Source organism: Spinacia oleracea, chromosome 2 (genome assembly GCF_020520425.1).
Source record: "Spinacia oleracea cultivar Varoflay chromosome 2, BTI_SOV_V1, whole genome shotgun sequence".
NCBI classification, from domain to species: Eukaryota; Viridiplantae; Streptophyta; class Magnoliopsida; order Caryophyllales; family Amaranthaceae; genus Spinacia; species Spinacia oleracea.
The window spans coordinates 71601383-71745561 of NC_079488.1; the positions used below are offsets into that span (position 1 = coordinate 71601383).

Sequence of the window (144179 nt, forward strand, 5' to 3'; positions counted from 1 at the left end):
AAGAATAAACTTAATGATCTCATCCACTATTTCACTTCGATAGTAATACCCAGTTAATACTCGCACAGTCCCCCATTAACTTAATTACCCGACCACTTAACACCTAATTACACCATTTAATGTATTCAGTTAGAGATGACTTTGAGGCGAGGCGAGGCCTGCACACTATACCCGCCTACAATTCTCATCTCTATCCCCTCCATCCACGATAGGAACGATACCCACCACTCTCAATCCCCGTCTCGAGAGGTACAAAGTAAAATGTATCCCTGCTTCATGACTCCCCCTCTGGTGTATCCAGTATCCCAGCCTAAAATAACCCACCCGTAGACTTAGTTTTTTTTTTGGTAAGATAGTTTTGAATTTTAAAACTTATTCTAGAGTTTTTGACAATACGTTTGTCTGATTAGAGTAATTGAGTAATAAATAAAACATTATAATATGTAAGTTAGTTATAACTTTTTTTACATATTCTTAATCAATTAGATGAAGGATCAGCAACGCGTGCATGTCCAATCTAAAAATTTATCTGCGTACCCGTCACCACTTTCGACAAATAATCCACTTGGGGCGGATGAACGGGGTCTCCCAAAAAACATGCCACATTGACAATTGACATCACTATATTCGATAAATAAGCCACTTTTTCTTTCAACTAACTTTTAAATATATGGAAAAAATATTACGATAATGAGAATGTGGCATAATTTATTTTTGATATTTAAGATTAAGTATAGGCTAGGGCCCGTCATAAAAAAAATATGGATATGGGTCTCATTTTGTTAATTAAAATTGGGCATATAAAATGTTTGAGACAACCTTGTAAAATATAAAAATCAAGAGTTTAAGTTTGTTATTCATATATGTATTCTTTATATGACACTAATTCTTAGAAAGATGATAGTATTATAATAATATAATTGATAGTACATGTTCAACTATTATAAGATTTTCCGCCATATCGATTATCAGAAAATGCATGCAAAGATTCAGTTGATTACAAATAATAAATGAACAAAGGTAAACATACGTTATACATATCCGCATCCAGTATATGACATACTTTCTAAACAAAAATTGATATTACATCTAGTAGTTTACAATTAGTCATTATTTATGTTATAAGCTAGAGAGACAAATCATATAGAGACATTTGTCATCTCCACATCAATTTGACTTTCTTTTGGTATAGTACAGAATATATAGATATAGATACATATATAGTTTGCCATCTCCACAAACTATAGTACGGAGTATAAACATTTGTAGGTAGAATAAGTAAATAAGTAAATAAGTGCTTAGTAGTATAATCGATTATTATGAGTCATTCTTAAGCATATGAGTAATCATCTAATACTTAAACATCTCCACAAATTTATTGGTCATAAATAAATAAGTATTTCGTAGTATAATCTATTATTACCATAAGTAATTAGAAGGTACGGTGTAGGTAAAATAAATATGAAGTATATTAATTATTTTATCATACGATAGTTATTTACTTCCTCCGTCTTTTAATACTCACAACGTTTGGACTTTTGCCACTATTCATATAATCTACTTTGACTATTCTTAGTGCTTTTTATATAAGATAAAACATAGTCATGTGGGATCTTGTTAGATTCGTCTCAATGTGTATTTTCAAAATATCAACTTTTTATAATTTTTGCATAAAAAGAATTTAAGATATAAATGATCAAAATTGTGCATTGGCATGCGTGAAACTAACAAACGTTGCGAGTATTAAAAGACGGAGGAAGTATATTATAAGAGAGGCACATCAGAGAACATCATATTGTCAGCTCCACGTCGATGCCTCTACTTTGGTATAGTACTATGTATATAGATGGTGTTAAAAATTGACCAAAATATAATTCAATTGTTTAGCCTAAAATATTTGGTGGAGCTTTCTTAAGTAGAGAGGACCATGTGTTAGTTGCACATTTGTTTTCTTGTTTACTACTTTTCCATGTTTTTGGATTAACCAATTTTATTTTCACGGTTGTTAATAAGTAACAATTGTTAATATCTTAAACTATCAAATAAGTAAAATTATTTTTAAAAAATTACAACATTGTGCAAGTATTTATACTAATCCAAAAAAAATATTACTGGGTAATCCGTACATGACTATGTTCATCATATAGTATTAATAATCACCAAAAAAATAGAAAAAGTAGAGCGGTATGTGAATATAATAGGTAGTACAAAAATCAAAGAGTTTTATCTAAAATTTGAGGAATTAAGTAGTAGAGTAGTATAGTAGTAGATACATTAAATTACGCAATATATGTTTAAGGAAGTTACATGTTTTTTTTTATATAAAAAATAGTAAAATATTACTATCAATGACATGGATAATATCGAATGTAGTTGCTACATATACTACGTATAAAATCGTACAACCAATGGCGGTTATAATTATCGAATTTAGTTGTTAAAATATTATAGAGTACTATAGTAAAAAAATTATCTCTTAATCACATATACTTGATTGACTTTCAAATTTATTTGCATTCTAATTATCCAATATCAGTAGACTACTTTTAAATTTTATAAGAATCCTACTATGTATTCCGTAAAATGGATTAATTTTTTTTATAAAAAGATAAACTTATATTGGTCATATTTGTTACCAAATTATAGAAAATATAATTTACAAAATAATTCCCATGTGTAAAATGATTTTTTTTTTTTTGAGGAAAATAGAATCAAATTAATATTTTTATGAGGTGAAAGTTAACAAAATAATTATAGAATCAAATACTTTATTTTTGGAATTTTTGTATATCTATAAGAGAGGCAAATTAAAGAGATGCATTTTTCAGCTTCACATTGATTTCGTCTCTTTTAGTATAGTATATAGATTAATAGATAAAATGGTAGTATTATGTAAATATTTAGACAAAGTCAACAAAATGCTACGGAATACATAGCTATTTCAACAAATAATATGAATAATTAATCATAAAAAAAATAGAAAAAAGTAGAGCGATGTGTGAATATAAAAGCTAATGTAAAAAAATTAAAGAGTTGCATCTAAAAAATTGAGGAATTATGTAGTAGATAGATTAGATTACGCAAGTTTTGCTCTTGTTTAAGGAAGTTACATAAATTTCTTTTAAAGTAGTAAAATATTACTATCATATCAACGACGGTGATAACTATCGAATTTAGTTGCTAAATATAATACGTCTAAAATATAAAATAGTACAATCATTGGCGGCTATAATTATCGAATTTAGTTGTTAAAATATTATAGAGTACTACAATAACTTTTTTTTTATACACTCTTATTTATATTGTATTGATTTTCTAATTATATGTATTCTAATATATTATGTAAGTACAAATCGGTTGATTAATGCAATTTGTTTTTTATAAATATTCTACTACGTACTCCGTATAATAGACTATAAAAAGATATATAATAATATTGGTTATATTTGTTAACAAAATATAGAAAAGATTTTACAAAATATTCCCCATGTATTGAGTGACATCTTTTTTTTAGGAAAATAGAATCAAATACTTTTTAAAGTGAAAGTTAACAAATAATTTTTTTGTTTAATAATTTTTATATCTAAAAGAGAGGCGAATCAATGAGTGACATTTGTCATCATCACATTGATTTCCTCTTTTTTAGTATATTATATAGATTTTTTGGCCCGTTCGACAAACAGGCTAGTTATAGGAAACATGAGACTTGTATTATGTACGGAGTACTTCATAGGAATGCATAATATGTTCCTCCGACGTAAGTACAATTTAAATTAAGGAACTCCTTTAAGCCTTAACGTTAAATCTCACTAATACGTACAAAGTAGTCTTTAGTACATGCATATCTCTCACATTGCGAGGACTTCACGGGACCTATAAGATTTGATGTCATTGCCCAGTTTGATAGGTAGTAATTAGTATATATAGTAGAGGCCAAATAAGCTACAATTAAAAAGTATACTTATAGTGAAAGTAATACGAAAAAGGAAAAAGAAACCTCAATGATTTTTGGTTTTTTTTGATAATATCAAACAGTAACCGATAAAAAAATTGCTTATAGGTCTTTTACATAGTACTTCATACAGATTTGCAAAGAAAAAAATGTTGTGGGAGTTTTTCTAATGGTTGATGACGAGGAGGTATCCGGTTCCATGTAGAGTCAAGTCCAGTCCACGTCGGGCGGCTTTCCTGCAAAACAAGAATATTCCCGTAGAAATATTCCCTCCGATGCTTAAGTAAGATTAGGGTCTTAGAAAGAAGTGCTTAGTAATATGAAAATATTTACTATCTGAAATTTTAGGGGTGTTTTTCCTATCTAGGAATCTGTGTCCCTTTCTTGGGAATTGAGAATATTTATATTCTCCCTCTTTTGGGGGAAACCCTAGAAGAATGTCCTATGATTGGCTAGGTCACCATGACATGACAAGTGTCTTTGTCACAACATTCTCTTTATTGGGCCATGGGCTTAAGGGAGTGTTTGTACACTCTTACCAGCCATACATCATTTATTTGTTCTCTCCACAGTGGCTGCCAAGTAGGCATTCCGCCTACTGGGATGTGCCACGTGGCATGATGCGATTGGGCCATGCTGGCTGGGTATTTTTATTCAAATTTGCCATTAATTGGTTGAAAGACAATCCAAACAAAGGAACCTATTGTAGGTAGCTACAATTATAGTAGTACGCAGTATACCATAAAATTAGTTTAGTTGAGTAAGGAACTGTATGTTAATTGTTAAGGTAGGAAAACCAAAGACGCTATTACTTGTGGATCCTTATTCTGAGTCAAGGGACATATCAAATTTATCAAAAAGTAGTGAAAGACATTATCAGATGGAATAATCAAACAATCAAAAATCAACACCAAAAAGTTGAAAGCGAGAAGAATAAATTAAGAAGGGGATTGTTATTCGACGCCCTGTTCCGTTAATAACGCCCTAACTTTTGACGTGAAAGTACGAATCTGCCCTTTAAAAATCAAAATCAACCCCCCCCCCTTCCCTCATCACCCTTCTCCTTCTGCTCTTTCCCTTTCTCCCTCTCCTCCTCCTGCCGGCAGCCTTAGAATTGCGTCGTCGCCGTCTCAGCCTAACTCCGGCCGGTGAGCAAACCCATATTTTCGCCGCCTTGAACGCTTGTCTCCTTCTAATTGTTGAGCAAACCCGACCGACCGCCTTGACGCTCTGTTCTAATTGTCGAGAAAACCCGACCGGAAATGCGTCAAAAAACCCCCCTCACCATAGCCGCCGGAGCAAACCCATAGCCCCCTCTTGCACGCACCATAGCCGCCGGCGTCCAAAACCCCCCTCTTTAATTCAATCGTTTCTCGCCGGACGCCCATCTCCTGTTATTCCAACCCCTGTTTCGCCGGCCAGGACTCCTGTTTCGCCGCCCACGACGGTGGTTTTCGCCGATGATATTGTCAACGTCAATGGCTTCAAAGAGGAGACCGACATCGACGCCTTTGTCTCCTCCACAACCATCGGCGTTAAAGGTAATTGATTTTTTTTTTTTAATTGAAAGGGGTTGGGTGGCGCACACAAATTGCGTCGACCTCCATGTCAACCGCGCACAGCCTGTGCGCCGGTGACATGGGGTTCGTGCAGATCTGGTGCACCACCCCCATGTCACCGGCGCACAGGCTGTGCGCGGTTGACAGGGTAGACGACGCAAGTTGTGTGCGTGGGGGGGAATTCTGAGTTTTTGAAATTTAATTTTTTTTTTTTAAATTTTTTTTTAATTCCCTAATTCTGAATTCTGAGTACTGTATTACTGAATTATAATTTAATTTTTATAAATTTTGATTTTTTTTATTATTTAATTATCTGTTTTAATTTAGATTATGCAATATAATATTTTAGTTAATTATTAATGTTAGGGAATTTATTATGTTAACGGAATTAATTATTAATGTTAGGGAATATTATTATTTGATAAATGTTAGTAAATATTATTAAATTATTATATACATCGTAGTTTATATAAATAAAAATATTCGATTTTTTTTATTATTTAATTATCTGTTTTAATTTAGATTATGCAATATAATATTTTAGTTAATTATTAATGTTAGGGAATTTATTATGTTAACGGAATTAATTATTAATGTTAGGAAATATTATTAATTGATGTTAGGGAATATTATTAATTGATAAATGTTAGTAAATATTATTAAATTATTATATACATCATAGTTTATATAAATAAAAATATAGTAAATAATATCAAAATGTATTATAAAATTATTAGCGTTTAAACGATATATAAATGTTAGTTTGGTAACAAGTATGTGTCACGCTAATAAAAATTTAAAAATGTAATCCAGGTCACGTTGGTATTAAGAATCAATAGTTGTTAACAAGCATATGTCATGTTAGAATATTTAGCAACACTAGAAATGAATAACGTAAATTTGAATATTTTATTAGCAATATTTAGCACTTTATAAATGAGTAACGTAATTTTGAATCGATTTGAAAATTTAATTGAATATTAATGTAGGAATTAATTTTTAATGAAAATCAACCTAATATATGTCACGTTTGAATAATAGCGACTTACGAAGACCAACGTCGAATTTGATGAGGATAATGTGGATGATGTTAATGATGTCGTTATTGGTTCTGGAGTGAGGCATACGAGAAGTCGGTGTGTAAATGCTTCGGTTAGGGGAGAGAGAGAGAGAGATGGTTTACCATTGGGTGAGGAGTATATTGAGGAGGACTTGGAGGACTTCACAACTGCTTTGGATAACGCCTTGCAATCCACCTCACCCCAGGCGCAGTTGAATAGCTCGCCACCTCAGTCTTCTCATGGGTCGAAGGTTTGCCATGACTATGACGTGGATTCTGAGGGCGATGAGGACGAGGGTTCTGAGGGAAATGAGGATGAGGGTTCTGGGGGCAATGAGGATGAGGGTTCTGGGGGCAATGAGGATGAGGGTTCTAAGGGCGATGAGGAGCCAGTCATTCCACCTCGCGTCGTGGTGCGCGACTCTAATGCCCCTATTACTATTCATCGACGTAAAGGGAAGTTTATTCGTAACCCTGAGGGGAGTATGAGTACCACCGGACGTTGTCGTAGAGATAAGGGGACTAGAGACACATGGTTAGTTACTGGCCCGATGGGCGGAGGTCCTTCAGACGGTAGCGTTATTCCTAGCTACCCGGCTCACGTTGCGAGGTCCTTATGGGAAGCCACGTTCGATCGAGGTAAATTGCATTGCCAGAGTAGAGTAGTGGTATGTAAGCGGCTAATGAAGTGGTATCGTGGAATGAAAGAAGATCTGCGAGATAAGCTAGGTGAAAGTTCGTTGAGTCATTTGCCATTTATGATGGCATCCCACATTGACGCTCCTTTGATTTCAACTTTCGTGGAGAGGTGGCAACCGGATACGAACACTTTTCACTTGCCATTTGGAGAGATGACGATCATGTTGCATGACGTTCAGGCGATACTTGGGATTCCTGTTGAGGGGAGTGTAGTGAGTTGTACCTACGACGACACGAGCATATCTCTTATGAGCCTTATTCTTGAGTTGCTTCAGGTGAGCGATGAGACGACCCTTAAAGTAGGGTATGGCTAGCTGGGTATGGCTACACGATCAGAGTCACGAGGTATTGGAGGTTGTCTCACGCTTCTTCAGGCATGGATATATGAGCATTTTCCATGCTTCCGACCACGATCAGTCAGGAAGGATATAGGACATAATGATCCTCGTGCATTGAGATGGGTTTATGCTCCAGAGAGTAAGGATCAGACTAGGTTGGCATCGTTTCGTGCTCGACTAGACAAGCTCACACCAGAGCAGGTAATATAACAAATATAATTAATTGTTTTAAGTGCATATTGCTTATGTTTTATATTAGTTATAATATTTTGTTGATGTTGTCATTATTCGTAGGTTTTGTGGACGCCATTTGGCGCCAACCCCGCCGCACCTTGTTCGAGGACTACTTATATTGGGCCCATATGTTATCGTGACATTGGCGAAATGTACAACCCTGATCGGGTTACTCGGCAATTGGGTTATGTGCAGCGTGTTCCGTAGGAAGTCATTTTCTTTGGTAAAGTGTATCGGCCACCTAACTCGAGGAAGTATGAGGTGGAGTTTCATGACTTGACACATATAGAAAAGTTGTGGAAACGTTTCGCGGTCGATGGTTATGCTGCCAGTTTGATTCTCGCGTCTCTGACTCCTGTTCCAGATGGTGTGCCTTACTTGTGTGAAGATAATTATGATACATGGTTTATGGGTCACTCTCATCCATACATTTGTCCTGCTTTTGATGCATTTCCACCGACTGTAGTTGTACCTGACCGCTCTCACACTGAATACGTAAGTCTATTTACTTTTATAATTGTATTTTTTAAACATTTGGTTGTCGTTAACATTTTCCTAAATTCATATTGCAGTGGATTGGGCAATATAACCAAGTCGTTCATGGACTTATTGAAGCTCATAATGATCCTCATCACCCGATGGTGATAGCCGCCCAGAAGTTATTGGATGATTGGAACTTTATTTTGCATTCCTAGTGACTGTAATAGATTTTCACGAACTTCAGTTGCATTGGACTTTGTATTTCAATTTTTATTTTGACTTTGTAATTCGTGTTTATTTTGACTTTGTAATTCGTGTTTATTTGGACTTTCTAATTCGTGTTTGTTTGGAAGTTTAGAATGGACTTTGTAATTTAATTTGGGATGATTTTGTTTGTTTAGTTTATATTTGACTTTTATAAGTAATTTCGTTAACATCGCATTTCCAAATAACTAAATCAAAGTAACTACGTCAAAGTCTTTTAATTAATACAAACCAAAATGAAGCACAACATAATTCAGTTAGTTTATTACAACATAAATATTTAAATTACACTATGATCTACCCCTCCTAAAATTAAACTCATCTGAATATCGATCCCAAGCTTGTCTCCTAGTCTGATATCTTGATTCCCATTCAAGAACGCTATAATCTGCCAATTCTCTCCAACGCGATGGAATGGTTGGTAACGGAAAATCAGGAGTCAAATCCAGAAGAATATAGTGATTGGTATTTACAAATGCCAACACGATATCTTTGGTTGGCCTCGTGGATTCATACCTGTTTTGAATTTCAATCAAGCATGGAAGATTTATTAAACATATATATATATGCATAATAATGTATGTATAATTAATTAGATTCGTACCTGTTTTCCAATGGAAGAATAGTGAAGTTAGGAAATAAACCACCACGATTGCCGATACTCAAGATGACAACGACCGCATTGAAGTGTGTGGCAAGAGGCCACAAGTCACAATCGGTAATCATCCAATGTTCCTCTCCACACCATCCACCTCTCCAATTTATACGCCACGAGACATTAGCAATAGAATCAGGACGGTATACATGGCGGTATTGTTCAAGCTTTCCGATCTCTCCAACAAGCATTGATCGAATCTCACCATATCGTTCTTGATCACCCAAGAAAAACTCTGCGGCACATCGGAATCCGCAGTTCCCGTCAGGGATTACATCACAGTATCCTCTAATATACTGCAACATGAATTGAGGTAACCACTCTTTGAAACCAGGCGGGATTAGATCAATGCTCATATAGCTTCCTAATGAAAAATAAAATATAACCAACATTAACGATTTAATATAAAATAAACTCTAACGTATATATGTATATATATATATATATATAATTTGATAATTACCTAATGAGGACCTCGTTTGTTGGGTGCTCATTGACGACGACCCTTGATCACAACTCCGACGAGGACCCATATTACGCACATGTTCGACAAAACTGAGATTCCTTGTAGTGGAGTTTCTTTGTTTCCTTGGTCTCCCTCTCCTAGTTAAGTTGGGTTCCGGTTCCTCAAAACCCGCATTCTCGGGATGCAACTCATCGTGAACGATTCTCGAAATATCTCGGACAACTGCAATATCTCGAGCTAACACGTCATCGACAAGGGATCGGAATAGCTCAACGACTTGTGCGGACTCCTCCACAAACTCAGGAATGTCTGCCCCATCTCCGATCTCCAAGGTCCTCCAAAATCGATGGACAAGGTCAAGATACAAACCAACTCCACCTTGGACCGCCATATATATGTTGCAAGCACATGGGAGTCCATGAGTGGACAATTTAGCACAACCACACCTCTCAAAAACTTCGGTACTTAACTGTCGCATCCTCGTATGTTCTTCCAAAATAAGCTCCAAAGCATGATGGGACACACGACCAACAAGGTGTTGGTATAGATAACTCTTGAATAACGCACCATGTCGCCGCCTTGAACTCTCTAATCCATTTTTAATCTCTGTAACTTGGTTAATGATAGAAGCATGCACTTTTCTAAAAACAGTGTCCAGTGACCCTTGCGAACTTCCAAGCCAACTCTTTACGACAGAGTGTTGACTCTCGACCCTACAAGTCGTTATGTTTCCAAAGTGAAGGACCTCATTCGTCCAAGCTAGAACAAACATCTGCCTATGATCAGTAAGCCATGTGTTGTGCACATAATAGATAACGCTCTGCCATCTTACATAGCGATCTTCCATTCTTGCAACTGCACGGTCATATTCTTCCACAGTCGACGCCTCCATGATTCTTTTCCAAACTCCGTTCTTGAACGCCCGACCAACGTCCTTGTTCTTGTTGCACAAAAATGATACGCGGGCCTCCACGTCGTTGTTGATATGCCAAGTACATAGCAAATGTCTGGAATTTGGAAAAACCTCGGCAACAGGTCTCATTAGACCACCCTCTTTGTCCGTCAATATTGCCGAGGGAATGACACCATCCCCGAGGAGCAGCTTCAACTTCTGTAACACCCAACGGTAGCTCGCTGCAGTCTCGTCTTTCATAAATGCATAGGCGATTAGGAAATTCTGATTTGTCGGTGTCACACCAACAATCTCCAAGAAAGGAAATCCATATCTGTTAGTCTTGTACGTCGAATCCAAACCAATAACCAGTGGATATGTGCGTAACACCTCCACCATTGCAGGGTGAGCTAAGAATGCGCGGTTTATGACTTTACTCGTACGGTCACTGCAAGAGACCCAGTTTATGTAGTCGTGCTCTCTGGCTAGATGCAACATCTGCTCAGCAACGTTTCTTCCTTCTGAACCTTCTCGTCTCATCTTTTCTTTGAAGTTGTAAATGTGCCTCATGTTGGGATGTTCATCTGGAAACTTGTTTTTAATGGCCACCATAATATTTTTTGGCTTAGCTTGTGCATCGTTCATCTCGCGAACAACTTCCTTTGCACCCTGACTAAGACCACTAACACCATGGTGACCCTCGGGATATACAATCAATGTGTGATTATGTGTGCCACGATCATGAAGCAACTCAATAACCCAATTATCTTCTTCTACTCGTTGTTGTTCACACTTAATCATAAACCGACAACCACATGCCTTACTCTTTGTGTTTGGTCGTTTTGCGGTCTCTGGATCCCTACAATTGTTTTCCCTCCTTCCCCGATCGCATTTCAAGTAGCGGTACTTACGACCATCTTTTTGCGTCGTTTTGTACGAGCTACTTATCAATATGAACCCCGATCCGATAGCCACTTGCTTTGCCCAATTCGCTGCGTTTTCAAATCCATCGAATATTTCATTTGTTGCAAATAGATAACTATAATCAACACCGTCGCCACCATAATCCGGAAGTGGGGCCTATAATAAAACATAATTTAATAATTAAAATCACTAACATAATTTCTAAAATTCATAAAAATTAAATTAAAATATAATTTCAAATAAAATAACAATTAAAATGACACATGTAATTTCTAAATTTTCCTAAATGAACATGTAATTCTAAATTAAATAACAATTAAATTAACATATAATTTTTAAAATAATGTTACTTTGCGCGTAATAACTAACATACTTTCTAAAATCACTAACATAATTTTCTAAATTAAATAAAAATTTAATTATCATATTATATTCTAACTTTGCGCATAATAACTAACATAATTTCTAAAATATATAAATTCTAAAATAAAAAAATTCTAAAATAACTAACATAATTTTCTAAACTAAATAAAAATTAAATTAATAAATTATAATATTAATTTTGCGCATAATAACTAACATAAATTCTAAAATAAATAAATTTTAAAATAACTACTACGTATATAATTTCAATTTCTACAAATTTCTAAAATCACTAACATAATTTTCTTAAATAAATAATTATTAAATTAACTAATTATAATACTAATTCGAATAACTTTACATTAAAAAATAAAATTTTAGTTAAACAAATTTGAATTTCAGATTTAGTTTTGGCGCACAAACATTGCATGAAGGACATGTAACTGGCGCACAAACATTGCATTGGTTCCATGAACCTGGCGCACGGAATTTGCACCAATTCCATGAACCTGGCGCAAATTCTGTGCGCCATGAACTGGCGCACAGAATTTGCGCCAGGTTCATGGAATTGGTGCAAATTCCGTGCGCCAGTTCCATGGAACCAATGCAAATGGTGTGCGCCAGGATTTAATAAAAAAAAAACACCATTTTTACCTCCTCCATTGAAGCTTACGAGCTTTCCGGGAGCCGATTTTCCGAGAAAAATTCCACGACTATATACACCGCCGCAACTCCCACATGAATTATGAAGAAACAAACGTTTTCCAGAGTTTCAGTTTTCCGGCGAATAATGAAGAAACATGTATGAATTTCAGTTTTCCGGCGACTATGAAAGGGGTAAAAAAATACTCGCCGAAATTTCATTTTTCCGGCGTCATTCCGGCATTCAGTTGGTGGGGAAGGGGGGTTGAGAGAGAGGTGAGGGAGAGGTGAGGGAAAGGTGAGGTGAGAAGGGTAAAAAAAATGAAAGGGAGGGGTAAGTTTTTATAAGGGTATTTTTGTACTTTCACTATGAATAGTAGGGCGTTTTTAGCGTGGGCGGGCGTCGAATAGCGATGTACATTAAGAAAGAATAATAATACAATAGCTCTTTTAAATAAAGTATAGGTAGGTCTTCCATTATTGATTACAGAGTATGGGTTCAGAACTTAAATAGTAAACCATTCTTTTTCATCATATACCCTATCATCAATTGATCATGAACCCATTTCAGCAAATCAAGAAAAATACATAGATGATCATATAACCACCTCAGTAAGTTGCAAATTTTCCTAAAAAGTACTAAACTATGAAGTTAAACCTGATATAGAAGCTAGTGGACAAATCAATGAAGGTTTAAAGGCCCAAATTGTCGAAAACATAGGTGTTGTGGGATCTTTTACGGTGATGACGTGTCACGCGTTCCTCGGAGGTATCAAGTATGAGCTGGCACGAACCTCTGGCAACCTGCAAAACAAGAATATTCCCGTAGGAATATTCCCTCCGATGCTTAAGTAAGTATAAGCTAGAGAGAGAAGTAATTTGTAGAGAGAAGGCAGAGCAAAAATAGTTTTAGGTTGGTGCGGATGAATTGAATGCTCTTACCTTGGGATCTGAGCCTTTTGTAGGGCTAGGATTTCTTGGGAATTGATCGCTCAACCCTAGCTAGGGGACACGTGCCCTTGGGGATTTAGGACACGTGTCATTTGGCCAACAATGATGAGCCTTTTGCAAATGGGGCTGGAGAAAGTGGGCTTTGCATAGTAAGGTTTTGCCCTTTATCTCGTTTGAGTACCAAGGCTTGAGCCTACTTCCTAGGCTTGGGCCCATGAACCATCTGGGCTGGCTTGATTGGTCATTGTGGCTTCTTTGGGCCTTAGGGTGGAGATATTTAGGCCCACATCAATAGGTATTCTTTTTAATAGTTGCATTTTCCCAAATTTATATAAATTGCCTGAAAAATAATCCAATAGAAAGATTAAGATCAATTGTGGTAACGGATGAATACAAAGAAGATGTAGCTGATCAAATTGCATGAACAAAATTGGATTTAAATTGCAAAAATTAAAGAAGAACCCTTTAATGCAAACCATTTCAAGTTCATTCCCTCAATGAATCAATTAATAGTTCCAACTCAATGGTTACATCGTACTCAAGGGACGAAGAATTGAGAACTGTATTAAATTCTATAAAGGGCTAAATTTGATTGTTGAGGAATCTCTGAAATTAAATTATTTGGGGCATTGATTTTAAAGGTTGAAAGGCGAAGATGAGGGGATGATTGATGATGGAGCGGTATTATCAATCCCAGGGAAAGAGTTGACGACACGTGGCAAAATTTTGTTGAACATAGACAATGACACGTGGCAATATGGTGTATATGGTTTGAGTTTTTATAGACTAGGTATAGATGTAATAGATAGATTATCTCTGTCCCTTCTTAGTCTTTGCGTTTTGATATCATTAGGGATGACAATTTAGTCCGAATCAAATCCGATCTGAATCCAATTCAACCCGAATCCCAAAAAGTGAAAATCTAATCTAAACCCGGTCCGATTACTATTGTCACCTCATCAGCAAACATATTAAAATTATACATAATGTGCCAAAAACTCTTATTTTTGTGATTTTAATTGCTAAAATAATCCGAAACCAACTCAATCCGAGGAAAAATAATCCGACACAAATACGATAAATATAATCTGAATCCGGATTAAAAAAATCCGAGCCCGAATATATAGTGGTAGGTCGGATATGGGGTTCTATAATCTGACCTGATCCGACCCATTTATATCTTCATGTATCATGTATGCGATTTAACGATTAATTAATGTGGGTTGAGATTTTTTTTAAATTTTTTAAAAAGGAAAATTAATTCATTAATAAAGAGCCATAGTAGTGCCATACGTATGACATTTACAAGAGAAATATAGATCTAACAAATACATGATAACTGGAATCAAATAAAGTTTTTCCTTCATCAAAACTACGGTCGTTGAATAAAATATTGCATTATAGAGCGTCTCTCGTATATAACGCTAGAACATACGCTGTTATTATAATATACTTCATGATCTTTTATAAATATTGATATTTGTACTCGTGTATATTTCTTGAGTGGGTATATATTTATTTTACTTTGAAAATTATGGTTTTTTTCTTTATGTTGAAATACTAGGTACGTTCTTTTAGTTGGTCCTTACGTTCTTTTAAAAAGGTTAAAAAAATAGTAAATTCTACGAAGTACGTGATACTCTGATAGATATGTTCTTTATACTTTCATATATTTTATCTAAGTTTGTAGTTAAAAGACATGAAAATGATTCTAAAATAAAACTTAATTTTCGTATAAGGTGTATGTTCTTCTAAAGGGGCTATCAACCCATTAAAATAACAAAAAAAACTACGGAGTATGCTCTTTTAAGTTGCCTGATATGTTATTTCACTGGCATGTTTTTCAAAGTTATAGTCAACTCCGTCAAAAAAGAAAGTATTTATATAGCCAAATGAACGTGAAAGTCATTCTAAGAGATATGAAGTACAAAGTATTTGACGTTCTTATGTTCTTTTGTTGAATGTGTACATAATTTTAAAACGACCAAGCAATCATAAAAATTGGCAATAGGAGTTATATGTTATTCTGAATTTCTTAATACGCTCTCTTAATAATATGATATTTTTTGTTGAAGGTCCATATATTTTTATCCAGCGTCTTTTTTCTTGTCGTTTTGAAGCAAGTACAAGGTGAATGTTCTACCCACACCTGTAGGATCCAATTCGCGCCTCACGACGCCAATTTCTAAATCAACTTTTGAAGTGGAAAACATATTTTTTCAAACAGCTTACTGGGTTAGAAAAGGTTTTATGTGTCCTGATGTACAATTTACTCTATGACATCAACTTTAGAAACATTGGTAAAGTGACTATAATAGCCTATTTAGGGATAAAAGTGATTATACGGAGTAATTGAGGATAAATGTTATCCTAACCCTAAAACAACCTTACTTTTTCTTTTGATAGGATAAAACATCCTTACTTAGATACTCCCTAAATCATCAAATTTTCAGAGAAATTTTAAAACAATCCCCTTGATTGACATATCAAGTGGCATTTTCGTAATTGTAATGAGCAAATATACAATGTAGAAATTGCAATGTACAACATATTTGATATTAAATAAAAAAATAATTTTAATATAAAAAGATATTATATACCTAAATATGTAGATTGTATATTTTGATAATTTATTTACGAAAATATCCCTTGATATGTTTGGATTTCAAATTTTCAGATGGGATTAAACGGATGGGATAATTTTGCACACACATGCTACATGCTGAGGCCTCCCCAGTTAATCCAGCCGATTAACTAAGGTGTTAATCGGGGGGTATACTTGGAAGAAAAATGTTAAAAAGGAAGGAAAAGGAAATGGGAGATGTAATAAAAAAGGGAAATAGTAATTGGAGCCTTATTGACGGTAGTTGACGGTAAGTTCATAAACTAACAGCCGTTTTGCTCCGTTTTGCTCCGTAACATTTGAATTTCGAATTAGATGTCTACTGCAATTTGCAAATAACTTTTCAAAGCCCAAATCTCAAAGCAGGCACAACATTTTCTCTCTCATGTAAACAAAACCTAGCCCTTCAAAGACTATGAAATTCTGGGATTGTGCCTCTGCTTCAGTTGAATCTCAGTGTATTTAAGGTAATAATCGATTAATTATTTCCAGATTTTGTTGATTCTGTTTTTGTTGATTATGTTTAGTGTAGTATGTTTGTAATTGTTAGACATTGTTGTAAAAATTAGGGTCGGTCTGTGAATTTTGTTTTCCAATTTATGAAATTGTCTTGTGTTTGGCTGTGGGATTGGGGAAAAGAAGACCAACAATTATATCACCCCTCCAAACTTCTTAGTTTTGTAACTAGTGTAGAATTACTATGATGGTGTCTGCTATTAGTGTAATTATTTAGTTTTTGACTTTGATGAGGCTGGAAAATTTATATTATTGTTGTTACTTTGGTGAGGCCGCAAAATTTAATATATGTTTGTAGTTTGAATAGGCTGCAAAGTTGAAATAAATAATTTGATGTTGGTTTTGGTTGCAAATTATATATAATGTACTTAATTATGGGGTGCGTGTTTTTGTTTCATTTAATACTTGTCAATTAATGGAATTGGATTATTATTTGAGTTATAATTATTGATAATATTTACACAGTTAATAGGCCATGTACCAAGATCGTGAAAGTAATGATGATCCACCACCGGTGAATGAAAAAGGTTCGGTTGGATTGGTGGAAACCCAAAAAGGAGGTGTAACCTCGCAGGAATCTCCTTCAGGTAGTTGTGTTATCCGTGGGTCTGGATGTGGCGAGTCCGGTGATGATAGTATTGTGCTACAATCTCCACTTGGTTCATGTGTTGGTAGTTCAGATTTGTCATTTTTTACCCCAATCCGTAATTCACAAAATAGCAACGTTGATCAAAATTTATTTGGTTTAAGCCCTCAGAGTTGTTCCACGTCGTTAAAATTTGGTTCGTCAATAGAATCATCTAATGTAACCCCTGTAAGGAGGAATGGTAATAACAGAACCATTTCAGAGGGTGATGGTATTTATTTCACCCCTGAACATGTTAAAAGTGGGGGTTCCCTTTGTGCTGCTACTACGAGTGAGGAAATAATTCCACCCCCCACTGTGGGGCTTGTATTTGGGAGTTGGCAGGAGGTTGAGGAATACTACAAGTAGAGCTGGCAAAAATTGACCCAACCCACCAACCCAACCCGAACCCAACCCAATAATAAAGGGTTGGGTCAAGATTTTCAACCCGTTTAATTAAATGGGTCAACCCAACCCAACCCGTTTAATTAAATGGGTTGGGTTAGGTTGAAATGTTCAACCCGAAAACAACCCGCCTAACCCGTTTAAGTTCAAGCAAGTATGTAATATAAATCTGTAGAATTTTATTTAAAATATTTTATTTCTCATTTTTCCTTCAAAAATGAATAATTATTTGACATTTTGATACATGTCAAATACATATTTAAGTATTACTTTTTTCTATGAGATATGCCACAAAAATATCACCTCGCGACTCTATAGTTAAGTCAATTTACACTTAAAAGTGAAAAAAAAAAAATTAAACGGGTCAACTTCAGGTCAACCCGTTTATAATTGGGTTGGGTTGGGTTGAAAATTTCAACCCGTTTAATTAAACAGGTCGGGTTGGGTTGGAAAAATCTCAACCCGTTTATAAATGGGTCGACCTGATTTCGACCCAACCCAACCCATTGCCAGCTCTAACTACAAGGGGTATGCGAGACAGCAGGGGTTTGGTGTATGTAGACCACAAGGTACACAAAACAAACACAAGAATCTGACGGGGGCGACATGGAGGTGTGAGTGTTATGGTGCTCCTGATATGCGACAGAAGAGGGAGGCGAAGAATAGAGCTAAGAATATGCAGTTGGGTGGCACCTTAGTACCAGAGCCACCACGTGTAATGAACCGGAAGTCAAAGAAGTGTGAGTGTCTTGCAATGTTGCGAGCTAGTATTAATGGGGTGGGTGAGTGGGTAGTAAAGACAGTTGTACTGGAACATGTGAATCACCAGCCAACTCCCAGCAAGTGGAGGGGAGTGAAGGAGTATAGGATGGCTCATGTTACAAAGCATTTCAAGCAAAGTATAATAACGAGTTATGATTCGGGTGCTCCAGTGTCACAAGTTAGGGCAAATCTTGCTGAACGTTTGGGGGGCATTGAGAATGTTGTGTTATCTGAAAAAGACATGAATCACATAGTTCAAAGTGAACGGAAGTTGAAAATGGAAGGCGGGGATGCGAATGCAATGATGACTTATTTTGAGGGGTTACAAAAGGACAATGACAAATTCTACCATGCTCATAGGCTTGACGAGGAAGGTCATCTAACGGACATTATGTGGGTTGATGCAAGGAGCCGTGTTGCGTTTAGTGACTTTGGGGAGGTCGTATGCTTCGATGCCACGTACCTAACAAACTCTTATGAGCTCCCTTTTGCAAATTTCGTAGGGGTGAATCATCATGGTCATTCACTGTTGCTCGGGTGTGCATTGATGTCCCATGAAGATTGCGATAGTTTTAGTTGGTTGTTTAAGCAGTGGCGTCTGTGCATGGGTGGTAGATGTCCTGCCGCTATTTTAACTGACCAGGCCCCGGCAATGAGACGTCCTCTTGAAGAAGTGATGCCTGAGGCCCGTCATCGGTGGTGTTTATGGCACATAATGAACAAAATACCTTCGAAGCTTGGGACTCATAGCCGGTATGTATTATGACCTTAATATCAACGTATTTACCTTTGTTAATTGTTTTTGACATAAATTTTTGCTATTTGATACGTCTTATATGTTTGGGTCTTGAGAGATGTTGTGTTTGAGAAGTAGCTGTTTATGTCATATTCATGTTCTTGGACCCTGTTAGATGTATTCACTTAGGTACTTAGAATCAACGAGTAAGTATGCTTTGTAATACATCTTACATCATATAAAGTATGTATATCTTGGGAAAATAGTACCAGTAAGTGTATAGATAGTACTAATGATTAAACAGTGCATAAGAATTGGATAATAGTGCACATAAGGGGTGAGATAGTACCCAAATTTTTAGTGCATGATATTTAGATAATAGTGCATCTAAGTGATGAGATAGTACCCAAAATATAAATTCATTGGAATTAAATAATAGTGCATCTAATTGGTGATCGAATACTAACCCTTGACCTGAATATAGTTGTAGGACATTGTTATGTGTACACTGGACACCGAAGGTATTATTATGTGGTTTGTTTAATGACCTGTTGTATATAATTTTAGACGGTGAGGTACGTAGTTAGTGAGAATGAGAATTAACATTAATTTTTATATATTGGTATATTGGTAGGTATGCAGAGTTGAAAGATGCGGTGAAAGGGGTTGTGTATGAGAGTTTATGTGTGGAGGAGTTTGAGAGTCGGTGGGCTAGTATGTTAGTTGAATATAAGGTTATAGATCATCTCAAGAGTAATGTTTGGCTCGGGGATATGTATAACGAAAGAAATATGTGGGTCCCCGCTTATATGAACAATTATTTTTGGGCCGGCATGAAGACCACGCAGCGCGTAGAGTCTATAAACTCATTTTTTGATGGTTTTTTGGAGAGGAGTACAAAGTTGTTTGAGTTCCCTAAAAAGTATTGTGCGGCTATGAATAAAAGGTGTAGTGATGAAAAAGACGCGGATGCAAAAGGATTGAAATATATCCGTAAATTGGTCACCGGTTTTCCCATTGAGAAATTTTTCCAAAAGCTATACACGGACAACAAGTTCAGAGATGTCCAAAGAGAATGCGAGAGGCTTTTGTATTGTGTTGTCGAGGACAAAAAAATTTCGGAGTCAGGGATTGAATATAATTTGGAGGACAGGGTGTGGATAATTGTTAAAGGTAAAAGTGAAGAGATTTTGACGCAGTATAAGAAATTCTACGCAGTTAAGTTTTGTAAGGATCCAATCGAAGTATCTTGTGTGTGTAAGATGTTTGAGACCAAGGGTATTCTATGTAGGCATTGTATTCGTGTGTTAGATACAAACAGAGTTGTTGATGTTCCTGAAAGATACATCCTTAGGCGGTGGCGGAAGGACGTATACCGGAAGCACATGCATGTTACGGTTGCTTCCTATGATCCCACAAAGACTGAGGTAGTTAAAAGGTTTGACAAAATGATGCTAAAGTGTGAGCCAATATGCGAGGAAGCAACAATCAATGAGCAAACAATGGAGTATGTAATGAATGAATTGCAAACCCTCCAGATAGCTGTTACAGATAGGGTAAATGTTGTGAAACAGAATCAACATTTCTTGCCGCTAGAGTCACTACCATATCAGGACCAAGTGGACAACACAGAAGGGAATATTAAGAACCCTATCGGTAGAAGTAAGAAGAAACGTGGGAGGCCTACAATATTAAGACACAAGGCATTGGGTGAGAATAATTGTTGGAAGACCAAAAAAAAGGGTACGAATAAGGTACGTCTCATCTTTTATACTTACCCAATAATGTTGATGCACCCAATAATGCAATAACAACGTAGGTACGTATATATAATGGAGGGAAAGTTTAGTATAATTTTTTCCAGCTTTATTTTCATGATTCATGTTGTGGGTATTCAATCTTGTTATATCTGTTGTCGTTGTAGGTGCATGATGATCCGAAAGGAACGATTGTAGAAGGACAGCCAGAGGGCGTGTTGACTAGGGATGGAACGTTGCCGGTATAACTTATTTAATTGGAAAAATATCGCATGTAGTTTATAGTCTTCTGATGACTATGTTGGTCCACGTTGTAGGTCATTAGCAAGGTGAATCAAACAGAGAATGAGGATCCTGAAAACGCGGAGGACATTGGATGTATTTCCGTCGTTCCCGATGATGATATATTATTAAGCCGCAATAGCATTGTGTGGTGCGACGATGTTGAACGTGTAGGTGAAAGTAGTTCGTAGACGTGATTTACGTTTAATTCGATGTATGATGATCCCTGTCTTAATGTGAAGATTCATGGAACACAACATGGTTGTTTTAATTGCATTTGTTGGTCTTGTTTAACCTTACGTAGTTTGATGTGGTAGCTTAAATTCGTATTGGGTAAAGAAAATATGATCCTCAATGAAGATTGTGTAATTGAGAGGAATGGTAGTTAATAACTCCAATTCACAACCCTCCTATATATTGGCCCACTTACGAATAGTTCCAAAATGTGATATTTGTTGAATGGACTCTGGCCCACTATTAGTTATAGATTGTTAATTTGTAGAATAACCGGCCCATACCATCAAGGTGGGTGTGAATACTGTTGGGCCACTCATATACTCCCCTTAAGGACCTGGTATTCGTTTGTGAGCCATATATGGAATCTAATGAGTGTTGACTGTTAAATAAATAAGGGAAGATGGGACGATCTAACAACATGTGCAATTTAATATTGACCACCTTGACTAACTTCATTAACCTTACTAATAGAAATTCGATACAGTTGATTAAGCGTACAGTTGATTAAGCGTAGTACAACCATGCATCTTTTGAGTACCCGTGATAGAGTTTAACCTTGTGAAAGGAAAAATACAAGAACAATGACCATACTAGCGAACCATCAGTTATGGACTGGACCACGTTATTCCTTCTAACTAAGTAATCCCCTAAAACCCAATAATTGGGCCCATTACATTACGTAACTCTATTACAAATAATTACTACTTCTTAATGGAAGTAAGACCTTAAAAACCTTTTTTTGGGCCCATTACATTATTACTACGTCTTACTGAACCCCTATGATAAGGTCATAGCCCTAATCACGGAATGGTTAGTTATTCCCGCCATTTCAATGGTTATGTCGTCCGGAATGAGGACAAGTTCACCGAACTCTTCGGAATTATACAACATGACCCTAGCTTCATTCACCCTTATGTAGTTTGCCCATTCAAGGTAAAGGGCTGACACTGGTGTGGTCCGTTTTTGTCTAGTTGCATATAACCTAGTCTCGAACATGGTGTCTTGTAAAATGTCGAACCTCACCACCCTGGTGTCCGTATTAATTTCCGGATACTACAAAAGTCAACAAGGAGATGATCAAAACACATTTCTTTAACATAAAACACATATCTTTAACATCCAATGCATGCAATTTTAACAAAGTTAAGATGTCTTTTGATTTATATCTTTGCGTGCAATTTTAACAATTAGTCACAATGATAAGTAAAAAAATCTTTTATATCAGATTGCATCCATTATGATAACCAAACCCTTGAACTACAAGTAAGAACGCTTGATGGACTTACCATAGCTAGAACAATGGTAACCTCACCATCTTTGATGTTATTATCTCCTGCGGTTTTGTCATAGTGAAGACTTTGAGCATATTCCCGGTACAAACAAATGGCGGAATGGTCCCTGTTGTATCCTAAGCGAGCCTTATAATCATCCCGAACCCACCCGAGGTAATCGGTTGGCAGTAGGCTATACTCAACACCTGGATCTGCATGATCCAAACTACGGAGCTTTATGGTAAGGTAGGTTTTTTTGTGTGGCTTGAAAAGTGGGTCGATTGGAATGTCCACAACGTTGTTGTTGTTTGGAGACAATATTGTGTGTGAACAAGCCATAAAATTTATGTATACGTTTAGGAATGTTCAGGGTAGTAGGAGATGGTAGAAGTTCTAACTTATAAAGGAAGAGGATGATAACCTAAAGTGGTTGGTTACACTAAATGATGCAATAAATTATGTAATAACTTATCTGTTTTGGTAGGTGGTAAACCAAGTATGTAGAGTGTTGTTTTTAATGCTTTAATTCATTGTTATAAATATCAGGGATGCATAGGAATTTAGTTATTTAATATAAAAGCCTACATTATTCAATTCCAAAGTATTCCAAAGTAGTAATATTATATCATATTATTGGAACCCAATCCAAATTCATCCACTTATAGTAATATAAGTGACGAAAACACTCTACTATTGGGCCTTGATGTAATGATTGGATTAAATCCAACAAAACCCAAGGCAACATGCCCATTTATACGGTCCCCACTACACAATCCAAAAATAGTGGTACATACATATATCTTTTGTTAAAAGGAACAGAATAAAAATGTTTTTTTGTCTTTAGTGTCATAGGGTATGGGGTTTAGGGTTTAGGGTTTAGGGTTTAGGGTTAAGGGTTTAGGGTTTGTTCCTGGACATTGGTTTTAGGGTTTAGGGTTTAGGGTTTAGGGTTTGTTCCTGGATATTGGTATTTCTTCAACAATCTCTAGGTTTAGTTTGTTTGGAACAGAGGAAGTTCAACAATCTCCATTTATTTTTTGGAACAGAGGAACTATGTACTTGATGTATTCGTATAAGTCTTCTTTCACACGTAGGCCGTATACGTAGGCCGTATAAATTACCAAACACTCTATTTTATGGGGGGGTTTTTCAAGATCAATGAGAGTGTCCACGTAAGATATTACTATTATCTTACAAAATCATTATTATATTATTTTAAATTACATAAAAAGATGAAAATAATAATTAGAATATCCCGTAAGAAAGATAAAGGTAAAGAATATCCCGTAACAAAGATAAAGGTAAAGAATATCCCGTAATAAAGATAAAGGTAAAGAATATCCCGTAACAAAGATAAAGGTAAAGAATATCCCGTAAGAAAGATAAAGGTAAAGAATAGATAAAGATTGTGTAATTCAAATGTAGTATATCTCAATATCTCTATGGGATCAAACAAATACACTTACATCGCTTTTTGATACAGATCATTATTAAATTATTATAACAAATCATTTTTAGTAATTATCTCTATACATATTGCCATTAGCAAGAAGTGAGTCGAGAGTAAAGACCTAAGACGCTAAGATGGAACAATTAAAGCAACATTGTTTTTAAATTGTTCCGAGTGTATGTATACGGGGTAAGTGCTGAGTATTTAATACAAGATAAGACAATAAATCAATTTCTGTTATGGGACTAAATAAAACATGATGCGAAAAAACAAGAGGGAGTATATACTAATAAAAAGTATATGAGTGCGTTATGCATAAACGTTTTTAATATTATGAATATATTTATACTCCATCTTTAATTGTGACCTATTTTAACCTTCTATCTAGATATAATTTATCACACACCTAAATGTATATGATGATGTATTAAGATTTATTTTTATCTAGTTGTTACTAGTTGTTACTTTTTAGTCGAGACTTATTCATTCGCATTATTGTGAAATCAGCGTACTTGTTAACAACGGGAAAACTCTAATAATGAAACCACGTCACACAAAGTCTTACAACACATTAACATACGTCATGGTTGCTTAATCATAATCAATACATATAAATCAGTTTACTAAAAACCATCAAAATAATTTTCATTTATGAAGTATGATGTTTTACTCATACTTAATACATGTAAACCACTAGTTTTACAAATGAAAGGTGTTGTTAAACAAAAGGTGTTGTTAACCAAAAGGTGTTGCTAAACAAAAGGATCCATGGCAATTGCAAAGTAAAGTTGCAAATCATATCAATTTCAAGTTGTATGCGTCGCCATAGAACATCAACTGAACCCCGTCTTCCGATTGTAGTCCAAAATATTTAATTGGTGCAAAACACCAATAGGGGTGAAGTAGGTTGACTTTTTAGATCTTTAACCAAAAACCAAAATATGTTTTGCAAAAGAGGTGCATCCCATTCAATCCACCCTCACCAAGCCTATCAATCTTGTTCGAGACATGCAAACAACGTACACCAATTCTGAATACCTGCCCCACGTATCGTGAGGTTCTTGTCTAGCTGGTAAAAGTTCCGGAACATCTTAACCATGGCAGGCTGCACACCAAGTAGGATAGCCCAATCGTAAAATACAGTCCAAAGAGGTGCGTTGAACGCGGCTTTCACAAACCAACCTGGATACCAATCCACCATGGCCCTCACGAAAAAGGTACACATGTGAGTATTTACATTCAAGCCCTGAACCTAATTAAACATTATACATATATGAGATAAGTTAAGTGTTTAAGTATGTAGCAAACGACAATTTAAAGTTAAGTGTAGCAAACGATAATCTTAAAATATATTACTGCGAATTAATTTCCAACCATTTAAACATTTAAACAAGTTTTGTTTCCACCCATTAAATATCCCACAGAATAACAAATAAACAAAATCACTTTACGTTTGAGAAATTAACATCACATCCACGAACCAAATTAACACAAAAACCCAACTTTAATACCCATTAATAAACCACACAAAAAAATTACCTTCATTCGAATATTATACCCACCCCTCTAAAATAAACCTTAATTCGCCTAAACCAATGATGGAATTAAACTAATGTTACTATTATTCCACCAAAACAACTTATTAATTGTCGTATACAGAATTTAATTAGACATGCATGCAACCACACAAATCAAAAATTCAATTAAAAATTTAGGAGAAATGGGTTTTAATAGTTCTTACAAGGCCTCGTACCACCAAGGTCTGTCCGTCGTGGAGGTTCAGTTGGCAAGTCAACAGACCCGATGGAACCACCGACCCATTGAGGCGGTAAACAGCAATTTGATTTGCATTAGCACCCAATCGCCTTGCATACTCCCCGTAAACTAGATTAAAAGGATCAGTTGGAAACAACATGTAGATCACTCCTGTGTCACCTTCCTCCTCACTCATCAGCTTGATTTTAATGGGCCACGGTGGCAGGGGAGGTACCTGAGTTGGGGGATGCGGAGTAAGTGGCGACCACGACGTCAGAGGTGGTGGGCCCTGATTTGTCGATCGGAGGTCCGAAAACGCCTCTTGGGTTGCATGCATGTGTTCTTGATGACTAGGTGGAACAGCCGTGTGGATTGGCGGTGGGTATTCTTCGTCTAGGAACCCAAGGTCCGGTTCCATGAAAAGGGGGTATGGTTCGATGAGGGCTGGTTCAGTGTGTCCCACAGTGGAGGAGTGCATGGTGGAGTTCCTGCCGGAAAATGCCATTAATTCCGATTTGAAATAGTGTTGAAATAGTGTTTGTGGTTGGGTAAATAGTGTTTGTGGTTGGGGACGGTAACTGGGGGGTGGGGAGGTGGTGTTTTTAAGGAGATTGAGTGGGGTGGTTGGGTTTTCAAGACATATAGGTGTGCAGACTTGATGTCCTTGTACAAGTTATTGTACATTGGAAATACATTTTCTTAAATAATGTTTTTGAGGGAATTCTTACCGTCACCAATCACTTCTATTGGAGTCTTAATTCGTGTGTTATTGAAATGTAGTTAGCTGGTATTAGCAAACTAAGCTTAAAAAACAAACGATATCAAATTTAAAAGAACATATTAGTAAGAGAAATTTGACAATAGGTTGTACTAGCTAGTATCATTTATTAATTATGCCCGATTGTTTACCTAAAGGACGAATTTTGACGCAGCTTTTACCGAGCTTGGTCACGAATTGATCGCGAGTGTATCGGCTATCGGCTAATTGACATCCCCGGAATGAAGTTAAAAGATAACATCCGGGACCCCAAGAGATCCATCATTTTACACTGTTTCGACCCGGTAATGCATGACCCGGTCCCAAAATAAGCTGACCAAAACGTCACCAGTCATATATTAGGTTGACTAGAACCCATTACACTAACTACCCGATGTCGAGGCCCGGTCCTGATATATTACGGCTCTCCTGAAACTCTTTTAGGGGAAATAAGGTGTCCGGGCCCCGTCCATATTACATGTGTAACGTAACTAATATTTTTTTGTAAAAAAATTCAAATTGTATTCTTGATTCCAAATCAATCCCAAAATAAAATTTGAAATTAAAGGTTCATTTAGAGAATTACATTTATAAATTGTTATAGGCTTCATTACAAATCTTAGGCGACCTTTTGACAAACATATTTTTTATTCACCATTTCCTATGTATTGTCGATCCTTTATAACAATTTTTTTGGACCTCCACTAAAATATCAAATATTGTTATAAATTACCGTTAGTTATACGTTTCTAAATCAATTAAAGTGAAACGAATTTTTTTTCAAAACAATTAGGCTTACCAATTTTGCACAAAATATTACTTTGCCCCCTAGTTCCTAATAAAGCTTACCTATTAAGCTCACCTTATTTCCTTTTTACACCTCCACCAATGGCGATTGAGGACTATGGGGAGAGTGGGAGACTATTCACTCCCCTTAAGTTGTCAGTACATGTTACAAGTTATCTCACACATTAAATGCTTCTTCATACATATTGGTCTACCTGTTGCTAACCATCACTATCACTTGTCTTCCCATGTACTACCTTCATCAGTCTCAACCCTATCCTACAGTGTATTCAAATAAAGTAATCATGAGACGGACAACCAATCCTTATTTCTTATGCGCATCGGGCTTCAGAATGGTTATTTTTTTATGTGACTTTCCAATTGATCCTTTACGACTTACTTACGAGTAAGGGTATGAAAACATAACAATATTATAGTTCATAAAAAATCAAAATCTTTTAATTAGTCATTTTAAGTTAGCGGTTTGGTCATGAACGTATTTCATGTTATCTAATCTTAATTATCATTGTATTTTGGCCTTTTATATCATTTGAACATATTCACCCATATCTTTTTTATATATTAGTTTACTCACCATTATGTTATCTTATAGTAACGTATTGACCCTTATATTTTCATATCTTTTAGTTTGTGACTTTGTGGTATCATTTTCTCCAACCTTTACTTGTTCACTTCTATATATGTCTTCCCTAGACATGATGAATATGAACATATATCAATCCGAACCGGTTACAGTCGGGCGAAACTCGTAACCACGTATCCGTTTATTTTGAACCAAATCCGATTGTTTAGGGGTGATTAACTGAGTAGCGTAAACATTAATTAATTACACGTCATCCACAAGCAATAACTAATTAAATATATTCCTTATTTTTGAAATGGTTTAGCATGAAATTGAAGTGGGTCTGGCTTTAGTGGGCCTTACAACATTCGAAGGATTTGGTGGGGTTAGAGCTGTCAAAAAGTGACCCGACCTGAAAACCCGACCTGAACCGACCGAACCCGTAACCGACCCTGACCCGAATTCTATTTGCTTTGATTATTATCCGATCCAAACTAAAACCCGGACCTGAATTCTAATTGATTTGATTATTATCCGATCCAAACTAAGACCCGGACCCAAAAATAATTGTGTTGCAAACCGACTTAAACCCGACTCGATAAGACCCGAACCCGAAATTAGCTGCTACAAAGCGACTTAAACCCGACCCGATAAGACCCAACCTGAAAGCGACCGACCGAACCCGAAATCAACCCGACCGAACCCGAAATCAACCCGGATGGAATATTGACCCTACACGACCCAACCTGATCATGACCCGAGACCCGGGATGACCCGACCCAAACCCGACCAGATGACCTTTTTTGACAGGTCTAGGTGGGGTATTGGGTCCTAAATTAAGGTTTTGGATACGTCATTGGTGGAATGCAACGCTAAGGAAAAAAAGGAATATTAGTCATCCTAAATAATTACCATATACATTTGTCAGACATCAAATTAGAAGTGCATGGCTCAAGGAAGAAACTGGGCCCCATGACTGCAAACGTTGCTATCTTTGTGTCATTCAATCTACTACTAGTACTCCAGTGAAAATAGTTCCAAATAGTATCACCTAATACCTTCCAATTGCACTACTCCTGCAAGGATACTGTATGTGACACAATTACATTTTACTTGCTTGAACATCAAGTTGTAATTGGATATTAAAAAAATAAACCCAACACCCTATTGACAACTTTCATCCTTCATAAATTTGCAATAGTTCCAGTGAAAATAGTTCCAAATAGTATCACCTAAAGGAGTCGTTAACTTTAAGTAAAACATTAAACGAACAACACAGCATTCGACAGCAACATTATTCCTATGTATAATACTTGGCATATTTATGTTTAATACTTAAAGTAATTCAATAAATTCAATATAATCGGTATTTAATTACTTCATTAAATTCATTATAATCGGTATTTAATTCATTCATTATAATAACGAAATAAGCGGTATTTATTTACTCCATTATAATAAAGGGCCTCATACAAAAATTCCTATTACGAAGCGTCACTTCTTTACTTATTGTAAAATTACATTTTAATTTTACCCCACACATTCCGGACAAGTGGTACATTAGTATTAGGGGATAACACTGATAAATTATAGCCCTTTAAACATAATTATAGCCCTTTAAATATATGGTAGTGGAGACCATTGTCCACTCATTTAGGACTACTATATGTTACATCTCCATTTTCCATGCTTCAAAATAGGGGATATCTCCCATTTGGGCCCCATTGGAAAGAAGTAGCCCATTTGCCTTGAAGACCTAATGAAATGACGTGTACGTGAGACATAATTTTAAAAGACATATTTTGAGGTCATTTCACCTGGGGGGGCGTGTGGCTATCCCTATCACCACAACTGGTTCAATTGGGTATGGCAACTTCCCAGAAATGTAATGAGTGTGGGGTTTTTACAAGTTCAAATAGTTTGGTAATTAATTATGTAACTTTAATTACGACCTGTCTTGTAAACGAAATATTATGGACGTTTTAAATATAGTATGGAATGAACGTAAAAGTCTGCAACTTAATTAATTGAATTAATGCCTTGCCCAATTGTTAACGTGTACACAAATAACATTTATCACTCATCATTATTCGAAATCAGGGACTAATCCCTATTTTACGGGTAACATACGTATTGAAGACGCTTTCACTTTCATTAATTAATTAAGGACATGCTAGTAGACTAGTGAAAGATATTTGCAAAGTACTTTCTACCTCATTAACAAAGCTAGTACTCCAAACATTATCCATGAAAATAACAACATCATGGCAAGATTTTTCTCAGATCGGCCGCAATTGAGTAACTCGATTCGCGTATGACAAAGCTCGTTTTTTATCTCCTGCAATTCCTCTTCCACGCATTCCTTCTTGGTTTGTATTCTTTTGAGCTTTTCCTCCAGGATTTGATTCTTGAACTCCAACTCAGCTATTTCAGTGTCTTTTTCAAGGATTTTAATGTGAAAATCACCAAACAAAGGACCCATCTTGGAGCATGAATCAGCCGAAACCCACTCAAAAAATTTACAAGCACTTGGACCCTATTAGTAAATTAAATCAAAATATAAATTGTAGTTGTTAAAACATGTTTCTTAGGTCATACTGCATAATAATATAATTTTAAATACTTACGGGCCAATTAGGACAACCGAAGAACTGCTTGCCAGCGTTAACTCCGCTCTTTGTCGTTCTTATAACGGCAACATCGTTACAATTACATATAAACCGCCTGTTACTCACCCCATTGTTGTTGGAAGAATTTGTGGATTTGTTGCTGAGATTTTCCATTTGAGTTTAAAAATAGAGATTGCAGTTGTGACAAAGACTCAAGGGGAATGGATTGAATGGGATAATGTACATCACTGCACTCCTTTATAGACAAAACTCCCCAATGGATATATTGGAGTCAAATATGTATTGATGATGTCAGTTAGATAACATTTTATGTCTTTCAATAAATGTAAACATGATGGAGGGCTTCACTTACTAACTAAATTAAAATATGGGTATGGGCTATGGAGTTCTTAGTGTTCACTTTTGAATCGTCACAAGTCCATTTTTTGTTTTGCGCTAATGTTGATTAAGCAATAAGATAAATTTTAAGGCATAGCGCTAATGTTGATTACGCAATAAGTTATAGTCATTAATTCATGGTACTAAGTTATTAATTTTTCTGACAAAATATCAGAGTACCGTTTGATAGGGCGTAAAACGTATTCATGGAAAACGATTGTCCCCTTTTTAACCATTGTACGTTGTTTGGTTGGGTAAGGGGTGAAACATAATTTTCCACGAGTACCTCCAAGGTTCAAACACCCTTTTCCATTTGAAATGAAAGAAAACCACTTTCCTCATTACCTCCCTCTCCTTTTTTCAACAATTACTCTCCTCATTACCCTTTTACACATTTCCCACTAACTAACTACATTAAAAGAATACCTCACTATCAACTAGTACCTATTAAATTAAATTAGTCAATTCAAGTCCCTTTAACTCTTTGCCGGTGAAACCCGGTCGATTGTTCCGTGACGGAGGGAGTAGGAACTTTGTAGGATGATATGAATCCACCTTTAAAACTAAAAATTACAGGCACCTGAACCCTAATATTAATTCTAAATAAACATGGATCATAACTATAATGATTTCTTAGAGGCATATGGAGGCAATTATTAATGGAGTCCATATTGTAACAATATCTTGGCGCCAACTAGGTACTATGTTAAAGTATTTTGGCGCCAAATATAGGTTGGACCATTAGGGTTTTGCCTTCATCATTATAAAAGGGATTGCATCTGTAGGGAAACCCACACCATTCTTCAGACTCTCTTAGTGGTTGTCAACTCCATTAGTATTAATCTAGGCTATTATTTTAATACCTAAGAAAATGTCTGTCTCCTATGACTATACCTTGTCCTCCAATCCTCCTTCCATTTTGCCAGCATACTCTTCTTCTTCCTCGTCGGACACTGCCGACATATTCATTTCTTCTGGCAACACCACAGACACATCAATATCTATTTCATCATCCTCCATCCCCTTTAGCTCGTCCACTAATGGTAACTCATCCACCTCATCAAGTTCCTCCTTTCGGACACTATATGGTCTCCGTGACCCTACCTATTGGGGTCTGCGAGCACCTTTCGCTCCAAATTTCCCATACCCGCCAATACCCTTTTCACCACCCACACTACCCCTAGACATGGTCACTATTTTGGTAAGGAGTGAGTCAGAGACCGATCCAGGCGTCCAATATGTACTCCATCCAAATGAAACCATGATTAGGGTGTATAATGATTACGCCGCTCGCATTGGTTATCCCGCCCAGGATATTTCCATACGTAGGCGTCTTTTAAAATTCCCAATAATCCATGTCACCGTTAGAGAACTCGAAATTAAGAACGGGGAGGTGTTCACCGTCGTCGGACTCGTAGGTTTTCATTACTAATCCTCACCGTGGTCTAATATTTTTAATAACTACAATGTCACACTAGTCACTACTAACAGAATTCTTGGTTTGTGCAGGTGGATGGAATGAATGTCAACACTTATATCAAAAGATTTATAATCCGTCCAGTGTACAACACTCCTAACGATTTCCCGGTTGAGGCTTTAGTAACTGACAAATTGGAAATTGTCTACGAAGCGTATGCTCATGCAATGGGTGTACGCCCCAAAGACATCCAATTTATGCACCAAGGAAAAATGTTAACTGATATTCACACTGTTCACAGTGCGAATATTGTTAACAAGTCCATTTTGTACGCCTTTATATATTAATTACAAGTTTGGTACTTTCCCACCATTTTGGACCCAAGTAATTATAATTACCACTGAATTATAATTACATTGGCCCATTATCGATGGAATGAGATTGTAACGCATCTTGTTGTGACCAAATTAGTCCTAATAAGGTCCTCCTTTATCCCTAACTTGCGTCTTTGGTTAATTAGTTACATGTTACAAGTTTTACTAGGTCCATGTTTCAAGTCAAATTTGAGTATTTAGTTTTATTAATTCCATGTTTGAAGGTATATTATTGTTTAGGTTAAGTGAGTCCATGTTTCAGAGGACTTTAGTGTAACTTTAGACTGTAATGTAACTCCCTACTAGTGTTATTGTGATTGTCCCCTTAATCATCTAATATTTATCTTGTTGTTCAAAAATTGCGTCATATTAACAAAAAATATTATTCTGACATAATAGTGGAACGAAATTCATGAAAATAAATCTGAATATTATTACTTTAATGTATAATAGTGGAAAGAAAATATTATTCTGAAAAATCAGAAAATATTATGCTGAAAATTACTTTATTATATAATAGTGGAACGAAATTCTTAAATTGTAGCGCTATTAAGTGACCGGTACGGGAGACTAAACAGGAGTTTACACAAAACACTTGTAAACTTTTAAGGCAGCCAGTTCAGTACTAATCTAGATTTTCGCGGTCATTTGAAGATGTACCCGCCCGCTCCTCCTCTGTGAATAACCTACGTCTCGCCGAGACTTTGGGTGTGATTCCCTGCAAAGATAAAACAATTTAAATGAATAACATGGTCTCGAATAACATGTCATACAACAAGGGACATCCTAGTTTACCATTACTTTAAGCCACCATGTTCTCCCTACGATTATGGTAACCAGTAATAATACTAACCGCGACATCCATCCATAAAACAACCACCCCACCGCCAAAGCCGACAGGACCAAACGTTGAAAAGATGTACCTACCAGGTAACCGAGTCACAATAACCTCAATATTTTCACTGGATAGACGGGATTCTAGTATAACAACCACGGTTGGGCGATGAGTTAAGTACATATTCCTAAAATTTTTGATAAATGAATCCCTAGCCATTCCCCTTACATTCCAACACACATACCTAGACGGGCCTGGTACACTAAAATAGCCAGGGTACTCGATGGAATTGGCTCTCTTTAGGAAAACCTCATGAGCACGTACAACATCATCTACACGAAATGTTTCAAAAAATATAAGAGATTTTTCTACATCCATTTCCATAACATGGACTGCATCGGTGTAAGATGCCATTTGGATTGTAGTTGGGGCAGCTAACATGTACAGTTGCCCGACCCAGTTTAGAACTGGGCGCGGATCGACCATATGCATGATATTCTCCGGGAGATAATTACTTGAATGCATTAGATCAAGATTATCTAGAGCCCACCAGATGTACAGCTTAAAAGCTTCATCCAACCCAAACAAGTCAGACAGGTTGGGGAGATGACCTGGGACAATTTCAAATATATCACTAAGTATACTCATCTCCTTAAAATCTTCTATACTCACGTTTTCATTCCGTATTATATTACGAATAATATGTGCGGGTATCGCTTCAAGGATACCCGCCTTGGACTAATTCAAATAATACTTGAAAAGATTGGTGTTGGCTTCTGCAATTTCTCTGTGGAGTGGGGCGTTGTATATGATGGCAATGGGGGATGGTACCCTATCAAAGGCTGGATAAAAAGGATAAGCCATTATTTTGTAGATTTTCACTAGGGGTGCAAACTTTGAAGGAGAAACGCAAGTAATGAAATTGAAGAAAACACTTACCCTATATTTATAACAAAAAAATTAGGCATTTATGGAAATATTGGTTTAAAGCAGCAATTATTTTACAAGTTCTTTTAAAAAGTATGTACTTGAACCCTATGAACTTGGCCCCTACACAACTATTAAGTTGACCCCTACTACTAGTCTATGTGAATAAAGGACCCTTACACCCCTTTAGGACATTGTAATGTCTAATCAAGTAATAGTGTTAAAATGAATATGAAATGGAATTAATGTATGAAGTTCTGGAGAAATGAAGAGAGACATGAGTTTGAATAACTTCTTAGTTAAGGATTACGAGTTAAGTATGGTGCTTAAAATTTACTTTTATACATATTTGACTCGTTATATTAAGAAGAAATTTTATGTATGTTGTATAAACAAACATGTACAAACATTGTAAAAAAATAATATCAAAATAGAATAGGTTATAATTAGGTGTAAATTCTCAATCCGAATAGGTGTAGGTTATAATCAGGATTACGAATAGGTGTAAATTCTCAATCCGACCCGTTGGGTTTGTCCGACCGTTAAGAATCCGAACCGTTTATAACCCCCGAGCTAAGATCCGAAATCCGTTCCGTTCCGATTATATTCAATCCAAATTAACCCGTGATTTTTGATCCTATTAAGATGTGATTCCGATAACAGGCCACTTTGTGACAAATCTGAATCCGTTCCGAACTCATGCAATCCAAGAGCCGTTTATGATCCGATCCGTTTGAACCCGAATCCGTTCCAACCCGAGGAAAATCCGTATAACCCGATCCGTTATTCGTCCATGTACCGTTTAATGCGAACCGTTTCAACCCAGGACCCGTTTAATCCGAACCCATTTCGATCCGACCCCATTTAACCCAAACCGTTCACGACCAATAAGAGAACATCAATGAAGTAGCACTGCCAATTAAGCGTATGACTATTAGTTATACGGTGTACTTGTACTTCATTCTCCCTTTATATGCTCAGTTCAAATGAAACTTGTAATTGATGTAGATTTAAGGCGTAAAGAACTTTCAGGAAAGTATGTAGTATTAAACTAAGTTATATACTATATAATCAATAAATTATATTACTGATCTAAAATTATTATTACCTTTAAAAGATAGTTATCGTTTTCGTCCCCTAATTAAGTCATCAATATTATAATTATATAATTTCAAACCAAAGGGACTCGACTCGGATTCCAACCCACTACCGAATAACCCGAATAGATATAAAACTGAATATGATGTTTACCCGGCTAAATCCGTTTCAATCCGACCCTTGTTATTCGATTATACCGATATGAATCCGAACCCGTTATAGTCCCGGCTAAACCCATTAACAATCCGTCATGTTCCAATCCGAATCGACCCCGACTACAATCCGACCCGTTTACAACCCGATCTGATATGAACCCGTGCATCAAATATCCGACCAGATCCTATCCGTTAAGTTTTCAATCCGATCTGATCCGATCCAACCCGTTTGAAAACATTATACATTAATAACCATTTTCAATAATGTTTAAGGAAAAAACGTACTATTGTCATTAGTCTCGACTATACCGTCGCGTATTTCGGGAATACTTTCCAAGCGTTGTCCGTGTACTTACGGTTGATACTTGCCGCTAACGTTACCCATTTGTGAATAAATATATCTCTTCTTTATAAGTAAATTTTTATATCCCATTTAGGTAATCCCTTTTTTGTAAGGGTTCAGGCCCAAATACATTCCTATAGGACATTGTAAATAATTGCCACAAACAACGGTTTATGGGCCAATAAGGGCCCTTATTTTCTGAAAACAACAACATGAAAAAAAAATTCCCCTAACTAAGAAACTCACACGACCACTACAAACTACCTTACAAGGAACAAATAATATAGCATTTATTAAGGCCCAACAACCTCCTAACCTATTGGACCAATTGGACCACATCTAACATCCAAACAATAATCCATCTCCCCAGAACAAAACCCAGAAACATAATTTAGATATTTTCGGACTTTGTTGTCCCGTTCACCAAAAGTTTTACACGATCACGCTCGAGATTATAAGGACTAAGAATGTCCTGGGTGAGCAAGAGCCGACGCGCTAATTCAATGTCTGGTATACGGAGCCCCTCATAGCCTTCAGCAAACTCCTTAATAGAGAGCAACATCCGGACACCGCAACTATGGCTGAAATACGAAAACATATCAACACTTGGTTATAAACAATACACAACCACAACGCACACCAACAATTTTCACAAGATAAGGTCACTTTACTTGTCTTCCTGGATTTCTATATCCATCCGCGTACGTCGCCATGTAAGAAGCTGGCCCCAAGTGTCTTCATCTTCGCCATTGAATAACAATTTGTCAACCCCAATTAGCTGGATAAACAAACAACGACCACATCAACATATTATCCTAAATGAAATAACATGTGTACGTTAAAATAACACTCCAAACATGCGTCATTCATTTACCAGTTTATCAATTGCATTTTTGCGCTCCTCCACTGGATTGGTAATCAGAGAATCAATGATGTATACGGTTGGAGGGTCGGCAGATATAACAAGACACCACCAATGGTTTGTGAAGGGTCCCAACTTCTCAAGGACTGGGATAAACAACTGTTTTATAATAGTTAGTATAAACGTGTTACATAACTCACATTTTTATATCAAACGTCACCCGAACTATTTTTTTACAGATACATAAGTGTGAGTATCATTCAATGTTACCTCAGATATTCGCGACGCAACATTCCCGTCTGATGTGTGGTTTCCTTCACCAATTTTAGTACATGCGGCCGCTATCTTCTCCCTCTCCTTCGTCATCCAATCACACAATCGGATGCGATCAACATCAGTCATCTTAACACCGTCATGGGAGTCTTGAGCAAACTTCATGACTTTGTCCTGAATACAAATTTCTCCAAATAAATAATGAGTGGGTCATATTGGCAAAGTTATAATTTAAAGTTTTCCCTATTGGACTTACAGAAAACGCGGAGCTCATCATGTACCGCAAACTTCTCCCTATGTATTTCTCGGCCCAAGCAGAATTGTAAAGTCTCGATACCGTGTCAACATACTACAATTTTTAAAAAATTATATCAACATACAGACTACCATTACGACCCTTATCTATAACTAGTAGACAACCCTACATATATCATTAATGAATTTGTACCATTTCTTGGCAGAATAGTACAGTTTAAATTAACGACAGTACACCCAGAGGTCGTTGGTTTTGAGATAGTACTACGTGGTAATTCGATAGTAGTACTATTTCATATTCATAAAATTCGTAAACACCAAACACATTTTATGTGATCGGACTAATACAATACATACTTTATTCACACTTTACCTGCTTGTGAACACATCCATTTAACTGTGCAAGACCTTTGCACTGGTTCATGTCGACGTTGGTCCCATCTCCACATTTAATCATCAAGGTAAGGCTACAAAAACACATACGGTTAGCCCAAACTTATAATACGTGTAAGCAAGGAATAAGTAGCATAACGAATTATAATTTGAGTACCTCATTCCTTTAAAGTCACCCCGTCCAGAAAGAAGACCACCGTTGTGGTTGACAAACTCAACTAGGTTGTAGCTGAATTTCTTTATTTCACTAGTCACCCACCCACACCCTCTTTCTGAAAAGGTAATGCTCTTTTTACGACGACGTCTGGGTCGAATCCTCTCAAATAATATGGCCCCGGAGGCAATGAGACCACCCATCCGACTGTCACTAGTAATATCCAACAAGGCAGGAGGGGATTCCAGGCCGCATACAACAGATATCGTACTCCCATTAAACAAACCTTCACGCAGTGGTGAGCCAACAGGTTCACGATCATTCACCACTTTGTGGGGCGGAGGAGGCTTTGGATGGCCTTCCATTTGTTGTGGAAGGGATGGTAGGCCTTCCATTTGTTGCAGAGTAAGGGATGGTAGGCCTACAATTTGTTGCGGAGGAGGGGTTGGATGGCCATCCATCCGTTGGGGCAGAGTAGGGGTTGGTTGGGCATCAAACGCAAGGGCCGTAGGGGGGGTTGGTTGGGATTCCATTGTTTTCACCAGGGGAGGGGTTTGTTGGGCATGATATGGTTGGGGAGGGGTGTGTTGGGATTCCATTGCTTGGGGCGGGCGAGGGAAGGGATGACACATGGTAGGTTGAAACTTAAATGGATCAGGCAATGGAGATGTAACCTGTGGCGAAGGAGGGCAGGGAATTACCTTAGGCGCCCGGGAACAAGGAGAAGGATGTCGCGGTGTTAGAGGATCCTCCTAACGGTTTCCATTTGAGGCTGCCTCACGGTCACCTCAGTTTGCATATCAAATTCCACCCGCACCAACTCAGTATGTTGTTGCTTTTCCCGTTTCTTAGCCAACTTCCTCATCTTCATTGGATTTCTCTCACTATTTCCTTTCTTCCGGGGTTTTAACTTGAAATTCTCATTCTCAATTGCGGGAATATTAACCTAAAATCAAAGATGGAAAGTAAAAACTTATTATCAAAAATCAAACACCAACAAACTGTGTGAACCTCAGCTAAGTAATTCACCTCTTCAGCAGGACCATCACTATCCTTGGTGGCCCTCGGATGTTGTGTATCACCATACGCGACAACAACACACTACAACAAATCAATCCACATTAACAGGATTTACAAATATTTTATTTTATAACTATTAAATTCAAGATTAATGCCTATTCAAAACAAATTCCTGTTACGCAAATCAATCTTCAACAAATTCAATTCAAGACATCACTTTTAGACAAATGGAAAACACAGCAACGTTATATATATCATATAACTCACCCCAAGACAACCGTAGTCCCCATTTGGTACCGGTAAACGATCTGCATCCTTTGCCTTTACAATCTCCTTCATATCCCATGCCTTCAACCTGGGGAATACGCCCCACTGCACCGGTATCCTATCTAGTCGATCAAGATACCATATCTGAAATAAATTTACACAACAATTATCCCCCAAAGCAAAACCCAAAAACATAAACCTTTGTAATTAACTCATTCATTAATCAAATTTGACTCACCACTAAGTAAATGCTACAGCCACCAACTCCTTTGGTCCACCCATACGTGTAGAAATCTCTACAGAACACTTTCGCCCTATCGATGAAGAAATCAAAAACAACCTTGCACCAGTCGTACTGTCGTGCCTGCAACCCAAGTGTACATGCATATACCAGACTCGCACTAAGTCTTCCACATTGTGTCGGACATAAAACCATACCAAGTGCAGCTATCAAAAACATTGTCTTGAACTCGGCCTCGTCATTTTCACCCCATTCACCCTCCAATCTTTCAATAAATTTGGGATTGATTGGAATTGCATCTGTGGATATAAGAACTCTAGTCTTGTTAGGGTTCACACTCGCCCATGACCGCCCATATTGGCCATAAATTTTATTAACCAAACTTTTCATTCGCTCATCAGCATCAACATCATTAGTGGGAATGACCTTCTCACCATTTGGAAGCCCAAGTATCCACCGAACCTGATTTTTGTTCATAGGAACATCAAATCCATTCGGACCCCTAAATACCTCATTCACAGGGTCCACACGAGTCATCAACCAATACACAAAGTTTCGGGGTAAGTGTTTCCCGCACAAGTGATAAAGTCCCCCAAATCCCATTTCGCTCACCCACTGCCTCCTTCGATTATCAAACCTATGTATAATTCTCCCAAATGCTTCAACTTTGCAATTGATGGTTGCAGTCTGGAGAAGGATACTCAAGTACACAAAATATTACAAACTCAAAGAATAGAACTTTCAATAACACAGCAACCAACTCATAGAATAGAACTTAACCAAATTTTGTCCCCAAATCATCTATTCGTTTAACATTTTAAATAAAATACATATAATGGACTACACATTCATATCAATTTATTATATACAATATAATCTACTTGTAATACAATCTTCTATTCGTTATCTACAAATACGTGGTACTAGTAGACCAAATGTACAATCTACTACAAACCAACTACTACCTCATTTCATATAACTACAACTCAACTACTCTAACATGAATGTAACCAAACACACAATTACAACCATAAAATAAACTCTTAAAGGAACTAAAACAATAACCAACTGGTTTAAATTTCCCATGCAGGTGAACTAGTTACTGCCACACAACTCACTTAGCCATACCAATTCTCACACAAGTTCACTAAGCCATATTGGGTTCAAAGTTTCATAAGAGGTGAAAATACTTACTCGTCCATTGTATTCCCGGTGGAGAACTTTCAATACCTGACGCGCTTCCTTCACTTCACCACCCTTAGTAAAACTATTTTCCTACAAATTCATTTCGACACAGGTTATACCAATTTACTTTTGTCCCTAATAATATCACAAACTCAACATCATATGAAACTACCTTGAACACTCCCGTGTGTAGGGTGACTTTCTCGACAACCGCTCTCCTTTTAGTTGTCACACGCTCTTTCATCTTCGTATCATCCGCATAAAATTTGTCACTACACTACACATTTGGGCAGAATCATAGTTTAGACAATATTTCCAGAGGAGTCCAATAATCTAAAATTACAGATTTTTACCAATCCTAACTGTATCATCCAACCACATAGGGGTAATACACTAATACACATTTCGTTAGTGGATTAAGAAAACAAGATACCTTTGGTCTCCCCCTCTTGCTCTTTTTATTTCTAACAACCGTCTCCTCCACAACAACTTCATCTTCAAGATCATACAAATCAGCCTTAAAATCCTCATCATCACTATCATCTTGCTGACTATTTGAACTTGCTGACACTTCACCAGGGGAATCTTCAATAAAATTATGATTCATAGTCCCACTATTTCGCATTCTACTCATATTCAGTTCCTACAAAGATTAACTACAAATCACACAACAAGTCGCACATTATAAAATCTAACCAACTACAACACCAATACATGCAATTTTTAAACAACTTATTTTTTAATTTAATACAAATTCACCTTTTTTTTCCCAGCACCCCCAATTCGATTAAATTCTACATCTACATTTATAAGAAATCCCAATCCCAACCCTATCCACTATTAAACGTCATTTATATCAATATCACACAACTCTTAATTTACAATCTCTATCTTACACCCTTATTCGTAACTCATCACTGCCAATTAAGGTATTAATTCCTAATTTCATGCTCCGTAAAATGGAATTCAAACCACACACTTCAGTTCAAAAATCATACTAATTTACAAATGACACTACTGTTTTCCATAATTTTTAAATGAGAACAAATCGCTTACCTTATTGCATGTAGAATCCTGAATCGATTTCGTTAATGTTTGCTGAAATTTGCACCAGTAAATAGGAGGCCTCGGACCAACTCAACCCAGACGCGGAGGAGAGAGAATGATTTGAGGAGGGATGAAGAAACAAAGACTAGAAGCAACTGCCTTTAATTTTTTTTAACCGCCCAATTTTCGATTTGATACTGTGCTTTGCCTACCTTCTGTTAACGTCCCGTTACCATGTTTCCGTTAACGATTACTTAACGCCAAACATACATCCCACCCACTTGAATTACAGTAATACCCAAATGTCCTTGGGTATTTGCACCTCTGCCATCCGATTAACACTGATGCGTTAATCGGTTAGATTAACGGGGAATTTCTCCTACATGCTTACTTTTTGTAGTCAATATTCAATATTCAGTATAAGACGGCATGAGCCCAACCATTGCTTGGCAGTCGCATTCTCTCCGACGACTCTTTCAGTTGGGCAATTTAGGGTTTGAACTATGAAGCAGAAAATGGCGGCGATCACCGGCGGAGGAAGCAACGGCGGCGAGTTATTGTCAAGGTGGCCTAATCTTCCAGGCGACGTTCTAGCATCCATCACCGATCTTCTCGACCCAAAAATCGGCATCCTTCGACTTCGCTCCATTTGCAGGTCATGGCGTTCCTCACTTTCTCTCCTCCCCCCCGCCATTAACTTCCCTCTCAAACTCCCCCTCTTAGCCTCCAATGGCGCCTCAAGCTCTCCGTCGTCTCATCCTCCCTCCGGCAATCTCTTCCTTCATGAACGAACCGTGTATTTTCTCTCTCCTCCTGGATACCCTTCCTCCAATGGCGGCTTCCTCATCAAGGTTAAGGAGAGTAAAAATGCTCCAAACACCTTCTCTCTCCTTAACCCTATTTTGTTTGAAGACAAACTCCCCCAACCGAATTTCCCTCTTAATCTTCTTGATTGCAGCATTTCCCTTGTTTGTAAATCGTATGTAGTTTCCACTGATTTCGAATGCGAACAGGTGGTGCTTAAGAAGGTGGCCGTTTCAACAAATTTCGTAAACAATGGCGAATTTGTTGTTCTCGGTTTGAAATTCAGCGGGGGTTTGTTAATTTGGAGGTTTGGGGATGAAGGATGGACTGAAATTGGGGTTAATGGCCGTTGTTTTGATGATATAATTAGTTATAATGATAAATTCTATGCTACTGCTGATATGAAAGGGAGGCTTGTGATGATTGATTCGAGGTTGAAACCTATTGATTTGGTGCCAAAATTGATGTTTGGTAGTGGTATATCAACACATTTGGTGGAGTGTGATGGGAATTTGTATGTAGTTGACCAGGACATTGATAATCGAGGGTCTAAGCTTGGAGTGTTTAAATTGGATGATAAGGGTCATTTTTGGGATTATGAGTTGGATTTGAATGATAGTGTGTTCTTTGTGGGTGATTATGCAAATTTTTCATTGTCTAGAAAATATTATAATGGTGGCTTGAGAAATATGATTTACTTTAAGGATGTCTCTCTTGATGATGATGGTGGTGAGATTGATGGACACATCAAAGTTTTTGACTTGAAAACAAACACAAGTAGTTTGCTATTCGAATCTGAGAAATATGCCAAGCTTTGCTGGCCACCTTTGAGTTGGTTCAGTCAGGATGCAGCTATCTACTTCAATTGATTTGGGGTAAGTCATGTTGTATCAGCTTTGCGTTTACTTATTCCTTTTTAGCTTTTTGCTGGTGTTTACTTAATTGCTTTGTAATTGATGCTTGTTGGAGTATTAAGGAACGATTCTTGTGTTTACCTATTATTTTGTAATTGATGCTTGTTGGACTACTTTGTAATTGATGCTTGTTTTAGTATGTTAAATGATCCGAATGAAGAAAAAAACACCTCTAAATACACTACCTACCCGGAAACAAGATGTAGGTCCTTCGTTCCTCCCCATTAGAAAGTGGTTCAGAACAAAAAGTATCAGATGAGGTAGACATTTGATGAAGTGAAGTTATAAATAAGCTACAAGAAGCAAAGAAGCTAACCCATGCGATGTGTGCATTGTGGTCTCCGTGGATATGCTTAGGTGAATAATGCTGGAGGAGGAACAAAGAACAAATAACAATCATGGATTTCCTCTCAGGCGTGGAATAGGATACAAAATAACATAGTAGAATGGCAAAATATAGCAAACAGAGAAAAAATTATTTGTAGGAAATGTGAATTGTATATTAGATCAAGAATATATGATCAAATAATATTACTGTATTGAAACATTTGAAAAAACATTGAACAAAGGGGAAAAAGAATCTTGTCAGGACAACATCTAGTGCCAATTTCTTCTGCAGGCACCTTGCTTGTGAGGTTCATTTGTGATCATTATATTAATACGATTCCATTGAACATTCCTTAGGGAGTTCTGCTTTGGTGTAATCGGTGCAGTAGTTGTAGAACATGTTGTTGTATCTGATCGTATTCATCTCGTCTATCTGAGTCTGACTGAGCGTAGTGTAACTCTCTTGGGTCCACCAGTTACCAGAACTGCTACATCTTTTCGCACATTCTGGGTCATTCAGCACGCACAAGCAGGCATCTACATTGTAGGTTTGGAGGCTTGCTGTAAACGGTGCAAGTTTCCAGTTAGTTTTGACACGTCCTCCTTGGGTAGCCCAATCATCCGCATTCCAAAAGCTGGAGTAAGTTTCCATGGGTTGTGCATCTGGGAAATTAATTGCCGGGTCATGGTGGTTTTTGAAGACTCGAATGGGAACACCGTCTACCATCCACCTGACAAATGCAAAAAAGGAGAGAAATTCAGCTTCTATGATAAAATCGAAATCTAAAACATTTTGGGTTTTCCTCCTTTTGTTTCTGATTGACTAAGACCTTGTTTTGCAATTGGCTTTTTGTGACCTCTTTTTTAATCTTCTTTTGGCTTTTCAATGTTTTTATTGTGATGACCAAACAATCAAATAATGTGTATTGCCTTAAAAGTAAAAGCCAAACTCTTTTGGTTGTTTTGCAAAATATAGGTTAGGAGGGAGGCATAGAGAGGGGGATGGGAGAGGAGTAAGAGTTTATCCTTAGAAATGTCAGAATCTTTCAACTTACACGACTTCGAAAACGTTCCAGAAAATGGTGTAGTAGTGATAATCATCACAAGGGTTGAACCAAGGCTTGAATTGTTGTTCACGCTGACCGAATCCTTGGGTGAAGATATTTGTATGAATCGTGTAAGGCTGCCCTGAAGCGTTCCCAAGGAATTCGAAGTCTATCTCATCATGTGCATCACCACGAGAAGACAGCTGCAGGTACACAAATTTTAGCAGTATGTCCTGAATATAATTCTTGGACCAGTTTGAATAGGAGATGACTTACATAGAAGGTGGTGACAGTTCCAGCTGAATCACCACAGGGCAGTTTGATTCCCATGGTAATAGACCCATACATGTAAGTGATATTTGATTTTAATCCAGTTCCTGATACAGTAGCAAAGACATTATTTTTGTTGTGTCAGAAACGGGTTCAAGCTTCAGCAAGTAATTTTCATGCAGTAATAAGATTGTGATGAAGAGATCTTCGTGTTTCCTTTACATATACATTATTATTTTTTTTTCTTTTCTGAAAGTTATTTGCTTGAAATATCAAAGGAGGAAATCGAAATCAAAAACATAATGCAGAATTTGCTGCAGGTACTTACCTCCTTCTTTAGTCAACTTGAGATCAACACTATCCGGACCTGTATATTGGCCACGTTCAGCACCCCAGTAGAAACTAGTGCTGTCTGAAAATGTGGCACGAACCGAGCATATTTGAAGAGCAATTGCAGAGGCAAAGACAGCTATGAGGATTGCTCTAAGGTTTCCCATCTCTCGTTTTTTTTTGTTTTTTTGTTTTTTCTATGTCTTGAGAGTTGCTATTGTGGGATGATTCTTCCATTGGTCTGTCATGGTTTTTATAGCTTATTGCAATGCATGTCCGATTGAGTGACAAACATGTATTACAAAATACTTTTCATAGATTCTTTGAAATGGTCCTGGTCCATGTCTCTATTTTTTTTTTGTTTGTTTTTACTTTTTTGTTTGTTAGGTCTGCTGGCCTCTCTCTTTCCTTTGATATAGTTCTTGACAATTAACTTGTAAAGCTTAGTCTTTTACTCTTTCTAATAATCGAACTTTGAAGATCAAACCACTCTTGCATTCATTTTAACTCGGATTCATTTGAAGACTTATGGGGTGAAACAGCTTAATTCCTGTCTTCGTTTCACTGTTTCAGGTAGATTTTGCAAGTGCTCTTCTTATCATGGATCTAATTGTTCCTTTATCTTTGTTTTTTAGGGTAACTGACTTAAGGTAAAATTAGCCCCCTGCAAGGACTTAAATTCACGACTGTAAGTCTTGGAGGCGTGGTTAAGGTTTTAAATTACTATTACAATCGTGATCATGGCAACGGTCATGTATCATAGACGGTGCAGTTTTTTTTTTCTCTTCTATTCTGACATATATGGTCATGGACCCATGGTTGATGTGGTATGAATTTATATTGGTTATATCATCTACTTGTATGTGAGGAGAAAATACAGTAGAGACCACCAATAGGCATAAAAATACTTTTGAGTGCACGGTGCACCAAATAATTTTCACCAAGAACAACCGAACTCCACTGTTAGCGCAAATACCGATTTATCAAGCGAAAAGGCTGGTACTTATCAGTCGGAATTCAGAATACTGATGTTAAAACAATTTTCTATTACAACGCTTGCACCACATTTTGGCGCAACCCTCTCCAAACCTCTTTTCATTACTGCAAACCTCCTTTTGTTACTGCTTAAGATTTGGATTAACTGTACCATATCGAATTTACAACGGGTGCATTAAATATTCCACCTTTTCATTTTTACCAAAGTGCCTACTCTCAGGCTCTCAACCTATATATTGGTTTATCCTGCTACATCTTTTTATCCGGTGAAAAATCAATTACTTCCTCCGTTCGGAAATATCGCACCATTTGTTTTTTACACTATTCACACTACGACTTTGACCATTTTTTGTGATTCGTACGTAATGAAATTTTAGTCATATGGGGTCATGTTAGATTCGTATCGATATATATTTTTTAAACATTAACTTTTAGTTGCCCACGATTTGAGATATTAAGAGTCAAAGTGATGGTTAGATGATTAAAAGTCAACCATGGTGCGATATTTTCGAAACGGAGGAAGTAATATACTTCAATGTTTCAAATTGAATATTGAGAACTAAATATGGACACTACAAGAATCCGTGATTTTATTGGCCGCTCGGTAAATCCTGGAGAACGAAGGTCACCGATCGCTAGCCCGTTAGTGAAGGTCTGAGAGAAGAAATGTGAAAAAAAAGTCATGACGGTAAATTTGTGATGGTCAGGATACTCCATCATGATTTCTCCTCTAATAGTTTATAATAAATTCTTAATGTTCAAATCTAAAGAAATATTACTCAAATTATTCATTTTACTTCAATTAAGAAATATTCGTTTGAACAATGTATTTAGTCAATTACAGAATACCATCTTCTTGGTACATGAACATGTCATGAAAATTAACATGTAAAAGGTTGCGACATTGTTGCAGAGCTGTAACGCGGTAATGGACGTGCAGAGGACTAAAATTTTATGCGGTAGGATGAAATGCAGACATGGAGATGTGGCCTTAGGGGGTAAAAACGTGCAGCAGGCATTGTAGAGCCTGATTCTCTTAGCTGTTAGTTGGTCAATTACTTTAAAAAATCTGTATTATTATCTAATGTAGTCGGCCAAAGGAAAGAGACTAATACAATATTAATGTAATGCAAGTGTATGAATGAAAAGAGACCCCTATATATTTTATGATTAATGGAAGTAAGAGGGGTGTTTTATCTCATTTGTAGCAAGTCTTTGACATTTTCATCTCTTTCTCACACTGTAAGATAGCATTGGTTAACTTCTTTCCTCGCGTTTGCGTGAGTGATTCGTTTTTTTTTGTCCTCGAGACTTGTTCACAGAAAGTGGTTTCTCATGGTGTCCATTGTCGCCTTCTTCAGGTACTTTCATTATGTATGCACGACGATGCTGTACGATGTTGTGCAGATTGTACTTGTGAGTTCTAGTTATGTCGACGTTCTTTTGTAAATCATATTTCAAGGTTTGCAAATCATAATGACTATCATAACCTTAGTGGAGCGCTTCTGCCTAGGGTGGAAGGGGGATTTCCGCGGTGGCAGACGATCTCTTTTTATCAGACGGTCTCTTACAGAGTTACAGCTCCATGAGCCCAAGAGGTTAGTCCACTGCAATAATATTTTTATGTAATTCTGTTTTTTTTCTTTTTCTCTTCTCATAGATCTATGTCCATCTTCAATGCTCCCTACTTCTGTTGTTAAATAGCTCTGTTTCTCTGTCCCCTTTTATTGTTGCTGATAGAAAAAACCCCTGTATACAACGGGTGTATTACACAAAGTAGTCTTTAACACTACAAATCACATAAAATTTACTTCAGAAATTCCTTCAGTGAATAAGAGTACAATCTTATCTCAGGGGTTTGTCAATTTATAGATATCATCCTGTAAAATAAAGGTAAACAAAGGATGTAGGCGGCATATAAAGGGCCTTTTTGTACTCTGTAGACTCATTGTAATTTGGAACTACATTACATAAAACAATACCAAAACTTGAAACTACAGTTTTAAGAACAGAAGAACTTTTTTACAAACTTTTTAATGGTTTGATTAACCCTCAAATTATTTCAGCTGAATCCAGGAAGCAGCGCTTGGAACACCGAGATAGTTAACGAATACTAGGTAGTGACCAGGAGGTGCGAGCTCACCACCAGGAGGAGCTTGCACCTGTAACTGATAGTTGCCCAATGGTAGAACAACAAATCCGGTAATTTTCAAAATTAGAAGCCTCTGGTTCATGGAGTAGCCATGGGTGGTAAAAGGTGGTTTGTACATAGTAACCATGACATCGGTTTGTGGGATTGGCACGGGAGAAAGGATGTTACATGTTATCTGAATAGCTTGTCCATAACCAATGACATTGTTTTGCACCTTAACCATTTTAGGACTGAATGCCTCAAGGGCCGGGTCAAGGTAAGGAGGATCAAACTTCTCAACGCGAAGTTCAGTTGGGAATTTGACATTCTTGTATAGGTATCCAGGGTTGGTGTTACTTCCAGCAACGAGAATTTTTCCATCTGGGAGGACTGCGGATGTTGAGTGGTACATCCGAGGGATCTGGCTTGCTGCCAAAACCTTAAACCGTTGACCAGCTGGCTTATTGGGGCTGTATAAAAACGGGGTTAAAATAGGGTCATCGGCAAACTGCCAACCAGAAGCACCCTTCTGAGCTCCATTAAGGATGAGAATTTCACCATTTGGAAGGTTTAACATGTCACTCATAACACGAGGTGCTGGCATTGTTTCGACTTCCCAGTTAGCAGCAGGGTCTAGAACTTTAATCCTTCCACAGGTATCCAATGCTGGAAGGAAGATTCCCTCTTTTTCAGCCTTACCAAAGGCCAATGGTTGTCCACCACCACAAACAAGTACCTCAATGTCAACCTTGTCACCATTCTGTAGATTTATTGGGAGGATAGCTGTGGTAGCAGAGCCTGGGTAGTTTCGAGCTCCACCAGGCAAGTCTGGGTAGGTTCGGACAATCTTATTGGTTCTTACATCAAGGAGAATAGACCTGAAGTTGGCTAAGATGAAGAGGTTTCCATCTGGAGCAAGATGAATAAAGGGGTATAGGTTGTTCTCGTGTATATCAGTTGTATCTAAAAGGAAAGGAAGATCAATTTTTCCAGGGCTAGGTTTGTCTTCTGGAGCAATGAATTCGTAGTTGAAGGCACGTCTTCCTCCAAGTACTATATACCGTCCATCAGCTAGCATTGTCTGGGTACCATACCACCTGATGTCTGACAACAGAACGGGGGATTCCTTCCAATCGCATGTGTCACAGGAGCTGTAGTATCGTTGGATTCTCTCTCCATCTTTCCACCCACCCGTGTTTAGTAGGGCACCATCAGGTGTCAGCCCACCACTTGAGCACCATGGATCGGTCAGGACCTGGAAAATTAAAAAAAAACCTCATCATTTCTATGCTGTATTGCATGCAAGAAAGGTAATGAAAGTAGAATAATACCTTGAGTGTTCTGACATTGTTGGTTGCAGGATCATATTCGACAGCGTGTGAGAAACAATCGAACTGATCTGTTGTGTTTGGAATAAGGCGACAATTAGCAGGAGGAAGTTCAATGTTTGATCTTCCCAAAGAAGTGGCATCAAACATAACAAGTTTGTTGGTAGGCATAAGCTGCATATGCATAGATGAAACTCCAGAGTTTTCAGAAACTACAACCCACTTCCCCGGGTAATTCGTCTCTTTAATCACCCCTGGTTGTGCCTGTGCCTGTGCCTGTGCCTGTGCCTGTGGTAATGGCAAATTATCATTTGTAGGTTTGGTTTCTTGTTGTTTACCACCACCAAAATTAACACCTGGAACAAGGCGCCCAAATATATCGCGAAATTGTGGAAGACCATAAATACGTGGTGGCGTTCCTCCTTCCTCCTCTGCATCGGGTTTGTGTCCTAGGTAATGCCCACCAGGTAGTCCCTTAATAAAATCGGCTGAGCTAGACACAAACAGGAGACAAAATATACATAAAAACTTGATGATCAAGCTAGACATTTTTATTGATTTACTATAATATGATCTATAAAATGATTATTAGAAATATTATTCTATGTTTTGATAATGATACATATAAACTAAGCTAATTACGGAAAAAACATGGGTTAATTTTCTTTGATTTCCCTCTCTTTCAGACGATTATTTACCCTAGTTTATTATTATTTTTTGTTTTTTGTTTTTTTCGTTTTAATTAGATTTCTTTATACTCATAATTTTTGAGTTTTTTTGCTTTCTTTGGGCAATGTGTTCAAATATGGGCTGCCTTTGTTTGTTGCATTTCTCACCTGGATTAAACTATGGCCAAGAGTAGTGGATGGTTGGTTAATGTTGTTTTTTTTAGCTATTTTTAGCAAAATAGTTACAGGATTTAGAAAGTGTTAATTTTTTCTTGTAATCTTTGGTTATTTCTTAAGCCAAATGTAGAATGGTAAATCTTGGTTTGCCCAAAAATATAGGCGAATCCGGGTTATGAGCCACACTAGCTTAGTTTTTTTTGTCCTTTGAGTTTTATATTTTGTATTAAGACTTGACTAGTATGTGCCCGTGCTATTGCACGGGTACATATAAAAAGTATGAAGTATAAAAAAAACTCTTAAATAACTATGTTAATTACAATATTTATTATTTGGAAGTATCAAAACGTTTCTATATATTGTATGTCCCTTGTGCAAAACGTAAAACCAGAAGTAAGAAACTAATAAAGTATCTAAAATTAAGTTTAGGGATGTCAATGAGCCAATACGCTCGTGAACAGCTCATGAACAAGCTCGGTTAAAGCTCGGTCGAAGTTCGTTCATTAATAAATAAACAAGCTTGAACAAAAAATTTAAGCTCATTTAATAAATGATACTAGCTCGAACAACCTAGTGTTTGGCTCGTTTAGGCTCGCGAACAACTCGTTCATGTTCTTTCCTAGCTCGTTCGTGTTCGTTCATAATTAAGCTCGTTTATAAGCTCGTTCAAGCTCGTTTATATTAGATTTCTAAATAGAATATAACTAAATTTTATTTATAGTAAATATAAGTTGCAATTATTTTGTTAGATTTTGATATTTAGAGTATTTTTATTTTAGGAGATTATAATTTGTAAAATAGTATTAGTAAGTACGCTATGCTAACATTTTATTTGGGTTTGGTTATGTTTTATAATTTTTTAAAAATAATATTTTGTTTATTAATATGATCGTTTAAATTCGATCTTGCTTGCTTATTAAGGCTCGTTTGTTAAGGTTCGTTTGCTAATAGCTCGGCTCGGCTTGAGCTTGAACTTAAACAAGCTACTCGTGAGCTAAGCCCGAACAACGAAAAACTTAAACGAGCCAAGCTCGAACATGGAAAATGAAAGCTCGGTTAAGCTCGGCTCGAGATCGAGCTCGAAAATTTCTTATCAAGCCTAGCTCGAACAGCCAAATACTCGGCTCGACTCGGCTCGTTGACATCTCTAATTAAGTTATAGAATCATGAGAGTCTAAAAAAGTGTGAACATATTGTCTACCTTCTCTAGCCCAAATATTCCTAATTCGCAAATCTCGATATTTACATTGACCATGCAACATGGTTCGAACATTCTGAAATATCGCAACATATGGATTTACACTGTCAAACACTTTTATAGTCCTTCTACATAGGATTATGGGGCTTATCATAGAAGATTCAAAACCATCTATCACATGCATGCGCTTTTATAATTCATTATCAATGTCATAAATGTACAATTTTGCAAATTTTAGCGAATTCCTTGACTCTGGGATTAAAGACCCAATTTTATGATGATTACTACCACTTATGTGGAAGACATAGGGGCTTCTACCGTCATTAACGGTGTTGTCAATTATTTCTACCTCCTATAGACGTAAATGCCAACAAAGAATTGAATGTTCGAACTTAATCTCTGAAATGGCAATTCGACAAAAGGGACTTGAATACCTTCATTTTATTTCTCATTACCTTTTACATTATTTGAATACCTTAATACCATCACTTACCCACTTGTATTTTTATTTTAATAAAATTAACTCACCTCTTTAAATTTTGTGTCGGTCAAGTGCACCATTTATTATATATGGATGGAGTATGTTATTTTTTCTAATCATATCAACCACACGTTACAATAATCCCTTCATCCCAAACTAAGGCATAATTACTAATATTTAGCTAGCTATAAGATTATGATCATGTTTTAGTTAGCTTAAATGTTTCTTCGAGAATAATGTAGCCATTTAACAAAATAAAAAATTGAAAAGGAAGTAGAGGCAAGAGATGCAGTGATCAACAAAGTGGCAAATACTTCGAATTCATCTCATATAGTTTTTGGTACGATAGTTAGGAGGTCATCCATGTTTTAAAGGACTCGAATGCCTTTTGTTGTCAGTGGTTCAACAGTGGATAGTTCGATTACCATTGTTGAAATGGAAGATGGAGAATGTTAGGTTATGATACATATGACAATTCATAAATCATGCGGAAAAACCATAAAGCCAGGAAAACATATTATTTACACATAATCATTTAGCATAGTTTAGATGCATACTCTTTGTTGCGTGCCTTCCCTAGCTGCGCCCGAACCGAACAAGAACAAGTCTTTAGGACTCCAAGTGTCGTCCCTCCGTAGATAGTCCACAGCACGTCCGGATCCGCCTTAAGATTGACCAACTAGAATCGCCCTTAAGGTACTACTTATTTTCGGCTAAATGGGCAAGAGTTATGGCTGATTTTTCTGCTTAAAAATCCTAGCTTTGAATACTTGAAAACTTGTGTATAAATAATGACCCTAGGCCCTTATTTATAGAGGTATGGAAAAGGAATTGGAATCCTATTAGGATACTAATTTATTTAATTAGAATCCCGCTAGGACTCTATTTAAATAAACTTTATCTAATAGGTTTAGGATTTAATCTTTTATCGAATCCCGATAGCTTTAGGATTCGCACACGAGCATCGCACGAGCACCGTACACCCGCGCAGGCCTTGCGGCCCACGCTGAGCGCACAGCGCTCGGCCCATGCTACTGTCCGCGCGCGCCCATGGCTTCGGCTGGGCCTGGCTTGCGCTGGGCCTGGTCGAGGCTTTGGCGTGTGTTGGTGATGCGTGTGGCTTGCTGGGCGATGGCCTGGCTTCGTGCTGGGCCTTCGTCTAGCGAGCCTCGTCCGATGCTAATTCGTACGATACGCTTTCGATTAAATTCCCGATTCCGGAATTTATTTCCGATACGAACAATATTTAATATTTCCGATTCCGGAATTAATTTCCGTTTCGAACAAATATTTAATGTTTCCGTTTCCGGAATTATTTTCCGATTCCGATAATATTTCCGTTTCTGACAATATTTCCGTTTTCGGCAATATTTCCGATTCCGGCAATATTTCCATTTCCGATAATATTTTCCGATACGTACCATGTTTCCGTTTCCGGCAACATCTACGACTTGGATAATATTTATATTTCCGATACGATCCATATTTCCGTTTCCGGCAATATCATCGTTTCCGGAGTATTCATTTCTTGCCCGTGACGATCTCAGCTCCCACTGAAACCAAGATCCGTCGATTCCGAATATCCATAGATGGAGTATTTAATGCCATTAAATACTTGATCCGTTTACGTACTATTTGTGTGACCCTACGGGTTCAGTCAAGAGTAAGCTGTGGATTAATATCATTAATTCCACTTGAACTGAAGCGGCCTCTAGCTAGGCATTCAGCTCACTTGATCTCACTGAATTATTAACTTGTTAATTAATACTGAACCGCATTTATTAGACTTAACATAGAATGCATACTTGGACCAAGGGCATAATTTCCTTCAGTCTCCCACTTGTCCTTAGGGACAAGTGTGCATTTCCTAATTCCTTTGTCGCTCGATGCTTGGTCTTGAACATAAGGTAAGAGTTGTCATCCTTATTATGTCCAGAGGTGTTCCTCGGTTTCAGAGTTCAACTGATCAAATAAACAGATAATCATAGCCTATGATTCATCCGAGCACGGCCATGCATTTCACAGTTTCTAGCTCTCCGAGTGGCCTTGTACAACTTTTAAGCATCTCATCCCGATTTATGGGAGGACAATCCCAATCTTGCGATCTTGAGATTAGACTTCGTTTGATAGGTGATTACCTGAGCGTTGCCTTTATAGCCTCCTTTTACGGTGCGACGGCTGGTCAACGTCAAAGCAACCAGTTCTCAAACAAGTAATCTCAAATCACTCAGGTATTGAGGATTTAGTGTCTAATAATTTTAATGGAATTTACTTATGACAGATTTTCATCTCTTACAGTAAAGTTTCATAGGTCTTGTCCGATACTAGTCTTCCCAAAGTAAGTATCTATGCAAATGATTATGACATTGCCATGTCCACATAGTTCAAGAAACAGAACTACTAGTCATCTTGCATTCTAATCGTCTAACGTTTTCTATGCGTCCAATTTTATAGAAAACTCCGACTAGGGACCATTTTCAACCTTTGACATTCAAGTTCACTTGATAGACATTTCTTAGTCACAGGACTGGTCCTGACAGTCTATCTTGAATATATTGTCAAATTGAAGGGACTCATCATTTAATAAACCACAAATTAAATGGAAAAATGAATTCTTTTCATTTATTGTGAATGATTAACCAATAATGTTTTACAAAGATTTAAACTCTAAAACTTTAAAACATTAAACAGGGATATCAAAGCCATTCTCCAATATGCTTGATTCCCATAGCTGCAGTGTGCGAGTTGTGCTTCGCCTGCGGCAGAGGTTTAGTTAATGGATCTGATATGTTGTCATCAGTTCCAATCTTGTTTATCTCGACTTCTTTTCTTTCAACGAACTCTCGTAGAAGGTGAAATCTACGAAGTACATGCTTGACTCTCTGGTGGTGTCTAGGCTCCTTTGCCTGTGCAATAGCTCCGTTATTATCACAATACAGGGCTATTGGTCCTTTAATGGAGGGGACTACACCAAGTTCACCTATGAACTTCCTTAGCCATATAGCTTCCTTTGCTGCTTCATGTGCAGCAATGTACTCCGCTTCAGTTGTAGAATCCGCAATGGTGCTTTGCTTAGCACATTTCCAGCTTACTGCACCCCCGTTGAGGCAGAAGACAAACCCAGACTGTGATCTGAAATCATCTTTGTCGGTTTGGAAACTTGCGTCCGTATAGCCTTTTAACAATTAATTCATCATCTCCACCATAGACCAGGAAGTCATCTTTGTGCCTTTTCAGGTACTTCAGAATATTCTTGGCAGCAGTCCAATGTGCCTCTCCTGGGTCTGACTGGTATCTGCTCGTAGCACTGAGTGCGTACGCAACATCCGGGCGTGTACATATCATGGCATACATTATTGAACCAATCAATGATGCATATGGAATCCCATTCATTCGTCTACGCTCATCAAGTGTTTTTGGGCACTGAGTCTTGCTTAGAGTTATTCCATGAGACATGGGTAGGTAGCCTCGCTTGGAGTCTGCCATCTTGAACCTATCAAGCACCTTATTGATATAAGTGCTTTGACTAAGTCCAATCATCCTTTTAGATCTATCTCTGTAAATCTTGATGCCCAATATGTACTGTGCTTCTCCTAGATCTTTCATCGAAAAACATTTCCCAAGCCAAATCTTGACAGAGTTCAACATAGGAATGTCATTTCCGATAAGTAATATGTCATCGACATATAATACTAGGAAAGCAATTTTGCTCCCACTGACCTTCTTGTATACACAAGATTCGTCTGCGTTCTTGATGAAACCAAAGTCACTGACTGCTTCATCAAAACGTATATTCCAGCTCCTGGATGCCTGCTTCAATCCGTAGATTGACTTCTTTAGCTTGCATACCTTTTTAGCATTCTTTGGATCCTCAAAACCTTCAGGCTGTGTCATAAACACAGTTTCTGTTAAAATGCCGTTTAAGAAAGCAGTTTTGACATCCATCTGCCATATTTCGTAATCGTAATATGCAGCGATTGCTAACATTATCCGAATAGACTTTAGCATTGCAACTGGTGAAAAGGTTTCATCGTAATCCACACCGTGGACTTGCCTCTAACCTTTTGCAACCAATCTAGCTTTGAAAACTTCAAGTTTCCCATCCTTGTCCTTTTTCAGTTTGAAAACCCATTTGCTTCCAATGGCTTGGTAGCCATCTGGCAAATCGACCAAATCCCATACTTGGTTTTCAGACATGGAGTCTAATTCAGATTGCATGGCTTCTTGCCATTGCTTGGAGCTAGGGCTCATCATAGCTTGTTTGTAAGTCGCAGGTTCATCACTTTCAAGTAATAGAACGTCATAGCTCTCGTTCGTCAAAATACCTAAGTACCTTTCCGGTTGAGATCTATATCTTTGCGATCTACGCGGGGTAACATTTCTAGATTGACCATGATTCTCACCAGATTCTTCTAAAGATCTCTGAGTTTCATCCTGAATGTCATCTTGATCATTCTCTAGAGTTTGTTGTTCGACTCGAATTTCTTCGAGGTCTACTTTTCTCCCACTTGTCATTTTGGAAATGTGATCTTTCTCCAAAAAGACACCATCTCGAGCAACAAACACCTTGTTCTCAGATGTATTGTAGAAGTAATACCCCTTTGTTTCCTTTGGATAGCCCACAAGGATACATTTGTCAGATTTTGGATGAAGTTTGCCTGAAATTAATCGTTTGACGTATACTTCACATCCCCAAATCTTAAGAAAAGACACATTTGGAGGCTTTCCAAACCATAATTCGTATGGAGTCTTTTCGACAGCTTTAGACGGAGCTCTATTTATAGTGAGTGCAGCTATATTTAGTGCATGTCCCCAAAATTCTAATGGAAGTTTGGCCTGACCCATCATTGACCTGACCATGTCTAGCAAGGTTCTGTTCCTCCGTTCCGACACACCGTTCCATTGTGGTGTTCCAGGAGGAGTCAATTCTGATAGAATTCCACACTCTTTCAGATGGTCATCAAATTCATAGCTCAGATATTCACCGCCTCTATCAGACCGCAGTGCCTTAATCTTCTTGCCTAATTGATTCTCTACTTCACTCTGAAATTCCTTGAATTTGTCAAAGGATTCAGACTTATGCTTCATTAGGTAGACATAACCATATCTACTGAAGTCATCAGTGAAAGTGATAAATTAGCTGAAACCACCTCTAGCATTTGTACTCATTGGTCCACATACATCTGTATGGATTAAACCCAATAGTTCATTTGCTCTTTCTCCAACTTTAGAGAAAGGTTGCTTTGTCATTTTGCCAAGTAAACATGATTCGCATTTACCATAATCCTCTAAGTCAAATGGTTTTAGAATTCCTTCCTTTTGAAGTCTTTCTAAGCGTTTCAAGTTTATATGGCCTAATCGACAATGCCACCGATAGGTGAGATCTGAATCATCCTTTTTGGCCTTTTTGGTATTTATGTTATATACTTGTTTGTCGTGATCTAATAAAGTCCATTGACTAATCTAGCAGATCCATAAAACATCTCTTTAAAATAAAACGAACAACTATTGTCTTTTATTAAAAAGGAAAATCCCTTAGCATCTAAGTAAGAAACTGAAATGATGTTTTTAGTAAGACTTGGAACATGGAAACACTTCCAGTTCCAAAACTAGCCCGGAGGGCAACGACAAAAAATAAGTTCCTACAGCTAATGCAGCAATCCGTGCTCCATTTCCCACTCGTAGGTCGACTTCACCCTTGCTTAACTTTCTACTTCTTCTTAGTCCCTGTGGATTGGAACATAAGTGTGAGCCACAACCTGTATCTAATACCCAAGAAGTTGAATTAGCAAGTATACAGTCTATAACGAAAATACCTGAAGATGGAACGACTGTTCCGTTCTTCTGATCTTCCTTTAGCTTCAAGCAATCTCTCTTCCAATGCCCCTTCTTCTTGCAGTAGAAGCATTCGGATTCAGAAGTGAGTTGACTGACCTTCCTCTTTACAGATTTGGCGCCAGTTTGCTTAGTTGGGCTGGCCTTGTTGCCACCTTTCTTAGCATTCCTCTTCTTTCCAGATTTCTTGAACTTGCCCCCACGCACCATAAGCACATCCTGCTTATCACTTTTGAGCGTCTTTTAAGCGGTCTTCAGCATACCGTGAAGCTCAGTGAGCATTTTGTCCAGACTATTCATACTGTAGTTCAGTTTGAACTGATCATACCCGCTATGAAGAGAATGGAGGATGGTGTCTATAGCCATTTCCTGAGAAAATTGCTGATCCAGCCGACTCATATTCTCAATGAGTCCAATCATTTTGAGAACATGTGGACTTACGGGCTCGCCTTTCTTTAGCTTGGTCTCAAGAATTTGCCTATGAGTCTCGAATCTTTCGACTCGAGCCAGATCTTGGAACATGTTCTTCAACTCACTGATGATTGTGAAAGCATCTGAGTTGATGAACGTTTTCTGCAGATCTGCACTCATGGTGGCGAGCATTAGACATTTCACATCCTTGTTGGCATCAATCCAACGATTGAGGGCTGCCTGAGTGACCCCGTCGCCTGCGGCTTCGGGCATCGCCTCTTCTAGGACATACTCCTTTTCTTCCTGCATAAGAACTATTTGCAAGTTCCTTTGCCAGTCAAGGAAGTTTTTCCCGTTCAACTTCTCCTTTTCGAGAATTGATCGAATGTTGAATGAATTGTTGTTTGCCATATTTAAAACTACAATTGAAAAGAATAAACAAATAAATAACCATTCACAGTTTCTCTTAATAAACTTAAATTCTAGCATACATGCATAATTTAATGTTCATTAAGCATTTTATTCAAGTTATGTGTTCCGGCAGGTGTGAATAAAATGATTCCAAGATCCTAAAATCATTGAAGAACTAAGCACAGTTTGTCGACTTAATCCTAAAACATCTTAGGGAAGCAAAAGCCTTTTGCTAATAGTCTAGGAACTATTCTTGGTTGATAGGTACGTCTAAGAACTTATTAGGTAAACCTATCGATTTTGCCACGACATAAAAGGACTCCTTACTTATATCGTTGAGTTTCACCAAAACTAACATGTACTCACAATTATTTGTGTACCTTGCCCCTTTAGGACCAATAAGTAACACCTCGCTGAGCGAAAAACTATTACTAGATTGATGTAAAGGATATCCAAGCAAGTGTATATTTTGGCATGGCACCTTTTAACTCAATTTTTAAGTTTGGAACTTAAGGCTCTTACTATGTTGGTTAGATTTTAAGTGAACTAAAATCCTTAATCATGCAACATAATCAAGCTTTTGATCTCATGCATTTTAAGACATATTTAAAAGCAATAAATAACTTAAAACATGCATAAGATAAATGTGATCTAGTATAGCCCGACTTCATCTTGAATCTTTAGCTTCAAAGTCCGTCTTGAAAATCTCCGTGGGAGGCACCATTTTCTTCAAATAGAATAAGCTATAATTAAAACTAATTACAACTATTTGATGGTACGCAGACCATATTTGAATTGAAAAACAACTTTGGTCCTTTAGACCAATTACATTCAAATTAATGGTACGCAGACCATATTTTCTATCCTATTTGGGCCATATTAGTCACTTCATAACCTGCAAAACAGTACATATACAATATATACCATTCATCCATTCATTAACATGAATGGCCCACATAGCTGGTTAGTAAAACACATTATGCATCACGTAAACATTTGCAGCAATTAATCAACGGCACCAATAATCTACCAATTATTCAGTCCTTATTAATTCTAATCAAGTTGTTTTAACCTTAAGGTTTTGTAGACCTAATCAAGAGTTTATGACTAAAAGGGGCTCCCACTTAAACCAATAAATTCATATGCTTTACTAATTTTAAACATAAAAATGTATTTCTAGTCTAACCGGAAACATACAAATTTAATTAAAATTTAAAGCTCATATAAATTTATAATTGAATTCACAAAGTTTAATTTAATTTCAGTCGTATTTAAATTAATTCATGATTTTAATTTTAGTAAAATAATTAGAATAAATAAAATTTATTATAATTACAATATTCAAAATTAAAATCCAAGAAAATAATTTAAATTATTAATTTTAAAATTAATTAAAATTACGTAAACTGAAAATTTCAAATTAAAATTTCAAAACGATCTAATCGCAACGCAACAATCCCACGCAACGCACGCCCATGGGCCACACGCACACAGCCATCGCTGGCCATGTGCGCGCAGCCCATGCGCTGCCTCGCATCGCTGCTGCTCACCATCGCAAGGCATCACGCATGGTGCTCGCTGCGCGCGCCAGCGCTCGACGCACGAGCATGCTGCCGCAGCCCATCGCTGGGCGCAGCGCTCGTCGCACGTCGCAACACGCACCCGCACGCCATCGCTGGGCGCAGCGCTCGTCGCACGCACAACAAGCACTCGCACGCCATCGCTGGGCGCAGCGCTCGTCGCACGCACAATAGCGCTCGCACGCCATCGCTGGGCGCAGCGCTCATCGCACGCACAATAGCGCTCGCACGCCATCGCTGGGCGCAGCGCTCGTCGTACGCACAACAGCGCTCGCTGCGCGCGAGGCTCCGCACGCTTGCGCGAGGTAGTGCGCGCTGTGGCGCAGCTCGCTTGCTGCCCACACGCGACTGCTCGTGCCTTGCTCTCGCCCTCGCCCATTCGCCCATTGCACACAGCCCACGACACAAGGCAGGGCTGCTGCCTTGTGCTCGTGCACCATGGCCTTGCTCATTGCATTCGTACCGCATGGGCGACGAGCTCCCTTGCTCGTCGTCACATGCCCGCACTATACAACACCCCTTAAGGGTAACACGTAGCGTCCATTGCTTTGTGCGTGCAAGTTATATGAGCGAATCGCATAAAAATTTAAAATTTATATTCAAAATTAATGACAAATTAATAAATAATATTAATTTCATAATTTTAGGGCGAAAAATCGAAAATTTATTATTCAATTGATTTCCGATTAACATGGATTCAAGTCTAGGTCATAAAAATTTAAAATTTAACATAAATTTACAATTTTTATGGTGGTTTTTAATCATAGGTATCTAATTAAATTATAATTAATTATGAAAATCAAATTAATTCTAAATTATTCTAATTTTCAACAAATTAATCATAATTACAAATTAGATTGCATAATTAACAAGGCTAGGCATTCAAACTTGTTAAACATATACAGTAGGTCAATCAAAAATTCAAGATTTATCAACAAGAATCGCAAATATTTAATTTAACATCTTAAATTTACGAAATTTTGCATTCGAAAAACTAAAACCTCCGAAAAGTCATAGTTTGGCTTCGAATTTGAGAATTCTGGGTTCGGCCGAAAAATACTGATTTTGTCAAAATTTTAGAATGCCTTTTACATGCGGAATTGACACAAAAATCACTCGATTTGGATGAGTAACGAAGAAACTGCCGAAAAACTGCGTACGTATAATTAAATAAACGCAATTTGCAATATTAACAATTACGAAAATTAATCACCCCTTTTAATTCTTGCAAATTTGTAATATTTAACCATGTTCATGCAATTTAGATTATGAAAATAATAAGAGGCTCTGATACCGCTGTTAGGTTATGATACATATGACAATTCATAAATCATGCGGAAAAACCATAAAGCCAGGAAAACATATTATTTACACATAATCATTTAGCATAGTTTAGATGCATACTCTTTGTTGCGTGCCTTCCCTAGCTGCGCCCGAACCGAACAAGAACAAGTCTTTAGGACTCCAAGTGTCGTCCCTCCGTAGATAGTCCACAGCACGTCCGGATCCGCCTTAAGATTGACCAACTAGAATCGCCCTTAAGGTACTACTTATTTTCGGCTAAATGGGCAAGAGTTATGGCTGATTTTTCTGCTTAAAAATCCTAGCTTTGAATACTTGAAAACTTGTGTATAAATAATGACCCTAGGCCCTTATTTATAGAGGTATTGAAAAGGAATTGGAATCCTATTAGGATACTAATTTATTTAATTAGAATCCTGCTAGGACTCTATTTAAATAAACTTTATCTAATAGGTTTAGGATTTAATCTTTTATCGAATCCCGATAGCTTTAGGATTCGCACACGAGCATCGCACGAGCACCGTACACCCGCGCAGGCCTTGCGGCCCACGCTGAGCGCACATCGCTCGGCCCATGCTACTGTCCGCGCGCGCCCATGGCTTCGGCTGGGCCTGGCTTGCGCTGGGCCTGGTCGAGGCTTTGGCGTGTGTTGGTGATGCGTGTGGCTTGCTGGGCGATGGCCTGGCTTCGTGCTGGGCCTTCGTCTAGCGAGCCTCGTCCGATGCTAATTCGTACGATACGCTTTCGATTAAATTCCCGATTCCGGAATTTATTTCCGATACGAACAATATTTAATATTTCCGATTCCGGAATTAATTTCCGTTTCGAACAAATATTTAATATTTCCGTTTCCGGAATTATTTTCCGATTCCGATAATATTTCCGTTTCTGACAATATTTCCGTTTCCGGCAATATTTCCGATTCCGGCAATATTTCCATTTCCGATAATATTTTCCGATACGTACCATGTTTCCGTTTCCGGCAACATCTACGACTTGGATAATATTTATATTTCCGATACGATCCATATTTCCGTTTCCGGCAATATCATCGTTTCCGGAGTATTCATTTCTTGCCTGTGACGATCTCAGCTCCCACTGAAACCAAGATCCGTCGATTCCGAATATCCATAGATGGAGTATTTAATGCCATTAAATACTTGATCCGTTTACGTACTATTTGTGTGACCCTACGGGTTCAGTCAAGAGTAAGCTGTGGATTAATATCATTAATTCCACTTGAACTGAAGCGGCCTCTAGCTAGGCATTCAGCTCACTTGATCTCACTGAATTATTAACTTGTTAATTAATACTGAACCGCATTTATTAGACTTAACATAGAATGCATACTTGGACCAAGGGCATTATTTCCTTCAGAGAAATCACTAAGAATTAATTTTCTCAAGTGCTTTAGTAGTGTTTCATTTTTTGTTTTGTATAGATAACCAGGACTTTTGTGGCCTCAAGGTTTATGGGATATTTTGTAGAAGTGGGGTATGATCTTATCGTTATTTGCTTCACCAGAAGGGAAACTTGTTTTGTACCGAACCTACCTTAATGTATTGTTAATATAATCGTCTTTTCATGTGTTAAGAAATATATGTGGTATAGTGGTAAACCAAGCTTAGTCAAAGGACATCCAACTCAAATTATTAAGCATAAGTTTCATTATTTCTCCTCTTTCTAAGATTTCACTTTCAATCTTCAACAATCTATACACAATTAATCATCCTTACGTCAACCAAATTAATAGGTTCGCTGACTTGTGGTAATTGCATATACTTTTATACTTGGTAAACTAAGAGTACTCCCTTAAAAAAAACTCTAAGGGTATGTTTCAATTCTGCTTAGATGATCGAAAAGACAATTTTCTCTCGAAAAATGTCATTTCTCTAGATTTAATAACTTCTCAGATCTAGTTCCTCTTATTCTGTTTTTCTTTAGTTGTAAATTTATTTTTAGTTGATCTAATCATCGGTTGATATATTTTTTCTTCATATTCTTATGTGTTATTTTTCCCCCTTTTTGTTGGAGTTTGCCGATCTAAATTGATTAGAATGGCATGAGATTTGGTAGAATATAAACATGCATATTACAATAGTACGGAAATTAAAATTTAGCGGCAAGTGGAAGATGCAGAGTTATTGATAGTGTGTACAATGCTTAGAAGTAATTTTGTGTAATTTGATTTTCAATGATTAATTCTGCCAAAGTTATGATATTTTTATTTTTATTTTCGTATTGTGTAACTATGTAGAATTCGATCTTCTATGGCTAAAATATGTTAATTTTTTTTATATAGAAGTTAAAATATGTAACGTTTTCATTTTGTACCATAGATTTGTCATTAAATTTGAAAGTGAATAATTGTTCTAAATTATTTCCTTATTCTTTCATGCCCATTAATTACCCTTTATTATGGTTATTTTCAATTTAGTCTCCCCATTAATTGCGTGAGGGATGATTTTGCTGATGTATTAATTATTTTATTTACTAAGTTTCCTTAAATAACAAAGCATGAGAGGTGAGGATTGGGGTTTTGCAGCCCTCACATTCCTCATCACTCTGCTTTAATAATATAGATTTATGCTTCAAATGTTTACACATGAATAATTTTCTAATTTTCTAATTGTTGTGATAAGACATTTTTCCTGAATATTCCCCTCTTATCTTTTGTAATTGGGCAATTTTCTTTCCATTTATAGTCGTGTGTCCATGTACCTTTGAACGAAACCTGATGGTTTGTAACATCGACTCGTCGAGCTCCAAGCCTCCAACTCCTCTCTCATAAAGCATCAACTCTGTAATTGACAATTTATTGCAAATTACGTATTTAGTAGTATATGTAATTCAAAAACCGAAAAATGAAAAGTGTTTTGACCTAATATCGCATTCAATTCACATGAACACACGATCCTCAGATTACGATTTAATAGCTCTAGGAGACTCCTTGACCATAAGTAACGTCCATGTCATAGAAATACTCCGTAATATTCTAGGTCTATGTATCCATTATAAGACCCTGCATTCTTTATTGGCCTTTCCATTGAATCATATTCCTGAAACTTGACATTTGACGCTTTTAATCATTTCCAAATCATTCCACATTTCCGGCTCAACTTATACTAGGGGTGTACAAAAATACCGGTTTTGACAGGACCAAAGAAAACTAATTATTAATGGCTGCATAGGTATGCACGCATTTCTACATGCATACCACATAAAACGACACGTTTCGTAATAAAATAAAACGCTCCATTTCTATTCCCTGCCTAAATTCTCGCCATTTTATCTCTCCTCTAATCTCTCTCCATTTCCTCTCTCCTCTAACCTCTTTCTCTCTCCTCTAACCTCTCCGGGATCTCGAATTTCTTCCGGAAGAAACTGCAAATGACTTCGCCAGAAAGTGATCGGACTATTGTCATATGTCCAGATCTACGTTTCTGTTAGAGTTTCGAAGGTTTCAAGCAATGTGGAACTCGACGATGGCGGAGAAAGCGTTTGCTAGATCTGAGTCGTTTCGAGCTGGAGAATGGTTGGAACCTTCTCCTCGTCTCTCTGGTATTCGTTTATTGCTTTCTCTGCCTGGGGGATTTGTTAAATGGTTGGAACTGATGTGAAGATTCGCCAATGGGACCATAGCAGGTGCTAATTTACGTTCTCCTTGTTATATTCTATAATAATGTTGCTATTCTTCATATTAGTTTACTTACTTTCCTCTTAAAATGCAGGCCTTGAAAATGATGAACTCTATGAAAGTAAATCTAACTTCGGTGTGCAAGTATGTCAAATATTTATGTTGTGTCTTTAAAATTTAATCATGTTTAGATTTTATAAGTAGATGTTCATTATTTTTTACTTAATGATCTTAAGTGGTGATGTACAAAAATTGTCATGTTCAAATTGTAACAGTAGATATTCAAATTAATATGATGAAATTAATAATGACATTTAGAGTGGTGTTCAGTTTTTCAAGTCCTATGTTCAACTTATATAAAATCATGTTCAACTAAATTCAACTTATAAAACTAATATATGTTCAATACTTTTGTGTGATGTTCAGTTTCTCAAGTCTCATGTTCAACATATAAAGAGTTATGTACAAAATCATGTTCAACTAAAAGGCAAGCAACAACAGTAATAAGCAAATATATATTATTCTTTACTAAAAGATCAAAAGTGGCGCTGTCTAAATATTGTCATGTTCAGTTTATAATTCATCATGTTCAACTTATAAAAGATGGTGTTCAATTTTTAAAAGATGATGTTCACAAATAAGAACCATTTTGTGTGATGTTCAGTTTCTCAAGTCTCATGTTCAACTTATAAAGAATCATGTTCAACTAAATTCAACTTATAAAATTATGATATGTTCATAAATAAGAACATTTTTCTGTGATGTTCAGTTTCTCAAGTCTTATGTTCAACTTATACAAAGTAATGTTCAACTAACAACATTATGATTTTCTTGCAGGAAGGAAAAAGTTAATATGAATGCGTCAACAAAAGAAAAAAAAACCGATTTAGAAATGGAAGACATGGTATTAAGAGAGGCTGTGAGAATTGAAGAAGAACTGAAGGCAGAAGCAACAAGAAAAAAAATCTGCAAATAAGGAAGTAAATAGAAAGAGAAAAGAGACCGGTGTAGCTAAAAAAGTGGAAGCTGGAAGGAAGGAAACACAAAAATTAGAACCATATAGAAAGAGAAAATAGGCAACAACAGCTAAAATAGAAGAAGCAGATAGAAAATAAATTACATGTTCATTTTTTGAACATGAATGTTCATTAAATTACTTTAAATGTCCATTTGTTTGAACCTTATGTGTGCTTATAGCTTACTTAAATAATGAGATTTTTTTTTTGGAAAACAAGCGTGATAAAAATGTTTTATAAAAATAAAAAAATAAAAAATAAAAACAAAAAAAATAAAAAAATAAAAAAGGAAACAAAATAACGTACTAAAAAAAGGAGGGTTGAAACTGCTAAAACGAAACAATTGAAGCTCATATGCATACAGAATTGCATGCATACCTATGCAGCCAAAAATTTGGGCAAAGAAAACCTGTCCGCTCTTCATGCTCGGGAATAATTTTTCTATCTCTGGCCCGGTTCAGTACATAATCCTATGAAAATTGGTCTTGAACCAGACCAATATTTTGTTGTAAAATACAAAAGGTCTTGCGCGAACAAGGTGTACAATAAATTTATTATACAAAAAGATAACTTTTACTCATTTTTTAGTAACTCTAACCTAGTTTTGATTAACTTTTATATTAGTAAAAAAAAGTTGATAGATAAATATTTTAAAGGGTTAAATGAATAATTTTATATATTGTTAGTGATTTTGAAGAAATAAGTTTTATTAAAATGAAAAAAAAAATCAGTAAAAAATAGATAACTTTTATATATATAAGCTTAACTTTTAAGTATTTTGAGTTAACTTTTATTCCGGTGTACAATATTTATTGTACAACCCTTATAAATAATAATTTTTTGTGTATAATATAGATTATAAAATTAGAACAGTTGATTTCTCTTTTAATATGTCCAAAAGATTTCTACAATTATCACTATTTTTATACTCGTGTTAGGATTTTAAAAAATGTCTTAAACATTAAGTGTTCTTTATTTTCATAATGTTATTGAAAAATGTATAAATATATAGAAAAATCTAGTCTCGGGTTTAGGCCAGTTTTTATAGTCTAAGCAAAATCGGTTTGATCTCCAAGTCTTGATTTACAACATTAAAAGCCCAGCCCAACAGTTTGGCCAGGAGTCCAATCAAGCAAGCACTTTTGTATTTTCTGCTTTATTTGCTTTATAACAGAATGACAACTAGCATTTTTTGTCTGTTAGTTGGGACACCTGTCCTAGGTTAGGTTGGTGGACTACATCACTCTTCTTGAGGAAGATTTCACCGCCTATTTAAAGCTTGTAATGCTCATTAAAGAGCAAGCAGAATACACAAAATGAAATAAAAGAAAACCAAGATAGTTTTTTTTTTTGGTTAAGGCAATACAACAAAGCTAGGCTTCTTTTCTAGCACTTGAGGCTAGAAAATGAGCCCTAGCAACAATAGAGCGCGGAACTTCGGGAAAACAAAAAATACGAAAAGCTAAGCTAGACAAAGGATATCTTTTGTTATCATGACAACTTCCATTCTGGCTGATGTCGGGTCCTTTAGAATATTGATCACCTCCATGCAATCGGTTTGAATTTCAACTCTTGTGTCTATGCAACTCACCTCTTGAAGTGCGAGCCATATTGCTGTCATCACTGCATGGATCGGAGAAATTTCTCTAATGGTTTGCAACCCTTCACGTTGCATGCCCGATGGAGTAGTTATCACCCACCCTGCTCCTGCATGATTGTTCGCCATTGAGGTGTCTTTTTTGACTTTCTTCCAGGCTCCATCTGTGATGATAACCGTTGGGTGAGGACCCGCAACAATACCATGTCTCCAAAAGGGGTCCCCTACACTTCTCATGCAGCTCATGTTAGTTTTAGCCACCCCACCTAACTTTGTCGACATACAGTCAACTCTCTTCGAGTAGTCCCTATAAACACCAAGAACCCTCTCCGGATTGAACTCCTCCCTCCCAAATGCTCTAAAAAAGGCCAAAGAATGCTTCTGCCGCTTCCTCACCCGAGTTGTGCTTCCACAAAAAGTTAAGGAAATTGCGAACTCACCTCTCCAAGTTAAGGTTATGACCATCTATTCGAATTCCAAACTCAGAGGCTGCCCAAATTCGTCGAATCAGTTCACAGTCTCTTAACATATGTTCTAACGATTCCAGGGCGTTATGGCAAAACACACACTCCACTTGAACCCCCCACACCTCGTCTTTGTAGACCCACCGTAGTTACAATCGCGTTATTCATGATTTTCCAGCCAAACAGTTTGCATTTTGGCATAGTTTTCATTTTCCAGTACTTCTTCCAAAATAAGTCTTCCGAGCTTTCACGGTCCCCGTTCCGAAGAAAAGTGCAACTTGATCTAACCGTGAATTTTCCGGATTCTGTGCCTCCCCAAACTAGCATGTCCTCCCTTTGAGTCTTGCTCAAGTGTGTCGCGAGAATACTTCTCGCTATCGCATGAGGGAATAACTTCCAAAGCATCATCGCATTCTAATACCCACGCTCCGTAATAAGCTATGACACCCAACGTGACCTCTCTTCACTCACCCCCATTCCACGATTCTTGAAACCTACTTTCCCACACCTCAACCAGATATCCTCCACAATGTCAATAGATTTCCCATCTCCTACTATATGTGTCAAACCTAAATCGAACGATGTGGCCGCATTGCACATACTCCTATGTATCCTCATTACCCAACCACTTAACACCTACGTACCCTCACTATTTACTTTATGCAGATAGATATGACTTTGAGGCAGGGAGGGGTCTCCACACTCGTAACCACCTAAAATATTATCCCCATCCTCTCCACCCATGATTGGAACAATAGTATCAACCTGGCCACCCCACCCAATCATATTCCCACCCTGAAGGGTAAAAATTAAATTTATCCCCGCTCAATCCCCCACTCGTCTATCTACACCAGTCTCGAACCAACCCCTAGAATCAATATTTTTTGTTTTGGTAAGAGAATTTTGAATTTTAAAACACTAATCGAGAGTCTTCGACAATTTGGTTGTCTGATTGGAGTAAATAAACAAAACATTAAATATGTAGGTTAGTAAGTTCATTTTGATAGATTCACAATAAATTAGTTGAAAGATAAGAGAGACGTACGGGGCTAATAAAAAAATCCATGCATCCTCGTCCCGTCACCCGGGGCGAGTACATTTTTTAACCCCATCAATCCACCAAATTTCCTCCACCCCGCCCACCATGGGCGGATGCGCGGGGGCATATCTCACAAAAAACCCCACCCCATTAACAATCTTTCGTCCCTATATATTTGTTAAATAAGTCACTTTGTCTATTAGCTAACTTTTGAATATATTGACATAATTTTATTACTTAAAATTGATTGTATTAACTATAATATTGATGAAAATATCTAAAAGTGACATACACAATTAGAATTGGGTGAGGGTTCTCAAATCCTATAATTCAAACTCGCCCCATCACCAAGTTGGGTACACGTTATCCTCATATCTGCTCACCAACACCAAATTTCTATTTATTAGTCAACCATCAGTATTTTTTTCGTCGTTAGCCCAATCTAAATTTCGAACTCGCCCATATCAGGTGTGATGCATGGTTTATATATGTTAATTTTACACGAAGTTTTATATGTAAGTGATATTACAATCCTTTACGTTAACATAAAAAAATATTTTTGTCGTTGCAAACATATTAATAATAATAATAATTTTGTAATAATATAAGATACCACTACGTACAATATAAACCCTAATTATAAGATATAACTATTATAAAGTATACGTTGGCTTATGGAGTTAGAAATTCCAAAATCATATTTTCCCCTTCACCCCAAATATGATATAATATGATACAATGTATATTATTATTAGATCAAATATGTTACATTTTAATGTGCACCTACTTTATTCGACCAAATATTCATTCAAAAATGTCATGTTCCACTCTCTTAACTCAATTGACTCATCTAAAAATTTATCTTAATCATCACCTTTTAAATCTAACTTAATATAAATCTTAAAATAGAAAATTAAAATTTCCTAAGTTATATATATATATATATATATATATATATATATATATATATATATATTATATGCTCACCTATCTTATCTTGCGTATTATGTCTTTTTTATATTATAAGCTTTTGATTTTTATTACACATTTTTTAATAAATTTGTTAGAAAAAAATATAAATTCATTCGATCTTTATCATTGTCATCTATCACATACGCAGTTAGTACCCATTTTATATCCCGGCCCACCACTTATCTTATTATGATTCTTTTCATAATTTTGCAATAACGTTCTTTATTCTGTTCTCGACTATATAAACATAAACAGAGGGATCAGAGTATTTATTTATTAAATTTTTGTGTCAATATTACGACATACACTTCATTAAATTTGTTTTACAATTGCATGGACATAATATGAAGCGCATCGGTTGCGTTGAAATATACTCCGTATGTCGTAGTAATACCATTTAATTTTTACTACTTTACTAAAACATAAATTATAAATGATATATTTTTAGTTTGACAACAATATCTTTTAAAAACATACTTCATAATAAGGTATTGAAATGAAGTATATCCTTTGCGTAATTGATTTGTTTAATTAGGAAAGGGAAAATAGCCGAAAAATATTTTTAGTATGTTTATTACTAACATAATCTTTAGTAATAATGAAAATCAATAATAGTTTTCCTTAATTAAAGTGTTATAATTATTATTTTTAAATTAAAAGAGAGGTGAATCAATGAGTGACATTTGTCATCACCACATTGATTTCCTCTCCTTTAATATCTCTATTACATAAAGGATCAACTAAGGTTAATTTCGTAATTACGATTTTCGTGTACCCCAGGTAAAAGACAAAAATACCCCCCATAGTTTTACAGGTTAATTTAACTACAACCCTGATTTGATTGAAATAATATAACACCCAAAATTGTGATTATGGGCACATTAGGTGTACAATTCACTGTAGTACCACATGATAAAATCTTTTTTATCTCTATTACCAAAATTAGGGTTGATCGAGAGATTAAATCAGGAAAGAAATAAAAATTAAGGAAAGAAAATATTACAATTATTACAATTGCCAAATGAAACGAAAATTATTATAAATCAAGAAACGAATAATGTTACAACTTATTGTAATTGACATACTAAATCAAAAACAGTAAAAAAAATCTACAGAAACCAAAAGAAGAAAAAATTCTCCAGAAATCAGGTAAAAAAATAAAACTTCTCCCGTACTGCAAATCTACTATACCGTACTGAAGAAAGCAGAAGAAAGCCGTTCTCAGAAGAACCACATCACAGTTCTTTCTTCTTGAAGTCGCTCCCATACACGTAAGTAAACTTTTCGCACGAATCCTTGCAAAAAAAAAAAAAAAAACAGAAATTAAACCATTTTTTAATAATAATAATTCATGAATTTTAATACATAACAATAGAAAAACCAGACATTAAACAATTAAATTTTTAACAAATTAATGAATTTCTAATTTAATTATATGGACATATTCAAACTTCAAGGTTAGAGCCATTAAAATCTGTCTATGGATAAAAATACAAGGAATTATTGTACTCTTCTGCATGTTTTTACTCCGTATATTTTTAATATTGTCTGTTATGGAAAACAATGATGTATTAGCGTGACATTTTAAAAAACATGGATATACTATGACAATGATGTATTAAATTGCTTGACGGTTCAAAATATCAATATAAAAGTATTAGTTTTGAATAACAATGTAATAACTAATAATTCTCATTTAATAGTAGAGAAGTCATCATGGGGTAAAGAATTGTGAATTTTATAAGTCTGGATATAAAATTTAATATAAGACTAGAAATAAAATAAAAACAGAAATTATATTCATGAATTTTTATGCTTAAATAAATGTTCTTTTTAAAGATTTTTGCTATGTAAATTGAATGTCACACTTGCGTTTATTTAGTTTGCAGATTTAAAAATGTAAGGTATGTAATATTCATGCTTTTATATAGATTAGTCAATTATTTTCTATTTTAATTCATGCTTTTAGTTAAATAATCTCTCACATTTTTTTTTAATCTGTAATTGCAGATTTTAGAATATAAGGTATGTGCATGTATAGGATTTTGGGAGAGTGCATTAGCTTCTGAAAAGACATAACGTAAATTTGTGTTATTAGAATTATGATTTTAAATTAATTGACTTGCATTGGTTTTTATGCAGATTTTAAGTTGGATTTGAAGTTCATAACCAGATACAACAACCAACAACATATGGTATGTGCCCCGTCAATCTCTTAAACCTAAAAAAAATAGTAATAGGCATACTTTTAACTGATTTTAATTAATTATTTCAGATTTTTATATTCAAGCTTTTAATTAAATAATATCTTATTTGATTTTAATCTCTAATTATATATTTTATTGATTAAATAAATAGTACTTAACAATAATTCATGATATTATCAATTAAAAGCATGAATTATGTAAATCAAAAATCTGAAATAAATAATGGTTTTGCAGGTTATAATTTTGATTTTAAGTTCGATTTTATGTTGGCTGTTAAGTTCATCAAGGCATACAATAACCAACGACATAAGGTAAGTGCCCAATCAATCTCTTAAACAAAATAGTATAATATGCATGCTTTTATTGATTTTCATTCATTATTACATATTGATGTTCATGCTTTTAATTAAATAAGCTGTTATTTGATTTTAAAATATCCTTCACAATTTTAATTATCAAGTAACTCGATCATACATATGTTCTATAAAATTATAAAATGATTATTACATCTAGATATAACTTATAAATAGCAAAAGGGAAAAATATACTTAAGGTACACATGCTTTTACTGATTTTAATTAATTATTATAGATTTGAATTAGTTCATGCTTTTAATTATATAAAACGAAAAGAAAATCATTTAATTTCATGGGAACTAAATCAATAAATAAACACCTAACAACATACAGTCACTTTTGATCCAATAAGAATCACAACCAGTAAAATATGATTAAGAAATAATTATTACATATTTTAGTTCATGGTTTTTTTACATAAAACGAAAATAAAATCATTAAATTTCTTAGTAACTAAATCAATAAATCAACACCTAACAACATACAGTCACTTTTGATCCAATAAGAATCACAACCAGTAAAATATGATTCAGAAATAAAACATTCAAAGCAGCTATTTATGTTCAAAACTGCACCAAACTAAAAAAAACTAATATAGTAACAAACAATATAACAGGTGATGCGTGCGAAATTATTTGAACCCAAACTACACTAATTTAGCAAGATTAATTAAACTTAAACTACACTATCCCATCGGAAAGCCAAAAGATAAAAGCACATTTCTCAATAGGAAAGCAATTACCAACTATGTAACCGTGCACACAACCAAATTATATCAGCTTACGTGGAAATAACTTCAGAACCCGTCACACCATGAATGGTCTGCATTTTATCTAGGCACTAGCTTTATGGAACTCATCTAAAAAAAGATATAGTTTCAGTAAAATAAATAAATAAATAACACATACAGTAAGACAAGACACACACAAACAGGCTAATAAGGCTATGCTCATTAAAAAAATCAATTGAAAACAATTAGTTATTGATTTAAAAAGCTGAATAGTTATTCATTTAAAAAACTAAAAATTAATTAAATAAGGAAATATCATTTTAAAAACTGATTCAGCATTACAGAATCCATTGACTCGGAGTTGCGAGCTATCAAAAAATGAAAAAGGAATTATCTGGCGCTAATTAGAGTCAAAGGAAACAAATCAATTGAAAACAACCTCTCTACAAATGCAGGGGTAAGCTAATCTTAAAAAAATTAAAGCTAATCTCTAAAATGACCCATCATGCTTAACGTCACCAAATTAAAATAAAGGTAAACTAAATTCAAACAAACAAAGACAATAAGTAAAACAAAAATCAAGATCAAAGTTGATCCAAAATAAAGAAATATGTAGTTGAATTAAACACTTTATTAACTGCGAAGTATGCATTAGTAATTACATGCAGTTGAATCCTCACACATGCAGTTGAATTAGACACTTTATTAACTACTCCCTCCCTCCGTCCCGGAATACTCGACCCAGTTTGACCGACACAGAGTTTAAGGGACTTGAATTGACTTATTTAATTTAATAGGTAGTAGTTGATAGTGGGGTATTATTTTAATGTAGTTAGTGGGAGGTGGGTTAAGAGGTGGGGTTGGGGGAGAGTAGGGGTTGAATTTTTAATTATTTTTTGTATGGAGTAGGGGTTAGGTGGGTTAATAGGGGTGGAGTGAGAAATAATATAATATTGTTAGAATATTTCCATTTTTAGAAACAAGTCAAGTATTAAGGGACAACCCGATAAGGAAAACAGGTCAAGTATTCCGGGACGGAGGGAGTACAAAGTATGCATTAGACTACATCCTCCTTCAACAACCACAACAACAACAACATCTCATAGGGGGATTTTGATTCAGCTCACACATGGAGTTGAATTAGGAACCTTATTAACTACGAAGTATGCATCTGTAGTTACTAAAAGAAATCATGATCAAAGTTAATCCAAAAAAAAAAAGATTTTCTACAAAAAACCTAATTTAAAGGATAAGTAAAACATATAGAAGGAATCTACTCCGTATCAATTAAGAGTGAACTTAAATATTAAAAATATACGGAGTAAAAACATGCAGAAGAATAAAAGAGGAAATCTTAAAAAACTAAACAAATTCAGAGTGATTTCACATGCCTGGCCAGCACCTCGGCAACGCCTCGCTCAGCACCTATGCACCTTCCTCTCCAACCCATCGACGCACACAACATGCAAACCAAGGTACAAAACAATTATTCAAGCAACAATTAAGCAAACGAACCCCAACAAAAATAAGTAAAGCAACAATTGATCCTATTAATCCCTAAATAACCTATCTATTTCTATTCCACAAATAAATATTTTTCATGAAGTAAATTCCGATTAAAAACCCAAAAACATCAAACGATAAAACCCTAAAATGCTAAACCAAGCCCAAATCAGGCTGCATCTATAACAAAAAATACTGGAATTACAACACCATAGAGAAATTAAAACGAAGAGATGAGGAGTTCACCTGTGAAGATGTTGAACAGATCTCAAAACCGAGTGGTAGGAGAGAGATAAATGAATTGCTGGAGACTCAATTAGGTGAGTGTTTTCGCCATTTTTTTTCTCATATCTTCTTCAGAGTAGTTGGAGATGCGGTGAGTTAGATAAGAGGTGCGACGAAATCGCCATTTTTAGATGAAAGGTGCGGTGAAATTAAGAGAGAAAGGAAATAGAAAGGAGAGATGGAAAGTGCGGGGAATTGAGGAGAGCGAAAGGAGATAGAAAAAAGATGAGTTACAACGGCGAAATGAGGAAAGAGAAAGGAGATAGGAAGGAAATAGGTTTTAGGAGAGAAAATGGCCTTGGATTATGCGTGTGAGGAGATAAAAAGGAAATGGGTGGATTACCCGTATTTGATTATGTTATTTATTTTCTTTATTAATTCCTATTTGACTGTGTTGATGAGTGAATTTTTTTAAAAATAATTCAAATAAAATACATCTATGTTAAAAAATCATTAAAATGAAATAATTAACATGTTTAAATTAAAGTCTTCTTTTAAGAGGAAAATAAAAACTCTAATTTAACCTAATATTTTTAATTATACTTCACTCTAATTTAACCTAATTTAACCTAATATTTTTTAATTATATTTCACTCTAATTTAACCTGATTGTGAGGAAAAGAAAAACTCTAATCTCTATTATATAAGTGAAGAGGGGAGGGACGTTTTGGTAGCATCACTTTTCGTGTCCCCCACACAAAAGACTAAAGTACACTCAGTTTTAGTACCCCTAGGTCACGCTCTACCTTTCTCTGTCCGCTGAAAATCAAGTGATTGAAAGCTAATTTAAACCCCTGCCACCATTGAGCGACTCTCTCTCTAATTTAAACCCCTGCCACCATTGAGCGACTCTCTCTCTCTCTCTCTCTCTCTCTCTCTCTCTCTCTCTCTCTCTCTTCATCTCTCCCTTTCTCTCTCCTCTCATATTTTAATCTTTTTGAATTTTCTGCTCCTCAGATCTCTCCCCTCCTTTTTTTTTTGCTAGGCAAGTAAGGGAATATATTAATGCTCAAACAAATTACAACCTACGCTAGCTCAATGGGAAACAGACCAACTAGGTTGGACTCCTTCACCAAAGAACTAGGAAAAACTAAGCCATTACAAGCTCATAAACCATAAGCTATCCTTCCTACTTACTTTCTTAGGCATTACATACAAGATTCTCTCCTTTACAGATTGCTTGATCTTACTCACCACATGTTGCATAGTTGGGACAGAAGAATTCCAGAAACTGCTGTTTCTACTATGCCAAATGAAGTACACTGCTGCTGCCAAGGCTGCATAGACAACTTGCTTCCTGAATTTTGTCAATCTACTATGACTTGTCACTCTCAGAAGCTGGAGTAGAGTACAGGATAAAGCAGATAAATTCAACCAAACTTTAAGTGCCATAATACATCTGCTACTGTAAGGACAATTAAAGAACAGATGAGAGTGTTCCTCATCATACTGACCACAGAGAAGACATGTTGCAGAGTTGGAAATTCCAATTCTTGCCAGTTTTGCAGTGGTTTGGAGTCTTTCCTGCACAGCTAACCAACAGATGAATCTATGCTTGGGAATGTTTAACCTATTCCACACCATACACTCCCAATGAATCAGAGGTTTTACACCAATGATCTTCTCATAAACACCCTTCACAGAATAGTGAGTGATAGCAACAAACTCTGCCTGAGTATACACTAATTTGAGCATCTCTTTTGTAGCACATATCCTTTTCCAATACCAGCTAGCAGAAGCTTTAGGCTGATAAGTCCACCAATCCCCATCCTTTACATACACTGCATTAATCCACTTAATCCACACATTATCTTGTTTAGAAGCAATAGCCCAGACATACTTTCCCATACTGGCTATGTTCCATTTGAATACATCTCTGAAACCCAGACCCCCATATTTCTTGTCACAACAAGATCTATCCCAGGAGATGTTGCTTGGCTTATTGCTGTAAGCCTGTCCACTCCATAGGAATGCTCTGCACACTTTGTTAACATTCTGCAACACCTGTTTGGGTAGAATGAAGATTTGTGCCCAATACATGTGAAGGCTAAGCAAAACTGAATTTATGAGATGCACTCTAGCTGTGTAAGACAAGTTCCTAGAACTCCATATTTTAGTTCTAGAAATCATCCTATCAACTAAAACATCACACTGAGCTGCAGTGACTCTCTTAATTAGCACATATAGGCACCCCTAGATATTTAAAGGGAAAATTGCTTCTGGTGAAACCAGAAACACTCACAATTCTAGCACAATCTCTCTCAGGCATACCACAACAGTAGATAGCAGATTTGTGTTTGTTTGCAAGAAGACCAGTAGAATCAGAAAAAGCTTAAAAGCTTGAAGCATGAGATAGACAGATGGAAAATCACCTTTGCTACACATAATGAGATCATAAGCAAAGCACAAATGGGTGAGTTTAATACCTTGGCATCTAGGATGGAACTGGAATAGATGATGTTCACTCATTTTATGGGGGATTCTGGAAAGATATTCCATACAAAGAACAAACAGGAGAGGAGAGATAGGATCTCCCTGCCTTAATCCTCTTGTAGACTTGAAGAAGCCATGCATTGTGCCATTTAACATTAAGGAGAATTTTGGAGTGGTCACACATTCCATGACAAGATCCACAAAATCACCTGGAAAGCCTAACTGGTTCATCATTTCCTGTAAAAACTCCCAATCTACAGTATCATAAGCCTTTTGCAAATCAATTTATCATGCAACCTGGCTTAACACCTTTTCTGCCATAATTCTTTACTAAATCTTGAACCACCATGATATTATGTGGCACCCTCCTTCTCTCCCCTTCTGTAAATTCTTCCATTAACCTAGCGGCGAAGTCCGACACCGGAGAGTTTACCGGCGTGTTAGTCGGCGGAGTAAGGCACCTTAGGGAGCGCCTTACGGACCTTCTTAAACCTTTGTTCGTCGGAGCTGAAGCACCGCCACTACCTCCTACATCATTTGATTTTTTTTTCTGAATTTGTTTTAGTTTTTTTTTTTTATTGCAATTGAAGAATTATTCAGAATTTCCAACTACCTTTGATTATGACACTTCAATTATTGTCTCAAAAAATTCAACAATATTGATTATGACAATTGATTGTTTTTGTTTGGTGTAATTGAAGGTTAATTGAGGTGAACTGATGGAAAATTAGAATTTGGAATTCATGAAGAATAAATTACTATAAATGGAGATGGCAGCTCAATTGAGGCGGGGGATATCGAGGCAATTCTCAACAGGATCTATGAGGAAATCAGGGAGGTCCATCTTCAGGAGGCAGTCATCCATGGATACTTAGAGAAACACAATGAGATTTAGTTTTGGGCGACAATCATCGCTGGATCCAATTCGTTGAAACGCGCAGGTAAAGGAAGAGCAATTGACGATACCGGATAATTTAGACACCACGATGCAGTTGTTGTTCATGGGAGGAGGAAATCCAAATGTAAGTTGGACGCGGATTCTATTAGTAAATAGGATTAGGAAAATCAGATTACCCAAAACTTTATTTCTTTTGTTTAGTTATAATTTTCATCCTTTTTGCTACAAAAATTGAATTATTTATTTTTCAATATTTGTATTTTAACTTTTAAACAATACACATAGTGATTTTTAGTAAATTATTAATATAAATCATGTCAGTTATGTAAAGTTAGTCAAATAGAATAATTAGTTAGAATTATTTACTTAGTTAGAATTATTTACGTTATAATCAATTAGTAGCAATCAAGGCGTAATTTATGGCCTTATTCTATGCCATGATATGATCCTTACTTAGTTATAGTTATTTACGTGATTGATATAATCAATCAGTAGAAATCAAGGCGGAATTTCGTTTGTCATCTCAAAGCCCGATGTCTTCAACAACCCAACATCAGATGCATATGTTATCCTTGGTGAAGCAAAGATTGAAGATTTGAGCTCAAAACTGCAAACTCGGGCTGCAGAGCAGTTTAAGGCCCCAGACTTGACCAATGTCATCCCTAAGAATGAAACTTCATTGAAATCGATTCATAGATTTGAGAGGGAAATGAGTTAATTTGACGAACCTGGTGAACATTTTTCATTTCTGAATTCACTTTGTTGGAACAATATAATTGCAAACATTTTTCACTTGAGTAATGAAATTTTGATTTTTAGTTGTGATATATTAGTTGTAACAACACAATTTTAAGTTTTTTAGTAATTTCGCACGCATTGCGTGCATATAATTCTAGTAATATATAGATAGATAGATTAGTTAAACAATGTTATATTAGAGAAAATTAAGATTGCTAATGCTATTTTAGAGAAAGTGGCACAAATTTTGTTAGCAATGAGAATTTACAAAAATATAATGCTACCATAAGGAATTTTCCTTTTTTTTTTTTAATTATCTTATCTGAACATATCAAGACATATATATAATTTTTTTTTTGGAAAAAGAAGGTGAACGTAATCAGACAAGTTAGAATATGCGTAGCAAAATACATCACAAAATTATGTTACTAATACTAATACTATAAATGATTCCCTTGACAAAAAAAAAAAAAAACTCATTGGGTGATGATAATTGATAAAGTGAGAAAGTTGCGACAATTAAAATGGGCGTTAGTGGCAAATAAACCCCATAACTTTGGTCTTGTGTCCAATCTAATCCCTTTACTTTTTATGGTAGCAAATCAGCCCTATACCTTTATAAATTAGTGCAATCAAAACCCTAATGGAGAGAGAGAACAGTCTTTCGACGGAAGAAGCCGATCTGGTGCACCGGTCAAACAAAAAAGTCAAACGGAAAGCGACGGGACAACAGAATGGTGAGGTAGCGGAGGAGATGGGGGAATCTATGGAAACAGATGTCGTAGTTGTAGGTCTCAACGAGGGTTTTGGAATGGAAAAACCAGGAAAGTCCTATAGTCATGTGGCACGAGGATCTCAGGCCAATAGAGAGAATGCCCTAGGTTTCGATCAATTGGATGAAGAAATTGAGTCGGATGATGATGCTGCGATCGAGCTAGAAGAAGAGGACAAAAGATGTCCGGTGATCCTACTGTCAAGAGATGAAAAGAAAAGACTGCGAGCGCCATGGCGGAACTCGATAATTATCAAGTTATTTGATAAACGGGTGTCTTATGCAGTGCTTATGCGACGGCTAAAGCTAATGTGGAGTCTTAAAGGGGAGATAGCCCTAACGGATGTGGGGTGTGCATATTATGTAGTCCGATTTACGTCGAGGGAGGATTATGACTTCGTCATGACACAAGGGCCATGGATGATCGGAGATAGCTATCTCACAATAAGAAAATGGATTCCAAATTTCGCCCCGGATGAGGAACCAATTAGGCATCTAACGGCATGGGTGCGTATCCCTAACCTATCTGTAGAATACTTCGATCGCACTTTCTTACATCGAATTGGTGAGAGAATTGGGCGCGTGGTTAGAATTGACAAGAATACGGAATCAATGGACAGGGGGCAATACGTTCGTTTCTGTATTGAAGTAGACCTTTCGAAGCCATTACTGTCAAAGTTTCGCTTGAATGGGAGAGTATGGCGCATTCAATATGAGGGTCTCAGACAAATATGTTTCAAATGTGGACACCTAGGCCACAAGGACGCTGAGTGCCCAAAGTTTTTTCTGCAAGAGAGTGGAATGGTTGAAGGGGTAAGTGGTGACAAAGCAGATGGCCAAGAGAAGGTTGGGCAAAAAGAACAGAAACCAGAAGAGAAGGACCCATATGGGGCGTGGATGTTGGTCCAACGACCCGCAAGGAGGCCAAATACTAGAACCAAGGTTGCACAAGGAAAGAATCCTGAACACAGAGAGGTGGGTACGAAGACTGCTCCTTCAAAGGCTCAGCAACAACCTAACCAAGCAAGTCAGGCCCAACATGCAGACAAGGCAAGATCAAATGATAAAAATTTGGAAGGTTCGAGATTTGCGGTTTTGAGAGAGGTGGATATGGAAGTTGAAGCGGAGGCTCCAGAGGAGGCACAATATATGGTAAAAGATTTAAGTGGCAATTTGGAAAGAAACCGTACTCGAATTATTCCTAATAGCCAAACCCCACAATTGGAGGTAGTCGATGAGCAGGCTGAGAATGTTTCTTTGGAAAATAGTATAATTAAGGAAAGGCAGATTATTGTGCAAGATGAAATCATGGATGAAATCTCATCAGTGGATTTAGCAGCTAGTGGAAATCCCTCTTTTAATGGGAACAGAATATACAGAAACCGGAGTGAGGACATACAGTCTAAGGTAAACTCTATTGTTATTGGTCAAGAAGATACGAGAATCCCTTTAAATGAAAATTCCTTTATTAGACCAAATTTAGGGTTGAATAGAGAGGAGAAGATAAATACTATCCTTGCTAATTCACGGTTTAAAAGTACGGAAGGAAAAGAAAACTCCTTAGACGTGAGTCGTCATCACCAATCACCGGTAAACCTCGAGACCAAACCACCTGATAAGCCACGGATGCAAGATATTACCACCAATGAATCCCAGCCACATCCCAGTGACGTTAGAGGTACGATGCCCTCCGGCATACTCAATGTTCATAGATCATCCATCGGAAGGGCCAACGATGATCACAGTACACCCCCTGGTGCACAAAATAGAGCTAGTGATAGAGTCGTACCTTCCACCACGGCACGACCCACCGGATTTATTGGCAGCGATCCAGCTACCGATGGAGTTGGTACACCCCATGAACGACCTTCAGGTGGCTTTCATGGATTCTCTACCTAACGTTCCCCTGAACGTAGCTGATAGGTTCCCAAATTTTGGTATGTTTAATATGTCGATAAAAGTTATGATATGGAATGTGCAGGGAGCGGGGAGTCAGGCTTTTTTGGCAGTAGTACGGGAATTGGTCAGGATTAATAATCCTACTATATTGGCACTAGTTGAGACCCATGTCAGTGGGGAAACAGCAAAACGAATTTGCGATCGTATTGGTTTTTCGGGACAGGTTCGTTTCGATGCTCAAGGGTTTAGAGGGGGGATTTGGGTGTTCTGGAGGCGTGAAGTGGTGACTGTGAATGTTCTCAACGCTCACACACAACACATAACAATGGAAATACAAAAGGTGGGGGAGGAGCCGTGGGTTTTCTCGGCCATTTACGCCAGCCCTGACTCCACACTTAAGAGGGAATTATGGGATGCACTAGAGGAGGCAAAACGCAATTTCACTGGGCCTTGGTTATTGGGTGGCGACTTCAACGATACCATGTCCATGGATGAACGAGTAGGTGTGGGTGGTACTGAGATGCAAAGGCGATGTAGAATTTTCTCCAGTTGGGTGCACTCGAATGGCTTGATGGACCTAATGTTTTCAGGTCCCAAGCACACTTGGTCTCGTGGAAATTCGGAAGAGAATGTGAAGGCAGCAAGGTTAGATAGGTTCATGTGTAATGAAAGTTGGAGACTCCGGTTTGATGAAGCATCGGTGAAGCACCTCCCAAAGACCAATTCCGATCATTGTCCCATTATTGTGAGTTCCGGGGGATTTGCACCCATCCCAACCTCATTGAGACCTTTCCGTTTTCAGGCGGCTTGGTTAAGGCATGAGCATTTTGATACCTTTGTGGAGACAAACTGGAATAGGCAAGCCCCGATCATCCCCTTTCAAGAGGAATTTGCGGCAAAATTACAAGTTTGGAACAAGGAGGTCTTCCATAATATTTTTAGAAAGAAAAGGGAACTTTGGGCCAGAATCGAAGGGGTCCAAAATCAGCTACCTAATAATTGGGCTAGGCATTTGATTAAACTAGAAGCCAAGCTACGAAGAGTGTTAGATGAGGTGCTAGCGGAGGAAGAAACGTTGTGGTTCCAAAAGTCAAGGCTTGAAGCTATAAAAGATGGTGATCGAAACACGAAATATTTTCACCTAGCCACAGTTATTCGACGACAACGTAACAAAATAGAGGCACTAAAATCAAGTGATGGAGAATGGATAATGGACCCGATAGCAGTAAAAGGTTTGGTGGTGGATTATTGGCAAAAGTTGTTCACTGAGGAACACCCTCAATTTGATGTACGAGACTATGGGCCAGCTAGCTTCCCACCGATTAGTGACCGTGATCGAGAGAGGCTGAATCGCCCATATGCTCCATGCGAAGTTGTCAACGCCATCAAAAGTATGGAGGCATTCAAAGCACCGGGGCCGGATGGCTTCCAACCGTTGTTCTACAAAAGGTATTGGGACCTAGTTGGGACCAATGTAACAAAATTAGTGCTCGATGTAGTTAATGGTAGGGAGTTCCCGGAAAATTTCAACAAAGCTTTTCTTGTTTTGATTCCTAAAGTGGAAGCCCCGCAATTGGTAACCCAGTTTCGGCCCATTGGATTATGCAACATAGTGTACAAGGCGGCAACGAAGGTATTAGTAAACCGTATCAAACCTATATTACCATCGTTAATTGGCCCCACCCAGTGCAGTTTTGTCCCACGAAGACAAATAACTGACAACATAATTATCGTCCAAGAAATGTTGCACACTATGAGGAGAAAGCAAGGAGAGGTGGGGTATATGGCTATCAAGATAGATTTCGAGAAAGCGTATGACCGCCTTAGATGGAGTTTCATCCGCCACTCGCTTCTAGAGATGCGTATCCCACAGGTGATGCTAGAAGTGATCATGAAATGCATTACATCGACAAGTTTGCAAGTGTTGTGGAATGGTGAACCAACGGAGAGCTTTGTTCCATCTAGAGGAATACGCCAAGGTGACCCACTATTACCTTATATATTTGTCATATGTATGGAACAACTTTCACATTTAATTGAGAAAGCTACGGAATTGGGAGCCTGGAAGTGTGTACGGGCCAGCCGTAACGGCCCAAAACTCTCACATCTAGCGTTCGCCGACGATCTCATCTTATTTGGAGAAGCTTCAAGGGATCAAGCAAAGGTGGTTATGTCTTGCCTTGATCAATTCTGTGACTGGTCAGGAAGTAAGGTGAGTGTTGCAAAGTCAAGGGTCCATTTTTCTCGTAACACAAAGGAGGAAGATCGTCAATCAGTGTGTGAGGAATTAAGGATGGAGGAAACACTTGACTTAGGCGCATACCTGGGGGTCCCAACGATCAATGGGCGTACTTCTAAAAGGGAATACCAGTACATAGTCGATCGTATAAACAATAAAATGGCTGGGTGGAAATCCAAGATGTTGTCTCTTGCTGGACGGGCTACTCTCATTCAGTCGTCAATAAGTTCCATGCCCTACTATGCGATGCAAACAACAAAATTGCCAAGATCAACGTGCGATGACATCGATAGAATCTCGCGCCGCTTCCTGTGGGGGGGTTCTGAGGAACATCGTAGAGTTCATCTAGTGTCGTGGGACACAGTAACGAAGGAGAAGGGTGAGGGAGGATTGGGCATGAGATCAATGAGGCAGGCTAACGCTGCTTTCCTTTCGAAATTGGGTTGGCGGGTGCTGGCGGAACCGGAGTCTTTATGGTCTAGAGTCATAAGAAGTAAGTATGGGGAAGGTCGCTGCAACCTAGATATCTTTAAACACAAGCAGGGAGCCTCAAATGCTTGGAGGGGTATGGTAGATAACATTGATGTTTTGAAACAAGGCATATGTATGGCGGTAGGCAATGGGAAACATACTTCCTTTTGGCACCAAAAATGGGCGTCGAACCAGGCCTTGATAGAGCTGGCAACGGCACCACCGCCGGAAGAGATTCAGCACTTGACGGTGCAGGAAATGTGGGACCCTAGGTTGGGCTGGAAATGGGAAAAAGTTGTTGATTTCCTGCCCCCAACGGTACTGCAAGAGATCGACTCCTTTAACCTCGTTGAGGACGACGAAGCAGTTGACAGAGTTTGCTGGAGTGGCTCGAGTTCGGGTGGGTTCACGATAAAATCTGCCTTGAAAATTATACGGGGAGAACAACCGGTGGGAGCTACGGAAAATTGGAGCTATGTTTGGAAGGTTCAAGTGCCTCAAAGGTTGAGGTTCTTCCTGTGGTTGGTCCTTCAAGATAGACTCATGACCAATGCTAATCGATTTCTTCAAAGACTCACGGATGACCCTCGATGTTTGGCTTGTGGAGAAGTGGAGGAAAATGTAGAGCATGTCCTACGCAAGTGCCCAACTGCAAGCATGGTGTGGCGGAAGTTTCCAGGAACTAATGATCATTAAATATTCTATAAGCCATTCAAAGAGTGGATTGCTAGTAACCTTCGAAGGGACCCTACGAGATCGGAGCACTGGCCAGTAATCTTTGTCACGACTATGTGGTGGCTGTGGAAATGGAGGAATAGGAGGATTTTTGATGAAGAACCTGAACTCCCAGTGGGTCAGATAAGCTTCATCATGGCTTGAGTTAACACAATTTTGCAAGCCATGGAAAATACACAAAATATAGAGGCGAAAAGGAATGGAAGGCGAGAAACTATGATTACATGGCAGTTCCCTGGAAACGGTTGGGTGAAAGTTAACACCGACGGAGCCTCGAAGGGCAACCCCGGTGCTGCCAGAGCTGGGGGGCTTATTAGGGGAGATCAAGGGGAAACGCTAGGCCTATTTGCTGCGAACTGCGGGGTAACTACGAGTACTAAAGCTGAATTGCTTGCGGCCTTAAGGGGATTATCTCTAGTATGGAATAAAGGCCATAGAAGAGTTGTGTTGGAACTGGACTCAATGGTGGTGGTTAATAGTCTACTAGGAGACTTAAATCCTAGCTCTCCGTATTTTCACATTATTCGTCGTTGTCAAGAGTTGGTTCGAAACAAAGAGTGGAGGGTGGTGGTTCAACATTGCTATCGAGAAGCAAACCGAGCAGCTGATTGGTTGGCCAACTATGGTGTTGGGTTATCACCTAAACTCGTCATCATGGAGGCGGCCCCGCCAGGTCTTCGAACCGTTTTATTGGAGGACCTTAGTGGGGTGGCACTTCTCCGGTTAGTACCGGCAGTAGCTGCATAATAAGCTGGGTTCCATAGTGTTTTAGTCCGTTTAGTTTCATTTTGTTTGTTTTGCCTTTCTGTTTCTTTTCTTTCGTAGGCTAGCCTTTTGTGTTATTTTTGGTGGAGCTTTTCCCCTCTTTTGCAACAAAAAAAAAAATAAAATAAAATAAATTAGTGCAATCAACGTCCACATGATATTTTCCAGTCAAATTAAACCTAAAAACTGGTAATCTTTTATAATCTCGCTGGAAAACAGCCACAAATTTACCGGTATGCAATTTTTATACACCCCAAATACGAAATAAATACTCCGTATATAAAATATTAATAATTACAATCCCTTAAAATAAATCTACATTGAGAAAAAAAAAAAATTTGATTGCTGAGAAACGAGAGACTGCAGTTTGCAGAACTGAACGTAGTTTGCTTTCTCCATAACCGCTACCTACCATGTCTTCCTCATCAGGTACTATGCTTTCTTCTTCATTGAAACCAAAAATATTGTTGATAGACTAATATATTTTGTCTGCTAAGTGTGAATCCGATTGAAACAAACCCTAAATATCATCTGCAACTATGATATTTTGATTGTAGTTTCATAAATTAGGTTAAGTTTAGTGTGTGAAACAACTTTTATCTTGAAGAGATGAGAGAGAATGAAGGAGGTTGAAGATGGTGAACTCTTACAGTGAGTTGTGTAAAAGAGCCGAAGAGGGTAGGTGGACATCTGGAAGATGTTGGGTTGGGAGAATACCAAAAGTTTACATGTGTTTTTAGTATACGAATTAAATTAATCACCCGTATTAAAATAATAATAATACATTAATAGTATGGCTGGTTTTCCGGTTAAATTATACGTATTCAGATTATAAATGGCCGGAAAATATTACCTATTAATTAAATTGCACAATTTATAAAGATGTGGGGCTGATTTGCTACAATAAAAAGTAAAGGGGTTAAATTGCACACAAGACCAAAGTTATGGGGCTTATTTGCCACATATCCCAATTAAAATGTGTCACAATCCTATGTGTTACTCTTTTAATGATACTGCAACAGTGCCACATAGGTCACGACTCATCAAATTATTTTTACTAACAAAGTCATGTTTTTTATTATGAAAATTAAAAAAGATAGTCCATAAAAAAGAAGGGCATAATTTTTATTATAGTTACAATAAAAAAAAGTAATTACAATCTAGTAATATATTTTTTTGTTGCTAAAAAATTATTTGTTGCACAATTAATTTATCGCAAGTTAAAACTTGTATCACTTTTCTACCAGTTATTATGCACTGTGAAAATTTAAAACTTTCGTTTCCATTAAACAAAAATGTACTAATTATTTGTTACAAATGTGGCTAAAAATAATAAATAATAATAAAATCATTCGAATATTTTCTATACCTAACGATAATTTATGTGGTTAATTTTGTGACTAGAGCTAGTAAAAATACTAAAACTGATAACTATAAGAAATTACAACCGCGAAAATTATATAAATTCTGCTACAGCTTAAGCTCCAAATCCAGTTCTTCATTTTCATTTGATTCATCAGTGTTCTGGCTGCTGGATTCAATCGATTCAATCGAATTGTTCTCTCGGTTTTGTTGCTGAAAAAATAAATAAATCATTTTATACATGAAAATGAAACTATTAATTTTTCTAAAATAAAATTTTTCAAAAGTTATTTCTGAAAATAAAAACCCTACAGTACCTCAACATGGCTCAGAAGGTGCCTAGTGACCATGCCTGCTGGTTGTGGAGTGTATGGCTGGCTCTCCCGGCTAACTCGAGCATTGCTATTAGGGTTCCATCTAATTAACGGGGAATGAAACAATTAATTTTTGATATGAAAATTCGCTTAAAACAGTCAGATCATATCAATTAAGTCCGTGTTGATGAAAATATAAAGTTAACATAGTTAATTAACCAATCACGTTCTTTTTTCGTAACCAGAAGTTCTTTCAATTATATATTAGTGTTCTTAAGGTGCACCATGCTCTATGTGCACCATGATCCACCTTTTAAATTGCGTTAATTAACATATAAAGTTGAAAAAAAAAGTTAATTGTTCCGACATAGAATCTACTCTTTTTTGTTGCAAAAAATACTTTGTATATTTAAAAAATCGAACAGATATGGTATGAAATCTTGAAATTACCTAGCATAAATATAAATGTATAATTATAAAAATGATCAAATAGGTACTCGGTAATAATCTTAATTAGTTCCAAATTACAATGTCATACCTTGCTGTATTGCATGATTGAGATTCAGTAAATCTTATGTTGCCTGTCCTTTCCATATGATCTCCCATTCCCATCTGCACGCATTAGAATTTCATTATTAAATTATAAATTTAAATAAAAACATTGAAAGGAAAATACAACATATTATATTAAAGTAGAAAATCAAAACCACCAAATTTCAATAATATAAAAATATAAAGCCCTGCATAATGTGATCAATTTAGATTTGATACCATTAAGTACAGAATCAGTGATTTTAATTAATTTTTTTTCCATTCAAAAATTAAAGTAGAGATAATTATAAGACTTGATTGGTTATGAGTTTGAATAAGTAGTGAAGCTACATTGGATCATGGATAGTCCACCGACACCCAAAAAAAAAAAAAAAACTATACAAACTTGTTATCTTTCGGTTTACACTATCATTTTGTTAATTGACAACACACTAACTTTAAAATCCTGGCTCCGCCGTTTGTCCGATGCCTTTCTCTCAATTGTAATTTTAATGCCCTATGGCTTTTTCAAACCAATTTATCTTAAAAAAAAAAAAAACAATAACAAGATTTTCGAAATGTCCATCTCCTATAACCAAAATTTTAAGCTTCATGACGTTGCACCCCAATATGAAAAAAGAGTACTCCCTAAACTTTTAAATCAATCAACAATTCTACACACCTAAAAAACCCATACAAAAATGTCAAAATGGTTCTAATTGTTTTTTCCAATAAATTTTTTAAAAACAATAATAATCCAAGCTAATATACCATGAAAGCATTGGGATGATGGTAACCATGTCCATAAGCAGATGGTGGCACCGAAGGCGACGCGTAACAATACGGTGGTGGTGGTGGTGGTGGTGGTTGTAGTCCTTGATGATAGCTAACTTGAAACCTCATCATATCTTCCGGAAGCTGCAACAACATCATCAAAAAAAAACCATAAACACCAACAAAAACCTAACAATTTTCTTCAAAAAAAACTGACAAGAAACTCATTCAAGATTGCGAAAATTAAAAGAGCGAGAATTTAACCTGAAATGAAGAATTAAGAAAAGGGTGAGGAATTTGATGATGAGGGATTAAGCCACAATTAGCCATTTGAGTGTGCAATCTAATCTTCTCAAGTTGCGCAACTCCAAGCCCTCGTTGTGGTTGTTTAGGTTTTTCGCCATTGTTATTATTATTGTTATTATTATTACTCGTATTATTATTGCTATTATTCTTGCCTTTCTTTGCTTGCGAGTTACTGGTAATCGAAGAATTACCAGATCTCTCATTACTATTACTATTACTATTACTATTACTATTATTATTTCTCATGTTTCTGTTTGATGATTGATCACCAAAATAACTTCCCATTTGCCCTTTTTTTGTTTTTGGTTTTGGGTTTTGGGTTTTTGAAAAATCTCAAGTTTGAGTTTGACTTCACCAAATGAAGTTCTTGACCCCCTTTTTAAAGCTTTTCACCCAACCAACCACCTTAGTAAGTATTGCTTTGCTGGCTAATTAAGATTTTTGTGATTTATTGGTATATTTGTTATTATGTGCTCACCAAGTATCACAATTGATATGGATTTTCTTCTATTTATATGATATCTCTATCCTTTTTAAGCTTGATTAAGGCCCTAATTACAAATATTTCATGATTTTGGAGGAGGAGGTTATGGGGGTGAAAGGAGATTACATACCATTTATGTTTGCTTTGGCTTAGTTGGATCCATGTACGAATGGATTTTCAAAACTAAATTCCACTTATATTGGATTTTTTAAAAAACTTAGCTATTAAAGCTATTGACATCTGAATGAATATTTTATTTCCCGTTTATGTAGATACCAACCTAATCTTGGATTTTGGCCCTAATAACAAATATTTTGTGATTGGGGGTTTGGGTTGGGGAGTTTTGGGGGTGAAAGAGATTACTTACCGTTTATATTTGGTTTGGCTTAGTTGGATCCATGTGTAAATGGATTTTTGAAACTAAATTCTGCTTTTATTAATATTTTTTAATAACTTAGCCAATTAAAGTCGTTGACATTAAAATGAATATTTTATTTCTCATTTTATGTAAATATCAACCTAATTTTGGATTTTGAGAGATTAATTAAGTAGTTTTTTCTTTTTCGATTAGCTACAAATTAATATATACATAGTATTTAATTAAGAAGGTAAAAAATCGAAGATTAATTTATAAAATTTATTGGGTGACATTAGGTAACAAATTACAAGAACGTAGGCAAGATTTGTACGTAGTACTATCTGTGATTCATTCCTTGATTTAATTTAGAGCATTCTTGTATCTGTGATTCATTTTCATTTCCATTTCCATTTCCCTTTCCCTTTCCCCGTCCCAATCACACGGTTTGGAAGCAAATATGTATAGATAAATTTGTACTACGTAAGTATTTAATACGTGCCAGTTGTATATATGATTATACGAAGTATATACATATTTACGTAGTACATGCGAAGTACGACGTATTTATATATTTTTTATTTAAAAAATATTTAGTATTTAATTAGGTAACACTAACAATCTAAAATAATGTAAACTACCCTAGAAAAAATTCATGTCATTTTACCCTAGAAAAAACTCATGTCATTTTTATAGTCCATGTTTCATTAATCATTTTGTTTCCAAATACTAGTATGAAATATTGTGTACTATACATAGCTACGTACATAATTTTTATAGTCCATGTTTCATTAATCATTTAATTTAGAGCGTTTGGGACTTTGGGTGTTCAATTAGCTTCTAACGGACCAAAGCCTATTAAGGATAAATACACATGCTCTTTCTTTAAAGGACCCTCATCCTTCTTTAGGCTCACGACCCATTATAACAAAGTTCAACAACTTTTGTTATAGAACACTATATCTATGTCGATAAGTGACATTTCCCAAGGTACGTTCATTTATTGGAATCATACACTCTTTATGTACCTAATCGTATATTGACTTAGGCGTCGAAGGGGCTTTATTTGGATCCACCCCCAAGGTTAGTTACTTCATCTCATGTGCATGTACATTCAAGACTATCAATCATACAAGCAAGGTCTTCCTCATCCATCGACTAAGCCTTATTCGAGTAGCAAGCAAATTTCCGACTTGAAATAAATCGAATGAAAGAAGACGTTAGTAAGAGAACACTACAATTGTTACTGTTTGCCAAAATCTAGTGAAACGCTACCTCTACCGCTAACCACTATCAGTGGCGGAGCCAGGATTTCACGGATGGTGAGTCACCATTTTACGCCGCTCACCATACAATCATAAATCAATGTTTAAATTCAAAAAAAAAATTAATACTTAAAAAAATATATTCCAAATGTAACAAGTATTAATTATTACAACCAAGTTTTTTTAAGAAAAAAAGCTAGAAATATCCTGTGTTTTCTACCTTTTCATTCTGAAAATTAAGTCACAAATACAATCAAGTACTTAACATTGAAACAATATAAAAATCCTAAATCAACAAATTCCTCAATCAACTATTTAAATATCAAAATCAACAAATTCCTAATTCCTCAACAATTCAACAATTCCTCAACAATTCAATTCAATTCAACAATTCAATTCCTCACAAATTCAATTCAATTCTTAATTCCTCAACAATTCAATTCCTAATTCCTCAACAATTCAATTCCTAATTCCTCAACAATTCAATTCAATTCAATTCAATTCAACAATTCAATTCAATTCCTAATTCCTCAACAATTAAATTCAATTCAACAATTCAATTAAATTCAATTCAACAATTCAATTCCTCACAAATTCCCAAATATCACAATTCACAAATTCACAAATATCACAATTCACAAACAATATGTAAATAATCCAAATTCACAAATTCATAAATATCACAATTTACAAAATATCAACGTATAACAATTCACAAATTCACAAATCAAAATTCAATTATTATCAAAATATCAATAGTGTAAAATTTATAGGTTTAATAATTAAAAATTAATGTTTAATAATTAAAATTATTACCTCAAAACTCAAATCTGAAATCACAATTCACGATTCAAGACTCACAACTTCACAAGCCCAGGCAGAAGACACTGCTCGTCTCGACGGCGGCTCGCCGGCTCCTCCTCAAGTCCTCGCCAGTCGCCTCCTCCGCTCCTCCGTCGCCCGTCGGTGCTCCGTGCTCGGCTAGTCGAGTAGCCGCTGCTTCTCACTTCTCAGCCCCTCCTCTTCCTCTGTGCTCGACGGCGAAGCTGCTCTGCTCGGTTCTTCTTCCCCGAATCCCCGCGACCACGGAGGCACGGACTGTTATGCTGCAGTGCTGCGGTCCTGCGGATGAACAGATCTGGGTTCGGTCTACCACCGACGGAACTCGGATATCCTGGTGGAGACGTGGAGTGGTGGGCCGGTGGCTGGTGGGCCTGCGTGGCTGCGTGGCTGCGTCGATTCGTCGAAGAGAGAGGGAGTCAGCCAGTCAGGGATTAGGAATTAGGAATTAGGTTTTGTGTTTGCTTTCCAACTTCCACAAACCCACAGAGATAGAAAGCGCGTCATTTTTTTTCAAAATTAATTAATTTTTTTTTTTTTTTTAAATATTAGTGGGTCACGTGACCTAGGTTGCCCAAGCCTAGGTCCGCCACTGACCACTATTTTAACCGCTACTTTACCAAACACTCATAATTTTTTTTATTAGAGTTTTGACTAGATCCAAACACTAACCGCTACCTAAACAGTATAACGCTACCGCCGAACAGGGCCGTAATATGTATCGCGCTATTTAAAAATGTACTCCGTACTGATCTTGACTACTGAAAATTTAGTTTTTGTAGTTTGGTTTAGATTTTTGGTTAATTATTTCAAGTTAATTAATTTAAAAATCTTTAACTAAATCAAATCCTCCTGACATACTCCCTCTGTATTTATTTAAGGGATACACTTGCCTTTTCCGGCCGTATTTATTTAAGAGATACACTTGCCATTTTTGGTAACTTATCAACCCCACCATCTAATCAAATAACATATCTACACCCCACCCCCACCCTCCACTCCCTAAAATGACATGGTATCCACTTGCTTTTCTTATTAAAATATCTACTCAACCCCACTTGTTTTATTACTTTATTTCATTCAATTCTTTTTCTTAATACCCGTGCCCGGCCAAGTGTATCTCTTAAATAAATACGGAGGGAGTATCAATCAATAAATCAATAAATATATACTAAAAGACATTCCAGCAATGACATGTGTCATCTCCTGATGTGTCATTAATTTTTTTTATTTTTTGAACTAGTCAATTAAGGAAACTTTTAGAATATTTTATACTTCCTGTTTTTTTTCATTCCTTCTACACACGAAATAATATATTTTAATTCCATGTATTATGGCAATGCTCTAAAGTTATATAAAAATATTGATTTGAAAAAAATATATACTTCATCCGTTCCTTAAATATTGCATCATGGTTGACTTTTACTCATCTAGTTAGCATACTACTTTGACTCTTAATATCTCAAATTATGTATAAGTATATCCTCATTGTCAGATATCATCTACAACGATCGTGGTTTTGCCAGATTAGAATTTTGTTTAATTTGATCTAAATTATTTTGTATTTGTTAGTTTTAACTTCTATTGTAGATGTCGTATGACTATTTTATTAACAAACTAATTTTATCTTCAAAAAAAATAAATACAATTTATAAAGTTTGATATTTTGAAAATACGATACAAATCTAACATAATCTCACATGATCGACTACAATTTTCTTACGTAATGAATCACAAAAAATGTATTAAGTCGTGTGTGAATAGTGTAAAAATTAAAATAGTGCGATAGTTTAGAAACAGATAAAGTATATATATTCTATTTTAATTTCTAATACACATTATACAGATTATGATATTAACATTTTTTAAAATTTTCATAATACTCTTATCTTACTCAATGACTTTAAAAAATAACTACAAAAGTACAAAAACAGTTTATTTATATATTTTTTCATACTCAAGTAAAAAATTATTTTCTTTCATTTTATTACATTTTATGTAAAATAAGTGTTAAAACGTGGGTTTAACTAAATTACCAAAAACCTAAAACCCAATCTAATAACCGGCCTAAAAAATAGACTATTCTAACTTATATGGTTAGTGGATTGGTTAAGTGAGTATAAATAAATTATCTAAAAACCCAAAACACGGTCAAATACCTGGTTTAAGAAAATAGGCTTATCTAATCAATATGGTTATCGGATCGGTTATGGGTGTCATTCTCGCTTTACATAAAATTTTGATAGCAGGTACATTAAGATTACAAATATCATCTATCTATCTATATATTATACTAAAAGAGAGGAAATCTATGTGGTGATGACAAATGTCATTCCATAATTCACCTTCCTTATTAATTAAAAAGTAATTAAAATTATTAATCTATATTTAAATTGTCTTATTTAAGGAAAATATGCACTAGAGAATATATTCTTGTTTGCCAAAATAAATCTTAAAGATTCTATTGATAATAAACATTTTAAAATACTACATAAAAATAGAAAAATTAAAAAATATGCATATATATATATATATATATATATATATATATATATATATATATATATATATATATATATATATATATATATATATATATATATATATATATATATATATATATATATATTTCCCGTGCTTATGTAAACGTTATGTATATAAGATGCCCTAAGAAAATTACCGTTTACCATGAATATTATGCGAAATATAGCATAAATTTATTAAGTCGTCACTTTTTATCTATATATCTATATCTATATCTATATATATATGCTATACTTAAAGACATGGTACCTCAATGCAATGTTGATACTTGTCATTTTTAATTTTACTTTTCATTTTTATTTATTACCTAAATGTATATCATTTGTATTAGTTTATAAATTACACAATCTGTATTGTTTAATATACGATATAAAATAATATATATATTTACTAAATTAAAAAAGCTATTTGATTTAAAGATATTACTGACTTCTATTGTCTATCACAAAGATACTATGGAAAATATTACAGACAAAGTGTATGTATGATACTAAAATAATATAATTATTATATGACATCTTTTATACAGTAACTAACAAGATATTTAACAAAAATATATAATCTAATCAATTTATGAAATATATATACTCCTTACTAGAAAATATGTTTATTATGTTGCTCAAAAATTATAATTTTCTTAGTTTTTCTTAACATAAAGTTTTGACCAAATTAAATGTACTAGAATATATGTTTGTTCCAAATGAGTATGCATGCATTCTATGTACACTGTGTAGTATGTAGTATAATATAACTAGTAATTATTCTGTTTTAAAGAAATTGCAACATTTTTAGTTTTGCCACTATTCATATAATAAGATTGACTGTATATTTTTACTATTTTGCTAAAAGAAAATGTTATAAGTAAAATATGGATGGGTATATTTTTGTATGTTTTTCGTAATCACAAAATTTAAGATTTTAAATGTAAGGATAATTAGATATATTTACAGTCAAAGTTGTGCCTTGACAAAAATGCTTATAAAAGTGTTGCAATTTTTATGAAATAGAGGAAGTATTAAACTATACGTACTTCGACTCTATAGTACTTATAATATGACTATTACAAAATTATACGTCTCGGACTACGTAATACACCCTACTGAACCAACACCTAAAACAGGTCAGTCAACCCAACTACGCAAGTCTTCGCTTGAGCCACACCCAAGCATTTTGCAGCTGATGAGACTCGACCCTGTTACCTCCAAGTTGCAAGATGAGTACGACGGGATAACAAAGAAAGGACATTTAACCCAACAACTCTAGACCAATAGACCGGCCGGAAGGTTTCCACGAGTAAGTCAGTTTGGGGATTCCCCATCAACTCCACCCACTTATGTTGGTGACTACGTAACACTTATAATATAAGAATCCCAAAGTACTATTTTTTTTAAATGTATATATTTTATCTTTTTTTTTAATTTGCAACACTTTATAAATGAAAAACTAATTTGTATGATTTGAAAAAAACCCCCCACTTTACTCTTTTTACTAACTATAACCTCTCAAACACCAAATAAAATAATAGAACCTCTTTTCATTTTTACCCTTATATTAAAGATGTTTAATTTCTTTTTCTTAAAGTGTGAAATGTTCCAACTATATAAAATCAGAGAAAGTATCTCAAAATGATCACTTCTCTACTCTTTAACAAATCTTTTATTTAATAGTCCGCCCGTCCCTTATTTTCCTCATATTCATCTTTGGTGTATACATTTGAGATTACTCCATACATTAAACGAAAATTTTGTCCCATTTTCTCTCTCTCTATCCCTTCTCTCATTTGACCACTTTATCAACTCATGTGCATAATTTACACTCAATTTTTAATAAAGTGAAATTTGGTCATAGGGCAATCAAAAGGGTTGGAGTGAGTTTATTAGAAAGTTAAATGAAGGTAACGTGTATTATTGACCAAATATAGGAATGTCTGATTTTTAGTGTGTCGGGTTTTTGGGAGACCCGTGTGCAACACCCCAAGTGGGAAAGGTTGGAGAAAAGTTTAATTTGGTGGATGATGCAGATAGAAAATGTATCTTCCGCGAGTGACAAGGCAAGGATAAATTTTAGATTGAACCGTCCCACCTCGCATATCATTCATCTGATTGGTTATGAATAACATTTTTTTTTATAACTAACCTACATATTATAACATTTTATTTAGTTATTCCATTAATCTCATAAGACAACCAAATTGGCAAATACACTAAAATAGGGCTGTAGAATTGAAAACTACAAAAAAGGATATATGATGGGTTTGAAGTGAGTTTGGCTAAACAGGTGGGTGATGGAATAAGAATGAATTTTATTTTATACATAGATGGGTAACGTACATATGGTGGGTGGTGGGGGATATTGGTGAGATTTTTAGGTGGGTATGGGTGTGGAGGGACAATTCCTCGCACCGCCCCACATTGGTTAAAAGTTCATCTCTAGCTGAATGAAATGCATGATGTGTATAAGCCTTAAATGATCGGGTAAGGGGTAAATGGTGGGAGGGTATTAGGTGGGTATAATTATAGAAATAAAGTGTATATGATATACTTTTATGTTTGACACGGGTAATGAATCTGGACGAAAGTAATTTTATCTACATACCACATTTTATTTTATTTTCATTTTTTAATTAATAAGGTACGAAATGGGGCAATGACAAATTTATCCATAATTAATATTAATTAGAAAAAATATGTACAAGCTTTATTTTGTTAGCTTTTCTATAAATCTAGTTTAGATTTCATGCAAATTTAATATTTTGCATAGCAGATAGTAAATCGTGCATCGCACAGATATTATACTAGTTCAATTCTAAAAAAAGGGGTGCCCGATAACAATATAATTAAGTTTTTTTTTACCCCCCTACCCATAATTTGCCAGAAATCCTATACTCTTAAATATTTACTAATCACTTAACAATTTTTTTTTTTCGTGAGAGAATCACTTAACAATTTGAATAGGTAGTAATTTTCTTTTATTTTCCCAACAACCCATACACTATAAGAAATTATACTATTAATGACGGGAAATCCCGTCGCGAAAGGTCAATAATCGTTGATTAACGACGGGATTTCCTGTCACGAACCCGTCATAAAAGGGGGCCGTCGTTAATAGAAAATCCCGTCGTAAATCTGTCGTAAACCCGTCGTAAAAGACATTTGCGACGGTTATTCCTGTCATTGTTTGGTTGTTAGCCCCGTCGCAAAAGGCTTTTGTGACGGGATTTTTGACCCGTCGTAATTAGGTTGTCGTTAAAGATACAAATTCTTGTAGTGCCATAACAAAATTTTTTAATAATAAATTAGTTTGCAACAAAATATAAAAAAAGTATTTAGTATGGAGTAATTATTCGTGAGTTGCACGGGCCCTAACCTAGTACCTAATCAATGTAATGATTTAATTCCCAAGTAATTTTCTACTCTATTTTATTTCCTTTTTACAATTTCAAAGAAAATTTGTGTCCTTTGTACTCATCAATTGTGTGGCATATCCTGATATGCATGAGAAAAATTGTAGCTGTATGCCACTTATATACTAATACTAGATTAGATCCCATGCACGCACGAATTTTGATAATTTTTTTCACAAAATATTTAAATGAATATCTCGCAAACTACTGTATAGTTGTAATATTTTTAACATACTCGTTTAAATTTATTCATCTAATATGCATATTTAAAATGCTAATGTGGTAATTTGACTAAAATATTGAGTGATATATTTTTCATTATTAATATAGCGATTTGACTAAAATATTACCAATTTAGAATAATTATTATTACGTCATATCTATTATTGCAATAATTTATACACTAAATTTTGTTTCCATACATAAATAGTTTATAAAAAAAGGTAGAGAATAAAACATAAAATAAAACAGTACACTTTTTTTTGGGAAATTTGTTTTTGGTGGGAAAAAATTACACCAGGAATTGACACGTGTCATTCCTGGTGTCTCTTTTAGTATATAGTAATAGAAGTAATAGATATATAGTAACATATCTCAAATTTTAACGAAATGTTATTTATATATTTCATTTGTTGAAATAGAAGCTAAATAAAATATTGTATAAACTTGAATTAAATCACATAAAAAAATAAGATATTCTAGAAATCTTCTAAACAATATCCTTTCCTTTCCCTAAAAAAATTCCTTTCCTTCCTATCTAGCACTACAAGAAATTGTACTATTAACGACGGGAAATTCCGTCGCGAAAGGCCAATAATTGTTGATTAACGACGGGATTTCCTATCGCGAACCCGTCATAAAAGGGGACCGTCGTTAATAGAAAATTCCGTCATAAACCCGTTGAAAAAGACATTTGCGACGGTTATTCCCGTCATTGTTTGGTTGTTAGCCCCGTCGCAAAAGGCTTTTGCGACGGAATTTTTGACCCGTCGTAATTAGGTTGTCGTAAAAGATACAAATTCTTGTAGTGTAGAAAAGCCGAACAAACTAACTCTTTTGCGTAACTTTTTATTTCAAATATGCCCGTTCTTGTGGAAACTAATCTATAGTTAGTATTTAAAAAAAAAACCATACATGATTAGATTACATGTGTCATCTCCATCGTTCATCCATAAAATTTCTTTTGATTTTTTTTTCCAATTTTTCCTTTTATTGTTTATTATATGAAGTATTTTACACGTTCAACTCCTTTTACACTTTATCTTCTTCATTCAACATCTTTTCACCGTTAATTCATATAATCATTCAATCTCTTCCACTCCATCTCTCTCTTTAACACTCAATATTAATTCACACTATAATTCATACGAAGTATATATTTTTTCAACTTTCAAATTTCACCTCTATTTAAATCTTATATTCCCTCTAAAACACAAGTACTTAATAAATTATCACTTTAAAAGACATCTTAATAACCACTATATAATTTTCCGTTCATGAATGAGCTCAAAAGCTAAAAACGAATCAATTTATTTGTAATTTGAAAGACAGGTGTCTACACCAAGGAAAGACGCATGTCTATCACATGTATTCCACGACAAAGAAGAAGGCAAAGAAACATCCATTATTCTGTAACACAGAGCAAAAGCAGAGGAAGTCAACCAAGCACAATAGACAGATAATATTAAAGCTGCAATGGGGGAGAGAGTAAAAAATCAGGCCATGTTTGCCGGGATAAGAAGAGGAGTGAACCAGTTCGGGAAAGGAATTAGTTACGATGGGAGGCGAATTGTTGTCTGAGTTGAGAAAGGAGAGCACGAGGCAGCATATCAGTGGTTCAGATCTCCGCAAACTTATCGAAGAGAGGAATCCGATTTCAAGAGTAAGAATCTCATAATTTCCTTTGATTGAGAATTTAGTGTTGCTTCTTGTAATTTGGGTTTTAGCGTTGCCTTTTGATTTTTTTTTCTCAATTGAATTCATCCATCAAAATTTCTATATGCATGTATATTATATGGTCATAAATCATAATAAATTGTGTTCTCTAGTTTTGATATTGGTTTTTTAGATTTATCACTGATATTATTTGTGTTTTTGTAATCTAATTGAAGTCCAAACGTGTATCAGTATGGGTCAGTTTCTTCTTTTGCATTTCATTGTTCATAAAATAAAATAAATATTAACAAGAACTTGTACCAAAGGCATTAAAAATCTCAACAAGATGACTGGCCAATTCGGATTCTTTCCCTGTACCAAACATGAAATTCACATTTCCTTAAAAAAACATCAAATTCACATAATCCGTATATCAATTAAGTCGAATAATAAAAAAGTATTCATAGAAATACAAGTATTACCAGAATGGAAAAAACTCATTTGTCCACCCATCTATTGGCAATGATTGTTCATCTCCATGACTTTGAAACAAAGAACAATTTTCACTATCCCAAATTTTCTAATTGAAGCAATAAAAAGATGATTGAAACAGGGTTGTACATAGAGTAACTAACTAATTTGAAAATCATGATTTATAATTAGAATGAGCCAATTAATATTTTTTGATGTTTATTTCAGGTGGATGAGGTGCCATTCTTTTTTTTTTTTTAGGGAAAAAATCGGATTGCTCATTCCATAAGTGCTTTGTCCTCAAGGATAATAAAAACAATGTTTGGGGGACTTTCCTCCATTCAAACAAACACTTCTTCAAAATCGAGTGAAGCCTTGGCAAAGGAGTGAGCCATCTTATTACATGAGCATTTTGCAAAATTAAAACAACAAGCATCAAACTTCCTAGATAAAAGAAGAGCATCATTGACATTCATATGGGCTTCAATGTTGTCCTTTGTTTTCTCGAGGAGAATATTTACCAGGGCTAGGCAATCAGTTTCCATAATGATGTTCCTGAACCCAATGACATAGGCATATTGCAGGCCAAACAGAGCAGCTATGGCTTCAGTAGTGTGAGTTGTAGCTGGAATCTTGACATTGTTACCCGCGGACATAACCACATCCTCCACACTATCCCTTACCACCATTCCCATCCCACCCATTCCCCCCACCAGTGCAACATCCGTAATTACCTTCCACACACCCACATGGGGCGGTTTCCACACGTTTTTTCCCTATGTCCTTCACACTTGTTTGCTCCTTTATCCCCCCCCCCCCCCCACAAGCTCAATGTTCTGTCACAGAGGATATGGGTTCGACCTTCTTTTGCTAAAAAATCCACAGATTACGCGCATTCCAAATCTGCCATATGAAAAACATTTTAAGTTCCCAGGCTCGATCGATTTTGCAGTTTTTTCTCATTGACTCGCACCATTCCAACAGACCAAGGCACCAATTATCAACCTCAATTCGGGCTTGCGACATACGCTAAAGGAGTTTTGCCTTGCTGCATAAAAGATCCATATGAACATTCATCTCAGATCCTTCCTAGCATCTCGGAAAAATGAAGTCAACCGCGATTCCACTCATAGCTACGCTAGCCATGGTGGGCATCCCCCCTCTTACCTCCCTCCACATGAGGTCTTGGGAACTCCAAATTCTGTTCCAAAATCCCTTATTGTATTCCAATATAGACGATCCCATATCTCAACTCCTCCTTTGCACTTCCCTAAGGTAAGCATTGCGAACCGTAGAAACCCCACTCTTAGTGTGATTCCAGGCCAAAAAGTCCTCTTGACCGATGTCCGAGCATTAAACACTAGTGATGGCCTTTACCTCCTCATCTGAAAACAACTCACGCATTTCCTGTGTAATCCATCCACTACCGTCCTCATTACGCTAGTCGTTAACCATACGTTTTTCCTCATCCTCATTCGGTGGTGGTGTGTACATACGGTTTCTCGGGAGTACGTGAAGGGAACCAACCATCCTTTCAGAAGAGAACACATCTTCCCTTCCCTATAACCCACGTCGAGCCATCCCGAACAAGATCTCTGGCCTAAAGAATAGACCTTTAGGTGAAGTGAATTTGGGGAAGCATTAACGCCCCAGATTGATGATCTAGGAAAACACTTTCCCTTCACAACATTAGCCGCAAATGAGTTCGGGTTAGTAGCTAATCTCCATATTTGTTTGGCCAACAAAGCCATATTAAAGGAACTTAAGTCTCGAAGCCCCAGCCCCCCAACATTCTTTGGCTTACACATTTCCCCCCAACTTACCATAGCAAGTTTCCTCTCATTCCCATTCTGACCCCACCAGAAATTCCGACATAAAGAATTCATGTTATTAATAACATTTTCCATCTTTTTCCGACATAAAGAATTCATGTTATTAATAACAGTTTCCTCTCATTCCCATCTTTTTCCAGACTCGGTCCTGAATAACTTGGAAAACAACTTTCTTAGATCTTCCAATATAAGTTGGAAGTCGAAGATATTTTTCATGCTCATTAACTGCCGTAAAGTTCAACTTCAACTGAAGAGTGTTCTGCAAATTAACACTAACATTCCGGCTCAACGAGACCTCTGATTTTTCCAATGTTGATTTTCTGGCCTGAAGTTATCTCATAAGAGGTTAGGATGTATAAGATGGTGTCTTCTTCTGTTTCACTCGCCCTTTGTAAGTAAGAGACTATCTTCTGCAAAAAAAAAGAGGTGAGATATGGGGGGAACGTTCCTTGCGATCTTGACTCCATGAATTAAACTCCGATGCTCCGTATCTCTCAGAAGGGCAGACAACCACTCCATGTAGGAACATATAGATGCATAAAGCGGAATTTCAGGAAACAATTTCCTAACATCTATCACAGGATTACATGCATAACAATAGTATAGATCAGATTAAGACGAAAGAATAATCACCTTTGTAGCGTGTTCTCCCGTTCGTATGCAAGCTTCGAAGATCTTAGAGCCCCACTTGTTGCTCCTCTACTTAGTCCACAAGCACCAATTGAATCCCACGTATTCTAGTACGGAAGAGAACGATCACGATCAATCTCTTGCTTTGTTTGGGAAGAACGGCGTTTCAGAGAATAAGAGTTAGGGTTTTTGTGTTTTCCTTTTGTCAGATATTGAATGAACGTAATTCCTAAATCCCTGACATTATAACTATTATAATGTGAGAGTTTTAGGTTAACACAAAACCAAAGCCCAACCATCTTTCCCTTAATAGACCGGTTGCCATCGGGCCTTTTGGGCCCATTCCAATTAGTGCTTATATGTGTGACCTTATAGGATTAATATATTTTAGTTGTAGGTCCAATCAATATTGTCCTACTAATCACATTTATTCTCTAGCAAGCAAATATGATTACTAAAATAATTAACTTATTATCTTCATAATTAATTCCTATTTATATTTAGTAATTGCCGGAAATGTCTAAGGACATAATTCCTTCAATCTCCCACTTGTCCGAAGACAATAACGCAATGCTAAATTCCTTAAGTCTCTTAATGCCAAAATTTGATAATACACTGTTATTCTCAAATTCTAGTTTCTTGATCGCCGTGTTCGAACTGTTCAAATAAATATTAACATTTTAATCCCATTCCGCGTGGCCATGCAATTTTTCAGTTCTCGCTCATCAAGAGGCCCAGACACCATTCCTATCTAATAGGAGAACTTATTCACTCTTGTATGACCATAACTCCCACTCAATTCTTAGCCCACCTGATCACTGCCTTTATAACCTCCTTTTACGGCGCAGCGTTTAACAGCGTCAAGGTTAAACTAATTGTCTCATGGTTATTAAGACATACTCATGTCTAAGGAATCCACTAAATATAGAAGTTTGATTCTACTTTTAGAATCTAGTTAGGTCAAGTCTCAATGCATCAAGTATACATCCATATAATCAATTAGACATCCCTATGTCTCCATAGCCCATGGAACTGCACTATCAATTAATTACATGCTAGTCTTCACATAAATCACTTATGTCCAATTTAGTGATTTAGACTAGGGACTTAATAAGTTGTGATTTCAGTTCACTTTATAGGGTTCCATTATCAAAACGTTTTCGATAATCCTATTTGAAAACACAAGTTATTTGGACATTTTATTTAATACTAAAACAAGCAATTAAATAAGAATGAACTTTTATTGATAAACATTCAAAGCATAATAAATGTCTTTACAATTGTAAACATGGAGTAAACAACCTAAAGCCATTCTCCCATATTCCTAAGCCCCATAGTCCTAGTATGACTCTCATGCTTAGGTTGAGCAAGCGGTTTAGTCAGAGGACCAGCCACGTTATCCTCAGTATGAACCTTGCTTACTTTCACATCTCCTCTTTCAACGATCTCTCGAATAAGGTGGAATCTCCTGAGCACATGTTTGGATTTTTGGTGCGATCTAGGTTCCTTGGACTAAGAAATGGCACCATTGTTATCACAATACAACTCAATGCCATTTTCAATGCTAGGAACTACACCAAGTTCACTAATGAACTTTTTGATCCAAACAGCTTCTTTTGCTGCATCACTTGCTGCAATATACTCAGCCTCTGTTGTAGAATCTGCGATGGTACTCTGCTTAGAACTCTTCCAGCTCACAACCCCTCCATTTAGACAAAATATGAAACCAGATTGTGATCGGAAATCATCTTTGTCACTCTGGAAGCTTGCATCGGTGTATCCAGTGGCAACCAACTCATTATCTCCACCGTAGACCAAGAAATTATCCTTAGTCCTTCTTAAGTACTTAAGGATATTCTTTGCTGCCATCCAGTGCGCCTCTCCTTGGTTTGACTGGTATTTGTTGCACATACTCAAAGCATATGCAACATCCGGTCGAGTGCATACCATGGCATACATAATGGACCCTACTGCAGAGGCATAAGGAACATTACTCATGCGCTTGACCTCATCAGGTGTCGAAGGACACTGAGTCTTGCCAAGTGAAATGCCATGTTGCATGGGAATGAAACCTCTTTTGGAGTTTTCCAGCTTGAATCTTGCAAGAAACTTATCAATATAAGTCTCTTGGCTAAGTCCAATCAGCCTTTTGGATCTATCTCTATGGATCCTTATTCCCAAGATGTACTCAGCTTCTCCTAGGTCTTTCATGGAAAAACAACTTTTAAGCCATTCCTTGACTGACTCAAGCATGGTCTTGTCGTTTCCTATGAGAAGTATGTCATCCACATACAAGACCAGGAAAGCAATACTACTCCCACTCAAATTCTTGTATATACAAGATTCCTCTTCATTTCTGAGGAAGCCAAAAGATTTGACTGCCTCATCAAATCTGAGGTTCCAACTCCGGGATGCTTGCTTTAGTCCATAGATGGACTTCTTAAGCTTGCAAACTTTCCTTGGACTGTTTGGATCTTCAAAACCTTGTGGTTGTGTCATGTACACTTCCTCTTTCAAGAACCCATTCAAGAAAGCGGTTTTGTCGTCCATCTGCCAAATCTCATAGTCATGAAAGGCAGCAATCGCAAGGATTATCCTAATGGATTTCAGCATGGCTACTGGTGAGAAGGTTTCATCATAGTCTATACCATGAATTTGTCTAAAACCTTTTGCCACTTGTCTTGCCTTAAAAACATCAATGTTTCCATCTTTGTCCTTTTTCAGTTTGAAAATCCATTTGCAACCTATGGGTTTAACCCCATCAGGCAAAGCAACCAAGTCCCATACTTGATTTTCAAACATCGAATCCATTTCGGATCTCATGGCTTCAAGCCATTTCTCGGAGTCTTGACTCGTCAAAGCATTTGTGTAGCTAGTAGGTTCCTCATGTTCTAAAATCTCTATTTCAGAACTTTCAGTCAAAAGGAAATTAATATATCTCTTTGACGGAATGACGGTCCTACTAGAACTACGTTGGGGAACAACAGGAGAAGTTTCCACCTCATTAGGTTGAGTGACTTCGCATGGATTATCTCCAAGTGGGACGGTAGAAGGCGCGTGAATGGAATGCACCGCCTCCTGAGCATTTTCATGTTGGGTCGTCTCTGACGAGGTGTGAACCTCATCCATTTGTTGCTCATCTCGAATTTCTTCAAGATATACATTACTCCCACTTGTTTTTCTGGAAATAAACTCCTTTTCCAGAAAGACACCATCGCGAGCAACAAACACTTTGTTTTCTCTTTGGTTGTAGAAGTAGTATCCCTTAGTCTGTTTTGGGTAACCCACAAAAAGACATTTATCAGACTTGGGTGAAAGCTTATCAGATAGTAAACGTTTTACATAAACTTCACAACCCCATGTCCTTAGAAAAGACAATTTTGGAACTTTTCCAGTCCACATCTCATATGGCGTCTTTTCTACTGCTGTGGACGAAGCTCTGTTGAGTGTGAATGCCGCTGTTTCAAGCGCAAATCCCCAAAATGAGGCAGGAAGGTTAGCAAGACTCATCATGGACCGAACCATATCTAATAGAGTTCGATTCTTTCTTTCGGAAACCCCATTCAACTGTGGTGTTCCTGGTGGAGTCAATTGCGAAAGTATTCCACAATCTTTCAAATGATCACCAAACTCTTGAGATAAATATTCACCACCATGATCGGATCGTAATGCTTTAATTTTCTTTCCAAGTTGGTTTTGTACTTCGTTTTGGAATTCCTTGAACTTTTCAAAGGATTCCGACTTATGCCGCATGAGGTAAACATATCCAAATCTGCTTACATCATCCGTAAAAGTAATGAAATACCCGTACCCTCCCCTAGCCCAAGTACTCATAGGTCCACACACATCAGTATGTATGAGGGCTAAAAGATCATTGGCCCTTTCACTTGAGCCTGTGAAAGGAGACTTTGTCATTTTCCCCATTAAGCAAAATTCACATACTTCAAATGATTCAAAATCAAATGATTTGAGAATTCCATCCTTATGAAGTTTCTCTATGCGCTTTGAGCTTATATGGCCTAATCGACAATGCCATAGGTAAGTAGGGTTCAAATCATTTGGTTTGTGTTTCTTGTTTTTTATGTGATAGATATGGTTTTGTAAGTCTAGTACATATAAACCATTTGATAATTTAGCAGAGATATAGAACATACCATTCAAATATGCTGAACAACAATTATTCATAATTTGAAATGAAAAACCTTCCGAATCCAAAATCGGAATAGAAATTATGTTCTTGGTAATAACTGGAACGTAATAACAATTATAAAGTTCTAATACTAAACCAGAAGACAAGCGTAAACTATAATCTCCTACAGCTAAAGCAGCAACTCTTGGTCCATTGCCTACTCGGAGATCCACTTCGCCTTTGCCCAAGCTCCTACTTCTTTTTAGTCCCTGCACATTACCAATAATGTGAGATCCACAAGAGGTATCAAATACCCAATAAGCAGTTGTAGCTAAATTAACTTCTATGACATAGATACCTGAAGTTGAAGAACCAGTCTTCTTATCCTCCAGATACTTGGGGCAGTTCCTCTTCCAATGACCAATCTTGTGGCAGTGGTAGCACTCATGTTGAGCGGCTACCTTAGCCTTGGGAGTGGCCTTAGGCTTGGTTGAAGAGTTCTCATTGGCAACCACCTTGCCCTTGTTCTTCTTCATGGGAGCCCCCTTCTTCTTGAACTGCTTACCTTTACTAACCATTAGAACATCCTTATGTTTAGGTTTACTTGGTAAGTTTCTCTCAGCCTGAATTAGTGAACCATGCAACTCTTGCAGGGTAGCCTCCCCTCCTTGCATGTAGAAGTTCAACTTAAAGTTATGAAAATCTTCAGGCAAGGATCTGATGACTATGTTAGTTTCCAGGTCCTTAGGATAAGGGAAGCCCAATTTCTCCATGGTCGAAAAATGTCCAATCAAATCGAACACATGTGGACCAACGGGCTTCCCTTCTTCCAACTTGGAATCCAGAAGTTTGCAGTTTGCTTCAAATCTCTCCAATCTAGCATTTTTCTGAAACAAAGTTTTCAGTTGCTGGATTATGCTGTAGGCATCCAGACCATCAAAACGTTTTTGATACTCTTGTTCCATGCAAGCAAGCATCAAGCATGTTACTTGCAAGGAGTTATCCTCTAGAGTTTGTCTAGCTCGCCTTTGAGCTGCAGTAGCATTTTCTGGCAGGGGTTCAGGGAGAGGATTGTCAAGAACACTTTCTTTTCCTTCCGCTCTGAGAACAATTCTCACAGCCATTTGCCATTGTAGGAAGTTGGTAGCATTCAGTTTGTCTTTTTCAATTAGAGGGCGCAAGTTAAAAGTAAAGTTGTTTGCACCAGACATGATAACTACAATAAAAAGTAAAGCAAGATTCAATATAATGTTTATCAAAAGTAGCACTTAAACAAATTCAATTCACTACTACCCTTTATTCAAAATTAGAGGTCCCCATTGAATAAAGAATTAACCAAGATCCCCTCCCACTACAATCAAACGGACTTTGGCCCTGCTACTTTAATTTATAGTATTCGGGGTAAGTAAACATTTTACTAATTATAACTGATTATAACTCTTGGTAGACAGGTTAACAACTCTTTGTATTTTCCTATCTCTTAGCTTCAAAACCCAAAACTTTGTCTTTTGATAGTTTTTTTGAGTTAAACCAAACATTAACATGTAAGTTTCAAAAACCTACCCTACTATCCCCGGAATTATAAGCAACACCCTGCTTTGGCAGAAGCTATTACTCATGATCTAAGGCTTTATAGGTGTTGTATGGAAAAGCACATAAACTCAATATTATTTGGGACCTAAGTCTACTATGTTGGTTAATTAAAAGTGAACACATTGTTTTAAATAACCACATACATAAACTCAATAAGCATTTTAAGGCAATATAAAATGCATAAAAATTAAATGTGATCCTAGTATGGCCCCTAAAAAATAAGCTTAAATCTTCTTGGGTTCCTGTTCATCTTTCTTGGATCTGCATCCTTGAATTTCTGATTGAACCTTCTTACTCCATCGAGCTCATAATACGAACTTTATAATCTAATTTAAACTTTTAAATTAAATTACAACAATACTGAACGATGCGCAAATCGTATTTCAAAATTTACAAGAATACAAAACGATACGCATATCGTATTTTCTACCCTATTTTGGGCCATACTAGTCACTTGCCTGTAACAAAATATCATATACTAGTCTTATATGCACGCGATGCGTGCGTGAGTATAAAACCAAAAGTTTTATTATTAGGCAAAAAAAAAATGTTTACAAAGTCTATCTAAACAAATAATACTTCGTATTATGCATCATCTATTCATCTATATTAAAAATATCTAAAGCGCAACTATGTAGCCGACTCATGCCCTTACATGATAAAAAAAAAAAAAATTGTAAAGCAAAAGTAAAGATATTGAACATATATAGTAGTGTTTCAATCACTTGTTTATTTTGATTGCAATATTGCGTAACCATGTGCATTCCTCCATCATATCGCTTTGTAACAACTAACATTATAAGAAAATCCCCGTTTAAAAAATTTAATTGTTGGAGTAACACCCACGAAAAAAAACTGTGAATTACTCTATCAAAAGGTGTTACACGCATAAGATGTACAATAAATTTAGTCTACAATAACTTTTACCTACTTTTTTTGTAACTTTTATGTAGTTTTTTGTACTTTTAATCTGTTTTGAATAGCTTCTATATTAGAAATAAAAAATGACAGATAAACATTTTAAAAGGTTAATTTTATTAGTGGATTTGAAGAAATAATTTTTATTAAAATGAAAAGTCATTAAAAAAAGAGATAAGTAATATTTCGTATATATACATCTATCTATTATCTATTACTTTATACTAAAACAGACACCAGGAATGACACATGTCACTTCCTGGTGTAAAATTTTTCCGCCTAAAACATTTTCCTAAAATATATGTTCGAAGTATCTTTTTTATTTTATTTTTATTCTCTACCTTTTTATAAATTATCTTTGTATGGAAAAAAAATATTAGTTTATAAATTTTGGCAATAATAGATATCACGTAATAATAATTTTGCTAAATATGTTTTGATAATATTTTAGTCAAATCGATTCATTAGTAATGTAAAATATATTCGCTCGATATGTCGGTCAAATTAGCATATTACACATATAAAATATGCATATAGATGAATAAATTTAAATGAGTATATTCAAAAAATTTATAATTATGCAGTAGTTTCGAGATATTTAGTTAAATATTTTGTAAAATAAATGATCATAATCCGTGCGTGCACGGGATCTAATCTAGTAATACATATGTAAGAGTTAACCTTTATCCGGCGTACCTGTAATAATAAGGATTTGCGTTTCCTTAATATTTTTGACACGCAAATAAAACATCGTTAATTAATTACACGGAAATTTCCAAATTTCTGGCAAAAGCTATTCAAAATAAGGATTTGCATTTACTTAATATTTTTGACAACAACGACCCACTTCAAACCCACGTCAGAAAGCGGCCACAAACTAAATCAAACCATTCTCTCTTTCCCCAACTCAAAACTCAGAAAGGAGAAGATGGAAACCCCCTTCTTCTTCCTCCAGCTTTCTATTAAAAAAAAAATTAACAAAGATGGCAGAACCCCAGAATAACAACAACAACAATTCAAACCAAATCACAACCAAAGTAGCAATCCCACCATACATGAAAGCAATTTCAGGTTCAGCCGGAGGATAGTAGAAGCCTCTTGTTTACAATCGATTGACGTCATCAAAACCCGGTTACAGCTTGGTCGGGCTGGAAATTACAAAGGAATTTTTCATTGTGGGTAATTTCATGATTTTATAGATCCAAAAAGTGTTTGTACACATTTTGTTGCTGATACGATGTTAGAACTCATATTAATATATACGGAGTATATTTTTTTTGGACATAACTTCTAGCGTGATTGGAGGGTCAGTTTGCTGTGATTCAGTTGTTGTGATACAATTATGGCGTAATTTTTGGTCTAAACAGTAATTATATTGTGATTACTGATTTGATTGTATTTTTCCTTTTTTATTTTTTGGCCTGCGGTTTAACTTTTGGTTGTCTATCTACGGAGTACTTATTTCACTTTTTATAATATTATAAATTAGTGTTAATATAATAAATAGGGGTATTTTAGTAATTTAGAGGGGACACGAAAAGTTATTTTACCCAAATACCCTCAGCTCTTGGCTTATGTAATAGAGATATTCCATACACGCATTTAATATCAAAATATAATAAACACAAATTACTTATTAACGGTTAATAAGGAAATAACCATTCCAAAATAATTATAAAAACTTAAACAATTTAAGTTTAACATTATTTAGGAAACTTTATTATTTTAATTCAATTACTATTTAAAAATGGCTAGAATAATCTCATTAATCAAGAATTTGCATATATGCTCAACTTAGAAAATCTTAATTTCAAAAAAAAAAATATTCAAAATTAAAATGTTTTTGAAAACATTAATTTAGAAAACCCAAAACGTTTTTGGAATTGAATTGAATTCCTTCACTCCACACATATCAAAAACAAGAAGGTTAAAATTGGGTCACCTTGGCGTAACCCCTTGATGGCGTGAATCCCGACGTTGGGAAACAATTAAAGAGAAGCGAGTAGGAGACCGAGGATATACATTTTATCACGAGTTCCATAAACCTGGCTTCGATCCCTACCTTTGTCATCATGCCACTGATAAAACACAATTCCACTCTATAATACGCCTTGCTCATATCTAACTTCATCTCCATATACCCCTTGACCCCCCTACCCCTTTTTTCTCTTTCGGAGGTACTGGAAAAATTCATAAGCAACAATGACATTATCAGTAATAAGGCGGCCTGGAACAAAGGCACTTTGAGACTCATTAATCACATATGGAAAAAAAATCTTGAGTCTCTTAGAGAGAACCTTTGCTTATAGATGACATTACACAAACTTATAGGACAATAATCCTTCGTAGAATCACAAAAATATTTCTTAGGTATAAGTAAAATGTATGTATGATTGATTTCCTCAACAGGGCATCATTATTAAGAATATCCAAGACATACGCAATTACCTCCTCTCCAACAATGGGCCAGAATTTCTTTTAGAAAAAGGTCGGCATGCCATCGATCCCCGGGGCTTTTGTGAGATGCATATGCTTTAAGGATATTTTCACTTCCTCGGCCTTATAAGGTGCAGTAAGGGCATCATCAAGTTCGTATGTCACCTTGCTCTCCACTTTCTCAAGAACATATTCCATATCCACACTACCATTTGAAGTATACAAGAGGTAAAATATTCCTTCAAGAACCCTTCTGGCTCTTCCTCCGCGTCCCTCCAATTTCCACCACTATCGAACACTCCTTTTATTGTGTTTCTTTTCCTTCATTGCTACGCCTTTTATGGAAGGATGCCGTATTTTTGTCACCATCTCGTAACCAGGCTTGCCTACTCCTTAAGGCCCACTATGTCACCTCTCGGCGCTCAATCTCATCTATTTCTAAGTCAATCACGCGAATTTCATCCAGGACCTGCAATGAGGGAGGTTGAGCCATGAGATATTTCATACTCTCCCTCCTAACAACAATCTCCTTAGCAAAATCCTTTGACTTAGTGCAGCTCCAGGTTCTTAGTCTACCCGCACACAAGGTAAGCTTGCTGCGCACATCGTTGTTTGCATTAATAATCCATGATCCTGCTACAATATTCCCACACTCAACGTCCTAGAGCCACTCTTTCTCGAAGAGGAAAACCCACCTCTTTTTCTTGATCCTCCCCACCACTATCTGCTATCAAGAGTACATTTTTATTGACAGATGGCCAATCTTTCTTCGGGCCAAGTGCTCGACCATGGAACAAGGAAACATGTGTTAGGTTATGAACAATCCAATTGACATGCGGAAAAATCATAATGCCGGAATCCAAATTAATTGCACATAATCAATTAACATACTTTAGTATACATACTTTGTGATGCGTGCCTTCCCTAGCTGATCTCGAACCGAACAAGTTAGAACACCAAACATCGTCCCTCTATAGAAATTCCACAATACGTCCGGATCCGCCTTAGATCGTACCAACTAGGATATAAACTAAGGTTTATGAATTCAGGATCTCACTTTATGTAATAGGCTTATGTGATAGGCAAATTATGTTGTATTGATGTATTTAATTCATGACCATAGGCCATGTATTTATAGGAAAATAGGAAAAACCCTAGGAGACAAAACCCTAGAAAAAATTATGCAGTTTTGGGAAAATTCCCAAAACCACCAAACCCTAAGACTGGTCGGAGAGCAAGCTGGATGCACAAGCTAGACTGTGCTTGGGCTTGCTGCGCGCAAGCCTTACTCGCTGGCCCAGGGTTGCTGCACTGCTGCCCATGCGAGCTGGCTTGCTCGTGGGTTGTGGCTGTGCGCTGGCCTGTGAGCGCTAGCCAATGGGCGCTAGGTTGCGGGCTGGCTCGTCGAGCGATGGGCTGGCTTGTCGTTCGTCGAGCTTCCGATTTGTTTTTCCGATTCTAGAATTATTTTCGACTCGAACAATATTTCCGTTTCCGATAATATTTACGATTCCGACAATACTTTTGATTTCGGCAATATTTCTGATTCCGAGTTTCCGGCAATATTTCCGATTCCGACAATATTTCTATTTCCGGTAATATTTCCGATACGGACTATATTTCCGATTCCAGCAATATCTACTACTTCGACAATATTAATATTTTCGTTATAAACCATATTTCCGTTTCCGATAATAACTTCATTTCAGGCAAATATTCTTTCTTTGCCTTTTGATGGGTTGTTTAGCTGCCATTGAAACCAAAATCATTTCTGAATATCCATAATTAGAGTATTTACTGAATATAATATTCACCTAAATACTTGATCCGTTCACGTACTATTTGTGTGACCCTAAGGGTTCAGTCAAGTGTAAGTTATGGCATTAATAATATTAATTCCACTTGAACTGAAGCGGCCTCTAACTAGGTATTCAGAACACTTGATCTCACTAAATAATTAACTTGCTTAATTAATACTGAACCACATTTATTAGACTTAGCATTAAATGTATTAAATGCAAACTTGGACCAAGGGCATTATTACCTTCAGTCTCCCACTTGTCCTTTATGGCCTGTTTGGATACAAGAATTTCATTTGAAATTCCGAATTTGGCCCAATTCACTTGTTTGGAAAGACATAGAATTTGGAATTGGATTTGACCCAAATCCAAGCCAATAAAAAAATAAGCCCAAATTAGTGAATTTGAAATTCCAAGTCAAGTGATGTAATTTCAATTCCTTTCTTCATTCTCGACTTGTTTTCTCTTTCCTCTTAAAAGCCAGAAAGCTTTCTCCTCTAGTAAGTTGGCCGCCACCATCGCATTCGCAACCAGATCCCTGCCACTCTCTCCCCTATCTTGCAATCAACTTTCTCCTTCACCCACCTCCATAACCGCTATCTGCGCCCTCACGATCGACGACCATAACCGTCGATTATTTCTCTTCTCTCTCCTCTAAATTCTAAGAATCCACCGCCGCCACCAACACCACCGTCGCCGCCTCCACCATCTCCGACTCATTGTCTTCATACTCTACGACCGCCTTTCAAGACTATCACCTACGTAACCAACACATCCACCGCAAGCTTCACTTCACCACCATGGATGAAGAGATTAGCAATCTTCCTTCGCCGACGTCGGATTCATCGTTCCTTCACCGCCGGAGCTAGTTTAATTATTCGATTTTCTAATTTTTATATCTCAATTTTCAATTAGAAAAAATCCTATTTTATAAAAAAAAGTAGCAATTATATTTGTTGTCCATCACTTTTGGTTAATTGTTTTGGAAAACGATCGACGACAATCACCATCTGCATTTTCTTTGTTTTTTTACTATTACTTTTCCCATTTCTAGATCCATATGCAAGTTTTATCAAATTGTAATTACTACTCTGTAATACTCTGGAACTGTTTTGGAATATTGTTTAATTTTTATACTTCCTTCCTAAGTTGAAATAAACACCTAAAAAAAATGAATAGATATTACTTTCCAAACACGGGTGGAATTGAAATTCCAGAAATTAAATTATTAGTGTTTGCCAAACACTTAATTTGGAAATTATTTTCAGAATTTAATTTTTACATTTGAAATCCAGTATTTGAGATTTCAAATGAATTCATGTTACCAAACACTACCTTACAGACAAGTGTGCATTTCCTAATTCCTTTGTCGCTTGATGCCTGCTCATGAACATAAGGTAAGATTGGTCATCCTTATTACGTTCAGAGGTATTCTTCGGTGTTAGAGTTCAACTGGCTGTAGGGGAATACAGTTAAACATAATAACATGTGCGGAAAAATCCCCAAAGGCAGGAAACATGTATAAAGCACAGATTAAGCAAACTTACATTCGAAGCGTGTTTTCCACAATAATCTGTCAACGAACACGAATAAAGAACTCCACTTGTCGTTCCTCTACTTGGTTCACCGACACGATCAGATCCGTCTTGATAATCGTAGCTTAGACAATTGATCAAGAGATTTGCTTTTTGGGATGAACACACTATGGAGGCACAGAGAGAATTAGGGTTCTCTGTTTTCTCCTAGGGTTGTGTGTAATCTAAATTGTGATTGTAGTAAGTTGGAAATTAGGTCATAAGGTTATTTACATAACCTTACTAACCGACCAAGCCATAAGGCAAGGCCGGCTAGCAAGCCCGCGCAACATCACACGGACACGCACAGCGAGCTGGGCCGTGGGCCGCGCTGCTGCTGCTGTGTCGTGGTCTTGGCCCGCGCGCGCACACAGCTGCTCGGCCATGGGCCAGCGCTGTTGTGTCGCCTTGCTTGCTTGCCTAGCGCGCGCGCCCATAGGCCTTGAGTGCTTCGTGCACTCGGCTCGTGGCCCGCTCCTCGTATCCGCGTTTAATATATTTCCGATATATTATTTATCGTTTCGTATACGACGAATCACCGTCGTACTATACGATTTATTCGTTTCGCCTAGCTTACGAATATTTGCGATACGATATACGATTCCGATGCAAGGTCGTATCGTATAATACGTTTCCAACTTAAATCCCGAAAAGCTATTAAATGAATTTCCGATTCATTTAATCCGGTGATCTGTTACGTGTCATTGGTGTGACCTTGTAGGTTCAGTCAAGAGTAAGTTGTGAGTTCAATATCCTTTAGAACTCACTGATCGGAAGCATTGCTCCAGCTAGCTGTTCCGATCAATTGATCTCACTGAATTAATTGTTCGCAATTAATCTGAACCTTGGTATTAGACTTAATGCACCTTGGGTGAAGGACATATTTCCTTCAATCTCCCACTTGTCATTCAGACAAGTGTGCATCCACATTCCTTTGTCGCTTAGTGTTACTTACTGAACATAAGGTAAGATCCAAGCCATCCTTATTAGGTCTAGAAGTGTTTCTCGGATTACAGAGTTCAACTGTCAAACTTTTGCAGAAGGTTAAGCCTAACCATTCTGAGCACGGCCATGCATTTTACAGTATCTAACTCTCCGAGAGGCCTTGTTACACAACAACACCATATCCTATCAAAGATAGGAGGACAATCCATTCTTGCAATTTATGAACACTCACTTTGATTCATAGTACGCCCAATAACTGCTTTTATAGCCTCCTTTTACGGTGCGACGTTTAGCTAGTTTCAAAGCGAACTAATTCTCAAACGAGCACACATAATCGCTCATGTTCTGAGGAACGGTTTCTAATCACCATTAATGAGAACTACCTATGACATGACTTTAATCTCTTAAAGCGTTCTCATGGTCAATCCGATACAAGATCCAATAAGTATCTATGCAAAAGATTCTGACATCCAGTCAGTCTAGTTCAAGAAACAGAACTAAGTAATCTGCTTGCAATCTAATCTTCATTAGTCATTGGTCGTCCACCTTTCAATGACCTGGATTAGGGATCCTTTGTGACTTCAATATTCAAGTTCACTTATGGGTGTTTCTTTGCCAAAGAATCCATCTTGACATCCCATTTGAATGATTTGAATCACATGGACTTATCATTTAATTCTAAACCACAATTAAATGAATATGAAATAATAAATTTCATAAATATGAAATGGTTAAACCAATTGTTTTAAACATAGATCTAACAGATGTTCTAAAACAATACTTAGAAAATCAAAGCCATTCTCCAACATGCTTGATTCCCATGGTTGCTACATGTGCGCTGTGTTTCACTTGTGGCAACGGTTTAGTCAATGGATCCGCGACGTTGTCGTCAGTTCCAACCTTGCAAATCTCGATTTCCTTTCTTTCAACGATCTCTCGAAGTATATGAAATCGCCGCAGTACGTGTTTGGACTTCTGGTGGCTCCTAGGCTCCTTTGCCTGGGCAATGGCTCCGCTATTATCACAATACAAAGCCACTGGTCCTTTAATGGAGGGGACAACACCAAGTTCTTCGATGAACTTCCGAATCCAAACAGCTTCCTTTGCTGCTTCTGAGGCAGCAATGTACTCGGCTTCAGTTGTAGAATCCGCAATAGTGTTTTGCTTAGCACTTTTCCAGCTTACTGCTCCGCCGTTGAGGCAGAACACAAACCCAGACTGTGATCTGAAATCATCTCTGTCGGTTTGAAAGCTTGCGTTCGTATAGCCCTTAACATTCAACTCATCTGTACCACCATAAACCAGAAACTGATCCTTGGTCCTTTTCAGGTACTTTAGGATGTTCTTGGCAGCAGTCCAATGCACCTCACCTGGTTCTGACTGGTACCTGCTCGTTGCACTGAGTGCGAACGAAACATCCGGCCTTGTACAAATCATAGCATACATGATGGATCCAATAGCCGAAGCGTATGGAATTCCACTCATCTTTCTACGCTCATCAGATATTTTGGGACACTGATTCTTGCTTAGATATACGCCATGTGACATGGGTAGATGGCCTCTCTTGGCTTCCATCATATTGAACCTAGCTAGCACTTTGTCAATGTAAGTGCTTTGGCTTAGTCCAATCATCCTTTTAGATCTATCCCTATAGATCTTGATGCCCAATATGTACTGTGCCTCTCCTAATTCCTTCATTGAGAAACACTTCCCGAGCCAAGTCTTTACAGACTCCAACATAGGAATGTCGTTTCCAATAAGCAGTATGTCGTTAACATACAAGACTAGGAATGCAATTTTACTCCCACTGACCTTCTTGTATACACAAGATTCGTTCTGATTCTTGATGAAGCCAAACTTATTGGCTGCTTCATCAAATCGTTTATTCCAACTCCTTGATGCCTGCTTTAGTCCGTAGATGGACTTCTTAAGCTTGCATACCTTTCCTTGGTTTTTTTGATCGACAAAACCCTCCGACTGTGTCATGAACACAGTCTCTTCAAGAACACCGTTCAAGAAGGCAGTTTTGACATCCATTTGCCATATTTCATAGTCATGAAAAGCGGCAATCGCAAGGATTATCCAAATAGACTTAAGCATCGCGACTGGAGAAAAGGTTTCATCGTAGTCAATGTCGTGAACTTGCCTGTAACCTTTTGCTACCAATCTAGCCTTGTATATGTATACAATTCCATCTTTGTCTTTCTTCAATTTGAAGACCCATTTGCATCCGATAGGTGTGAACCCATCCGGCAAATCAACCAAATCCCAGACTTGATTTTCAGACATGGAGTCTATTTCAGATTGCATGGCCTCTAACCATTTAATGGAGCTTGGGCTCGTCATAGCTTGCTTGTAAGTCAAAGGTTCATCACTATCCAATATGAGAACGTCTAAGTTTTCAGTCAAGAGGACGCCTGTCCATCTGTCCGGCTGAAAAATAGTTCTATTTGACCTACGAGGGGCAACAACGTTTTGAGGAACTACTCCCACTGGATCTTCTAAAGACCTTGGAGGTTCATCAACTTGAACTGCTTCTAAAGAGTTCTGAGTTCGTTGGTCGTCTCGAATCTCTTCGAGGTCTATTATTCTCCCACTTATCAATTTGGAAATATGATTTCTTTCCAAAAAGACACCGTCACGAGCAACGAATACCTTGTTGTCTGACTTGTTGTAGAAGTAATACCCCATAGTTTCTTTTGGATACCCAACGAAGAAACATTTGTCAGATTTAGGTTGTAGCTTGTCCGAAATTAATCGCTTGACATATGCTTCGCAACCCCAAATCTTCAGAAAAGACAACTTTGGAAGTTTCCCAGTCCATAATTCGTATGGAGTCTTTTCAACAGCTTTTGACGGAGCACGATTCAGTGTGAGTGCTGCAGTTTGCAACGCATGTCCCCAGAACTGTAAAGGAAGTTCGGCCTGACCCATCATTGACCTGACCATATCGAGTAAGGTCCTGTTTCTCCGTTCCGACACTCCATTCCATTGAGGTGTCCCCGGAGCAGTCAATTCAGAAAGAATACCGCATTCTTTTAGATGGTCATCAAACTCGTGGCTAAGATATTCACCTCCTCGATCCGATCTTAGAGCTTTGATTTTCTTGCCATGTTGATTCTCTAGTTCATTTTGAAATTCTCGGAATTTCTCAAACGATTCAGACTTGTGCTTCATTAAGTAAATATAGCCATATCTACTGAAGTCGTCCATAAACGTTATGAAATAGCTGAACTCACCTCTAGCTTTCGTACTCATAGGCCCACATACGTCCGTATGTATTAGCCCTAATAGTTTGCTTGCTCTTTCTCCCACCTTTGAGAAAGGTTGCTTTGTCATTTTGCCAAGTAAACAAGATTCGCATTGATCAATCTTCTCTAAGTCGAATGATTCTAGAATTCCTTTCCGTTGAAGTAATTCCATGCGCTTTGTGTTTATATGGCCTAATCGACAATGCCACAGAAATGTGAGATTCGAATCACCAGTTTTAGCCTTTTTGGTATTTATGTTATAAATGTGTTTGCTCGTATCTAGCACGTAAAGACCGTTTTCTTGTTGTGCTGAACCATAAAACATTCCATTCAAAGCAAAAGAACAACTATTGTCTTTAAATTGAAAACTAAAACCTTTAGAATCCAAACTTGAAACGGAAATGATGTTTCTGGTGATACTAGGAACATAGTGACAGTTTTCTAGTTCCAAAACAAACCCACTAGGCAAAGAAATAAAATAAGATCCTACGGCTAATGCAGCAATCCGTGCTCCATTTCCCACGCGTAGATCCATCTCGCCTTTATCAAGCTTTCTACTTCTCCTTAGTCCCTGTGGATTGGAACATAAGTGTGAGCCACAACCAGTATCTAATACCCAAGAAGTAGAATTAGCTAGATTGCAATGTATAACATACATACCTGAAGGAGAAGCAACGTTTCCGTCCTTCTTCTCTTCCTTTAGTTTGGGGCAATCTCGCTTGTAATGACCAATTTCATTACAATTGAAGCATTGCGATCTGGAAGGAGAAGCATTCCTCTTCATCTTGCTCTTAGAAGGCGCCAGATGCCCTCCAGGAGTGGACGAAGATGCAGCCTTGCTTTTCTTCCCCTTGCCTATTTTCTTGAATTTAGTGCACCTCACATTCAAAGGGTCTTGATTGAACTTAAGGATTTTCTCGCATTTCATGAGTAATTCCACAAGTTCAGAGAATGTGCTCTCTTTCTGATGAAAGAGATAGTGCATCTTAAAACCCTCATAATCCTTATGAAGAGAATTCAGCACTAGTGCAATAGCTACCGACTCTTTGATGGAACCACCAAGTCTCTCAATTGTGAAAAATAATCCAGACATCATATCCACATGAGACCGAATTGATGTGTTTTTGTCCATCTTGACAGAGTAGATGCGCCTTTGTGCCTCCAGAAGTTCGACTTCTAGGCACGACTTGCGTGGGGTTATGAGCTTGAGATTGCTCATCGAATTAGCCAATTCGTCAACCCCATTGCCACCAGTTTGGCACAAGGGTCGAAAACCCGCACACTTATCCTCGAGGCTACTTAGGAGAGCTTGAGGTTCAAAAAGTAATGAACCTCCCTCTCCAACTCTCAGGGATAGACTTAAGGATGAACTCCGTGACAAGGTACTTGTGAAGTGCCCAACTTCTGTACCTTTTAGGGGTCATGCCTCGCGCATCATAGCTAGGGAAAAGTTGTTCAATGACATAATGTATGCCATTAACTTTCAAAACTTCGACAAGTTTCCCTTTCCATTCAAGAAAATTAGTCAAGTCTAACTCGACATCCAGAATTTCAGATGATATGATTGTTGTTATGTTTGCGACCATTTTGATTACTACAATCGAAAAGCATTTGCAATAAATAACCATTCATACAATTCAATAACTTTGAAATAAAAGCAAAAACATGCAATCATTAAAGCTATTAAAACATTCCATTCATGCAAAAAGCAAAAACATGGTCCGAAATGAATGAAACGATTCCAAGACCCCAAAAGTCCTAAATCCTTAAGCAGCTTTAGCATGTCTTAAGTATTTTAAGATTTTAGGTAAGCAAAACCTATTGCTAGTAATCTCCAAATTACTCTTGGTTAATAAAGTAATGCCATAATTTATCCCATTGCCACAACTTAATGCCATTGTTGTTTGAGTTATAACCACAATCAACGTGCTCCTTTAGGACGCCTTACCATCTAAGTCAACTAAAATAGCACCTCGCTTTAGCGTAAACCTACTATCTTAGATCCCTAGATTTTTGTAAGTGTTGATTTGGAAGGCAATTTTTAAAACTCAATATTACTTGGACCTAGTTGTTTCTATGTTGGTTCGATTATTTAGTGAACTTAAAACTAATCGATTCATAGGAAACAACCTGTTCATGCAAAGCATACATACATTCATACATTCACGCATAATATATATATTAAATTGCATAAATAATTGGTGATCTAGTATGGCCCAAAATGAAACACCCCGACAATTCTCTCTTTTCTAAAACAACATTTTAATATAAAACGTAGAGAATTATCAAGGCATTATCGCCCGTGTGAAAACGTAACGGCTTATTCAGAATTTTGCAGCGGAAAACATAAAACTAACTTTAGGTTTATAAATAATCGATTACATAGTTAATCGCAAAACCAATCAACGAAAATAAGATCAACTAACAAGTTTAAAGTCCAATTAAACAAACTCAAGTTAACTTAGCAAATCAAAACTAAATACAAGCTCTCTATTCCCGATCCCAATGATGCAACATCTTCAATCCTGCAGATGGACAATGCTTATTGATCCTTAGAGACTGCTCACCAAAGATTGGGTCATCACAGGATCAATAAGGCATAGCCATGATCAACATGCACAAGCAAAAGCACGTAATCAGCAAAGCTGAGTACTACATACTAAATCAATAATAATCCTAACATGATTCTATTAAACGAACAATCCTAACATGGTACTAAATAAAACATAAGCAAGGATAATCAAGATATATTGACTTGAAGACTATACTTGACTGAACTAGACCTTTGTATCATTAACATTATTTTAATTGAAATAGTCAATGGACTGAGTTGTCTACTAGAAACTTCTTCTTCTTCACTAAGGAAGACGAGGTACGGGCGCGACTCCGTAAACCCCAATGACCTGCGATATCGAGGGACTTTTTAAATAAAAATAGAACCGGTGATCAATCCGGCCCCAGAAAAAGCCATAGGCTACCCATGACCCCAACTCCTGATTGTCCGTCACTTTAGACGTGCACAGTCTAAAGCTATTGCTACTCATTTTCACTTTACATGACTTAACTTTTAATACTTGGTTATGACTCATCAAACATAAATATTATATTCAACAAGTAAACACAACTTCTTTTATCTTTGAATTAAACCAGTGATCACAATATTCAACCAAGAGTCAATTCCAACTATTTTAATCCTTCCTTTATCCATATTTAAAAACCTTTATTAGGTATAAGGTTCAACCACCAAACAAGGTCCTCGGCCCTTATAAAGTAGTGAAAATCTAAAGAGGAACAACGATCAATAAAGATCTAAACCAATATTAAATAATAAAAAGTTCCACGAAACCAACATGCTTGCATCAATATTCCATGCTAACATGATTCAATTCTTATAAATAAAGTTCTATGCTCAACGCATTAATTCAACGACATTGAACATGAAATTCCAACATAAACAAGTTCATAAATATATTCATCATATTCTCAATACAACACACATCCAAGCACACGGTATGTACGTACCTTGTGTAAACAAACTGATAGGCCACTTTAACGAATTCAAAAGTCACCCACAAAGAATTCTCCACCTAAAATAATCAAGAAACGTACCCAAATCAATTCCTAATCATTGGCAACCATAACAAAGCATTCTAAACATATTTAGAACATTCCCCAATATCAAAACTTAAACCTTTGATTTCCTAGCATCATAATTATTGAATTAGTGATTGAAATTCGTTGAAAACTCTTTGCAAACATCGTACTTTAAATTTTCAGCAATATAACTAATTTCAAACTACTCCAAAACATAATTAACATTCTTAGAATCATAAAAATAATAGCTTTAATAATATATAATCGTTCTATTATGATTTAAAGCCATTAGAACCTCAAAAGTCACACTTTACTACTTAAAGGCACTAATTTAACCAATATAATATAATCTGAAAATTAGTAACTTTATTATATAATTCGTATAATCTGAAATATATAATTTAAATCATAAAAACTATAACTTTAATTCAAGAAAACATAATTCGAATTAATAAAACATGATTAAACCCTAACTTATATTTTAATCGACCAAAACTGAAAATAATTAGTTTATAATATCAACACCAAGTCTGAAAATCATATTCAAACCATAAAGATTATAAATTTAATTCAAGAACATAATTAGAATTAATCAACATAATTAAAACATTTAATTAGCTTAGGGTTTAAGAAAAATCAACCAAATCAGGAGGGAGAGAGAAGGATTGGCCGGCGGACCACAGCGGCAGGCGGTGGCTTGCGGTGGTGAGTAGGCGTGGCTGGCGCAAGCAATGGCTGTTCGAATACAAGGGCCACGGTAGGAGGAGAGTAAGAAACCAATCAGGAAGAAAAAAAACGGAAAAGAGAAGGGAGGAGGAACGAAAACTACCGTGCAAGGTGGCGGTGGTCGAGGTTGCAGCGACGGTGGCTGAGGAAAGGGGGCGGGGACTCGCGGTGGCTGCCGGTTCGAACACAACAGAGAACAAGGGGCGTGAGAACAAATCCAAGAGATAAAAAAAAACAAGGAACGAAGGAGGAGGAAAGGACGAAGGAGAAGGGGGAGCACGGCTTATCGGCGGCGACGGTGATGGTCCGGTGGCTGGGCAGCGGTGAGGACAGACGTGAATGGAAGCAGAGTTTTGAGGGTTTGAGTTCACGTGAAATAGAATAAGGGAGTTTTGGTGTTTTTTGTTTTATGTGAATTAGAGTAAGGGGAGGGTTTGAGTTTTGGGTTTTATTGTTTGGGCTTTCCCAAGTGGGCTAGAATTATGATTTAGCTTTTATGATTCGAATCCAAAACTGAATAGGATCGTTTTCTAAATTCAATCGATTTTCGTAATTAAAATTCTTTTCAACTTAAAATTCTGAAATTATTTTTGATTTCGTAAATCACTGAAAATATTAAAAATGTAATAAATAAATATACGTTAATTATTTATTTCTAAAATTCATAAATTCTTATTTAAATATATTAAATATACGTTAAAATATATAAATAAAATGTATAAAATTACGGGGGATTACACAAAACTTCTTGTCATGAAGCATCCAATCTTCATCACCTCCTTGTTAGCTTGGCATCATCTTGAATCTTCGTTCAAATGCTAACTTAAAGTTCTAAACTTAGAAATACTTGAAAATAATAAATTACATCAAAATTTCCATGGTACGCAGACCATATTTAAAACTTTACATTCAAAGATAGAACGGTGCGCAGACCGTATTTAACTATCCTAAATTTGGCCATACTAGTCACTTGGAGTACCTGCATTGCATAAAATATATATTCTACGCATTCACCCATTCGTATGCTAAAACGAATGGCCCATGTAAATATGCAAGTATTTACGTGAATTAATTAAAATTCACGTTCACATAAACGCGTCCTAAAAGATTAATCAATTTCCAAATTATTAATCCTTAGACTTTATTCTAATTAAAATTGAATTTAATCAAAATAATGCGACCTACGAAATAATTAAAATAATTATTTCATTTTAATTTCATTTAGTGGCTCCCACTCAAACCAATAATTATTCCGGATAATTAATTATGAAATATTAAATTAAAACTCGTGGCCCGGCCCAATCAAATAAAATATTAAATTAAAAATCCCGTTAGCCCAAATTAATGCAAATACACGAAGCACAACTAATTAAACGATTTAAAAAAAAAGTTCAATCAAACGGCCTAGGCTTGCGCCCAGCCCGTCGTGCGAGAGGCCCAAGAGCACACGAGCATTGCCCGCGCGCCCAGCCCATCGCATCGCATAGCATGCCATCGCTCGCCCATCGCTCGCGCGCCATGCCTCGCCCACACGCGTCGCGCCCCATGCCTTGCGCATGCGCATCGCGTACCCGCAGCATAGCTGCCCTGCGTTGCGTGTGTGTTGTGCATCGTGGGTGCTCGACGTCGCAAGCATCGCGCTTCGCTTCGTCGCAGCCCCGCAGGCATCGCCTGCCCCTGCCTTGCCTAGCGCGCACGAGGCACGCAGCTCGTGCTGCTGCCCGTGTCGCATGGCACGGCTCCGCATAACGGCCTCGTATGGCTCGACGAGCCATTCTTCCATCATGCCTATGTTCGTGTTTTTGGTTCGTAAAACGGACCAACCTAATTAAAATTAAATTTTAATTCACGAACTTGCATTAATTTTATTTTTCAAAAAAGTTACGATTTAATTTTTTTGAAAAACAACGATTTTTAACGATTTAATAAACTTTAACGACAATCCAATTTCGTAAAATTAATAAATCAAGGGCTAACTATATTCAAAATTTTAAGAACGATCGAATCAACTTTAAAATTTGAACCGTTAATTAATAAAATCCGAAATTTTTACATCGTTCATAAACAATTAAATTTCAGATTATTAATAAATTGGTTTAAGTGGGATTAAAATTAACGAAACCATTCAAAATTTTAATCCAATAATTTTTAAAATTAGCCACTGACCCATGAAATTATACCCCCTTTCCCAATTAACCGAATTATTAATCCATAATTAATTAAAAATCAATTAGGGTTGTAAATTTTACGAATTGGGGAAAGGAAAAATTAGGGTTAATACTTATCGGAAAAATCTGAAATTTTTACCATAGATCAAGCATGTACCCAGAAACATTGTGTCAAAATTTCAAGCAATTACTGTCCGACACATTTAATTTTTAATGAAAAATTAACAAAAACGCCCAAAAACTGATGCTTCGAGGCCTGTTTTCGCAATTCTATTCTCATGAGTTGATCTTAAAAAATTGTTTTCCATCAGATTAGGGTTTTAAAAATCGAAAAAATGAATATTTTTTATTTCGGAACTGCCAATTTCGCAATTAATCCCATAATTCGAAAAAATTCCGAAAAATCAACAAAAATTCCAAAAAATTCGACAATGCAAAAACAATAATAATCATGCTAATTCATGCTTTGAATACATAAGGCTCTGATACCACTGTAGGGGAATACAGTTAAACATAATAACATGTGCGGAACAATCCCCAAAGCCAGGAAACATGTATAAAGCACAGATTAAGCAAACTTACATTCGAAGCGTGTTTTCCACAATAATCTGTCAACGAACACGAACAAAGAACTCCACTTGTCGTTCCTCTAGTTGGTTCACCGACACGATCAGATCCGTCTTGATAATCGTAGCTTAGACAATTGATCAAGAGATTTGCTTTTTGGGATGAACACACTATGGAGGCACAAAGAGAATTAGGGTTCTCTGTTTTCTCCTAGGGTTGTGTGTAATCTAAATTGTGATTGCAGTAAGTTGGAAATTAGGTCATAAGGTTATTTACATAACCTTACTAACCGACCAAGCCATAAGGCAAGGCCGGCTAGCAAGCCCGCGCAGCATCACACGGACACGCACAGCGAGCTGGGTCGTGGGTCGCGCTGTTGCTGCTGTGTCGTGGTCTTGGCCTGCGCGCGCACATCGCTGCTCGGCCATGGGTCAGCGCTGTTGTGTCGCCTTGCTTGCTTGCCTAGCGTGCGCGCCCATGGGCCTTGAGTGCTTCGTACACTCGGCTCGTGGCCCGCTCCTCGTATCCGCGTTTAATATATTTTCGATATATTATTTATCGTTTCGTATACGACGAATCACCGTCGTACGATACGATTTATTCGTTTCGCCTAGCTTACGAATATTCGCGATACGATATACGATTCCGATGCAAGGTCGTATCGTATAATACGTTTCCAACTTAAATCCCGAAAAGCTATTAAATGAATTTCCGATTCATTTAATCCGGTGATCTGTTACGTGTCATTGGTGTGACCTTGTAGGTTCAGTCAAGAGTAAGTTGTGAGTTCAATATCCATTAGAACTCACGGATCGGAAGCATTGCTCCAGCTAGCTGTTCCGATCACTTGATCTCACTGAATTAATTGTTCGCAATTAATCTGAACCTTGGTATTAGACTTAATGCACCTTGGGTGAAGGACATATTTCCTTCACTAGCCAACTAAATAGATAATCATAGACTATTATTTATCTGAGCACGACCATGCATTTTACATTTTCTAGCTCTCCGAGTGGCCTTGTACAATTTTTGGCATCTCATCCCGATTTATGGGAGGACAATCCCAATCTTGCGATCTTGAGGTTAGACTTCGTTTGATAGGTGATTACCCGAGTGTTTCCGTTATAGCCTCCTTTACGGTGCGACGGTTGACAACGTCAAAGTAACCAGTTCTCAAACAAGTAATCTCAAATCACTCAGGTATTGAGGGTTAGTGTCTAATAAGATAATGAAATTTACTTATGACAGATTTTCATCTCTTACAGTAAATTTTCATAGGTCTGTCCGACACTAATCCTATCCAGTAAATATCTATGCAAATGATTGCGTCATTGCCATGTCCACGTAGTTCAAGAAACAGAATTACTAGTCATCTTGCATTCTAGTCGTCTAGCGTTTTCTATGCGTCCACCTTTATAGAAAACTTCCGACCAGGGACCATTTTTCACTTTTGACCTTCAAGTTTACTTGATAGACGTTTCTTAGTCACAGGACTGGTCCTGACAGTCTATCTTAAATATTGTCAAACTGAAAGGACTCATCATCTAATAAACAACAAAATTAAATGGATAAATGAAATAATTCATTTCTATGAATGGTTAACCAAAATATGTATAAAGTATTTAAACTATAAAAGTTTAAAACATTTAAAAGATATCAAAGCCATTCTCCAATATGCTTGATTCCCATAGCTGCAGTGTGTGATTTGTGATTCGCTTATGGCAGAGGTTTTATCAATGGATCTGAGATGTTGTCATCAGTTCAATATTGCTTATCTCGACTTCTTTTCTTTCAATGAATTCTCGCAAAAGGTGAAATCTACGAAGTACATGTGTGACTCTTTGGTGATGTCTAGGCTCTTTCTCTTGGGAAATACCTCTGTTATTATCACAATAGAGAGCTAATGGTCCTTTAATAGAGGGGACTACACCAAGCTCACCATGAACTCCATACTTAATGGATATTTGTTTATAGGCATCAAATTATACCTAATATTTTCAATTTACAAGCAAAAAAGAATATTTTCCTTAAAAGTAGGTAAATAAATAATTCTTTTGAACTTTTATGTATTACCTAATACTTTTTTTTATTATTATTAGCATTTTAGGCTATTGCATAATGTAGATGTTTCAAAAATTATAATTCATTGTCCATTATATTAACATATATTACTTTATATTAATATTATAAATAAATTTGACGATATTTTTAATTACACCCGTTAATCATCCGCCACCAGATTCATCCGCGGATGATGGATGGGTCGGATGTAGATGAAGGGTAAATAGGGTGACGGATAAGTTGGATGATGGATGAACAATTGGGCGGATGGAGGCGAATGAAACTCCACCCGATACACCTCCGATCCATTGTCACCCCTGCTCATATTATTGCATGCAATAGTTTAAGGCATTTATGTCAATAATTAGTTTATTTCAATTGTTTTTCATTCTACTATAAATTTGTTAATATAAAATTTGATGATGTATACATGCACATCTTTCAAATGATTACAAGGGTCTCTATCAAAAGACCCTAAAAATGTTAATATTTATAATGAATTCACATCTACTTTATATAATTGTTCTCCATGCCTTGATGCAACCAATAAAATGGAAATTAATTAACCAAATAAAAGGAGAACCAATCAAAAGGCGACAACAACTCAGTTAATAATACTTATGTAAGAATCTTAGGCTCTTAGGAAGCATACTTTAAGGAGAAAAAAAATGTACTTTTTTTTTTTGAAATGTCATGAATCATATGATAGTATAAAAAAAGAGTTGCATAATGTTGCAAGGAAGCTTAAATTGATCGAAAGGCATAGTTAAACGCGTAAAGTTTTAATTAATTAATTCATTCATTGCTAGAATTCCACATCAATCTTAGTCACAGAACGACATATGATAATATTTCTTGAATTCAAACTTGCATGACTTAGCAACATACGAAGTATATACTACGTACATGATGTTCTATTTGTTTATCTTAATTTAATCATCGCATAGTTCACACTAGTAGATCATTACCCACCTGTTTTTAGTGTATTTTGTTGCACTTTTTTTTTTTTATATATAAAACAATGTAATTCATTGATAAAAAGTCATACGACATCTACATAAAGATATAAATCTAACAAATACATAACAATCGAATCAAATAAAAACTTCTTTTCACCATAACTACGATCGTAGTATATCAAACATTATGTATACCCTCTTTTGTATCGTTGTGATTTACAGCCTTCATTGACGAGGGGGTCTATATATCTGTTGTAGCCGTGACAAATATGATTTCCGTCTGATTCGTCTGATTGTAGTCGAAAGATTGACATATTCTTCGATCCCGCATAAATCTTTACCAAAGAAACAATCTGAATTAAACTAAACACACAAAACTTAACTAAAAACAAACCCACCATAGGGGTACTTACTACACCGAAACAATCAAACCCACCATAGGGGTACTTATTGAGATCTAACGCAAAAACACAACGGAATTGAAAGAGAAGGGGCGGAAATAACCAAATTTCTGAAGAAAATTGGCTATTATTTTGTTGCACTTAATTAGTCACGATTTAATGAGTATGTCTGTAGGTTTATTTTTACTCTAATATTAATTACAAAGGATAAAAAAAATACGGTAACTTTTGTGTAAGACCGCCTTACCAGAAAGACCACTTTGATTGCTTAACTAATTGGTTTCATTTCTTAACTAATTAGTTTTAGTTCTTAACTTTTTAGTTTCATTGTTTCACTAATTGGTTTTAGTGCTTAACTAATTAGTTGCAGTGCTTAACTAATTGATTTTATTCTTTAACTTATATGACACCAATGTGGTCTTTTGTGTAAGACCACCCTACATAAAAGTTTGTAAAACGGAAACTTTTGTGTAAGACCGCCTTACCGGAAAGACCACTTTAATTGCTTAACTAATTAGTTCTATTGCGTAACTAATTAATTTTAGTGCTTAACTAATTAGTTTCATTGCTTAACTAATTGATTTAAATGCTTAACTAATTAGTTCCGGTGCTTAACTAATTAGTTCCAGTGCTTATCTAATTGATTTTAGTGTTTAAAATATATGACACCAAGGTAGTCTTTTGTGTAAGACCGCCTTACATAAAAGTTTGTAAAAACAATATACATATGTAGTCTGACATTGATATTAGGACCGAGCAAAAACTAACCGATCTGAACAATCAAATCATTAAAACATCTCAAGAATATTCCTTGCAACATTATGGTGAGTATGTGAGTAAGTTACCAATTGTTTGTTGGTTTAGTGGTGATTGAGACTGAACTTGGTAGAGAAAACCCGTGATCGATCCACCACAACAACAATGGGGGGAAGTTATATTATCTACTTGTCATGTTTTGAACAGGGTACCTCACAAGAAGCTAGACAAGACTCCATATGAAATATGGAAGGGTCGTGCACCTAACCTAAGTTACTTGAAAGTGTGGGGTGTCTAGCAAAGGTGGTTATACCCAGCTTCAAAAGGGACAAGATTGGTCCTAAAACTGTTGACTGTATTTTTATTGGTTATGCTTACCATAGTGCTGCATATCGTTTTCTTGTTAAGGGTGCTAACAATTCTTATGCAGGTGGTAACATCATTGAGGCAAGAGATGCCGAGTTTTTTGAAACTGTATTTCCTTTGAAAATATTTTGTATCAATGATGTGCCTTCTTCTAGCACTTCTTCTAATATGCCTATTGCTGCGTCTCCCACCTCTAATGTGAATTCTGAATTGGAGCCAAGGAGGAGCAAGAGGGAAAGAAAGGAAACAAGTTATGGTGATGATTTTCTTACTGCTTTCTTGACTGAACCTTACTTGATTGATGATGATTTTGTTTATGTCTTTATTTTGGAAGATGATCCTAGGACCTATGAAGAGGCAATGAAATCAGCTGATGCAGTGTTTTAGAAAGAGGCAATAGATAGTGAGCTTCAGTCAATCCTAAGTAATAATCATTGGGAGTTGGTTGATTTGCCTAGGGGTTGCAAGCCCATTACTTGTAAATGGATCTTTAGGAAAAAAAATTGAAATCCACTAGATCCATTGACAAGTATAAGGCTAGAATTGTGGTAAGGGGATTCACCCAAAGGCTAGAATTGTGGTAAGTGGATCCGTTGATTATTTTTATACTTACTCTCCTGTCACTAAAATTACTACTATTAGAACTTTGATTGCTCTTGCTTGCATTCATGATCTTGTTGTGCATCAAATGGATGTTAAAACTGAAGGAAATAATGCCCTTGGTCCAAGTATGCATTCTATGTTAAGTCTAATAAATGCGGTTCAGTATTAATTAACAAGTTAATAATTCAGTGAGATCAAGTGAGCTGAATGCCTAGCTAGAGGCCGCTTCAGTTCAAGTGGAATTAATGATATTAATCCACAGCTTACTCTTGACTGAACCCGTAGGGTCACACAAATAGTACGTAAACGGATCAAGTATTTAATGGCATTAAATACTCCATCTATGAATATTCGGAACCGACGGATCTTGGTTTCAGTGGGAGCTAAGATCGTCACAGGCAAGAAATGAATACTCCGGAAACGATGATATTGCCGGAAACGGAAATATGGATCGTATCGGAAATATGAATATTATCCAAGTCGTAGATGTTGCCGGAAACGGAAACATGGTACGTATCGGAAAATATTATTGGAAACGGAAATATTACCAGAATCGGAAATATTGCCGGAAACGGAAATATTGTCAGAATCGGAAATATTACCGGAATCGGAAAATAATTCCGGAAACGGAAATATTAAATATTTGTTCGAAACGGAAATTAATTCCGGAATCGGAAATATTAAATATTGTTCGTATCGGAAATAGATTCCGGAAATGGAAATTTAATCGGAAGCGTATCGTACGAATTAGCATCGGACGAGGCCTGCCGGACGAAGGCCCAGCACGAAGCCAGGCCATCGCCCAGCAAGCACGCACGCCACAGCCCAGCGCGCACAAGGCCGCACATGCGTGGGCCGTGCTGCGCGGGCTGCTGCTCGCACGCGCATGGGCAGCCCTTGTGGCTGCCGTGTGTGTGTGAGTTTGAGCTCATGCGAGATTCCTGAATCTGCAAGAGTCAGTGTATGATTAAATGTCTATTCCTATTGGATAAATTGATTAAGTAGAATTCATGTAGAATTCTAATTCCAATTAATTCGCATCCTACTAGGATTACGATTCCTTTTCCATAACTCTATAAATAAAGGCCTAGGGGTCATAATTTATACACAAGTTTTTAAGTATTCAAAAGTGAGTTTTTGAGAGAAAATCAAACACACATCTTGCTCAAAAGTGCCGAATTTTCTGAGTACCTTAAGGGCGATTCTAGTTGGTCAATCTTAAGGCGGATCCGGACGTGCTGTGGACTTTCTACGGAGGGACGACACTTGGAGTCCTAAAAGACTTGTTCTTGTTCGGTTCGGGCGCAGCTAGGGAAGGCACGCAACAAAGAGTATGCATCTAATTATGCTATATGATTATGTGTAAATAATATGTTTCCTGGGTTAATGGTTTTTCCGCATGATCTATGTAAATGTCATATGTATCATAACCTAACAGTGGTATCACGAGCCCCTTATTATTTTCATAATCTAAATTGCATGAACATGGTTAAATATTACAAATTTGCAAGAATTAAAAGGGGTGATTAATTTTCGTAATTGTTAATTAATTGCAAATTGCGTTTATTTAATTATATGTACGCAGTTTTTCGGCAGTTTCCTCATTACTCATCCGAATTGAGTGATTTTTGTGTCAATTCCGCATGTAAAAGGCATTCTAAAATTTTGACAAAAATAGTATTTTTCTGCCGAACCCAGAATTCTCAAATTCGAAGCCTAACTATGACTTTTCGAAGGTTTTAGTTTTTCGGATGCAAAATTTCGTAAATTTAAGATGTTAAATTAAATATTTGCGATTCCTGTTGATAAATCTTGAATTTTTGATTGACCTACTGCATATGTTTAACAAGTTTGAATGCCTAGTCTTGTTAATTATGCAATCTAATTTGTAATTATGATTAATTTGTTGAAAATTAGAATAATTTAGAATTAATTTGATTTTCATAATTAATTGTAATTTAATTAGAAACCTATGATTAAAATCCACCATAAAAATTGTAAATTTATGATAAATTTTAAATTTTTATGACCTAGACTTGAATCCATAACAATCGGAAATCAATTGGATAATAAATTTTCGATTTTTTCGCCCTAAAATTATGAAATTAATAATATTTATTAATTTGTCATTAATTTTAAATATAAATTTTAAATTTTTTATGCGATTCGTTCAAATAACTTGCACGCACGAAGCAATGGACGCTTCGTGTTACCCTTAAGGGGTGTTGTATAATGCGGGCATGCGACGACGAGCAAGGGAGCTCGTCGCCCGTGCGGCACGAATGCAATGAGCAAGGGCGTAGTGCACGAGCGCAAGGCAGCAGCCCTGCCTTATGTCGTGTGCCACGAGCAATGAACGGATGGGCATGGGCGAGGGGCGAGCCAAGGCAGTCGCGTGTGGGCAGCAAGCGAGCTGCGCCACAGCGCGCGCTGCCTCGCATAACAGCGCGCAGCCTCGTGCGCAGCGAGCGCAAGCTCGCGTGCCACGAGCGCTGCGCACAGCATCACTCGCGCGCACTAGCGAGCGATCTCGCGCGCCAGCGAGCGATGGCTCGCGCGCACCAGCGAGCGATGGCTCGCGCGCGCGCAGCGAGCGATCTCGCGCGCCAGCGAGCGATGGCTCGCGCGCACCAGCGAGCGATGCAGCGCCCCAGCGAGCGATGGCTCGCGAGCACCAGCGAGCGATCTCGCGCACCAGCGAGCGCGGTAACGCGCGCGCGCTGCGAGCGATAGCTCGCGTGCGGTGGGCGCTGTGCGGAGGCTTGCGTATAGGACAGCAGCAGCTATGCAACGAGCGCATGGGCTGCGCGCACATGGCCAGCAATGGCTGTGTGCGTACGGCCCATGGGCGTGCAACGCGTAGGGTGTTTGCGTTACGATTAGATCGTTTTGAATGTTTAATTTGAAAATTTCAGTTCACGTAATTTTAATTAATTTTAAAATTAATAATTTGAATTAATTTCTTGGATTTTAATTTTGAATATTATAATTATAATAAATGGAATTTATTCTAATTATTTTACTAAAATTAAAATCATGAATTAATTTAAATGCGACTGAAATTAAATTAAATTTTGGATTCAATTATAAATTTATATGAGCTTTAAATTTTAATTAAATTTGTATGTTTCCGGTTAGACTAGAAATACAATTTTATGTTTAAAATTAGTAAAGCATATGAATTTATTGGTTTGAGTGGGAGCACTTTTTAGTCATAAACTCTTGATTAGGTCTACAAATCCTTAAGGTTAAAACAACTCGATTAGAATTAATAAGGGCTGAATAATTGGTAGATTATTGGTGCCCTTGATTAATTGCTGCAAATGTTTACGTGATGCATAATGTGTTTAACTAACCAGCTATGTGGGCCATTCATGATAATGAATGGGTGAATGGTATATATTGTATATGTACTGTTTTGCAGGTTATGAAGTGACTAGTATGGCCCAAATAGGATAGAAAATATGGTCTGCGTACCATTAATTTGAATGTAATTGGTCTAAAGTACCAAAGTTGTTTTTCAATTCAAATATGGTCTGCGTACCATCAAATAGTTGTAATTAGTTATAACTTATCCTATTTGAAGAAAATGGTGCCTCCCACGGAGATTTTCAAGACGGACTTTGAAGTCAAAGCTTCAAGATGAAGTCGGGCCATACTAGATCACAAATATCTTATGCATGTTTTAAGTTATTTATTGCTTTAAATATGTCTTAAAATGCATGAGATCAAAAGCTTGATTATGTTGCATGATTAAGGATTTTAGTTCACTTAAAATCTAACCAACATAGTAAGAGCCTTAAGTTCCAAACCTAAAAATTGAGTTAAAAGGTGCCATGCCAAAATATACACTTGCTTGGATATCCTTTACATCAATCTAGTAATAGTTTTCGCTCAGCGAGGTGTTACTTATTGGTCCTAAAGGGGCAAGGTACACAAATTATTGTGAGTACATGTTAGTTTTGGTGAAACTCAACGATATAAGTAAGGAGTCCTTTTATGTCGTGGCAAAATCGATAGGTTTACCTAATAAGTTCTTAGACGTACCTATCAACCAAGAATAGTTTCTAGACTATTAGCAAAAGGATTTTGCTTACCTAAGATATTTTAGGATTAAGTCGACAAACTGTGCTTAGTTCTTCAATGATTTTAGGATCTTGGAATCATTTTATTCACACCTGCCGGAACACATAATTCGAATAAAATGCTAATAACTTGTTTGAATTGCATGGTTGCTTTAATTTCAAGTTATTATTCATGATAAATGTTTAGACTTTGCATGCTTCAATGTATGTTTTAATTATTGTTTATAATTAAATATCTTGCACTGCAATAAATCCTTTTAGAAAGGTAACAGTAAATTTCCTCGATTGGTAGTGAATCCAAGAACGATTCACGGAAATGAGAGAAAGTGAGCAATTTAAAATGTACGTTTCTTATATCGACTTTTATGGTTGTTTTCGAGTATCAAAATCGAATGGCAAACCAATTGGTGCTTGTGAATTCAAAATACACTGTAGTTTTGAGATCATAAAGCATTGAGTTTAATACGCTCAGCTTTACCAATGGTTAACAACCTAATATCTTTGTCCATTTAATTCTCGAATGAGTCTAGTTCCTAGACATTCGAATAGATCGATGCTTAGAGAACTTTAGAAGCTTCTGGTAAGATCATCTAGTTGAAACAGAATATTCAACATAAATTAAAATGGTAAAGAACCTTGTTGGTGACATTGGGCATGTCTAACAAAGTATAAAAGTCAACACTAAAGAATTCAATTCTTAAGACTATAAGAAAGGGTACAAGAAATAGGAAAACGAGGAACAATGAAAGGAATTTACGATTCCGTTTCTACCTATAAGTTTATGTTTAAAGAGAAGTGACCTAGCAATCAAACTTCCTTGGTATCATATACCGCTTGAGGTTCTTACTTTGGTAATAACTCAAACAATGGAAGCTAGGATACACTAATGACCTACAAGTGGGAAATGAAGCATGGCAATGCTACATTAATTGTAGGGTCATCTAAGTTTGTTTTAAGTCCTTTCAAAGGCTGGAACTTAATGGCTATTTTGTTCCATAATCAGCATACCTAAATTTCTGCTTCAAACACAGAAAGACTCACATTCAAAGAAAAACAAAAACAATGTTTGTTTGTTTATTTGAATGAAATGGTCAATTACAGGTTGAGTCAATATGCTTGATTAAAACAAACAACTCTTTAAAGAACTTTACTAGGTTCAAATCAACCCCTTGATTTGAGTTCCACAAATCTTTGGCATTGTTGCTTAGACCATATCAACAAGTTAACATTCATAAGCTCTATTTTGATGGACTTCTGAAAGTTGATTGATTTCTAGATCATTTTAAGACAACTAGTCTTACTTGTTGAAAGTAACAAAAGATATGAACTATTGTTAGAACGCCTAGACAATAGAGTTCAAAGCTAAAGAAAGATTTTATGACTTTATTATTTCACATGGATTTGAGTGAATATAGGTTTATTTACTCAATGTGATATAAGTTTGAATCTGTTTGGCTAGTTCAAAGATTCAGAAGTATAAAATCCACTTGGCAAGAAATCATAAAGATCTAGGTTAGATCATGTTCATGATTACTTGAGACCAAATATGATCATCAATGATTGTGTGTTCACAATCTAGGTCCATAAGATATGGCATATCTACGTTGGAATGATCGAAGTCAATTAGTACTTGATTCGATCAATGATGAATCATAAAGACTTTTCCTATAATTTCTAAAACAAAATGCTCAACTACCACCAAACTAAACCAAATTCGTTAAAGCTATTGAAAAGTAATTTCAGAATATCTTTTCATAATATATCTGAGAGTTCCTAAACTCAGTGGGAGCTTAGTGTTTGTTATTCAACAAACTAAGGCCCAAGCATAGATATATGTTTCATTGTGATTTATTCAAATGAGACACAAGGGTATTGTTTCTACCACGAATTTTTGAGAACATAATGTTTGTTTGCTCGAAATAATGTCCTTTTGGAGATTCGTTTCCAAAATGACAAGTGGGAGAAAATAGACCTCGAAAGTTTTCGAGGCGAACAACAAACATAAACGGACATTCCGGAGGCTTTTCGAAGTGCTTCAGAAAATCCGAACTTATTCTTTAAGGACGTTAGAAGTGGCTTTAAAGAATAGACATCTCTTAGAAGACTTTACAAGTGCTTCAAGGAGAACAGAATATTCAAAGGACTTTCAAGTGGCTATTAATATTCTATTGTTTGATGTTCTATACCCTAGTAGGCATAGAGTTCAAGTCACTGGAACTATGAGATTCTTCTATTAGATAGTGAAGAAACGTGGAGTTCAGGTCATTGAAGCTATGCGATTCTTCCATTAGATAGTGAAGAAACCTACAACTTGCAGTCAAACTATTATCATGTAGATTAATGAGTTTGTGACTTGTGAGAAAGCTATGACGAAACCCAGATTCCCTAAAATGGTTAGAGGCCATATATAGACTCAAATGTTTTAAATGGTTAGAGGCCATAAACCATACTCAATGTTTTGATGACAAAATTGAAATTTTGTTGATTTGCAAGAATAGTTTCACACCTATTGGTTGCAAGTTTGTTTTAAGGATAAAAACCATCAAACAAGAATTGTGTTCACACACAAAGCTAGATTAGTTGCTAAAGGTTACAAGCAAATTCATGGCATGGATTGTGTTGAAACCTCATGCATAATCGTAATGCTCAAGTCTATAATTCAAGCAATGATTGCATATTGGTACATATAGCAATTGGATGACAAAACGTATTCCTCAATCAAATGTTGGAATAAACTATGTACATGGTATGTCATAGGATTTGTGGATCCAAATAAATGCTTGAAAAAGAAAGCTAGCTTATGAAATCTAAAGTACAGATTTAAGCAAGCAATTGGGAATTAGAACTGTATTTTAGTGAAGCTAATAAGTATTTTAGTTTCATAAAATGTACATGATTCTTATAGATATATAAGAAGTTTAGTGGGAGTACATAAAACTTAATTGGTCCTATGTGTATCACACACATATCTCTCTATTGTGAAATAACATTCAAATGCTAAATACTTAGATTTGAGATTATTCATCAATGACGGACCAAGGCGAAACTTAGTACATACTGGGTATTAAGATCTATTCACAAAGATCTTATGATATTGTTTTGGATTAAGTAAATGGCATTTACTAAATCAAACACGAAAATCTCCATTGGAGATATTCGACCCATGTGAATAAATCTAAGTAAAGGATGTTTGAACTATGTATAAGCATTTACTAAGTTAAACATCAAAGGATCTAAATAAGATTCTTAACCTATATTATATGTCAAAGAATTTAGCTGGATTTAGTATCTACTGAAACTAGATAAGCTAAAGTTACATGAATAGAATTCAATTGGGAATTATTCTCCAAAAGAATTTATCATGTATGATATAATATGAGGATCGCCAAAAACGTATCGTATGACTTTAGGCATGACGAACATATACCAGTCTCTATTGATCTAAGTGAAGATCAACTAGATTGAGATCAAGAATACTTATGGTACTTGAAAAAGGTACATAGGAATAGTTCTTGATTCAAGGAAATAAAGATATGCTAAATATTGATGTTACACGCATAAACACTGGCAAAGGATCAAGCAAGACCCTTTGGAGTTAACCATTGATAAGGACGAGCTATAGAGCATCGTGTTTTGAAATGGCAACATGGGTTGGAGACCATGAGTTGTTGCGTGGGAAATTAAAATATTAATTTCTATGTTCTAAGATACAGCTGGAAAGTCTTCCACATATCTGTGAACTGCTTGGATAAGTAAATCCAAACAAAGCATCACTAGCAACCTAAACAGTTGAAGTAAAAGTAATTATTGCCTAAGAAGCAATAAAACAGGGTTGTTTAAAGTTCTTCACTGAACTTGGGTAGATCACCTATCTGCTGGCTTGATAGTTCTTCATTGAAAAATGCGTAGAACCACTCTTGAAGCAAGAAAAACGTCTGCTAACTTGATGGTTCTTCATTGCAAAATGAGTAAAACCACCATCGAAGTAAGAAAGACTAGATCACATAATAAACAAACTCGAAAAGATCTTATCATCATATCTCGAAGAACATTCGATGAAAAGGATATTAAGATTGGCAAAGCATGATAACTAAACCTATGCAACAAGTGAGAAACAACACTCACGTTGTAGCACTGGAAATCAAGCATAGCTTTGAATTCCATGAATTGTTTTAGAAGATGGGTTTGAGGCCCATGGTTATAAAACATTGGGGTTGAACATTTATCATATATGAAATGTATTCCATTTAATCTTGGTTTAGTATTAAATGATGAGTCCCTTCAAATTTGACGAAATATTCAAGATAGACTGTCAGGACCAGTCCTGTGACTAAGAAATGTCTATCAAGTGAACTTGAATGTCAAAGGTTGAAAATGGTCCCTAATCGGAGTTTTCTATAAAATTGGACGCATAGAAAACGTTAGACGATTAGAATGCAAGATGACTAGTAGTTCTGTTTCTTGAACTATGTGGACATGGCAATGTCATAATCATTTGCATAGATACTTACTTTGGGAAGACTAGTATCGGACAAGACCTATGAAACTTTACTGTAAGAGATGAAAGTCTGTCATAAGTAAATTTCATTAAATTATTAGACACTAAATCCTCAATACCTGAGTAATTTGAGATTACTTGTTTGAGAACTGGTTGCTTTGACGTTGACCAACCGTCGCACCGTAAAAGGAGGCTATAAAGGCAACGCTCAGGTAATCACCTATCAAACGAAGTCTAATCTCAAGATCGCAAGATTGGGATTGTCCTCCCATAAATCGGGATGAGATGCTTAAAAGTTGTACAAGGCCACTCGGAGAGCTAGAAACTGTGAAATGCATGGCCGTGCTCGGATGAATCATAGGCTATGATTATCTGTTTATTTGATCAGTTGAACTCTGAAACCGAGGAACACCTCTGGACATAATAAGGATGACAACTCTTACCTTATGTTCAAGAGCAAGCATCGAGCGACAAAGGAATTAGGAAATGCACACTTGTCCCTAAGGACAAGTGGGAGACTGAAGGAAATAATGCCCTTGGTCCAAGTATGCATTCTATGTTAAGTCTAATAAATGCGGTTCAGTATTAATTAACAAGTTAATAATTCAGTGAGATCAAGTGAGCTGAATGCCTAGCTAGAGGCCGCTTCAGTTCAAGTGGAATTAATGATATTAATCCACAGCTTACTCTTGACTGAACCCGTAGGGTCACACAAATAGTACGTAAACGGATCAAGTATTTAATGGCATTAAATACTCCATCTATGAATATTCGGAACCGACGGATCTTGGTTTCAGTGGGAGCTAAGATCGTCACAGGCAAGAAATGAATACTCCGGAAACGATGATATTGCCGGAAACGGAAATATGGATCGTATCGGAAATATGAATATTATCCAAGTCGTAGATGTTGCCGGAAACGGAAACATGGTACGTATCGGAAAATATTATTGGAAACGGAAATATTACCAGAATCGGAAATATTGCCGGAAACGGAAATATTGTCAGAATCGGAAATATTACCGGAATCGGAAAATAATTCCGGAAACGGAAATATTAAATATTTGTTCGAAACGGAAATTAATTCCGGAATCGGAAATATTAAATATTGTTCGTATCGGAAATAGATTCCGGAAATGGAAATTTAATCGGAAGCGTATCGTACGAATTAGCATCGGACGAGGCCTGCCGGACGAAGGCCCAGCACGAAGCCAGGCCATCGCCCAGCAAGCACGCACGCCACAGCCCAGCGCGCACAAGGCCGCACATGCGTGGGCCGTGCTGCGCGGGCTGCTGCTCGCACGCGCATGGGCAGCCCTTGTGGCTGCCGTGTGTGTGTGAGTTTGAGCTCATGCGAGATTCCTGAATCTGCAAGAGTCAGTGTATGATTAAATGTCTATTCCTATTGGATAAATTGATTAAGTAGAATTCATGTAGAATTCTAATTCCAATTAATTCGCATCCTACTAGGATTACGATTCCTTTTCCATAACTCTATAAATAAAGGCCTAGGGGTCATAATTTATACACAAGTTTTTAAGTATTCAAAAGTGAGTTTTTGAGAGAAAATCAAACACACATCTTGCTCAAAAGTGCCGAATTTTCTGAGTACCTTAAGGGCGATTCTAGTTGGTCAATCTTAAGGCGGATCCGGACGTGCTGTGGACTTTCTACGGAGGGACGACACTTGGAGTCCTAAAAGACTTGTTCTTGTTCGGTTCGGGCGCAGCTAGGGAAGGCACGCAACAAAGAGTATGCATCTAATTATGCTATATGATTATGTGTAAATAATATGTTTCCTGGGTTAATGGTTTTTCCGCATGATCTATGTAAATGTCATATGTATCATAACCTAACAAAAACTGCATTTTTAAATGGTGATTTGGATGAGGAAATTTACATGGTTCAACTAGAAGGGTTTGTTGTTCCTGGTCGAGAGAATAAGGTTTGTAAATTAGTCAAGTCTTTGTATGGGATTAAGCAAAAGGAATGGCATGACAAATTTGACAAGACTATGACAGGTAATGGGTTCCATGTAAATGAAGGTGATTCTTGTGTTTACTCTAAGCATGATTCTGATGGCTGTGTGATTATTTATCTTTATGTGGATGATATGTTAATTTTTGGGACTAACTTGGATCGAGTAAATGAGACAAAAAGTTTTCTAAGTTCTAAATTTGAAATGAAAGATATGGGTGAGGCAGATGTGATTTTAGGAGTGAAAATCAAGAGAACTCCAAATAGCATTTATCTTAGCCAAGCTCACTATGTTGAAAAATTACTTAAAAAGTTTAACTCTTTTGACGTCGATCCAGTTAGGACTCCCTATGATCCAAGCATCCACTTAAAGAAAAATAATGGTTATCCTGTTAGCCAATCTGAATATGCTACGATTATTGGTAGTGTTATGTTTCTAATGAACTACACTAGGCCTGACATTGCTTATTCTGTGAGTAGATTGAGCAGGTACACTCATAACCCAAGTCATGAACATTGGGATGCTTTGAAGAGATTGCTTAGGTACCTTAAGGGTACCATGGATTGGAGTTTGCACTACTCCAAGTTCCCAGGAGTTTTGGAAGGCTATTGTGATGCCAACTGGGTTTCTGGCAATGATGAAATCAACTCTACCAGTGGTTATGTTTTCACCCTAGGGCGACCTGTGTCTTGGAAGTCTTGTACTGCTATGTCTACTATGGAATATGAGTTTATTACTCTTGAATTGGCAGGTCATGAGGCAGAATGGTTGAGAAATGTGCTTGCGGATATTCCGCTGTGGGGGAAGCCAGCTCCTTCAGTTGCACTTCATTGTGATTCGCAAGCGGCTATTGCTGTGGCAAACAACCATGCCTACAATGGAAAGGAAAGACACATTCGTTTGAGGCACAAGGCCGTCAAAGAATTGTTGTCAAGAGGGGTGAT

At 36.5% G+C, this 144179-nt stretch overlaps 9 protein-coding genes and 2 long non-coding RNA genes across 18 annotated transcripts; 2 read left to right on the plus strand and 9 right to left on the minus strand.

The window, feature by feature from the left end:
- Positions 1–8876: 8876 nt before the first annotated feature.
- Positions 8877–12549, minus strand: LOC130467516 (uncharacterized). Its single transcript, XM_056836041.1, has 4 exons — positions 12541–12549; positions 9705–11679; positions 9191–9605; positions 8877–9102 (listed from the first exon to the last, which is right to left on the minus strand). Exons 1-4 carry the CDS (start codon positions 12547–12549, stop codon positions 8877–8879), a joined length of 2625 nt encoding a protein of 874 aa, XP_056692019.1.
- Positions 12550–12982: 433 nt separating this feature from the next.
- Positions 12983–14073, minus strand: LOC130466988 (uncharacterized). Its single transcript, XR_008927145.1, has 3 exons — positions 13956–14073; positions 13471–13819; positions 12983–13332 (listed from the first exon to the last, which is right to left on the minus strand). It is a non-coding gene; the product is annotated as an uncharacterized lncRNA (long non-coding RNA).
- Positions 14074–18285: 4212 nt separating this feature from the next.
- On the plus strand, positions 18286–21574 carry LOC130467517 (protein FAR1-RELATED SEQUENCE 6-like). The gene is made up of 5 exons (XM_056836042.1): positions 18286–19163; positions 19781–20900; positions 21071–21145; positions 21221–21355; positions 21503–21574. Exons 1-5 carry the CDS (start codon positions 18286–18288, stop codon positions 21572–21574), a joined length of 2280 nt encoding a protein of 759 aa, XP_056692020.1.
- Positions 21575–37835: 16261 nt separating this feature from the next.
- Positions 37836–39058, minus strand: LOC130467518 (uncharacterized). Its single transcript, XM_056836043.1, has 3 exons — positions 38122–39058; positions 37945–38038; positions 37836–37859 (listed from the first exon to the last, which is right to left on the minus strand). The coding sequence occupies exons 1-3, from the start codon at positions 38748–38750 to the stop codon at positions 37836–37838; spliced, it is 747 nt and encodes a 248-aa protein (XP_056692021.1). The 5' UTR covers positions 38751–39058.
- Positions 39059–42265: 3207 nt separating this feature from the next.
- LOC110798730 (F-box protein SKIP23) lies at positions 42266–50694 on the plus strand. 8 transcript variants are annotated; one of them, XR_008927978.1, is made up of 5 exons: positions 42267–43557; positions 45560–45727; positions 47927–48163; positions 48632–50255; positions 50342–50694. XR_008927978.1 is itself a non-coding variant. In XM_056836992.1 (2 exons), exon 1 carries the CDS (start codon positions 42382–42384, stop codon positions 43549–43551), a length of 1170 nt encoding a protein of 389 aa, XP_056692970.1. In that variant the 5' UTR covers positions 42266–42381; the 3' UTR covers positions 43552–43557; positions 44400–44538. The 8 variants fall into 8 exon arrangements, 3 of the variants coding, with proteins under 3 accessions (XP_056692970.1, XP_021859606.1, XP_021859607.1); XR_008927977.1 differs by having other exon boundaries at positions 47927–47981; positions 48079–48163; positions 48632–50694; XR_008927976.1 differs by having other exon boundaries at positions 45548–45727; positions 48632–50694.
- Positions 43798–45736, minus strand: LOC110798731 (probable xyloglucan endotransglucosylase/hydrolase protein 26). Its single transcript, XM_022003916.2, has 4 exons — positions 45568–45736; positions 45246–45346; positions 44979–45172; positions 43798–44654 (listed from the first exon to the last, which is right to left on the minus strand). The coding sequence occupies exons 1-4, from the start codon at positions 45734–45736 to the stop codon at positions 44252–44254; spliced, it is 867 nt and encodes a 288-aa protein (XP_021859608.2). The 3' UTR covers positions 43798–44251.
- LOC110798738 (aldehyde oxidase GLOX1-like) lies at positions 48362–65512 on the minus strand. The gene is made up of 5 exons (XM_056836044.1): positions 65419–65512; positions 64809–64888; positions 52289–52419; positions 50028–50517; positions 48362–49951 (listed from the first exon to the last, which is right to left on the minus strand). Exons 1-5 carry the CDS (start codon positions 65510–65512, stop codon positions 48623–48625), a joined length of 2124 nt encoding a protein of 707 aa, XP_056692022.1. The 3' UTR covers positions 48362–48622.
- A 6314-nt stretch (positions 65513–71826) lies between these two features.
- Positions 71827–76213, minus strand: LOC110804556 (uncharacterized). The gene is made up of 2 exons (XR_002537761.2): positions 74118–76213; positions 71827–72107 (listed from the first exon to the last, which is right to left on the minus strand). It is a non-coding gene; the product is annotated as an uncharacterized lncRNA (long non-coding RNA).
- Positions 76214–76991: 778 nt separating this feature from the next.
- Positions 76992–78560, minus strand: LOC110804555 (uncharacterized). Its single transcript, XM_056836045.1, has 3 exons — positions 78320–78560; positions 78136–78224; positions 76992–78086 (listed from the first exon to the last, which is right to left on the minus strand). The coding sequence occupies exons 1-3, from the start codon at positions 78558–78560 to the stop codon at positions 76992–76994; spliced, it is 1425 nt and encodes a 474-aa protein (XP_056692023.1).
- A 9647-nt stretch (positions 78561–88207) lies between these two features.
- LOC110804554 (protein SPEAR3-like) lies at positions 88208–90757 on the minus strand. Its single transcript, XM_022010158.2, has 5 exons — positions 90089–90757; positions 89822–89968; positions 89058–89131; positions 88523–88622; positions 88208–88418 (listed from the first exon to the last, which is right to left on the minus strand). Exons 1-5 carry the CDS (start codon positions 90413–90415, stop codon positions 88314–88316), a joined length of 753 nt encoding a protein of 250 aa, XP_021865850.2. The 5' UTR covers positions 90416–90757; the 3' UTR covers positions 88208–88313.
- Positions 90758–100550: 9793 nt separating this feature from the next.
- On the minus strand, positions 100551–102071 carry LOC130467519 (uncharacterized). The gene is made up of 2 exons (XM_056836046.1): positions 101719–102071; positions 100551–100650 (listed from the first exon to the last, which is right to left on the minus strand). The coding sequence occupies exons 1-2, from the start codon at positions 102069–102071 to the stop codon at positions 100551–100553; spliced, it is 453 nt and encodes a 150-aa protein (XP_056692024.1).
- Between the last annotated feature and the right edge of the window lie 42108 nt (positions 102072–144179).

Bases quoted from the DNA above. Each gene is read 5' to 3' on its own strand.
- LOC130467516 (XM_056836041.1), bottom strand. The intron at 9,606-9,704 runs GTAATTATCAAA...ATTTTTCATTAG, and splicing joins ACAAACGAGGTCCTCATTAG to GAAGCTATATGAGCATTGAT. The intron at 9,103-9,190 runs GTACGAATCTAA...AATTCAAAACAG, and splicing joins ATTCTTCCATTGGAAAACAG to GTATGAATCCACGAGGCCAA.
- LOC130467517 (XM_056836042.1), top strand. From the start codon at position 18,286: ATGCGACAGAAGAGGGAGGCGAAGAATAGAGCTAAGAATATGCAGTTG. The intron at 19,164-19,780 runs GTATGTATTATG...GTATATTGGTAG, and splicing joins AAGCTTGGGACTCATAGCCG to GTATGCAGAGTTGAAAGATG. The intron at 21,356-21,502 runs GTAGGTGAAAGT...TTGATGTGGTAG, and splicing joins GGTGCGACGATGTTGAACGT to CTTAAATTCGTATTGGGTAA.
- LOC130467518 (XM_056836043.1), bottom strand. From the start codon at position 38,750: ATGTGTCATCCCTTCCCTCGCCCGCCCCAAGCAATGGAATCCCAACAC. The intron at 38,039-38,121 runs GTACTCAAATTA...GTGTTTTTGTAG, and splicing joins GGTGACTTTAAAGGAATGAG to CCTTACCTTGATGATTAAAT. The intron at 37,860-37,944 runs GTAAAGTGTGAA...AATATGAAATAG, and splicing joins ATGGATGTGTTCACAAGCAG to TACTACTATCGAATTACCAC.
- LOC110798730 (XM_056836992.1), top strand. From the start codon at position 42,382: ATGAAGCAGAAAATGGCGGCGATCACCGGCGGAGGAAGCAACGGCGGC.
- LOC110798731 (XM_022003916.2), bottom strand. From the start codon at position 45,736: ATGGGAAACCTTAGAGCAATCCTCATAGCTGTCTTTGCCTCTGCAATT. The intron at 45,347-45,567 runs GTAAGTACCTGC...CTACTGTATCAG, and splicing joins CAAGTTGACTAAAGAAGGAG to GAACTGGATTAAAATCAAAT. The intron at 45,173-45,245 runs GTAAGTCATCTC...GTGTACCTGCAG, and splicing joins GAACTGTCACCACCTTCTAT to CTGTCTTCTCGTGGTGATGC.
- LOC110798738 (XM_056836044.1), bottom strand. From the start codon at position 65,512: ATGACAATAGTCCGATCACTTTCTGGCGAAGTCATTTGCAGTTTCTTC. The intron at 52,420-64,808 runs GTACATGGACAC...TTACGTCTATAG, and splicing joins CCATCAGGTTTCGTTCAAAG to GAGGTAGAAATAATTGACAA. The intron at 49,952-50,027 runs GTATTATTCTAC...TTAATTTTCCAG, and splicing joins ACAATGTCAGAACACTCAAG to GTCCTGACCGATCCATGGTG.
- LOC110804555 (XM_056836045.1), bottom strand. From the start codon at position 78,560: ATGATGAACCAGTTAGGCTTTCCAGGTGATTTTGTGGATCTTGTCATG. The intron at 78,225-78,319 runs GTATTAAACTCA...CAAGCTTTTAAG, and splicing joins GTTCCATCCTAGATGCCAAG to CTTTTTCTGATTCTACTGGT. The intron at 78,087-78,135 runs GTGAGTGTTTCT...TTAAATATCTAG, and splicing joins AGAGAGATTGTGCTAGAATT to GGGTGCCTATATGTGCTAAT.
- LOC110804554 (XM_022010158.2), bottom strand. From the start codon at position 90,415: ATGGGAAGTTATTTTGGTGATCAATCATCAAACAGAAACATGAGAAAT. The intron at 89,969-90,088 runs GTTAAATTCTCG...ATGTTGTTGCAG, and splicing joins TTCTTAATTCTTCATTTCAG to CTTCCGGAAGATATGATGAG. The intron at 88,419-88,522 runs GTACTGTAGGGT...TTATTTTTTCAG, and splicing joins ACCTTCTGAGCCATGTTGAG to CAACAAAACCGAGAGAACAA.
- LOC130467519 (XM_056836046.1), bottom strand. From the start codon at position 102,071: ATGGGTGGGATGGGAATGGTGGTAAGGGATAGTGTGGAGGATGTGGTT. The intron at 100,651-101,718 runs GTTTGTTTGAAT...TCTGTGTTACAG, and splicing joins TCACTCGATTTTGAAGAAGT to AATAATGGATGTTTCTTTGC.